Source organism: Nothobranchius furzeri, chromosome 10 (assembly GCF_043380555.1).
Source record: "Nothobranchius furzeri strain GRZ-AD chromosome 10, NfurGRZ-RIMD1, whole genome shotgun sequence".
NCBI lineage: Eukaryota > Metazoa > Chordata > Actinopteri > Cyprinodontiformes > Nothobranchiidae > Nothobranchius > Nothobranchius furzeri.
In genome coordinates, this window is record NC_091750.1 from 45,952,346 (window position 1) to 46,093,685 (window position 141,340).

Below are 141,340 nucleotides of genomic sequence, written 5' to 3' on the forward strand. Positions count from 1 at the left end.
TCATTTCCATCAACGAATAAAATGGTTATATGGTACGAAGCCAACTGGACATCATTTAATTCATTTTCAGCAGCATTACGATGCAGGGGGCAGCAGTAGCTCAACAGGTTCAGCGGGTTGTCCAGTAATCGGAAGGTTGTGCTGTTGTGTCCTTGGGCAAGACACTTAACCCACCTTGCCTGCTGGTGGTGGTCGGAGGGACCTGCCAGCGTGCCCCATGGCAGCTGTGGCTACATCGTAGCTCATCACCATCAGTGTGTGAATGTGTGTGTGAATGGATGAATGATACACTGTAGTGTAAGGCGCTTTGGAGTCCTTACTCTGAGAGGCGCTATACATATATGTGGGTCATTTATCATTTATTTCCACAGAATAACAGTAAAAACCACATTTTAAGTGAAATAAACAATCTTTAAAACAACAAAGATCATCAGTTTATCACAGCGGTTACTTTACACACTGTAAAGTCACATTTACAGTCAACTGTTTATAAGTCTAGTTTCATTTGTGAGACAAGATTTTACAGATTTAGCTGATTTTGGAGAAGAGTTTTATTAGGCTCTTAGATCGTTCCAAGAAATTATTCATGGGATCAGAAGCATTGTTGATGTTTGTCTTCATCCCGTCATAATAAAGACATCTCTGCACCATGGGGCTGTCATTTCCCATCTTTTCTCTCCACGAGAGTCTCTGACCAGCTCTGAACCACAGTTTCAGGATATTTTTTGCTCCACTTGGATGTTGAAGCTGCTTTTGGTAAAATTAATAAAATAAACAGAAAATAAAACAAAATGAAAGTTGGAAGAAGTCTTCTCTCTCTTTCACTTTCTCACAAACTTTTCCCACAGAAACACGATCATTTCTTATCAGAGAGAAGTTTTTAGTTCTTCAGATAGATGTCCTCTGCTCATTTTGACATGTGCTTCTTCATCCTCTGAATTTCCATCTTTAGTAAATCGGGAGGCAGTCACACAAACCAGGTTTAAAATTCAAACTTCTTAGATTTAACTAAATAATCTACAGAACATGAGTTTTTCATTTACCTGCAACGTTAAACGAATCCTTTTCTCCTCGTCAAGCTCGTTCATCAGTAGCTTGATTTCTTTGCTGGAACATGAAAAGTGAAGCACAAACAGGTTGTGTGCTAAACTGTTTTGTTTTGGGATGGTAATTTCAAAATAAAAGCCTTACTTGTGCTGACTCTTCATCAGTTCAAACTGGTCCCTCAGGACTTTGAGTTCTGTCTGTAGTTGTTCTAGGTTTGGTTTCAGGTTTTCCTCTAGACTTCCTGTTTGGTGTTCTGAATTCACAGCTGGATGCAGGACAGCAGCGAGAGCTTTAGGCAGCAGGGAGGAGAAAGACTCCATCGGCACGCTCTTATCTGCTGCCTAGGAGGTACAAAAACAGAATTAACTGTTTGGAATAAAACATTTTCTATTAGAAGGGAGAATATTGTAAAGGTTAAAACTCACTTGCAAAGAAGAATTGTTGTGATTTGTTCCCTGAGGATTTTCCTGATGTGTTGAAGAATTCATGGCACCGTTTTCCCTTCTCTCCTCCTCAATCAAACTTGCTACCTGCAAATCAAGCCTAGTTTGACTTTTCAGTCAACTCAAGTTCAATCTGAATAAATCATGACTTCAATTTTACTTTATGTGAAACCAGATGGTTAATAGATTCTTATGTTTCATTTTCAAGTAAAAATCAGACAGAGCTGATCTAAGGCAGAATGAGCGACTTTCAAACTGGTCTCATGATAAACGACCCACACTTGAATAGCGCCTTTCAGAGTCGGAGGTCTCCAGAGCGCTTTACACTACCGTGTGGGGCACACAGTGGAGCACCAGCACCATCGGTCCCTCTTACCACCACCAGCAGCAGGCAAGGGGGGGGGTTAAGTGTCTTGCCCAAGGACACAACAGCAGAAACATCTGCAGAGAACCAGGATCAATATCCTACAACCATCCGATTACAGGACAACCTGCTTTACCTCAATATATATCTTCTGTTGCAGTGTGTGTGTGTGTGTGTGTGTGTGTGTGTGTGTGTGTGTGTGTGTGTGTGTGTGTGTGTGTGTGTGTGTGTGTGTGTGTGTGTGTGTGTGTGTGTAAGTCAGCTCAGAAAAGTTAAATTTATCCCAAGGAACGAGGACACACACACACTGCTTTTTAACCAGAGCACCAAGCGTATGTGATTTTCCAGTGGCTTCATTTAATACTTCCCAGAGTCTGAAGCTCTGACTGGAACTTCTCATCTCCATCATCGGCTCCAGGCTCTCTCCCAACCTTCACTGCACTCACAATTGATTCAAACTCTTCTGTGTCTTTTAGAAAAATGGAGACCAAACACCAGAATCAGCTGAAGACCAAATACCTTAAAAGCCACATGCACACTGAGGATTGTCTGTAAGAATGTAAACAAGTGTACAAACAACAGCTGCAGGTCTTACCAGGAATGAGGGCTGAGCTGTAGTTGCACATCCAGAGGGGAGTAAAAGTGCAGGAAGTAAAAGACAGAAGAAAAAAACTGCCCAAGCTTCAAGTTTACATCGATAAATGACAGATAGATGATCAGACAGGCTCGGTCTTTAGGAGAAATATAAATAAAAACTCGTGATTTCCAGAACAAACAGCTTAAACACGCGGATACCTCTTCATCAGAGCAGAAATGAAATGCCAGTGTTACAGAAGAGGCAACTGTTTCTCTGGTGCCACAAAGTAAATATTCACACAATGCCCATCCCAACACAGAGAAATCCACCAGTTGTTAGAAAACCAAGGCAGCTATGTACCAGATTATGTGTCACAGTGAATAATCCAGCTCCAACTCACCTGTTTTATGGCATCAGCAGTGAGATACGACAACATGTGTGGTAACTGGACACCATCTTTTGTGTTCTGCTGGGGTGTGCATGTTGTGATGAGGAGGGACACCGTCAGGGCTAAGTTTAGAGCAGGACAGAGAGGAGCCCCACTCTGACCGCAAATATCAGGGGGGTAAAAACGAAGGGCGTCACCGACCGGAGAGGGCACAGACAAGCATGGATGAACTTACACCTTAGAAGTCATTCAGATTTATTTTCTCCCAAAACTGAACTTCATGTTTCCCAAACAACAGAAAATAAAGAACATGATATCATTTCACACATTTGGGGACCCTGGGCTGTTGCATGGGGTAAACGGCATATTTGGCCCTTTAGAATCCTTTTGCGTGCAAGAAATCTGGGTTTTTTCATTGAAGGCCATTTTAAACTTGATAAACAGATAAGTTCTGTTGTCCAGAGTTTGTTCTTTCATTTGCGTGTTCTTAGTAAAGTCAAGCCCTATTTACCACTCAAAGACTTTGAAAAGGTTATACACCTGCTAATCATGTCGAGACTAGACTACTGCAACTCTATCATGGACTGGAGCAGTCATCAATTCACCGCTTGCAGGTGGCTCAGAATGCGGCAGCTCGCTTGCTGACAGGTAGGCGACGCAGGAATCACATAACACCAGTTTTACAAGCTCTTCACTGGCTCCCGGTCACTTACAGGATTCAATTTAAAATGCTACTGGTCTGTTTTAAGGCACAACACAATTTGGCCCACTTGCTTTTAACTGATTTTATCGTTAATTAATTTTAGGGTCTACTGGAAGGCTGTCAGTGTTTTATCAGTTTATTTTTACTGCTTGTCTGTGTACAGCACTTTGTGCAGTCTCTGATTGTTGGAAATGTGCTATATAAATAAACTTGACATTGACATTTGGAGATCCAAGAGAAGTTTTTTCAATAAAAACTAGGTCAAGCTTATCCAGGAAAGTAGCATCTAAGAACTCAAGCTTTGAAAAGAATGACTTACAAGTGATAATCGGCATATTGCCCTTGAGGCTAACAACAAAAATAACAACAACAACATTGACATCAGTCATGGAGAGTAGGGAACAAGGAGTGGACAGTAGAGAGGGGGGATGGGTGCAGGCAAGGTGCTAGTTAAGAAGATGCTCTCTGAATGAATACCATGAATACAGAAAAATGTGTCAGCCATTTTTAAATAAGACTTAATAAAAAGTAGTTTTATGGGTTGCATATTTAATTCAGCAAATATTCCAAATGATTGTTTCCTTTTGAATAAGAGAAGATCATCCCATACAGCCAGTATATGAAATTATAAATTAATTTATTTTGGAAGGTTTTAGGTTCTTTGGTAAAAAAATAAACAAGTGGTATATTGATAAAAAATATATATCATATTGGTTTAAATACGAGTAAAGCAATAGAAGATATTCATAAAAACTACCAAGACTGACTTTTTTGTTACATATATGCATATATGCAAAAGTAAAATAAAATAAATTATATATATATATATATATATATATATATATATATATATATATATATATATGTGTGTGTGTGTGTGTGTGGCAGAGTAGAGTGAACTGATCCACCTGCACCCACTTTCTCTTGATTAGGGAGCCAGCCAATCAGGACTCTGGTGGCTTCCTTTAAAAATAGGCTCACCAGGGCAGGTCCCGTCCCTTCCCATCCCTTCCCTGCACGGACTAAAAAGGGTGGAGGAGCTTGGTCCTTCTATGTCCACCCTCCAGTAATGCATGATTTGCTCTGTCACTCGCTCCTCTGGCCTGGAGCGAGCAAAGGAGGAGGACTGCATGGAGAAGTGTAGAAAGGAGGGCACAACAGAGGAGCAGCCGGCCTGGAGAAAGGGGTATGGAACCACTGGCGAACAGTGCAGACGAAGTTTCTCACATGTGTCAGACACAAGGCCCACGGAGCATTTTTATGTGGCCCGTGAGATAAATATCAAAAATATATTAAAACTGACCTGCTGGCCGATTTTACCGCAAATACTACAACTCCCATAAGCGTGGAGCCGAAGCGCCCCCTCCTTTGTGTTTTTTCCAGTGTCTGCAGCCGGTGTCTGCAGCTCGCTGTCTCGGACAAACTAAACACTCCTCTCATTCAGCGCCGAGTTTACTCAGCTATTTGCCAACGTTAAAGCCCCGAAATAGAGATTTTAACCACTCAGTAATGTGTTCAGACTGAAAGAGGAAGGTTTCCAACTAACTTCCAGACAGAGCTGATATAACTCCAGCGAGCAGCGACACGCTCAAACCAGCATGACTCTATGGCTGCTGTAGTTTTTATTTTTCCTCCCCGACGCACAACAACATGGTCAAGCTGCTCAGACATGTTCAGCAGCACAAACCGGAGCATCTGTTATCTAATGTTGTCATTATTATGATGAAGATGAACAAAACAACAGGAGTCTCCTCCTCATCTCAGATCAACCCCATGATGCAGGTATCTGGCTGGAACAGGTGAGCATTACAGTAAACACCAGCTGCTGGTAGACCGAACAGTCGCTCAAGAATGCAAACCCTAACACACCAACCTGTGTACGGCCTGGACTGATTACAAGAAAGCCTATGACTCAATGCTGCACTGAATGCTTGAAGCTGTACAATATCAACGGGAGTCTCAGAGCCTTTATTGCAAACTCAATGGGGCTGTGGAAAACCACCCTTGAGGCCAATTACAAGCCAATTGCACAAGTCTCCATCAAATGTGGCATATACCAAGGAGACGTCCTGTCCCCACTGCTACTGCATAAGTCTGAACCCCCTCAGCCAAATAATCAGACTGGCCATGGATACCGACTAAAGAATAGAACCACAATCAGCCACCTCCTCTACATGGGTGACATAAAGCTGTAGCTGTACGCCAAGAATGAATGAGACATCGACTTACTGATCCACACCAGCAGGATCTACAGCACTGATGTCGGAATGTCATTTGGACTTGAAAAGTGAGGTCAGATGATGACAAAGAAGGCAGTCCACACAAAAGAGGTCTCACTCCTAGAAGAGGGTTCCATTCCAAGTCCAGCACCCTGAGAGTTTACATTAGCCGTAAGAAAGGAGGCCAAGAACTAGTGAGGGTGAGAGCCACTGTCCAGAGTGAAACATCCACAATCCATAAGTACATCAAGGACAAGGCCCCAACAGATAATATGGTCAGTGAATGTCTCAGACAAGGGTGAACAGACGAGGTGGGACTGGGAGGACAAACCTACCACCAACAGATACCGGAAGTGGCTGGTATCAAGAAATCTAGAAAGAGCTGGTCTGAAGGACAGCACAGAGGCACTCATAATGGCTGCACAGGAACAGGCCCTGAACACCAAAGCAACAGAGGCCAAGACCACACCAGACAAGACCCGAGGTGTAGGCTATGCAAAGAGGCCCCTGAGACAATCCACCACATAACTGCAGGGTGGAAGATGCTGGAAGGGAAAGCATAGTTTACAGTAAAATCTGTGCAGAGTATGGACTGGAAGCCCCAAGGTCAAAGTGGGACATACCCTAAAATGGTGGAGAATGAGCAAGCCAAGCTCCTTAAACATCTTGTATGTTCATTATTTATATTTTGTGCACTTGCATTGCTTGGTTCTTTTAAAACACAGAAAAAAAAGAGTTGCTCTTTAGCTTGTTTTGCTAACTTTTTGGCTAATTACTATAGCCATCCTCAGAGCTCTGCTAATGTTGGTGGCGTCACTCCCTTCTCCGTTTCTCTGCTGGCAACAGAGGACAATGTCACCCGCTGCTACCTGCGCCCTTTGTCGATGACACGGTCCCATGTGTGATTTAACATGTAGACTCCATCGCCTCTTTTCATGGTTCCGTGTCCACGTCTCATTTGTTTTGCTTCTTTGATTTTATATTTTTGTTGCTCTGTGTTTATTATAGTTTTTCTGTCCCAGTCCATTATATGGTTTTCCCTTATGCAGTGGTCTGTTTTGGCTGATTTCTTTATTGTACTTTCTGCTTCTTGTTTCGCTGCCCTTGTGTGTCTTCGGTTTGTTTCCTTCTCACACTCCTGTCTATGTTCTATTGTTCGTGTGTTGAGTTGGGGTCCAGTTTCTCCTGTGTGTGTTTTATTGCAGGTTTTTTTGTTTGTTTTGTTTTTGTTTTAAAAGAACTGAGCAATGCAAGCCAAGCTCCTGCGGGACTTCCAGATCCAGACCGACAATGGTGATGGTGAACCAACCAGACATTGTGGTGGTGGACAAACACCAGAGGACAGCCGTTGTAGTTGATGTGGCAATACCAAGTGATGGCAACATTAAGTAAAAGAAACACTAGAAACTAGAGAAGTACCTGGGGCCTCATTTATAAAGCTCGCTTACGGGCGAGGAAAACTGCGTAAGCAACTTCCCACGCAAACTTTGGGATTTATAAAAGTAAACGTAGCGGAAAAATGTGCGTAACTTTAAGTTGACTAAGGACCTTGCTTACGCACATTTTGGACATGGAGAGACCCTGCAGTTCTGCTGCTGAGAAGGACTACTCTTGGGTTCCTGGCAACCGGCTCGTTGGAATTAGCAGACAGGTGGGGTCATCTTGGCTTGATCGAATTGATATTATTTTAATTACTGCCCAAAGTTTCTTTGGATAGCAAATACATGTGACCCTTAGATCTGGAATATCTCAGTCATCCCTGAGCATCGTAATGCCTGCAGTTTTAAATGGCATCATTAAAATGACAGTCCGATACATGAAGTTTCCCTACGCTGTCGGAGAACAGGCGAACATTAAAGCGCAATTTGCAGCAACGTCCGGTTTTCCAAATGTAATCGGCGCTATCGACTGCACTCATGTTGCTATAAGGGCTCTTAGTGAGAATGAATATGTTTATGTAAATAGAAAAAACATACATTCCATCAACGTCCAAATTATTTGTGGGCCAGACATGGTTCTAACAAATATGGTGGCACGTTGGCCTGGGTCTACACATGACTCATTTATCCAGACGCACAATAGTGTGAGCTAAAGACTGCAGGCAGGCGCTGTGCATGATGGCTGGCTCCTCTGTAAGTAGATCCACACTTATATTACTTAAACCACTGCATATTACAATCACTGTGGTATAACACACAGGTGACAGTGGCTACCCCCTGAGATCCTGGCTCCACAGTCTCTTCAACAACCTGCAGAACACAGAGGAGCTGTGATTCAATGAAGTCAATGGGCATGCACGCTCTGTTATTGAGTGCGCCATTGACTATATTTAATGCAGGTGGAGATGTTTGGATGCATCAGGGGGCAGACTGCTATACCAACCCAAAGAAGGTATGCAGAATAATTCTGGCCTGCGGTGTCCTGCACAACATCGCACTGAGGAACAACATTCCTCTCCCACCGGGGCTACCTCGTTCTCCTCACCTTGACCAGCCTGAAGTGCAGCTCCCACCCCCACATGAGGAATATCAGCAGGGGGCCTGTGACGAAGTGGTATGGATGATTTCCCATTCGCCCCTGTAATTTATTTCTGTAGCCTGCTGGCACTGTGATGGGGGATATTTTAACCAGAGTGAAATGTGAATATTGCACTGGTGTGGATGTAGTTACCATTTGGGATTTCATGTTTGCTTTGTATCCCGAGCAAGTTGTGAGGGGAGGGCCCTTCCTCCTTCCTCCCTCACCAATTGTTTATCTGAAATCGAAGACTGGTTCACATCAAACTTTCTCAAACTTAACAGTGATAAAACAGAAATGTTACTTGTCGGCACTAAATCTTTATTATCCAAAATCCACAGCTTTACACTTCCTGTCGACAATTCCTTAGTTTCCACCTCCCCTCAGGTCAAGAGTCTGGGTGTCATCCTCGACTCCTCACTATCCTTCCATTAACCGCCTACGCCCCTCCCTCACTGCTCACTCGGTCGCCATCCTTGTCCACAGCCTCATCACTTCCCGCATTGACTACTGCAACTCTCTTCTCTTCGGTCTTCCTCACAAATCCCTCCATAAACTCCATCTTCTCCAGAACTCTGCAGCCCGCATCATTTCCAGAACTCCCGCCTTCCACCACATCACCCCTGTTCTTCAGCAGCTCCACTGGCTCCCAGTCACTTCCAGAATCCTATTCAAAATTCTGCTATTTACATTCAAAGCCATCCATAACATAGCTACCCGTACCTCTCAGACCTCCTTCATCCTTCAACCTCCACCCGTTCCCTCAGGTCCTCCTCTTCCATCCACCTCTCTGTCCCACCTTTCCATCTGATAATTATGGGGAGCAGGGCCTTCAGTCGCTCTGCTCCCCAGCTCTGGAACTCACTCCCTCCTGACCTCCGTAACTTTGATTCCCTCACTCTCTTTAAAACCAGACTCAAAACCCACCTGTTTCGTCTAGCATTCCAATAGTTACTCTCTTTGCTCCAATCTGTCTGTTTGTTTTATGCTGTTCTATCTTTTATTGTTGTGTATTTTATCTCTGTCTGTAAAGTGTCCTTGAGTGTTTAGAAAGCTCTGTTGAAATAAAATGTACTATTATTATTAAATAAATGCCTGAGAAGCATTTTGGCTCTCAAGGAAAAATGTCCATGAGCTGCAGTTTGCCTCTACTTCTTTCATCTTGAAGACCTTCTGGCTGCTCTACATTTTCACAGGGCCAGATTGAGACAGAATGTCATGCATTGTTTATTGAAACAACACCGAAGGCATGATTTTCATATTTTAAATTTTCACGAATTCCTTAAGTGTTCCTGAAATTTCAGTCAGGACATTACATATTCTGTGCAGTTCTTCCCTCACTTCGTTCACCGCACTAATCATGTCCCTCTGTGCCCCCGTACTCCATGTTTGATAGGTCACAAACCTACTCAATGTTTGATAAATGAGACCCCAGGGGTCTTATTTATCAAACATTGAATAGAAACCTTACTAAAACCGTACTTAAGCTCAGCAAAAAATATGTACTTACGCCAAGTAGGTATGTGATCTATCAAACATGGAGTACGCACAGCTGCACGCAATATCCGCTTCATAAATTGGAGACTAACGAGAATGTTTCTCAGCTGCATTTTAGTCACATACCCCCTCACCACGCCCACTTACTGCCATAAATAGTCAGTGCAAAGTGCCTTGTGGATCTCATACATATACATAAGCCAGCTGTTGCAGCGCTCCGCCAATGACATGGCGACCGTAGATCAAGGCAGATCAAGGAAGCGCTATTTCACAGAAGCAGAAACTGAGGTACTACCTGTGGGTGAGGTGGAGAAATGAAAGGAAGTGCTTTTGCAAAACAAATAAGAGAAAATCCACGGAGTGGCACAGTGTTGCTGAAGCCGTCAATGTTGTGAATTCTTCAGAGAGATCTGTGGCGGATATAAAAAAAAATGGTCCAATCAGGATTCAATCCCCAGACTCCCGGGTGAAAGTCACGCGCACCAACCAGTCAGCCAAACAGAGATCTCCCTTGTACAAGTAGCCAGGGCGCATGATCCCTCGTGTCACAGTGACAGGACACACACTGTCACAGACGCATGACATTCTGTCTCAATCTGTCCCCCTGCTGATATTCTGCATTCTGTATTCTGCACTTCAGGCTGTGTGTGTGTGTGTGGGGTGTGTGTGTGTGTGGGGGGGGGGGGGGGGGGGGTCTTGTTCTGTGTGAAAATGAAGCAGTACAAGTGATAATGCTGCTGGATTTCATAATGTTATCCTTCTCAGCAGCAGCACTGCAGGTGCTCTCCATGTCTAACATGTGCGTAAGCCAGGTCCTTAGTCAACTTAAAGTTGCGCACATTTTTCCACACAGGTTTCTTTCATAACTCCCAAAGTTTGCGTGGAAAGTTGCTTACGCAGTTTTCCGACCCCATTTTGTGCGTAAGCAAGCTTGATAAATGAGGCCCCAGGGACTTAAAGAAATACTTCAGAAAGCCTGTAGAGTGACGACATCGGTGGTGCCCGTGGTCATCGGGGCAGTAACCCCCAAACTGGAGGAGTGGCTAAAGCAGATCCAAGGAAAAACATCAGACATATCAGAAAGTGCAGTTACAGTAACAGCTAATATACTACAGGGCTGCCAACTATGAACTATTCCTTGCATGAGTGTGGGGATTGAGGTCCGTCAATCCCCATAGAACCTCCGCAGAACCTTCAAGCTCCCTGGCCTCTGGCGAGCTTGGAAGGATGAAACCACCCATTGGGTGAGATAGGATTTTTTTATATATAAATTAGGGGGGTCTGATATTATCTACAATTAATATCGACATTAAAATATAATATCGGAAAATATCGATATAGGTTTAACCCTCAAATTCCACTACCTCCGCTCCGCTCCGGTCCGCCCCCGCCTTCCGCAGCCGCTCGCTTCCGAACTCAATTTTTACTGGTATCCGCTCTACAACGGCTCCGCTCCGGTGCGGAGACCTGAGGTGGGCAAACAAGCATGCGCGGGATTTTCGAGATCTTGCGATACAGTCCGAGCAATAAACACGGAAGTTAGATCCAAACACCCGTTGTGTGGGAGAAGCATCGAAATGAACTGTTTAATCTGCCCATCATTTGTGTTCAGAGATCAGCAGTGTTTGGATCAACAAAGTGTGACTACTTTGATAGTGGGAACTGTATTTATGGCTTACTTTTGTGCATTTAAACTTCAGCCGCCATTGATAGTTGTTAAAAGTTGTTAAACCTGTGCATATGAAACAAAAAACGCCTTTTGTTTATCGATTTATTGTGAAAAACGGAAGTTGTGCTTGCTCCTTCCTGTTGGGCGGTTGTGATTTCTGTCTTTTAATGACTCAACTTTTACATACACATATTATTCATCAATCTCTTTAGCTACTGCTCTTTTTTTCCCAACATGTACAGCTATCTCAGATCTGAGGTAAAATTTGTGATATTTTTTTTGTCTATATGGAACGACTTGTGAAGTAGAAATTCACCCTGTGTAGTGACAAACCACTAACAAAAACAAGAATCATCACCCAAGGCTTGCTGTTCTTATCTGAAGATCTTTTAAAACATGTTATATGCATAAGCTGCATTTTTCCAGAATTAATTAGTGTGGCAGTGTGAGCGTCCTGTCACAGTGTCCCGATTGATCATGCGCTCTGGCTACTTGGCCAAGGGGATGTCCCTTTGACTGACTGGTTAGCACATGTGACTCTCACCCGGGTGTCTGGGGATCGAATCCCGCCCGGGCCCTCGTTTCTACACCTTGTCACATTAGAAATAACCAACCAACAAGGCTCTATAAGATGAGGTTGGAGCAGTTACAAACGCTTTGCACTTATTACAATCTTACAGCCATAAAACTAACCTGGTTTTAAGAGGGTTACACATATAATGTTCTGCCTCACACAAATGTGACCATAAATACATTTGTTGGAAATATTCTGGATCAGCACCATGAAGCAAACTTATGGCCGTGGTGTATGTGGTATCCTGAAAATGGAATGAAATGTCACCATCTGTGTGGCTGTGGTGTGATTCCACATGATTATTTTTTATTTTTCCCCCTGTCCTGTCTGTGAAGCAAACAGAATGTCTGAATGCTGGTAACAAGCCTTACAGATTTACTCTCAGGTGGAGCATCAAAGCGTCTGCTTTTAATGTCACGCCTGATACTTAAAACTTTAGTTTTTTTGAATGCTTTGTAATTCCGACCAGATAACACTAAATTAAATACTTTTCCTAGATTATATTACATTGTTTGAACCCAATGGTCTCATTATCTGAATTTTCAAACTTGTTGGATAGTGAATCTGTTTAAAAATCTTGCTCTACACCCGCCCCTTCAAAGGTCTCTGCTGGAGATAAACAGAGCCCATTTCCAGGTGTGGTTGAGGTGACACGGTCCTCAAAGTAACTAACAGAACTGAACAAGTCACAGTTCAGGTGGAGTAAATTATGAGGCAGGGCGTCAGATAAAACACGCAGAAATAATCTGGACGATGTCAGTAAAATAATTCAAATCTTAGCTGCACAGATGGATTTTTAATATTCTGGTTTGTAGTTTGACCTGAAAGTAAATCATTGTTCTGAGAAAAAAAAAACATTTTACATTTGGTGACATTAGTTCACATTTTAAAATAAAATCCACATTTGACATTCAGTTTTATTTATAACATGAAACTAAGGTGATTACATGATTTAAAGTCACATAATAAAGTGTATGCTGTATAAAGAAAAACAGACTAGCTAGAACCAACTACATCAAATTAGGACTCCCAACTTTGAAAGCAACGAGCGCTAAAGAAACCAAAGAGCACTGTATGTTACAAATGTCCTAAAACTAAGTACAGCGGTGATGGAAATAAAACAGTCAAACTTGTAAAGATCACATATTAGCAACAACACCGACGACACACTAGCGGGTTGGGTTGAAGCGAAGCTGCCCCACAGAGACCAGGATAAAAAACTTTGCAGGATTTCTCAGCTCACAGAATCTGGAACCTGTGTTGAAAGCACAATATGCATTTGAATTATTACACATTTCAGAGGCAGTGTGTGACATTTAAAAACCATTAGTGTGAAATAATGAAGGGTAACAGGATGTGACCTGAAGAGAGACACCTAACTTACCAGGTGATGACACTAGCGTTGCTGGTTGGGTCCTCGGCTGTAGGGAGGGCGCTGGCGCATCACTCTCATGTTGCGATATTTGGACACGATGCAGTAGCTTTTCCTGAATGCTGGTCTCTGATTTGGAAAAGGACGCGGCACAAAAGTCTCCTATTTAATACAAAGAAATATTAGTTACAAAGAAATGAGAGCAGCAATCCCAAAGGGGGATAGGAGGTCTTCACAGCTGTGCGTACCATGAGAGGTCTTCTAACAGGCCCGGGCGGCGTCGGTCCAGAATTCCTTGGACCCCCAGGAAACCGTTGTCTCTGTGAAATGCATCAGTGAAACTGAGTATTTATGGGTAAATAGATCAAATTAGACCTTTTTCTGGATGGCATTTTAGGTCTGATAGCCTCTATGTATAAAAACTTTGTGGATCTGGTATTACGTCCGTCTGCTGCGTTGTCTGGAGGGGTTAGAGCTGGCTGGCTTCCAGCTTTCTAAATTTCAGTGAGGTCATTGTTTTTAGCCCCAGCAGGAGATCAACCTCAGGTTGCTGGCACCCTTTGGGAAAAATGTTACTGCTGATCTGGGTGTGAAGCTAGATTTGGCACCACTAAATGTGGCGGTGTGCTCATTTCATCTTGGCCACCTCGCCAGAATCAAGCAGCTAGTGTCACAAACACAACTGGAGATGGTAGTACACCAATTACTGGTTACTTTGCACTTGGACTATTCTAACTCCTTTTACTCAGCGTTAGCTAGGCTGCACTAGCCTGGCTTCAGCTTGTCCAAAATGCTGCAGTCAGATTTCTGACAGGTACCAGATTGCACGATGGAATGTTTGATCAGTTTTGGCCATTTTACATTTCCAGCCAGCTTGTTTTAGAGGGAATTTAAGGCTGCTTATCTTTGTTTATAAGTACACGGTAGTACTACATCCCACCTGTCTGACCGACTCACCCGATATATCTCTACATGTGCACTTAGGCAGGGTCCTCTTGGACTTGGCTCATAAACTGTGGAATGACCTTCAGCTGGAAGTCAGACAAGCACCTTTCCTGATAGTGTTTAAGTCGAATGAAGACTCGCTTTTATTCTCAATCCCATTCCTTAGTTTTGGTTTTACATAATTTCCTAACTTTTATCCTGTTGTAATTATTTACATATCTTGTTCTTATTTGTTTTTGTGTACACTATTAGCCCCAACTCTTTTGTCACACTGAAAATAGACAGAAAACAAAGACATTTTGACCTAAACAAATAGAACTGGAACATCCTGTAGGACTTCTCTTTCCAGGTTTGTGTATGGCCGTGTTATGAGAAGTCTCATTGGCTGACTGAGCTGTCAATCAAATGTTGATGAGTATCACTTTATTCTTTTGGCTTTAACACTACTTAAGAGGTGTAAGTCATCCAAATTGCCCAGTCACAGAGGTCAAAAGCCTGGCAAGCTATATAATATGGAGAGAGGGGTCGAGACTCGGTTTTTTAAGAAGCGGGGGGATTACAGCGTTCTTAAAGTAAGAAGGGACCTGACCAGAGACCAGAGAAGCATTAATTAGAGAGAGCACGCTGGTACCGATGGACTGAAAAGCACTTTTAAACAAAGATGAGGGTAAGATGTCGAGGGGGCATGCAGAGGTCTTCATAGAGTTAACTAGTTTGGATAACTCAGGCAAAGAAACAGGAGCAAAGCCATCTAGTATGATGTGCCTGGTTGGAGTCGGGAGAGGCAGCGATAAGGCTGAAGGAGAGATTCTAGATCTAACCTTATTGACTTTGTCCATAAAGAAAGACAGAAAGTTCTCACAACCTGCAACAGAGTGGATGGAGGCTGTAGGAGAGGCAGGAGACACGATGCTGCTGATGGTGTTAAACAGCACCTTGGGTTTCCCTTTGCTCTGGGACACCAGGTTGGAGAAATAGGAAACGCTGGCATCTCTGACTGCAGAGTTAAAGGATGTCAGAAGATACTTTAGGTGCAGCAGATGGACGTGGAGATGGATTTTCTTCCACAAACGCTCAACTTTTCTGCATTGGCGCTTCAGGCTGCGAAGGCTGTCATTGAATCAGGGAGTAGGGTTCACTGCAGGAACTGATCTGGTTCTGACAGGACAGATGTTGTCCAGAATGGAGAGGCAGTGCTCTTAAACTGAGAAGTTAAGGAATCTGGGTCGTTATCAGAAGAACAGGGTGGATCAAAAGCAGCAGAAAAATTGCTAGCTGTGCTCATTAAGAAAACGAGAACTAGCGCAGTGGTTAGCACTGTTGCCTCGCAGCACGAAGGTTGCAGGTTCGAAACTCGGCTGCGGCATTTCTGCGTGGAGTTGCGTGTTCTCCCCATGCATGCGTGGGTTTCCGCCGGGTACTCCAGTTTCCCCCACAGATCACAACATGCCCTATAGGTTATAAATTGTAAGTCGCTTTGGATAAAAGCATCTGCTAAATGAATAAACATAAACATACGGCGAGCAGGAGGTGGGGACGCAGAAACTGACAAGATAAAGAAAATGCAATGGTGATCTGAAATATAAACGTCCTCAGGACAAACACGGTCAGCATTTAGACCCAGGATAAAAACATGGTCCAGAGTGTGCCCCCTGGTGTGTGTGGGGCCAGAAACATGCTGGGTAAAACTGAAGGAGTCCATGAGGCTGGAGAAATTCATGGCAAAGTGATCAGAGGGATCATCAACGTGGATGTTAAAGTCACCAACAATCACCAGTCTGGACAGCTTCACAGTGCCGATTAGCCCACAAAGCTAATATAGTGGGCCAATCACAGCGCTCTCCGTTTGAAACAAACTTTAGTCGTCAATGGCAGTAAATGAGTTAAATGCAAGGCCTTTAATTCGTTACATTAATTATTTAATCAAGTCCCAGCCCTAGTGCATCTCGGCTGGCCGTCTCCGTGGTGCAGTCTTCGTTTTGTACAGAACTTCAGTATGACCTCTGGTTGATGATACGTGCTTTATAAATGAAGCTGATGAGGATTACGATCAAATCAAAGTTTTGAAATGGCCTCATAGCTTACAGGGTGTTATGCTGCTTTTTAGTGATGCTTATTTTTTGCTATCAAGTTATGAAATATGGGAAATTTAGACAAATTATTCACTTACTTGCATGGGCGGTGGCCTCCTGAAAGGTCTCGGGGATCTGCTGTCATGTGCAACATTAGGTGGTCTTGGAAAAACAAAACAAAAAGAACATTTAGAAACTAGACAAAGGTTCTCGCCAGACTGATTGTTCCAGTATTTATGCTACCTAAACACCCTCTTATCCAAGTAATGTCTTCTGTCTTCAGGAGATCTGGATTCAGTTGATAGTCGCCTATTTGATGAGGACTCTCCATCTGAACTGCGGTCTGAAGTAAAAACATAGAAATGTTTAAGCTAGATCTCAGCATTAGAACCTCCAGTCTTTATGGGAACAGACTCACCAGTCTTTGACTTTGGGCTGGAGCCTTTTGGAGGTGTGGAGTCTTTGGTGGAGGACCTCGGTCCAGGAGGCCAGTGGGACAAAACCACAAGATCCCGTTTCTCAATGGGTGAAGACCTGAGAAAATTAATGAAAGCAAGCGTTTGGATTTTGTTTTATAAACCCAGCAACAACAATTTTAAATTACTGACACTAAAAGAAACAGTATAAATGAAATGAAATTGAATTACCCTGTCACATGTAAGAGGGAAAACACATTTAACCAGAAAGAAAATGTATTTTTAATCTGATAAGTTATCACAGATCCAAATATCATTTGGGTACTTACAAAAACATGGAATGTCCATGCTGGATTACTCCTACTATTGTACCCTGAACCAATCTCAGCTGTCTCCCCTTTACTCAGAAATTGTTACAGCAGCCAAATCCTGGAAGGATGTAAGAAACTCGGCTAGATCACGTCAAGCCTTCGATGATCCTTCGTCAAACACGGGGGAGGCGTTTTCATCCTCGGGCTGAACCTCAGATGGGTTTATGATCAGCCGATACTAGATTTTCCACCCACTTCCTTCTGCAATCATCTTCACGGGGGTTTAAACTGCTGACGCAGCAGATGGGGTCAGATTATTGGTTACTTCTCCACAGCTGCTTCTCAGTTGATACTTGGGTTCGAGTTTCGAGGCAGTCAGCTAAAGGCTTTGTAATGGCTGTGCTGTTGAATATCCTGCTCTTTTTTAAATATGGAGTATTCAGGTTGGCTTAACATCAAAATCCAATAACATGTGGAGATGAGATTGGCTTTAGGCGATTCGACGACTTCTTGGGAAGAAAAACTGGTTTAGTGCGTCTCCACTCCACCAAACTCACACAGCTGTAATGTTGATGGCAGCTTTCCTGGTTTGTAAATGACTATTTCCATCAGGGTCAAAGGGGGAAACTCCTGACTAGATTTAGGCCACATCACATATGGAATAACATAAGATACTGACCACATCAATTGTTGAGGTCATACTGCCCCATGCAGTATTAATATAAAACATGCGTCACTTGTAATCCCAATTTGTTGGGTTTACATTAATCTGGAATCCATTTTCTGCACTCTGAAACATATCTGTGGTTCCTTCCAGCAGTAAAAGCTGACACAAACAGGTCCATCCATCTCGTAGCTGCAGGGATTTAAACCTTATTGACTTTCAAAAAGATCCAGCTCTGAAATGGGAAATATCAAGTTTACAATGGACGTGCCCCTCCTCTTCACAATTCTTGACACAGTTAAGTAGAGCCCTCCGTTAGTGGGATGGAGGCAGCATCACCAAGAGTTCATGTTAGCCGCAGTAAAACATTTCTAATTCTGAGAAATGGCTTCTTCAGTAAATCCACTCCACTTTTAAATATAACCGATGCTCACAGGAAGACAATTCCTGGCTGCTGTGGCAGTAACTTATCAGAAGAAAGCCGGTCATTGGGCCTTTTTAATGCTTCCAAATGCTTTTTGTAAAACGAACTAGTGAAACTCTTAAGCGATCGCTGATTTAGGGAAAGCATTTGCTCTTTGACCATCTTTTAATCAATATCCAATTATTGTTTTCCAGAAAACTCTTGTTGTAGCCCATCGCCATGCAAGCTCCGGATCCAGCTTTGTTCTTGGTTTTTTCATCCACTTCCTTGTGAGGGTTGTCTCGTTTTCCATTAAAGGCTGCCGATGAGCCTCCAACGTTGTTGCACCTTTTATCCGAGAGACCAATTAGTTTCCAGTTAGGCTGCAGCTCGGCAGTTCCAGTTAAGGTCACGTCATTTCCATCACCCGTTTTGCATCACAGACCCAAGTGCGCTTTGACACAAGTTTGTGATTCTTGAACAAGAATGAAGGCGTCATCACAACATGCAGGGATGCACTTCATCAAGCCTTAGACATGAATGCTGATGGAGGAATCCTTCAGAAGTACAGCTCGTGTAACTTTCATGGATGTTTGACTCACTTTTTGGGCCCGTTTGTAAATTGGGTCTAAACCTGTTCTTCACTCCACTTGAGAGGTAGGTATTTCGAAACATGTGTAGCACGTAGTTTGGGAGGCATGTGAGAATTTTGTGACTTTGCATCAAATTCTTGCACATTCAGCTCATCATGACATCTCCATTTTCCACAGCTGGTAACCATTTCACACATTCTTTCTTGACCCTTTAATCATCATCATCACCATCAAGCCCCAGCGAGCAGTGCTACAAGGAAAATACCATACCTGTGTTTGTTCAAGGAGCGACGAGACTCCACCTGTTCTTTTCCTGTGTCAGATTCTACTGAGGACTTGCTGGCTCTGTCTTCCTCTCTGGAGGGTGATGTTTCAGGTTTGGGCTTTCTTGGTTCTGTGTCCTTCAGAGGAACTGGCCTTGGCTGGAAACGCCTCTTCCTCATTGCAAAAACAGAGCTGGCGTATCCTCGTATGGCTCCATCGCCCAAGCGAGGCCTGGGTCTCCCAGCAGGAGGCATTCTGAGCCTCATGAGAGACTCTGCTCTAAATGGCCTGCTCCTCATTAGGTAACTTTTGCCCCTAAAAGAAAAAGGCGGACCACCAAATGGCCTGGGAAGACTCATCAGCTGAGGCCTCTCTCTCCTGGGGTACTTAGAGTTGCCATACGGCAGTTCAGGACCTGAAGAAGACATGCTGATGCTTGATATCCTCCTCTTGCGAGGCCCTGTCTCTTGCCTCTCCTGAAAGCTCCTGTTGTAGGAGGTTGAGGGGCCTCCTTTCCATGAGGGGGATCTGTAAGGGGGTAGCTGAGGGACACCTTGTGCCCTCTCTCGACTGGGGGGTCTGTTGCTCTGCCTCTCCACAGGACCACGCTGCCGCCTGGAGTCTTGTTCAGATGACCACCTGCACATCCACCAAACAATAAAAAATCATTACAGTGACAGATCCATTGCCATTTTAAGTGGGGCAGGGGACTTTAACCTTTATCTTAAATGCAGCCGTTTCACAAGCCGAGACTGAATCAAAAAGGTAGGAGGGGGAAATTTTTAAGTGGAACTACAGATGTAACATTCCTCTTAATGCCACATTTACACCAGACCCACTTTAATCAACTACAATTATCATGAGCTGGAGTTGATCATTACAACGTGAGACAGGGAGAAACGACCAACATCTGGCCTCCTCTGTTACACATTTTTACCCAGCTTGGGGTACTGCTTCACTCTTGTACCTCTCTGGACATGACCCTCTCCCATGCATCTCCCTGGGGCTTCTCTGTGACCCAGAGGGGCGATGCTCTCCATTGTGTGAGAAAGAGAATGATCCAGACTCGTTCCAGCGCTTCATGCCATGGCCTGACTGTTCATAGGGTCTTCCTCTTGGGTGGGGGTCTCGACTCCGCTCGGGAGGAAAGCCTGGCTGCCTCTTGGAACCCCTGAAAGATCCCTGGTAGGGTGGCCTAGAGCCTGGCCTCCTGTCAGCTGGGTGGCCGTGGAAATGTCTCGGGGACGATAATCTGTGACCTGACGGGGGCCCATGGAAAGATGGGCCCCTTTGACTCTGGTGTCCGTGTGCAGAACTGTGAGGAGATGAACGATGCTGGACTTGAGGGGAGCGGTTCAGCCTGGATGGGGACCTAGGATGTGGTTGCATTTTGGTATGGTGGGAATGGAAGGAATCCTGACCCGAAGACCTCCAGTGATTAAAACGAGGCTCTCGTTGCTCTCCCATTTCATGAGTTCTTCGACCAACTGGTGGTCGTCCTCGTCCTCTACCCCTACCTCTGGAATCCCTCCAGCTCGGAGGGGGCTTTGATGAGTAGTCTTGGCCATCTCTTCTGCTCTTGGAGCTAGGGCTGTAACGTCCTTCATTACGGCCATCTCCATAGGATCTAACAGGAAAAACACAGAAGACTAAAAACCACAATATTCCAATTTTCAGAAAATTATGTAAAAATTGAGTCAACATTAATCTTGAATCTGTCATATGAGCAGAACTCTATCCATTTTAGATGCAATTGTTAAAACATCAGAACACAGCTGACTAATTACCTGGGCTTCAAGCGTGGTGGTCCATATTGTGTTCGAACCATCTTCTGAAGCAAGTGTATCCTCTACTGACCAAATATAAAATATGTATTATTAGAATAAAAAATGTTCAGAGTTAAATACACTTAGACTCTGGCATATTGCTCGCAAACCATGGAGATCAGTCCGTTCTCTAAATATCTGTTGTACAATACACAAATCATCAGGAGTAAACTATTCCTCCCAGCATCATCATGTCATAAAAGTAGGGTTTAAAGTTGGATAAGAGCCTGAGTGAGATGGGAGGGGACAGCCATTAAACCTTGATCTAAATGTACTAGTTTTGACAAATGTGGATTTTAATTTTCACTTACTTGTCTTGGAAGAATTTGATAGCAAAACAGTTTACACGCGTTGCAATCACGTGAAATGAAGACTAAAAAACTAAGTTGCTGACGCGAAAAGTAAAGCATTAAAATAAGGAAAGAGAATGACCATGTATTAGTCCAAAGCTGCATGTGAGCGCTGAACTCGTTTGTTATGGTGGCTGCGGATTCTGTTTCGGTTCACATTCTTGTGACGGGAGCAGAATGTGGATCCATTTTTAGCTTTTCCTCTGGAGCGCCATAAGAGAACGACTCGTGTCTCAAATTAACTCCGCAATGAATTAACGTCACAGCGAGCACGTGGCCGTTACGATTCGAAGTCGGTGACAACGATCCAAAAAAATTGGGCCAATACACAACAACGTCGATAGCCGTGTTTGGAAATTAGCTTGGTGAAGCTAACAGTGGGTTTTGGCTAGCTCGACGAAACTCTAACAAAATGGCTTTCAAATCATCCCGGAGAGTGGTTTCAGCCTGTTAGTAACACATCACAACAAACAAAAAAAAGTTATCTAATACAGCTCGTTGCAAATCGCTTTTTAACGACCATATAAAGAGCTACTTACCAAAACCAAAACCGAGGAGAAAATCAAAATGAAAGATGTGTGAGACGAAAAACACAGAATAAGCTCGTCTACTTCTCTTCACACGGAGCTCGGCGCTTAGCCGCGCCACCTACCGCCCGGGAGTACTGACTACATGCCACACCTCATAAAAACAGGTTGACCTGGAAATAAAAGGGAAAAATAACTGTGTTTCATATTTGGATAATGAGAAATTGTGTTTTGTGTTTTCCTATTATCCGGGTAAGCGGCTGAAAATGAATGGATGGGAAATGTGTTACTACTTAGAAAATAATGAAATCAAGCAACTTAACCTTCATCTACTCCAAATTGGGTTCATTTTACAAAAAGGCTAAATCTGCCTTGATGACTAATGGGTAAAAACTAATGTCTAAAAGAAAGTTGAGTTAGGGAAACCATGTAGGGGTTTATAATTTAATAGTAAATGACAAATTTGAGCGCCCCCCCCCCCCAAAAAAAAAAAACTGAAACAGAAGTGGAAATATTTGAGGAAAGTTTAACACATCAAACCTAATTAAAATGTTAGCTTTTTATTTTATATAAAAGTAGTGGAATAATTCCTGTGCCTTTTCAAATACTCCTTTCTCCATATTTAATGATTAATTCTATCCATGTTCACCACATTTATCCCATGTGGAAATAAAATACATTTGTGTTTTGGGAATGTTTTTCATTACTGAAGAAAGTCTAAAGTTAAAATACATTTTCGCCCATCTACATTGATCAGACTTAAAAAACAGAATTAGCAAGCAATGTCCTTGGATGCTACAAAAACAACTAATCAGAGGGAATAACTAAAGTAAATAATAATGCCTCGCAGCACAAAGGTTGCAGGTTCGAAACTCGGCTGCAGCCTTTCTGCGTGGAGTTGCGTGTTCTCCCCATGCATGCGTGGGTTTCCTCCGGGTTCTCCGGTTTCCCCCACAGATCACAACATGCCCTACAGGTTAGAAATTGTAAGTCGCTTTGGATAAAAGCGTCTGCTAAAAAAATAATCACAAATAATAAGGAACCTACTTTATTAGAATTCTTTTAACATTTGTGACAAAAAAATAAATAAAAAATATGTCACGTTGAGGGGAAGGAAAGGTTAGGACCCAAAGTGCAGATTACCCAGACGACAAGAGGCTGGAGATGATGTAAAGTAAATATGCTTTATTTTGCAGGACGAACAAAAATCAATCCAAAGGCAGCGAGCCAAAAATCCCAAAATCCAAAAACCCTGGTAACAAGAACAAAAGCTCACTGAGAGCACCAAAACCTGGAGACATAAGCTCACATAGAACACAAAACTACGCTGACAAACATACAATGGACCAACAGCAACACAGAGACAAGACAGGGCTTAAACAGACTGGGAAGATGAGACGGAGATAATTGCAGGTGTGTGTGGGGAGAGGGACCAGGTGAATGCAATTACTAACTCAGGGAGGAGGAAGAAAACACTGGTGGGAAAAAACACACTAAATACTGAAAGGCTGTAACAAAGGAAAATGACCTAAGAGAAAAAACAAAAGACCAGAAAGCATGAACCATAACTAATATTCTAAGGGGAAGCTGGCACTAAAGGAAAACACTATAGAAAGAAACAACAGGGGTGTGGCTAAGAGGGGGCCAAGAGAGCACAGGACTTGGGAAAGGGATGTCTGAGGGGGGAAACCTAAAGGGCAAATGGGGAACACCAGGAGACACATGAGAAAGATGCAGACATGACACATGAGGGCGCTAGAAGACACAAAAGGAGCACCTAGAGAGGATAGAGAAACACCAGGAGGCACATGAAGGAAGGGGCAGACGCAGACCATGACAAAATGCACGGATTCTGCAGATTTTCTCTTTATTTTTTCTTTGCATAACATTGTTATGACCATGCTAACCATGCACAATGTCTACATTTGTATGACATGAAGAGTTCAGTTAATTGTGTTGCTGTTTTGAATGAACTCTTTGAAAAAGACTGTAATACATTCAGAAAATGCTTCAATTTGTTTCCTAAGACAACAAATAAATTCTCTTTGCAAAAATTAAAAAATAAAACACATCAGTTCAGAACTTTTTTGATGCTACGTACAATGCAAATCCCATTTGGCTACTTTGCTTCAGATGAATACAAGCATCTGACATTAAGGTGGTGTGTTTTCTAAATGATTTTGATCTTAATGAAATCTTATAACTGGTGCTTGTGTCAAAGGAGCTGGAAAGCTGCAGCAATAGCAGGCATTAGGCAAAATGTCACATTTACGGCAATAAATAAATAAAAATGCATTAAAGAGACAATGTGTAGTTTTTACCATTCATTTCTGGAAATATCCATCAAAATGTTGTTGAAAATGAATTAAATGATGCCCAGTTGCTGAAAAATGTTGGCAGCTTTGTAACATATAACCATAAAAATCTGGTCTAAACTACGTGGGAGTGCGTCTAAGTCTCTGGGTGACGCCATGTTAGATACCATGTTTTCCTCTACGGGAGCCTGTGAGGACAAAATACATTTACTAATTTGTAACAAATCGTTACAAAACTTTCGTCATTCTTAAATGTTGTTGTTTTACTCATTTACCTCTTCACTTGTTGTCAGTGATAAGAAGGAGGTATATGTGCTTGTTATTTAGCTAAAGTTTGTACTCCCCTTTTTGACCCTAATGGGCATCCGTTGGTAAGGTCTTATTCCAACACAAAAATACTGCTTGCTTGCAACGATTTAGGTATCTACTGCCCCCTATCGCCAGGAAAAATGCACACTGTGACTTTAAGATAAATGAGCGCCGTCTGACAAACACTGAAAATGATTACTTGTTTGTATATGTTTCCTGCACTGAACCAGACTAGGATGAAGAGAAAAAAACTACACACAACTAACATGTCATACATTCATGTGTGTTTAAAGCAAACATTCCTGAATTTTCCTCACAAATCCTCTTTGTGTTTGACACGGTTAAAGTGCTACATGAAGCTGACATGAAACAGTTTGGCTGACACCAGAGGAACTCATTTTATTTGTGGAATATGAAATAAAATATGCTAATCTGGGGATTTCCGTGCAGCTGCAGTCAAATCAACAAAAAAATTGTTATTTATTTTAAAGTTCCAGTTCACAGCATGATGGCGTAGGTTTTCTCGCTCATATGCTTTTAGCAGATCTCTGCACGATCGAGCATTATCAGATGTTTAGGTGTTTTTCACAGAAGTATAGCTCTGATGCTCCTGCCAAAGGAACCATGCACAAATCTCTACGTCTCAATGACACCACTTCCTCGAAGCGTGTAAAGTTTGAGGTGAACGTTTCAGGAAGAGGGACAGTAGAGGTGCAGGTGCAGTAACTGATGTTCTGAGCAGCTTCTAATACTTTGGTAACGGAGCAGAACAAACAAAAATACAGTTTCTAGATGATGCAAGTTAGACTGTTTTTTTAATTCTAAACTCTATGTGTTTATTTTGTCCTTTTTCTTATAATTTATTTACAGACAGCCGATCTGTGCATAATCACTCTGAAATCATGTGCTTGTCTCTCATTCTTCATATCAAACATATTCGTGGTTTTACTATATAAGTGATTAGTGTTTTAAACTGATTTAATCTCATCTTTTATGTTCATTTTCACATGTTGCAAGTCATGGTTTGCATCTCTAAGATAGTTATTATGGCTCTGTTCCCTTAGCTGTTTTCACACAGGCACATAGTCATACACGTGTGTGTGTGTGTGTGTGTGTGTGTGTGTGTGTGTGTGTGTGTGTGTGTGTGTGTGTGTGTGTGTGTGTGTGTGTGTGTGTGCACATGTGCAATCGAAAGACAGAAGAAAGAGAAGACAACAGGAGAGGAAGAGAAACTACTTGACGCTAAGGTTGTTGGAGGATGGGGCTGAAATCCCAACGAGCTTTGAGTCTGACATGGGACTGACGACTCCCTCGATCAGGTTCTTGTTGCAGTCGCCGGTCACGGTAATCTCAGAGGGTCGTTTCTGGTACGTGACGCTTCCTGTCAGGTCTATTAGATCCTCAAGAGCCCGGTTGTTTCTCATGACATCCTGCTGAATTTCATTGATGGGTGAGAACTCTGGGATTGAGATCAGCTCTTCCTTTGAAGCTGGACTGAAACAATTTTTTAAGAAGATAACATTTTTCCAAAATGATGTTTTAAGAGAAAATGGTATTTGTGTTTTTTGCAGTAGAAACTGGCTGTAGCTCACCTGACTTCCATTGACTGCACCTCATCACCAGACCCTGTACGCTTCACATCCAGAGGCCCCAGCTTGATGACTGGTGGTGATAAATGTCCAACTGGCAGCGTGGTCACAGGTGGTCTCACATCCTGGGACCCTGCTTTAGGCTGCCTCACAGAGGATGTCTGCAAATCCAGGCTTCTGCCTCCTTTATCTTTCACTGCTCCGTTCACCCCACCACCCTCTCTGTGGTTCCTGTTGGAGTCTCCCGTGGACTTGACCAACTCTGCGTTCATCTGGGCTGTGACTTTAACGTTTGTTCTGAGATGCTTGTTCAGATTTTGTTCCACTTCAGCTCCTTTTTGCCTAATAGCCTCTTTATGGCTGCTCTGATCCTCTCTACTCGTTTGCTTCTTATCAGGTTTGTTTTCTGGAACGCTGTGTCTGACAGGCTGGTTGTCGTTTTGAACCTCCTTGCTGTCCACCTGTGCTGCTGTTTCTTTCTTCAGAGAAGCACATTCCTTAGTTTGGACTTGAGCTGGGACCTGCTCTCTCAGCTGAACCTCCACCCTTTTGCCTACCTGCTCAGTCACCTGAGTTTTAGGAGTTAGATCCTCTGTGGAGGACAGAAAACATCACAGCTGACTTTACTTTGTTTGGACTGTCCAGTTGAAGGGATTTTCCAGCCATTTCCAGTACATTCCTGTGTAAAGGTTTTAAATAATCATTATCTTACCTGTTGTAGATTGCTTCCTGAATGGCCTCCGTTTGGAGAAACAGAGTTTACACCCTACAGGACTGATGAGCTAACTGCTAGTCCAGCTGCTGTTTTAAAGCAGCTCTAATTAACACTCTTTGATAACAGTCATGCCACATTACTTTACAAACCTTAGCACTGCCATCATTTTTGTATTTTTAGGTTAATAAATATATCAAGAATTTCCTGCCGGACTTGAACCCCGGAATGAGCCACAGTTGGTGATCTTTATTATGGTAGAAAACCAAGAAAACAACCATGTCATGCTAACTGCAGGTACATTTGTACATATTTATGGGAATTCTTTTAAACTGAAGGTGTTTTGAAGCAGGTAAGATTGATCTTGGTTGGTTTGAACTTGGTGTTGGCTCATCTGTCCTGTATCTACTCCCTGGTATAAAAAAGGCTAGTTCAGGAAGCTATCCTCAGTGGGTCAGATAATAATTATGACTTTAACACAGAAACACGACGGATCCAAATAAATCCGCTCAACATCTCTGGTAGGTTTTGTGAGCTTTGATTGAAGATTTCTGACCAAATCTTTGTTCACTGCCACAGTCAACCCTGGACAGTTCAAATACACTTTGCAGAGAAGTCCATTCTAAATAGCTGTTCCAAGGACATTCTGAAGAGCGGGCTAATTTTAGCGTCAGCTCCAGTGGGATTGCTCTGCAGAGATCGACATCCTATCAGCACCAAGAAAAAGTCCTTCACAGCTCCTCCTCTACAGCTGTGCACAGCCATTAGGCAAGTAGGCATTCTGATCAGTCTGCTATTATGTTCCAAATCCAATTGTTTAATAATTATTGGGTTTATTTATTGACACATTTGTAAAATGATAAGATAACCACCTGAAATTTGATGGATGGAACTATCCTATTGTGCCTCAGCTCATGGAGTCAAATATGTATCATAATACGAAAAAGACACAAGAGTCTGTGCATGTTTTGGAAATTAAACGTCTACTTCCTGGATTCAAAAGGATCTTCTGTTTAAAACAACGATGCCTCCTGTTTTAATGGATCCATCCATGGTCTGAAAACATTAACAGGAAGTAACTTTGACAAATTGTTGGTAATTTGATCTTGTTTGATGACATCTGGTGTCAGAATATGAATAAAGAGTATTTTTGTTTACCAGTAGTTTAACTTTTAAAACATTTTTTTAAATCCTTTTTGTTAATAGAACACATTATTCAGTATTTTTTCGCTAAATCAATCCTGTCTATTGTTTATTTATTTTTGGTTTTCATTACTGTTTATTTTTTTCCATTAAAAACAATTACTATAACATGCATAGACCCTCAAGCTGAATCACTGAGATAATCCAATAAACATCTGAAGGTATACTTTTACAGGGATACTAGGCAGTTTTGGCTTGTTTTTAGCAACCCCTAGTGTCTGTTTGTAGAACCGAAACCAAAAATCTCCTCTCTGCGCGTTCATCTTTTGAACACCTTAATGTAACAGTTGAAAGATCTCCCCAGCCTTTACTAGTGTCTACAAGAGCAGTTCATCACTAATTCAAACAAATCAGCTGTGTTTAGGATCTAAAATATGCAGGAAACCTTCTGGAAGCAGACTGCAGCACCAGGTATGTCAGTTCAGTTTCTTTCCAAGCGGTGACAGAGCAGCCGCCAGACTAAAGCTGCAAGTGGAATATTCTGGCCACAGGGGGGCGATAGGGGCTGGGTGACATTTCATTAACCAAGTGTAAAGGGTCATTTTAGCACATACTGGCTCAAGAAAATCATTTAAAATATGAAGAAGTTTCAAAGTATCCCTTTAAAGGTAAATGATTATTAATATTCTAGTTTTTGTTTACAGAGAAACTGGGTATTTTTTCTTGTTTAGATGCTCTAATTTAATTAATCTACTTGATTAATCATGATTAATCTACACTATTAATGCAAAAACATAAACCAATGGATTGGTCCACTTCACAGCAGACCCAGTTTGACCCAGAGAGAGTAGGGAACGTGTAATAATGAGGAATCCTTTGGATTCCAGGAAGTTTTGCTTCTAAATATTTGTTAGAGATCAACCAGCATGCACAGCTGCAGAACTGAAATGCAGTCCTTGTTAATGCACCCATGCCTTTACTGGCATCTTTGCCTTGTGTCAGATATTAACACAACATAAAAACTGTTTTACTAATTAAACTGAGGGCAAACACACAAGTTTGTACAATATAATCTGGTTGCATATTGCCTAATAACTGCAAATTAAAATATAAATTATAGGACAATATGCAACATGCAGAAGACTGCAAATCATTTCAATAAAAGGCCCAACACTCAAATAATACAACAATATTAATTTGTTGGTTGATGTTGGATTCTTGATGCTCATTCCTCCGAACAAACCAAAGCCAAAGCATCAGATGACATAAATATCTGAGAGTCAAAACAAGCCAGCTCAATAAAACCCAGAATGCTGCTGCACATGCATAAAGGTTTGCCGAATCATAAATTAAATCATAAACCGCTCATGCCGTTTTCAGTTGTACAGCAGCAAGGCATTCAGAAAGGGGCAAAATAAGGATGGACAGCACGCCAGCTGAAAGGCTGAGTCAGCACATACTGACCTGTTGGAGAGACAGAGTTCGTCTCTACCTGCTCCTCCTTCTGATTCAACAATCAGGACACAAAACCAAAGAGTCAGCAATGATTTCATTTAATAAATAATCATAAAAACAACAGCAGGTCAAACACTTGATGAATAAAAACATAAAAAAGGAGCTAAGTCTCAGTAGACGTTAAAGGCAGCAGGTCAGCGGTTTCTCTCACACTACCTTCATATCAGCTTCACTCTTCCTTGTTCTCTTCATGATCTCCTCAATTCTCTGCAAAAGTAAAGCAAAAAACGTTAAAATGAAACTGTAATCAGGTTGGGTTCGCGTTTTTTCTGACGATAATTGGGCAGAACCTTTTTCCTGAGTTGCCTCTCCTCCTCTTCCTGTTGTGTCTGCAGTTCTCTGTCCTGTCGATGACGTTCTGCATCTTCATGGGCCTGCTGGACTTTGGCCTTTTCTTTCTGTTCACAACAATAAGCGTATATGAAGTGGGGAATTGTTACGATTAACATTTCCAAAGAGTTTGAATCGTACAGTTCTCCATCAATAGCTGGTTACAGTGACCCCTGACCTCTGTGTCCATGTGGATCTGTAGATCTTTTTGATGTTGCGTTTCTTTTCTTGTGTCTTCCTCTTCTTTCAGCCTGTGGGAGTCCTTCAGGTTGTTCCCTCTCTCTTCCACGAGTTGAGCCGTCGCCTCCTGCCGCTGCTGCTCCTGAGCCAGCTGCTTCTTTAGTTCCTCGTCTTTTAATCTGATGAGAAAGTTCACAGATTCTTTACAAATTGATGTTTTGTGGTTTTCATTTGATAGAAAATACCCAGGGCTCAAGCCTGGCCGTAACATCTTCAGTTAACTCACCTTTCTTTTTCCTGTTTCTCCCGTTTTTTGTCCTCCAGTTCTTTCTGAGCTCGAGCCTGACGCCTGCGCTCTGCCAGCAGCCTCGTAGCCTCCTCTGCATTCGTCGTACCAACCCCCACTTTCCCTGAGGACGTGATCGTTGGGGATTCTGTTAAACACACAGAGAAGTTTAAAAAAATAAAAACATAACCCTATAAGACCCCCCTGTAGCTCACCTCTACCTTTGTCTCCACTCTGTAATTTCTTCTGTGAAGGATCCACCTCAGAGAACACTTGGTCCCTTCTCTCAGATGGAGACATTTCCCTGCTGGCGTTGGCTGCAATCTTCCCAAACTGTGAAGGTGAATTCAAGCCGTTGGACTCAGTTCTGCTTTTTGCCACTGGCTCCACTTTGGATTCATCACACGCTTTTTCAATCTTGTCCTTCTTCTCGCCACTCGCCAGATTTGGACGATGTCTTGTTGGAGACTGGTGGTACTGGCATGGACTGCTGGGAGACTGGGCCCGCACCTTAGACACTAACCTACTCAAAGACAAAGAAGTCTGACTTTAAGAATTGAGTGACTTTTTTTAAACATTTATTTCAGTGATGACTAATGATCCTACCCGGAGGTAGTAGGAGACGCTAAGTACTTAGTGACGCTTGCAGGAGAATCAGATCTTCTCAGAGGAGACCCACAACCAGGGGAAGCCGTTCTTCTTTCTCTGCGCACTCGCTCTTTCTGAAAGCAGAGTTAGATTGAAGACTAAACATATTTTTACAGTTACTCCTGTTTTAAAGTTATGTGAAAGTAAAGAACATGATAGTTGTCCATGTCTGACCTTGGGGGTGCTGGGAGTGGACTGAGAGCCTCCCTGAAATCCAACTCTATTGGGACTAGCAGGATTGAGCGAGTTGCAGAAAGGCAACCTGTGGGGGCTGCAGGGAGCTGCATGATAGCAAACACAACCAAATTCAATAAAGTCAAATTACAAATGACAGGGATTTGAATACAGCAGCACAGGGAGGAAAGAGTGTGCTGCACTAAGCTGATGGGTACAGAATGAGTTTAGCTGTCAAAGCCTGCAGAAATAAAACTGGTGGTAATCTCAGTTTACTTCCTGTTATGGTGCAATACCTTCACAACATTTGATAGTGTCCCAGTGGAGCAATGATATCCTACAAGATCTGTAATCTGGTAGCAGTATTTTTCTTTTGACTAATGTCAGACTCAACTTTCCTTTTTTCTGATGATTAATGTCATTTATTCAGCTGTCTGACCACGTTTCAGCAGTTCGCTGCAAAAAGCTATGATAAAGTAACACAAAGGAGCAACATCGACTCAAAGCAACTTAATATCATGGTTTAAATGGCATCAATTATATTATCATAACGTGGAGTAATATTATCAGTGTTTGGTCGAAAGAGAAGAGTTTAAATCTAGAAAATCTGCATTGAATTTGGAATCAAATCCGACAGCTTTCCTGTTCAGTAAGAAAGGAATTTTGAAATTTCTATGATACTATTTAATACAACATGACAAAATACTAGACAGTACACTATAATAAATACATACATAATGTGTAGGAGTACAATACAAAAGGGTATGATTTTGATGTATACTGTATATCATGATATGGTAAAACACAGTATGAAATGGTAAAGTAAAATATTTCATAGTCTGGAATGAAATAATTTGATATTGTATGGTACTGAATAGTATGATGCACTAGTACAGTATAGTACATGGAGGTGCAATACTGTGCAGCATGGTAAGGTACAAAGTGGTTTATGGCAATATGGTAAAGTACAATGATGTATTGTACAATACAATATAGTATGATGTGTTATAATATGATACGGTATGGTAAGATGTGGTATGTCATCATGCTGTAAAGTACAATGTGGTATATCACAGTGTGGTATAGTACAATATAATATGGTAATTGTGTGACATGGTATGATATCGTATACAACATATTATAGTATAATATGTATGACAATATATTTTGTTACAGTAGGATGTATTATTGCATTAAGAAATGTTACGCCACATTATGTTACATTGTGTTATATTACATTGTGGTATGTTCCATTATGGCGTATTACACTGTAGTATGTCATATTATAGTATGTTACCTTGTGGTATGTAAAATTATGGTATGTTACCTTATGGTATGTTATATATTGGGGTGTGTTACATTGTGTTATATTACATGATGGTAAGTTACATTGTGGTATGTAAAATTATGGTATGTTACATTGTGGTAAGTTACATTATGGTATGTTACATTATCGTAAGTTACATTGTGGCGTGTTACATTCTGGTAGGTTACATTATGGTATGTTACATTATGGTAAGTTACATTGCGGTATGTTACATTATAGTATTTTACATTATGGTATGTTACATTGTGGCATGTTATATTGTGGTATGTTACATTATGGCATGTTACATTGTGGTATGTTACATTATGGTATGTTTAAACGAGTCGACTCCTTCTAGTTATTTAAATCATCATATTGCTCGAAGTACAGGGCGAGGAGGTGGAGTAGCAACCATTTTTCATTCAGACCTATTAATCAATCCCTTACCAATTAATAGTTACAGTTCTTTTGAACATCTTATTCTTAGTTTTCCTAATACAGATTGCAAAACTGTAAAACCACTCTTGTTTGTAGTTTTGTATCGTCCACCAGGCCCTTACTCTGAGTTATTGGATCAGATCTCTGATATTTTTTCTGATTTGGTGCTAAATATTGATAAGGTCATTGTAGTGGGGGATTTTAACATCCATGTGGACATTGAAAATGATAGCCTCAATGTAGCCTTTAGTGACATCTTAGACTCAATTGGTTATACTCAAAGAATACATAGCTCCACCCACTCCTGCCATCATACATTAGACCTTGTGCTGACTTATGGCATAGAGTGTGAAGAAATAATGATATTTCCACATAATTCAGTCCTCCCGGGCCCCTTTTTGACAACCTTTGAGTTTTTTATGACTGAGTTCTCGAGAAATGAAAGTAAATTTTACTATAGTCGGTCTCTATCTGACAACGCAGTTGCATCTTTTAAATCAACTGTTCCATCTTTACTGTCCTCAGCATCTAAGAGGCATGTAGCAGAGGGCAATATTTTTAGTTCTAGCCCCTCACAAATTGATGATTTAGTTCATAATGTTACTTCTTCTTTATGTGTGGCATTAGATGATGTTGCTCCTTTAAAAAAGAAGGTAATTAGACACAGGAAGTTGGCTCCCTGGTTTAATTCTCATTCACGAACTTTAAAACAAAATTCTAGAAAATTGGAGAGAACATGGCGCTCTACACACCAGGAGGAGTCCTATTTATCCTGGAAAAATAGTCTTGTGCTTTATAAAAAAAGCTTTGACAAGCTAGAACTGCTTATTTTTCATGGCTATTTGAGGAGAATAAGAATAATCCAAAATTTCTTTTCAGTACAGTCATCAAACTTACACAGAATCATAGCTCTGAACCATCTATTCCCTTAGCTGTAAGCAGCAACGACTTTATGGGATTTTTCACGAGTAAAATAAATTCTATTAGAAACAAAATCATTAGCATCCTCCCTAATGCGATTTCTTCTTCCTCAGTAAGTGAGGCAGCATCTGAGGTAATTAAATCAACAAATTCAAATATACATTATTAATCCCAGAGGGAAATTAGAGTTTCAGTATACATAATTCTGATATCAGACATACATACATACATAGGCAAAGACAAAGACACATGACAAGAATTGGTGACTGTGGTCATTCGCAACCCGAGTCGCGCTACCTTAATACAGATCAGAGGGGTTTACATGAGGATTGGGTCAGGTGGAGAAAAAAAAGGCACTTCAGAGTTAACTGTAGAACCTCATCTGTGTTTGAACCGTTTTGATCCAGTTGAACTTTCAGAGTTATCTAAAATATTAGCTTAATCTAAACCTTCAACTTGCATTTTAGATCCAATCCCAACCAAATTATTTAAAGATGTATTTCCTTTGGTTACTGCCCCCATTCTAGATATAATCAATCTATCCTTAGTAAATGGATACGTACCACAGGATTTTAAGAATGCTGTAATCAAACCTTTACTTAAGAAGCCTTCTCTGGATCCAGATGACCCAATGAATTATCTAACCTTCCATTTTTATCCAAAGTCCTTGAGAAAATAGTGGCCATCCAAGTATGTGAGCATTTAAACACTAATGATCTGTTTGAGGAATTTCAGTCTGGTTTTAGAGAATATCACAGCACTGAAACTTTATTAGTGAAAGTTACAAATGATATTCTCATGGCCTCAGATAAGAATCTTGTGTCTGTTCTAGTCGTGTTAGATCTCAGTGCTGCCTTTGACACAGTTGATCACAATGTTCTTTTAGAAAGACTTGAACATGTTGTAGGGATCAAAAGAACAGCACTAGGCTAGTTAAAATCCTACCTGTCTGATAGACATAATTTTGTTAATGTACATGACAAATCTTCTTCATATTCCAGGGTTACTTGTGGAGTACCACAGGGTTCAGTGCTTGGACCAATTCTTTTTAAAATATATATATATATATATATATATATAAATGCTTCCAATTGGTAAAATCATTAGACAGCATGGGATAAACTGCCACTGTTATGCTGACGATACTCAGCTATATCTATCCATTAACACTGATAAACCTAATCGGTTAGTTAGATTACAGGCTTGTCTTGAAGACATAAAAAATTGGATGACTCAGCACTTTTTGCTTTTAAATCAAGACAAGACTGAAGTTGTCATCTTTGGACCTGAAATTCAGAAAAGGAAATTGCTTAGTCAATCACCTGACCTGAATGGTATTAAATTAGTCTCTGAGAACAAAATAAGGAACCTTGGTGTTATCTTCGACCAGGACATGTCTCAAATCCCACGTTAAACAGGTTTGTACGATTTCCTTTGCTAAGATTAGAAGCACCCTTTCCAGGAGTGATGCTGGAAAACTAGTTCATGGATTTATTACATCAAGACTGGATTACTGTAATTCATTACTCTCAGGAAGTCCACAGAATGTAGTTAATAGTCTTCAGCTTGTCCAAAATGCTGCAGCTAGAGTTCTGATGAGAATAAAAAAGAGAGATCATATCTCTCCTGTCTTAGCTTCCCTACATTGGCTACCTGTTAAATTCAGAATAGAATTTAAGATCCTCCTTCTCACATATAAAGCTCTTAATAATCAAGCTCCATCATACATCAGTGACCTGATTGTTCCATATGTTCCTAACCGAGCACTTCGCTCTCAGACTGCAGGTTTACTGGTGGTTCCCAGAATATCTAAAAATAAAATGGGAGGCAGATCTTTTAGCTGTCAGGCTCCTCTCTTGTGGAACCACCTCCCAGCTTTAGTCTGTGAGGCAGACACCTTGTCTACTTTTAAGACTAGGTTTAAACATTTTTATTAGATAGGGTCTATGGTTAAATTCTGATGTTAGCCCAGATCTGGACAAGTGGGGGAGTAGAGAGGTGGAGTGTACAGTTGGTAAAGATGGCTCTCCCTTGCCCTGCCTCCAACATGCCTCCATCTAAAAGGCTACAGTAGGTTATCCAGAGTTATCTCTGTAGTTATGTTGCTATAGGCTTAGACTGCTGGAGGACATAATGGCCACTTTCCACACTCGACTACTTTCTTAATTTGCTCTTTAACTGTATTATTTTACTGCTACTTCAGCTGTTAACTTTATTTTTTCTCTGTGTTTTTCTCCCCAGAAGAAGCTACAATGATGTTCTGCTGAGCTGTGGTAGCCTCATGGTGGGGGGCATCGGCTTGAACACTGTTGCTAACCACTTAAACATTCTCCCTCTCCTGATAATAACATTTTACTTTCTTTGACATTGCATGTGCTACTACTAGTTTACTTATTTAATTATAGATTCACTAGGATCAATACAATAAAGTTTATCTCTCACCAAATAGAATATTTACTAAGAAATCACAACGTAACCATAGAAACATTACTTGGTAAATATGTTGTGTGTGTGAATGTGTGTTTGTGTGTGGGTGGGGGTGGGGGTGGGGGCTGGTGTCGGTGTATGCATGTGTCTGCTCTGTCTTCCCGTTCCCCAGTGAGTCGTGGTGGATGGCTGCTTATACTGAGCCAGGATCCTCTGGAGGTTTCTTCCTGTTAAAAGGGGGTTTCACCTCTCCACCATCGCTAAATGCTTGCTTAGTATGAGGATTTCTGTAAAGTCACTGACACCAGTGATGCAATTTGCTGGGTTCCTTATATAGGAAACTTTTTTTCTGATTGGCTAAATGAACTTACCTGTAATGGAATGTTTTATTATGTGAAGTGCCCTGAGACAACTCTTGTCGTGAGTTGGTGCTATATAAATAAACTTGAATTGAATTGAATTGTATGTTACATAAGTTGCATTATGGTATGTTACATTATGGCATGTGACATAATGGTATGTTACATTATGGTAAGTTACATTATGATATGTTACATTATGGCATGTTACAGTATGGTAAGTTATATTATGGCATGTTACATTATGGTAAGTTACATGATGGTAAATTACATTGTGGTATGTTACATTATGGTAAGTTACAATGTGGTAAGTTTCATTGTGGCATGTTTCATTTTGGTATGTTACATTATGGTAAATTTTGTAACGTGATGAAGGAGCACCGGGCGGACACACGGGTGACGTCAGCACCCCCGCCCGTACCCACCATTGGCGCTCTGCCGCCATCTAGCGAAAATTTCTGTTCATCACATTCATCAATTTCATTGTGGCACGTGTCATTATGGTAAGTGACATTATGGTATGTTACATTGTGGTAAGTGACATTATGGTGTGTTACATTATGGTAAGTTTCATTGTGGCATGTTTCATTATGGTAAGTTACATTTTGGTATGTTACATTATGATAAGTTACATTATGGCATATTACATTGTGGTAAGTTACATTATGGTAAGTTACATTATGGTATGTTACATTATGGTAAGTTACATTATGGTATGTTACATTTTGGTAAGTTACATCATAGGAAGTTTCATTGTGGCATGTTTCATTATGGTAAGTGACATTATGGTGTGTTACATTATGGTAAGTTTCACTGTGGCATGTTTCATTATGGTAAGTTACATTATGGTAAGTTACATTATGGTAAGTGACATTATGGTATGTTAAATTATGGTATGTTACATAATGGTATGTTACATGATGGTAAGTTATATTATGGTATGTTACATTATGGTATGTTACATTATGGTAAGTTTCATTGTGGCATGTTTCATTATGGGAAGTTACATTATGGTAAGTGACATTATGGTATGTTACATTATGGTAAGTTACATTGTGGCATGTTACATTATGGTATGTTACATTAAGGTAAGTTTCATTGTGGAATGTTACATTATGGTAATTTACATAATGGTAAGTTACATTACGGTAAGTTACACTATGGTAAGTTACATTTTGGTATGTTACATTATGATAAGTTACATTATGGCATATGACATTGTGGTAAGTTACATTATGGTAAGTTACATTACGGTAAGTTATATTATGGTAAGTTACATTATGGTATGTTACATTGTGGTTGTGATTTGTTGTGTTATTTATGCATGTAACATTACATTATTACCATATTCAGAATTGTAACAGAGTTGAAAAAACAACTAAAATAATGATAAAAAAAACACACAAAGAGTTCAAAGACTCTTCTTCTCAGCCTTCAGAGAGTACAGACGCTTTTTTCTCAGCTCCCTTATCGGCTTCCCTAAGGCTCTTGTCCTGTCTGCCTACAGAGCACTTCTCTGCATTTCTCCTGGAACCACTACTCTTTTTTGGAAATATGGACCTAATTAACTGGTCATTCAACGCGATTGACAAAATTTTCTCTACGATGAGAACGGAGAAGGGGGCTCCCACCTGTCCCGAGGGGACATTCGCATCGGGATATGCACTCGATTCTTGGGAGGTCTGGCAAATCGTATGCCTCTCTCAGCTGTCCATCGAGGACGTGGAAGATTTGTGGATATTCAGCCTAATGATCACTGTATTTCTTCTGATTGGAGTGGGAGGATATCTGGTTTTCTGGAAATTTGGGAAGACGGGAGCGATTGGAGTGCGACCCGTACCCACGGAATGTGCCGCACGTGCGGTGACCTCACAGACTGGGACGTTACTTGAGGTGAACCGTAAGCTGGACAATGTCCTCGCGGCGTTGCCTGTGTTAGTGCGCAAGATGGATTTGATCTCTGAGAGGGTCGCCGGACGATGCGGGGATGTGGAATGTAAAACTGGCTTCACTGGTGGACATGAATGACCTCTTAGAGACTCCAAGGCGGAGAGGAAGATTATCTCTGCCTGCCCTAAACAAAGTCATGTTTATCCTTATCTGATGCCATAGCAGCCTCTCAAGGCTGCCTCAACACACCCCCACAAAAGGAGGAATGCCGACAGATGCTGTGTCCCGACCTTCACCCTCTTCCTTTCGGCTGACATGTCTGCAGGAACTTCAATGTGCTCTCTGTTCCTTATCTCTCCCTCCCACCTGTTGGTCTGCAGCTGGTCGATGCGCCGCAGTGGCAGCTCCCATTGGAGGCTTCAGGATCCCGCCCATCCCCACCTCCCCATCGGACTCTGATGTTGTATCTGTGCTGTCTGTGCTTCCATGTGAAAGGAGTTTTTTTTTTTTTGTATAATAGAGTTACTCCCCGCTGGGGCTAACTCTGCTATGCCTTTTTTTTACCTACCCCCACTTATCCTCATGTAACACCCTTTTCATCTATCTATTAAGGTAGCGCGACTCATGTTGCGAATGACCACAGTCACCAATTCTTGTTATGTGTCTTACCCACGTATGTCTGATCTTTGAATTGTGTGTGCTGAAACTGAATTTCATTTCTCTGTATGTCCTGCACATGTGGTAGAAATGACAATAAATGACTTTGACTTTGACTTGACTTGAAATACATGATTAATAGAGCAATGTGTTAAACACAGACTGCACTGAACAACACTATAAATAGTCTGTCTGACATCCTTTGTTACTCACCAATCTAAAGACAGATCTCTAAATAGTTCAGTCGTCTCCCAGGTCTAACAATATCTGAGACTATTTTGGTGCACACATTTTTATTCTAGGTCATCTGCGATTTATCTCCATACCCGTCTGCTGCACAAAGTCAAATACAGTACCATTTAGCTGCTGTCCTTTTGAAACCATAATCCTAGGTTATAAAAAAATTAAAATGAAAATAAAATAAAAAAACATGATTCATCACTCTGTACTCGTTCACTGGCAGTGAAAACAAAACCTCTGGTGTTATTAAACCAATGCGATTTCTATGACATTCCGATCTGAACGCTCTGACCCATCTGTGATTACGGAGCGCTTTACTAAGCCGAGGAGACTAATCCAGAGGCTGACTTCTGAGGCGGTTTTTAGAGAGTTTCAGTCATTAAAAGCATGTGTTTACTAGAGCAAAAGACCCATTGCCGATGGATTAATGGAAGGAAAAATACAGCTTCTCCTACAAAATTTAGCTGACGCAGCAGCATTTTTGGTATATTTGCATTAAAACAGGTTCATTTTGTCTTCGTTATAAATCAGACAACTCAAATATCTTTTTCTTTCTTTTTTTTTTGTTTTAAAAAAGAAAATTGAGTAATTTGGTATATTTGCAGCTGCTGTGCAGTTTAAAATCTATAAGTGTATGAAAGCAAAGTTAGCTCACTTTTTAGAAAAACACATTAGTGTAAATCTTGCAGAAATAACATCTGCTCATCAATTTGAATTTCTGAGGCAGAAGCGCCCAAACACAGCAAAACATGTAAGCAGCATGTTATGCATACAGGTTACTTTGAAGGGTCACATGCATACTAAAACTGGAGCATTATTACTTGCACACAGCAGAAATGAACAGGCATGCATTACAGAAAAAACATGTTTTCCTGTGTTTTGGGGGAGGGTTAAAAACACAGATAAACAGACAAAGACTAACAATCGAATGAACACAAGAGAGAGTCGAATTTGGGAGGATGAGGGGGGGCTTAACTTTACCAGATTCGATGGCAGCAGGAAGGGGGGAGGCAAAGGCAGAGGCAGCAGAGAAAGGGGGTGGGGCATTCTCACAGTCACCTATAGGCGGCAGGTGGAGCAGAGTAGAGCAGACACAGTGTTATGAACAGTTTCTCTGGTCAAAGTCTCATCCAGCTGTTGAGGCCGAGCAGGCGTTGGCAAACAAGCAGGGATAATGAGATGCAGTGGAATAATCAATGGTTTTGGTCTGTTTAAAATCACTGCGTGTCAGGAAATATCCAATAATACTCATGATTGTATAGATGATAGCAAAGAAAATATTTCTATTAGTTTCTATTATCTTTACCTGATATTAGAGTAAAACAAAAAGATGCTGTGGCTTCTAAGGGGCACAAGAATGGGTCGGTCTTGTACACTGGCTGACCTTTTATCCACAACTCTGCTGCTTTATGTCAGCCAGTGTCAAATTACAAATTACTGTGCAGCAGTGTTTCCTGGTGCAGACTTGGCAACCTTGCAAGCTCAAATAGGATTGGCTCAGGAACCAGGAAGTATGGAGATGAGTCAATCTGTAAGCAAAGACCATATCCCTCTTTGGCCTTTTTAAACGGAGAAAGACTGGCCTCCAGTCGGCAGAGAAGGAAATCTGTTTCGTTAGTCCATTTTAGAAAACAATGCCGCCAATTTGCCGCAACGCTGAGCTGCCATCTGGGCGCCTCAGGTTTTTTATACGTGTTCAGAGTGTGGCGGTAATGTGGCGCAATCGTGTGCTTTTTGAAAAAAAAATTACAACATGGCGGTATCAAAGGGTATGGAGGCGTTCTCTGCACTGCCGTGGACTTCCATTTAACTTGCTTTTGATAGCGATCGAAGCCACGCTCATTAAGGTTTTTTGACAAGCTGCTCCTAAAGGTGTCTGTCCCCGTACAGTCTCTGGTGATGTCACCTCCAGCTTTCATTTTCAACATAAGTGCTGACCAGAGCTCGGCAGTAACTCCCCATGTGATCATGACACCGCCCTCTGTTGCACAAAGGCGTAATTTGCATTCACAACTCCGGTATTGCAGCAATATCACTACCAAGCGTGGCGGCACGAATGCCTTGGTTTTCCCACACCGCCATGCCATCGCGGCACGTTCATAAGACACACCGTGGCGGCTGTATTATGCTGATTTGCCATCATGGTGTGTTGTCTAAAACGGGCTGTTGTAACCTTGCTTCCAACACGATTGAGACTTTAGACTGTTTTCAGATTATTTCACTGTAATTTCTGATGTTTTGTATTTTTAAAAGTTTTTGTCAGCAGAAAGGGCCTCTGCAAAGACCAAACATTCTTAATAATAATAAGTGAATAAAAAGTGTTATCATTGGCTCGAGCAGCTACTTTATGACAGACAAGGACGTAATTTTCACTTTAGAAGTGGGGGGGGGGGGACACGGGGGGGGGGGGGTATCTTTACAATATGTTCTAATGAGAAACAGGCTTGAACACAAACGGTTGCTTTCCGCTTGGTCCTAGAGCTCAACCAGTGTCAATTTAATATAGCGTAATGTTGTTTTTGGATGGTAAAAAGTGCAGGGGTCAAAACTTGACTTTGGAAAAAGTGGGGGGGACATGTCCCCCCCCCAAAAAAATTACGTCCATGATGACAGAATCAGATTTAAATTAAACAAATCTGACATATTGAAAATTACTTTTAGAGTCCAACCAGTTTCAATAATCAGTCCAAAGTTTTATTTTTAATATGAACAGTTTTCTTAGAAACCCAAGTTGTTCAAATATGTCTTGTTTGCTGACAAATATGTTGCTTTGGTAAAAAATCTGTATCAGCAAGAACTAGATTAAATGTAATTTGAAGGTGATTTGGTGTGGATGTAGGTAGATAAAGCTTTAGAGGATCTACTTGTGTTTTTTTAGAATGTGTTTGATTGTTTTGAAAATGATTGAAGCAAACATTTCAAATCAATTCAAATCAGAGATCAGGCAAGGAAGTAGTTCAAGCAAAAACTCAGAGGATCAGAAATACTGAAATGGTTTTTAAGAAAATTAGAATTTATTTTTATTATTCTGTTGACCGTATCTCATCAGACATTGAAAAACTCTGCTGTTACCTGCTCCTGGAGGACAGCCCCTGCTCCAACGTTTGGCTCTCTGTTCCAGCTGAAGGCTTCGCTCCAGAGAACGTTTCATCAGGGCCTCGAGTCGCTCCTGAACGAAGCACAAAAGAGTTCACCCAAACCAAATCTAATCTGACAATAAAACGTCCTTTTCTGAATTAGTCACTCAAAACTATGCTTCACACAAGAATGCAAACTCATAAGTGATCTAACCCTCTCCTCCTCGAGCTGTTGTCTCCTCTTCTCCTCCACTGCAGCCCTGCGGAGCTCTTCTTTCTGCCTCTGCTCCTCCAGTCGCCTCCAGCGCTCCTCCACGGTTCGCTCATACTGCAGCCGAGCCCTGCGCTCCTTCTCCCGGATCAGCTGCTCTCTAGCCGCTGGGAGACACCAGAGGTTTCCAGTGAGTACTCATGCAGAAGTATTTTATCGGTATTGGTAAAAGTTAACCGATACCAATGCGGTTGCATGAAAGTGGCTTCGCTATAACTTGTCATTTATGTTCACCTAGTATTTCAGTTTTGTGATCATTTCTATTAATATATTTAATTTTTTTTTTGTCTAACTCACAGTCTTTTCCTGTTGAAGGCAGATAAGAAAATAAAACATTAAATTTTTTGTGTGGTAGAAGTATCGGTATCCCTAATTTCAAATATTATTCCATTTTTTATTGTTGTCCCATTTAACTAACTCAAAGAGCTTTTGTAGCCTGAGCTTGGGAACTGCAGTGAGTTTGATCTCATCCGTCAACTCCTGCTCAAGATTAAATGATGGAGAAATAAATCCTAGTCACCATGGAGCCACCACTGGAGCTGTAGGATTATCCTCGAGTGGAAGACCTACTTCTATAAACTACTCAACACTCCAGTGACACGGCTCATCATGTCTATCTGAACCCAGCTGAGTGAGACATCCAAAGCGCTTTTATACTCTAATAAACCGCAGGAAAATAAAGCATGTCCAAGAAGAAGAAGAAAAATCCTTCAGGAGACCAGAAAGCCAGAGGCGGTTCAGAGGCATCATCAACAGAGACATCACTTACCCAGACTTCTCTCCCTCTCTTCACGTCTCTCTTTGGCCAATCGCATCCTGTCATCAGTCTTCATGTAACCCTCCTGACCTGAGAAACCAGTGACAATGCCAGACAGGTGAGGTGACAAGTCGGCCCCGGTGAAAAAAAAACTTCCTTTAGCTGAAACACTCACTTTGTTTACCTCCATGGTTGTTACCGGCATTTGCTGCTAGATGTGAAGGAGATGCATGTCCATTTATCTGTGGCTTCTTCTCTGTGTTAGATGGAGCTGCAAGCACAGAGACACACATTGCACCACAGTATGGCAAGGCATTTGTGCATTTATTTTAAAAATCAGCCAGAATCCTGCACTGGTAGCCCAAGAGCCCTGACTTGTTGGCTTTTTCATGCATTATAGTGGACTACTGAACCATCCATTTGTTTTCCACCGTTAAGAGTCGGGTCGCGGGGGCCGCAGCCTAAGCCTACACTCCCAGACTTCCCTCTCCCCAATTAGATGAGCCAGCTCTTTAAGGGGAATCCCAAGGCATTCCCTGGCCAGCCGAGAGACATAGTCCCTCCAGCGTGTCCTGGGTCTTCCCTTGGGTCTCCTTCCAGTTGGACATGCCCAGAAAACCTCACCAGGGAGACGTCCAGGAGACGTCCCAACTAGATGCCTAAGCCACCTCAACTGGCTCCTCTCGGCGTGAAGGAGTAGTGGGTCTACTCTGGGCCCCTCCCGGATGACCAAGCTTCTCATCCTATCACTAAGGGAGAGCCCAGTGACCCTGTGGAGAAAACTCATTTTGGCCGCTTGTGTCTGCGATCTCCTTCTTGCTGTCACCACCCAAAGCTCATGACCACAGGTGAGGGTAGGAATGTAGATCGAGCGATACATCGAGAGCTTCGCCTTCTGACTCAGCTCTCTTTTCACCACGACAGATCGGTACAACGCCCGCATCACTGCAGACGCAGCACCGATCTGCCTGTTGATCTCACGCTCCATTTTTCCCTCACTGGTGAACCTGAGATACTTAAACTCCTCTACTTGAGGCAGGACCTCGTCCCTGACCTGGAGAAGGCGTTCTACTCTTTTCTGATTGAAGACCATGGTCTTAGGTTTAGCTGATTCTCATTCCAGCCGCTTCACACTCGGCTGCGAACCGCTCCAGCAAAAGCTGGAGATCACTGTCCGGTGTAGCCAAAAGGACCACACTGATCCACAACGTCCCGTGTAAAGGTCAGCAGCACACCCTCACCAAGGTAAACAGTATTGGTAGTGCACTGCTTTCCCCTCCTGAGATGCCGGATGGTTAACCAGAATCTCCTCAAAGTCGTACGGAAGTCTTGCTCCATGGTCTCACCAAACTCCTCCCACGCCTGAGTTTTTGCCTCCGCGACCACCCGAGCCGCATTCCACTTGGACTGCCGGTACCCATCAGCTGTTTCTGGAGTCCCACAGGCCAAAAAAACCTGATAGGACTCTTTCTTCAGTCTGACAGCATCCCTAACTGCCGGTGTCCGCTGTGCAGAGGCTCCAGGGTTTGCTGCCACGACAGGCACCGACAACCCTGCGACCGCAGCTCCGGTCAGCCGCCTCAACAATAGAAGCCTGGAGCATGGCCCACTCGGACTCAATGTCCCCCGCTTCCCTTGGGACATGTTCGAAATTCTGTTGGAGGGGTGAATTGAAGCTCCTTCTGACAGGAGACTCCGCCAGACGTTCCCTCACAATATGTTTGGGCTGCCCGGTCTGACCGGCCTCCTCCCCCACCATCAAAGCCAACTCACCCCCAGGTAGTGGTCAGTTGACAGCTCCGCCCCTCTCTTCACCTGAGTGTCCAAGACATGCGGCCGCAGATCAGATGAAATGACAACAAAGGCAATCATCGAGCTGCGGCTCAAGCTATCATGGTGCCAAGAGGACACCTTTACGTCTGAACACGGTGTTCGTTATGAACAATCCATGATGAGCGCTGAAGTCCAATAAGAAAACATCGCTCCGATTCAGATCTGGAGGGCCATCTAAACCAAACTAGTAAATGACTTTGTCGCACAAGTTAACTAGTAACAAAGCAATTGTATGGTAACTAGTTCATTCAGATTCTGCTGACTAGTCAAATAGTGCAAATTTACAAATAGTTGACTAATAAATTCCTAAGATGCTTACTTGTTGACTAGTTAGCATAGTTAGCTGATAAGGTCCAAAAAGTGTCCACTGAGCTTTTGGACTTATTAACAGCATGTCCAAAATGAGGCCTGGGTAAACAGGGATAGTTTTGAGCTTTGATTGTTATGTTTATGTATTTAGCAGACGCTTTTGTCCAAAGCGACTTACAAGTGATAATCGGCATGTTGCCCTGAGGCTAACAACAACAATAACAACAACAACTTGACATCATGGCGAGGAGGGAACAAGGAGTGGACAATAGAGAGGAGGGACAGGTGCAGGGAGGGTGCTAGTTTAGAAGATGCTCTCTGAAGAGCAGGGTCTTCAGGAGTTTCTTGAAAATTGAAAAGGAAGCTCCTGTTCTGGTAGTGCTTGGAAGGTCATTCCACTTTTGTGGAACGATGCATGAGAAGAGTCTGGATTGTCCTGAGCGTGGTGTAGGCACTGCTAGATGACGAACTTGTGATGACCGGAGCGGCCGGCCCAAGACGCAAGCCTTTGCAAGAGGATTCAGGTAGATGGGAGCCGTACCATCTCGGACTTTGTATGCTAGTGTTAGCAAATTGAATTTGATGCGTGCTGCTAGCGGTAGCCAGTGGAGCTCAATGAACAGAGGGGTGACGTGTGCTCTTTTTGGCTGATTGAAGACCAGACGCGCCGCTGCGTTCTGGACCATTTGAAGAGGTCTCACAGTACAGGCTGGAAGACCAGTTAGAAGGGCATTGCAGTAATCGAGGCGGGAGATGACAGTAGATTGTTGACTCTATTCTTAAATGTTGGTGCTTAGCTATATAATTTTGTTAAACATCACAGTCAAACTAGTGTTAGCTTACTTGTTCAATGTAGTCTTCTTCTAATTTGGTCCAGATGACCAATGGTCCATGAGAAAGCCAAATACTTGGCTTTTACAGCTAATACTGCAGGACTTAGGCTGACAAGGACAACATCGGCTCCAGTTGGGCAAAAATAGAGGCAAAAGGTAAAATCCTGTTAGTAGTGTTTATATTAATCCAGGTCAGCGATGTGACTTAATGATGCTTAAGATCAGGAATATTGAGTTATTGTTTTGGCTGTTTCTGTCCTGAGCTGCAGTCCTGCTTCCTCACAGCAGAAGAATGCTTTCAGCTTTGAGAGAGAGAGAGGCTGCTCTGTGATTAAGGGGTTGTGTTGCAGAATGCCCCATGCCAAGGACAAAGTACCACACTGCAGGAGATGAGGAGGAAACAGCCTTTTACGTGGTCATCACTTCACACATGCTGACTATCGCATTCGGTTACTGTTTCTGGGCTGTAACCAGCTCCTTTGAGAACTGATAGCACCGAATCTCTGCCCCATATGGACCAGCCATGTCTGAAGCTCAGAAGGTATGCATCAGTCCAAATAGCTACTCATCCAGGAAGGATTACTTACGAGTTTTTCCTGTCCGAACAGGAGAGCAGTGTCCATTTGTTGGAGACCTCTTGTCAGGAAGTAGAGTAATAGATGGCGGTGGCATCTTTTCACCTGACACAAAAAAGAGAAGAATTTGTAGAGCATGGATCCAAACAAAATCTCTTTAACCAATCAGAACAGACGTGTTCACTATGTCAAAGACATTTGATGCCATTTAAAAATGTCACCTGTTTTTATTTTAAACAGATTTTATTTCCTGTATTAGTCAATGCAAATCCAGAAGGAGATTAAATCTTACATTTGAATGGCAGAGGCATAAACTACTAAATTAAAGGCTTAAGTATCAGTGAATCAATATGTGCGTCGCAGGCTAAACTGTCAACCTGCTTTACTTGATTAAATGAATTACTCTGTTTTCAGTCAGGACTTTTATTATAACTGGCAGAGGTCACAGACCATCTTATTTCAGATGATGAGCCCTAAACATCCAGAACGTTCATCTCTTTCTGATTTTTACTGTTTTTATTTAGATATTATAAAAGCTAAAAAGAAATGACTGTTTTTGTTATTTTCTTTATTTTTAAAGCATCCTGAGTTCAACAAACTAATCATGGCTATCTGAATATATTTCCCAGTACATTCTCAATTATGTAAACATTATTTATAATTATGTGATTGTTTTCCTGTTGGAAGATTCCCCACATTATTCAGGGCGTGGACAATGAAAATTAAATTTAAATTGGCTCAACATGATGAACAGGGACTCAACTCAACTTCATGCTGTAAAAACAATCACTCTTGTTTCAAGTTATAAAGGCCTTCCTGTTTCTTTGCATTTTAACCCTCAAACGCGTTAAATTAAACCAAATCGTCTATAAATTTCAGCAACAAAGCCCCACTTTGAGGCGCATAAACAGAACAAAACACAAAGAGACAGCTTCTTTAAAACCTGCAGTTCCATGATTCGTTTCCTTATTCGTGTAAACAAAACCATCTACTGGCTCTTTAACCGCGTTTATAACTGATCTGGACGCATTTTTAATTTAATAGCGGATAAATAAAACAGTGGGGCGCAGTCGTCGCAGCCAATGGTGGGAACCGTGGAAATCAATTGCGTCATCCATGACTGTGCGTTCAAATCCCACCGTAAATCCAACAGCTCAGGAAAGAAATAACATAAATAAAAGTTTCTCCAACCCTACCTGATACTGCGCTGGATGATGTGAGTGTTTTCGCCATTTATTGCAGCCTCTATCTCAGTCAGGAGACGCACAATTGACTGAATAGCGCTGTCCCCCTCTATCAGTCCGCAGTGATGCCGATGCAGCAGCACTGGGTTTCCTCCACAAAACAAGAGCGTCTCTCTCTCTCTCTCTCTCTCTCTCTCTCTCTCTCTCTCTCTCTCTCTCTCTCTCTCTCTCTCACACACACACACACACACACACACACACACACACACACACACACACACACACACACACACACACACACACACACACAAAGGGGAAAAAACGGTCAGCAGGAGTGACGGGAGGTCGTAATTGTGGAGGTTAGAGGGAGAGGATGGAGGAGATCGATACTGCTGCTGCTGATGCTGGGACTGACGCTCGGAGGACGGAGCGTTTAGAACTGGGCAGCAGACCGTGCGTCGCAGCGTGAGCGCGCTCTAACCAACACGCAATCCAGGAAGGTCCAAACCAGTTTGGAAGGCTCCACAGTTTCTCTGCTTTAGAACGTGCACTGTGGACTGTCAATGAAAAAAATCTATCTATCTATCTATCTATCTATCTATCTATCTATCTATCTATCTATCTATCTATCTATCTATCTATCTATCTATCTATCTATCTATCTATCTATCTATCTATCTATCTATCTATCTATCTATCTATCATCTATCTATCTATCTATCTATCTATCTATCTATCTATCTATCTATCTATCTATCTATCTATCTATCTATCTATCTATCTATCTATCTATCTATCTATCTATCTATCTATCTATCATCTATCTATCTATCTATCTATCTATCTATCTATCTATCTATCTATCTATCTATCTATCTATCATCTATCTATCTATCTATCTATCTATCTATCTATCTATCTATCTATCTATCTATCTATCTATCTATCTATCTATCTATCTATCTATCTATCATCTATCTATCTATCTATCTATCTATCTATCTATCTATCTATCTATCTATCTATCTATCATCTATCTATCTATCTATCTATCTATCTATCTATCTATCTATCTATCTATCTATCTATCTATCTATCTATCTATCTATCTATCTATCTATCTATCTATCTATCTATTTATCATCTATCCAGCCGCTGGGTGGCAGTAGTGGTTTTGCTGTCATTTTTTTAAATCGCAGAAGAAGAAGTAAACCGGAAAAACGTCGCTGCAAAAGGACGTTCGTGCCTTTCCCTTTCGTGCGGTTTGTGCCGTTTGGAAAGATGCTGACCAGTATCACTAACGTGCTGAGAGCTTGTGTTCAGAAAAATGTAAGTTTGCATTTATCACGTGCTGCCTCGGTGACGCTCTAAATGACAGTTTTCTCTCTACAACACGGCAGAGTCTGCCTGCAACCGGACTGTCAGCGGTCTTTATTCTGACCTTGTAGCGCCCGATGAAAGCGAATGTAGCTAACAAATCCACAATGATTCCGTTTATTTTAGTGTTTTTGAGTTAAGAAGCCTCGTGAGTTTAGTTGTGAGTAGTGTTTGCTCTGGTTTTATAGAGCCAGACGGTGCAGTTTGACTTTAGCTGCCAACAGGCAGCCAGCTAGCTAAAAGAACTTGTTGTTCCAAAACAAGTCAGCCCAGCTCATCATCACAGAAAAATGTGTCATGGACGTTTCTTCTTCTACGGATGGCAGTAAATGCAGATGTTTTTAAATGTAAACATTAAAATCATTGAAAGCACTCACAGATGTTCTTTTAGAATCAAAACTTGACCGACATCCCCAAACTGTAACTTCATTCATAATAAATGCAGGTTTGAAATTAACGCTAAATATAGTTAAACTGGATTTTTTTTTGTAAATTGGCAAACTGTTCAACGTTTAAAGGTAAATTGAAAAGGGCGTGCATTTATATTTTTAATGGAACAGTATTGATGGTGAAAAAAAAAATCGGATTGTTGTCTGCGTTTCAGGGAGCTGCTGTGGTTATGTCAGCACGCACCTACGCGGACTTCACATCCCAGGCTACATTTGAGATCAAGGTACCATTTAATTACTAAAATGTTGAAATTCATGAATGGTTATTTGAGTTATTAAGGGTGTTCTTCTTTAAAATGGTTTTCTTAGAAATGTGACCTCCACAAGCTGGAAGAAGGCCCGGCTACTCAGGTGGTCATGACCCGGGATGAGGGTCTGCAGTACTACCGCGTCATGCAGACCATGAGACGGATGGAGCTGAAGGCAGATCAGCTGTACAAGCAGAAGATCATCAGAGGGTTCTGCCACCTTTACGATGGACAGGTTAGAACTATTCAGAGTCCAACGCAGTTTTGACATGAATGTTTTAGTCTAGAATTATAGTTTATTATTAGTATAATAAAGTGTTACATTGAACCCAATGTCAGAATTACTTACTTAAAATAATTTGTGTCCACATACATCAAAGCCTTGTTTTGTTCGCAGGAGGCTTGTGCTGTTGGGATTGAAGCATCAATTAATCTGACGGATCACCTGATTACCGCGTACCGTGCCCACGGCTACACCTACACCAGGGGAGGAACGGTGAAGGAGATAATGGCTGAACTCACCGGTGGGTCTAGCAGATGTAGGGTTTATCTCCACGTCCCCCAAAGACCAAGAGCTATTGGTTCATGTGTATGCAGCAGTGTTTACCATAAAAATCAGAATGTCTGAATTAGGGTTGTCACAGTGTGAAAATTTAACCTCACGGTTATTGTGACCAAAATTATCACGGTTTTCGGTATTATCGCGGTATTTTTTTTTAAAGTGTTACATTTTCAGACAACTAAATAAAACCTGTTTATCAGGAAAATATTGTCCTCAGTTTGTGTCTAAATTTTGCCTAAAATGTGTTATTTTGTAGTTATGTTGTTTGTTTACATTTTTCCCCTTTAGTGTTTAAAATACCAATATTTGCCCATAACTTCCTATTTTTTATCTGTTTGATGTCATCATTTTAAAAATATTAGATCAGATGATACTCAGTACTCAAGTAGCCTTCTAATCAGATACTTTTTTACCCTTACTTGAGTAATAAACCCTATATCAGGAAAGTATTGTCCTCGGTTTGCGTTCTTCCAGTGAGCTTTGCAGATTTAGGAAAATGTCATCAGGCAGTAATCATTGTTAAATTCATAATTATTCTCGGAGAGAGACCAACTCTTATCTGCCCCTGGGAGCCCCGTAATGCGTAGCGTCATTTCAACATGGGGGTGTCCGCGACACGGTTTATATGCAGGTAGCGGCGCTGCGGCTGCTTTATATAGCGACTCGTTGCATTCTCCCTCAACCCAAATCCTCGGATCACGCACTTTAGCTAAAACGCTAACGTTAGCTTGCGTTGAGTTGACTGTAGAGTTGTGGGTGATGGTCACGCAGATGTGTCATGAGATTTGAAGCGTTGCTGCCTTTCACACACACTTTCTGCACGTGCTGCAAACAGGATAGCCGTCTTCTATCAACTGTCCCTCGACATTCTTCAAATATCCAAAAAATGCCCGTACTTCCCACTTTGTCTTCTTTGAGGGATAATAAATGTCCTGAGCACTGCCGTCTCCTCCTTTGGCCATTATTTCAGCTTTAGCTTCAAGAAAGTTTTGGCTGTAAACAACAAAGCGCGCATGTGCCGCCGGCAACTTCAGCAGATGATACGGTGGCTGGTAAGGGTCACCGCGCCTACACCGCAGCCACGGTAATCCACCGAGATAATATAGTTTTTAAAAACAAGACGGTTATTGTTATTGTCAACTTTTTTACCCTACACCGGTTACCGTGACAACCCTAGTCTGAATCTTTGTTTACTAGTTGGTGGTTATAGTGTAAAAGTGGAACTGCAGGCGCCATCTAAACTCTGAGACAACTGAAACAGATCAGAGTAAAGTCAGAAAATACAAACTAAGTGCAAACATAAGATCTTTTAATATTTAGGTTAGAGTTTTTCTGTTCAGACAACTTTTTAACACAAATCACTTGACTCCCAGATGTTATTAACATCATTATTTTTTCTTCTATTACACAGGCAGAAGAGGCGGCATTGCAAAGGGGAAAGGAGGCTCCATGCACATGTACTGTAAACATTTCTATGGGGGAAATGGGATTGTCGGAGCTCAGGTGTGTAATGAATGTCTCCTGGCAAGGAATGTTTTCAATGTGTTAATTTTAGTCTAAAAAGCTGTGACTCATATTTTACTGTCATATTTACTACAGTTGAGTTTACTGCAAGCATGTTTAATGTACTTAGGATCAGTTATAATACCGTGGTGTGAAAAACTATTTTCCCCCTTCCTGATTTCTTATTCTTTTGCATGTTTGTCACACAAAATGTTTCTGATCATCAAACACATTTAACCATTAGTCAAAGATAACACAAGTAAACACAAAATTCAGTTTTGAAATGATTGTTTTTATTATTTAGGGAGAAAACAAAATCCAAACCTACATTGCCCTGTGTGAAAAAGTAATTGCCCCTGAACCTAATAACTGGTTGGGCGTCCCTTAGCGGCAATAACTGCAATCAAGCGTTTGAGATAACTTGCTACGAGTCTTTCACAGCGCTCTGGAGGAATTTTGGCCCACTCATCTTTGCAGAATTGTTGTAATTCAGCTTTATTTGAGGGTTTGATGATCAGGAAGGGGGCAAATAGTTTTTCACACCACTGTAGATCTGAATACAGGAAGCATGCATGGGAAGTAAAAATTTATATTATATATATTTATCTTTAGTATCTGGTGAAGTAGACTGAGTGGCTGCGCTTTAATCCTCCTCAGGTTCCTCTGGGTGCAGGTGTGGCTCTAGCCTGCAAGTATCAGGGCAACAACGAGCTGTGTGTCTGTCTTTATGGTGATGGCGCTGCCAACCAGGTGAGGCTCAGAAATGATGCATCAAACAAACTCGGATTGGAATCAAGATAGAAGCTGGACTAGCTTATAGCTGAGGTTCAGTAAAAAAAAAAAACATACCTGTTTTGTTTGTCATGTTTAATACGGGTGTGTGCTTGCGTGCGTGCATTTTACAGGGTCAGATTTTTGAAACCTACAACATGGCCGCTCTCTGGAAGCTACCCGTGATCTTCATCTGTGAGAACAACCGGTATGGGATGGGTACGTCCGTGGAGCGAGCTGCAGCCAGCACCGACTACTACAAGAGAGGAGAGTTTATTCCAGGACTCAGGGTACGGTTCTTCTTTCAACCTTTTTCTCACTGAAACGTCACATCAGGGTGGCTTCATGAAGATCAGATAAATACTCTCACTGCCTTTAGTTTCAAAATATCTGTGGTCAATGTGGAAGTAAAACGGAAGTCTGTTAGTTTTTACACGACTGCAGACACGGTAGTGGTTGGGTTTACTACAGGTATGTAGAAATATGTCACCTGGAAAATAATTTAACCTAACATCTAAAACTAGAGCTGGACAGCTTCTGGTCTGTCCAGTTCAGAGTTCTGGTTCTCCTTTAGCTCTGATCTGCTGATTCTGGTTTTAGCTGAGTCATATTAGCCGTGTGTGTGTGTGTGTGTGTGTGTGTGTGTGTGTGTGTGTGTGTGTGTGTGTGTGTGTGTGTGTGTGTGTGTGTGTGTGTGTGTGTGTGTGTGTGTGTGTGTGTGTGTGTGTGTGTGTGTGTGTGTGTGTGTGTGTGTGTGTGTGTGTGTGTGTGTGTAATCTAAACTTCTGACCTTCGTCTAGAGCTTTGAAAGTTTGTGAAACTTTTTATTCGCATAGCTACAAAACTGAGACAATCATGTTAAACAAATATGTAAAATAATCAATTATTTCTATTAACTTCTCCTTTCATCCTAATGCTGAATTTATTAAAAAAGAAAACAAAAATTCAGGTTTAGCACCTTTTTTAAAAGGTTGTGGTGCTAAATAAATCTTATCAGCCCTACTTTTATTTTCTCTCTTGGTTAAGGATGTGATTATCTCTGTGGGAGTTAAGGATAGGCTAATTATAAGCCACTAGACTTCAACCTATTCCTTTTTTCGGTTGCTTGATTACTTTAATGTAAAATTGATAAATTGATTTTTTTTTTTGACCCAAATAAAAATATCTCTGTCTGTCTGTCTGTCTGTAACTTTACAGTTGTGCTTATTTTCCCTGACTTGTGTGTTTCCTGTTCAGCTGTGTACATTATTATGAGTGGAAGGTGCTGGAACATCCTGAAAACACATTGAAAGTGCTTGAGAGCTGTTAGAACCCACATCAGGCTAAACTAGCTAAAGCTGTAAATAAAGAGATTGTTGTTATTAAGTAGATGATCTAAATTAACTGGAAGTAAAATTAAATTGGAATCTTAACACAATCCCAAACTGTTTTGTTTCTTGCTAGTTTGGTAGAATTTACTCTTATTTCTTCCTGAAATAGTCTCTTATTTTTTCCTGACTGTTTGGGTTTCTGTTGGTCGTCCAGGTGGATGGGATGGACGTTCTGTGTGTTCGGGAGGCAGCCAGATTTGCAGCTGATCACTGCCGGTCTGGAAAGGTTTGTTCAAACACCGAATCATTAAAATCAGACACTGTTAATGATTTTCTCTAAACTATTTTTGTTTCACCTCCAGGGTCCAATTCTCATGGAACTGCAGACGTACCGCTATCACGGACACAGTATGAGTGACCCTGGAGTCAGGTGCATGAAAGCATTCCTGATCTTGTACTTTGTTGCCATCAGACACAACGGTTTACCACTGTCCTGCTGCTAGGGTTGGGCATCGAGCATCGATTGGAACCGGTTCCAACTGTTAGTTTTTCCCAGAATCGTTCAAAGTTACTTTTTTCAATTCCTAGTTTCGATTCCTAGAATGCCGACGGAAGAGGAATCCACAGCCGATCTCCATGAAAAATAAACGTGATCTGCAAAGTGTAATCAACGCTTTTCAGAGCTGATCACAGCTTTTACTCCGTAATGTAAACTTTAACTCCTGCAGCGTAGAGGAAACGTGTTAAAATACGTCAACACGGTGGACTTAATAGAAGCTTTAAAGAACAAACTCTGGACGGTGAGGTGAGTTTGTCTCACTGCAGAAATATAAACACACGGAGCGTCAGCAGTCAGACGCAGCCGCTCACCAACGCGTGTGCGTGTGTGTGTGTGTGTGTGTGTGCGTGTGCGTGTGTGTGCGCGTGTGCGTGTCAGAAGGCTGAACAATAACCTGTAGAATAATTAAAGTCATCATGCTAGAGAAGCTTCTCTGTGGTGTAAATAATAATAATAATAATAATAAATCACACACAAAGTTGTGAACATTTTAATTTCCTTGCTGAACTATTTCTGTTGATTTTTAATGTTTAAAATCTGTTAGATTGTTACTGACAGCAGCTACATTTAAGTTTCACTTCCTGTTCCGACTGAACGCTGCTGCAGCATGGAGGTGTAGTTCTCAGTCATCCTGGACATGATCATCCTGAGAGTTTTAGCTGAAAACAGCTGGACGTTTCTGGATATGTTGGAGACATTTAGCCTCTCATCCCAGAGGCTTCTTCCAGACTTTGGTTGTGGTCAGAAACAAACACACTGGTTGTGCTGCAAGTCTTTTTCTTTTTGTCGCCAAAACATGTTTTTGTCTAAATGAAGGTGATGTTATTGTTCATAGAATTAAAATTCATGTTGAAGTTAAGATTGTTTCATCAAATTGGACCTGTGGTTAGCTGGCTCATGTAAAACATGTCATGTCTTGAAAGAATCGGAATCGGGAATCGAAACGAGGAATCGGAATCATTCAAAATCAAACGATGCCCAACCCTACGGCTGCTGCCCCACGCTTCTGCCACGTTTCCACAGGAAAGAGCTTTCCTTCTCACCAAGGTGGTCTGGCAGCTGCCTGATCTCATCCTTAGGGTCGTCTGAACCAACACCGATGGTGGCTGTTGTAGATTTACACAATTTTAAAACACAGTAGAAATTTTTTAGTATCTTTTACATAAATTTAGCTATTTTTGATCACCTCAACTGCCTCCTCCACATTGAGAAGAGCTAGTTGAGATGGCTCAGGCATCTAGTTAGGATGCCTCCTAGAAGTCGCCCTGGTGAGGTTTTCCGGGCACGTCCGACCAGGAGGAGACCTAAAGTTAGACTCAGGACACGCTGGAGGGACTATGTCTCTCACCTGGCCAGGGAACGCCTTAGGATTCCCCCGGAGGAGCTGGCCCAAGTGGCTGGGGAGAGGGAAGTCTGGGTCTCTGCTTAGGCTGCTGCCTCCACGACCTGACCCCGGAAAAGTGGCCAAAACGGATGGATGGATTTTTGATCACACAGCACAAAGAGGCCAAACCAGTTTAAAATGACTTTTAGTGACCAGATGCTTACAGTCGGATAGTGTGTGAAAAGATGGTTGTAGCTGATCGCTGCACCGATCTCTGCTGTTTCAGCTACCGCACACGTGAGGAGATCCAGGAGGTCCGCAGTAAGAGTGACCCCATCTCCATGCTGAAGGACCGTCTCCTCAGCAACAACATGGCCAGTGTGGAGGAGCTCAAGGTAACAAACACTTCATCCTGTCAGGTGGACAGCCGTGAAGATTATTCCAAAAATTTTCAATTAAGTTTCCCCAATAACCTGGATCACTTGTTGTAATTTCCTTTAGTGTTGACGTTGGTTTTGTTCATTAGCTGCCTGTAGCCTTGCCTGTTTTCTGTAATCTTGTGTTGCGTCTGTAGGAGATTGACGTGGAGGTGAGGAAGGAAATCGAAGACGCTGCTCAGTATGCCACCACGGATCCTGAACCCCCCCTGGAGGAACTGTGCAATCACATCTTTTCCAACAATCCACCTCTGGAGGTGCGCGGCACAAACCCCTGGGCCAAGCTGAAGTCTGTCAGCTAAAGTTTGGGTTTTCTCAACATCGCAAAATTATTTTAACCCCTTCCTTACTGTCAATCATGTACACATGTCCCAGAATGCACCTTGAACTAGTGTAAAATACCCAGAGCATCAACAAAGGTTTTATTTTTACAACTTGAAACAATCAGAGCCGCTTCAGCAAAGACGTTTTGAGAATTAAGTTAACTGGAAAAACATCTGATGGTTTAAATTTGTGTGTATTTATTTTCCCTTCATGTCCCTTTACCGTAGCCTGCCCACTGACCTACAGCTGGACCCTGCTTCACTGCAGCGCTACTGTACGGATATTTAAAGGAACTCTTAGTTAAAAAACAAACTGCTGAACTCAAGTGTGATTTGTCAATGTTGCCAGAGTCTAAAAATTCTTCAGTTTTTTTTATTAAACATCAAAACGAGCCAAAATCGCTGTTTTAGACATTTAATTAGAAGTATGCTAAACAGGGAGGTCCTGCTGGTTTAAAGTCATTTAAGTTCGAAGCTACAAATAAAAGCATTTTCCTTGGCTTCTGTGTTTAAATGTTTGCAGCTAAGCACTTTGCATTTGTCATCATCAGCTCTTCTGTCCATGGGAGGATGTGTTGTGTCTTCTATACCTGGTTTTGTTTAGCTCCAAGCTTTGAGGGCAACTGAATAAATATCTGCCTTCATGTCAAACATGGTCGGATCTGTAACATGATTTTATTTTTTTATTTATTTTGCTCCAAGTGAGCAAGATAGTTAAATCCATCTGAGTTGATCGGTTGTTGAGTTATTTATGTTCCAACCATGTCACAAAAGCAGCAAGCTCCAACCACACGTGTTGATGATGTTTCTGCTCGTTAGGCAGAATCTGGGTGTTTTGAGTTTGTTATCCCAGATTTCAACCCAACCAGAACTCTTCAGTTTCAGCCTTTAAAGCAGGCGTGGGGAACCCTGGTCCTCGAGGGCAGGTATCCTGCTCATCTCTGCTCCAACACTTCTGATTCAGTGGTTGATTCACCTGCAGCTCATCAAGCTCTGCAGAAGCTTGTTAATCACCTACTGATTGAAATCAGGTGTGATGATGCCGGGATGAAACTATGCTGGATAGCGGCCCTCGGTGGACCAGGGTTCCCCACCCCTGATTTAAAGCTTCTCAGACCGAAATGTTGGGTTTAGTATCATCTGCAGCTTTATGGAGATGTTTTCATGAAACATTCAGAATTTAAGATCACTTTGTCGCAGTGTGAAAAATGTTTGTCATCTGGCTGTAGATTAATTTAAACTGAAAATTTTCTTAAAGTTTGTTACAGTCCTGGGATCAGAGACGTCCTTGTGAGGTGTGTGGGAAAAAAGATTGTTTTAAATGGCTGCTGTTACATTCAGGCAAAAGTGATTTATGTGTGAATCCCAGTAATAAATAATCTAAATATTCTGTTTGTGTACTTTTGTGTAACATGAAGTCAAAAGTTACTATACAGGGTGGGCCATTTATATGGATACACCTTAATAAAATGGGAATGGTGGGTGATATTAACGTCCTGTTTGTGGTATATGTGAGGGGACAAACTTTTCAAGATGGGTGGTGACCATTTTGAAGTCGGCCATCTTGGATCCAACTTATGTTTTTTAAAGAAATGTGATACATCAAACTTATTGGGAATTTCACAAGAAAATTAATGGTGTGCTTGGTTTGAACATAACGTAATTCTTTCATGAGTTATTTACAAGTTTCTGACTACTTATAAAATGTGTTCAATGTGCTGCCCATTGTGTTGGATGCAACCCTCTTCTCACACTCTTCACACACTGCCAGCAACACAGCAGGAGAAATGCCAGCACAGGCTCCCAGTATCCGTGGTTTCAGGTGCTGGATATATTGTATCTTCACACCATAGACAATTGCAATGACCCCAAAGATAAAAGTCTAGTGTGTGTGTGTGTGTGTGTGTTGGTCATCAAATTGGAGAATCATGACAAAGTTGATTTACCGTAAGTCCTCTAATACAGGCCCAGGCCTGTATTTGACTCAAGCTCATCAAAATCCAGGCCTTTATTGGAAGGAGGACCAGAATTAGAGGCAGGCCTCTATTTCTATTTGAGCAAAATGAACTAATGGTTCGCTGGAGTTTTTGACAATTAAAATTGCGCCCACATTTTCAAAGTTAAACACATTTCTTTTAACAACGGTAGTTTCTGCTTCAGCCCTCTCCCCCCTCCCCCTGCGTAGCGGCTGCAAACTCACTGATGCGCCTGCAGCCTCTCAGTGTTCCTGCTGCTCTAAACATTAAAATAATTATTTCATTTTCTGTTCCTCACTTCTGATTACCTTCAGTGGTGTCTGTTTGTTGCAACCACCAGGTACAAAAACTAACTTGTTTTTATTTGACTATTTTTCTGTCCTGCCTGTTTATTATCTTCCTGCATCTTCTCTCAATCCTAAAGAAAAACTGCTACCTGGGTTCATATATATTCACCTTATGAGTTACCTTTGAACTGCAGTTCTAAAAGATCTACCGACCGCATGTTCTCTTTGAACTTGATATCAAATTTTCGTCTCCTCTTCATCTCCGCATGGTTAAAGTTACCCTCGCGGTCTATCACTCGCAAATCAAAAGTGAGACGATGACACAACCGCCCCCGTACTTGCTTGTTATCACATTCCACCCGGCCACAATAAGAGACCGGCCATTATTCACCTCCGCCGACTCCGACACCGGCCAAAATATGAGACCCGGCCGTTAATTGAATACAGGCCTGTATTAGAGGATTTATGGTATTTCAGTAATTCCATTCAATAGTGAAACTCATATATTAGATTAATTCATTATCACAGACTGATATATTTCAGATGTTTATTTCTTTAGCTTTGATGAGTGCAATTGATAAGTAATGAAAATCCCAAATTCTGCAGCCATGCCCTCATTTGAAAAGCTAAAGTAGTTGTAATGCTATTTGTCCCCAGCAGGGGGCGGCTCGGGGCAATAGTAAAGACACTTCGCTTCACGAGAAGAAGAAAACAAGGAAAAGGTTGGAACGCACCTCCGTTTTCAGAAACGCAACAATGGTGTCTGGTACCAACACCAATGTAAAGAGGGACCTTCTCTGTGCTTTTTGCTCCGCTTTGCTGGTTTTGAGCTCGGTCACATCCGCAGAGGAAGGCGCTCAGCTGAAAAGCTCCCAGTGTCACAACTATGCAGGAGGACACGTCTATCCCGGAGAGGCTTTTCGTGTGCCTGTCTCTGACCATTCCCTGCACCTCAGCAAAGCTAAAAGTGAGTCCCTTTCACGCTTTCATTCACTATTGGACCATACTATCATTTCCCAAACGAAACGGTGCGGTTTTGAGTGGTTTCCTCTCCTGGGAACCTGCAGCAGGTCTTTGGTCTCACGAGGACAACATGTGCATTGATGCAGGCTGCAGATTAACTTGAGATGTCTGTGACACCTGGTCAGAGTCTCGTGCAATTTAGAGTCTTCCCTTTAATACGTCTCAGGCCTAAAACGTTAGATTTGTTAAGGACACGTCACTCAATATTTGACAAGATTGTGTGTCCCGCCCCTTTGGAACTGCTCCAAAGCCAGCAACACACACACACACACACACACACTTATGTGCTTATTTATTTAAATTATTCAGGTTTATAAAAAACATTTGGACACACATTCTATTATGTTCCAGTCACTAGTCATTTATATTTCACTATTGTAGTAATTCTTGCATGCTTTAATGAAAAAAGTAACTAGGTAGTTATTTTTCTTGGTAATTAGTTACTTTTATAATCTTGTAACTCAGTTAGTAACCGAGTTACTTTTTTGACAAAGTAATCAGTAACTATAACTAATTACTTTTTTAAAGTAACGTTCCCAACACTGCCAGGGAGAGGGAAGTCTGGGCCAATAGGCGGCTGCCCCCGCGCCCCAGCCTCGGATAAGCGGCTGAAGATGGATGGAAGAAGTATATTATGCAGATTGTGTCCAGTGACCTTTTAGGAAATATAGGGCCTCAAAACTCAGTGGATGAATCTCGGAGTAAAATTAGGTTTAGATATGTTTTTAACAAATTTGTCCTCAAAATTTACAACTGGACCCATAATCATTTCAGGACTGGACCCTAACAGTCATTTTTATAAACCACCACAGTGGAAGAACACTGAATCCGCTAATCAAACCAAAGATCCTAAATTCTAGCAGTTATACATGGATTTATTTTCACTTATTGAAATGACACTAAGTATAACATTTTTATTCTTACTTTGTTTCAAATAATTACTGCTTTGTTCCTATCCAGTTGGCCTTATTTGTTTACTGGTAATAATTCCATTCCCGGCTGGTATTTGCTGAACGTACGGACGGTGTTTGGTCTGTAAATTCAGTTTTAATTCATGAGTGCATGCTTGTTTGTCTTTCTCTCCTGCTTAAGTTTCAAAGCCTGCACCGCATTGGGAAGGAACAGCTGTCATCAACGGGGAATTCAAAGAGCTGAAACTGTCTGACTACAAGGGAAAATATCTTGTGTTTTTCTTCTATCCGCTGGACTTGTAAGTACCTTTTGAGGAACATGTCATGTAAGAACTTTGTGTCTGCCTGAATTTCAGAGCATATTTTGTGTATTTTTTCTCCTTGCAGCACATTTGTCTGCCCTACTGAGATCATTGCTTTCAGCGACCGTGTGCACGAGTTTCAGGCCATCAACACGGAGGTGGTCGCCTGCTCAGTGGACTCCCAGTTCACCCACCTGGCCTGGTGTGATATCCAATAAGCTGTGGGTCGTTGGTGTAGTTTGGTGTGTTTTTGCTCACCATTTCTGTTTTAACAGGATTAATACCCCTAGAAAGCAGGGTGGACTTGGACAGATGAAAATCCCTCTGCTGTCTGACCTCACCCACCAGATTTCTAAAGACTATGGAGTCTATTTGGAGGACCAGGGACACACACTGAGGTGTGCTTTAACATTTATCACCTTCATCAAGTGACCTTGTGTGGCTGTTTTGTTGATGGCATGGACAAACTGTCAAACACGTGTGAGGGATGTTATTTATTTCTGTGAGTTATACATTTAGCCTCTAGGTAGAGCTAATCTCCCATGTCTGTATGTTTGTCAGAGGTCTCTTCATCATTGATGACAAAGGCGTCCTGAGGCAGATCACCATGAACGATCTTCCTGTTGGGAGATCTGTAGACGAGACTCTGCGGCTGGTCCAGGCTTTCCAGTACACAGATAAACACGGAGAAGGTACATGAAGCTACTTTTCTTTCTTGTCTTTTATTCACCACATGGGTTATGATAACTGCCCTGTTTCCCCTCCACAGTGTGTCCAGCCGGGTGGAAGCCAGGCAGCGATACAGTAAGTAGAACCCAGACTGTGGTGATCTTTAGTGTCTAGTTAGTTTCGTCTGTTTAGACATTTCACTTATCGTTGAGCTCAAAGGATAGCTGTGACACTAAACCTTTTATTTGAATGAGTCTACTGATCTTACAAATTGGTTTTTGAAGTACATTACGTTTTAACATTTCATGATATTTAAATCCATTTAGACTTGATTATGGTTAGTATATGTGTGCAAATGTAAGCTATATGCATATTATATGATTTTCATTGTTTTAACATATTTTAAAAAAAAACTATTTCTGATGATGTGGCAGTTCACCACGATCCATTACATGTAGAGGAAACCGTGATTTTATATACGCATGCAGAGTTCTACCTCTTATGCAGAGGCTTAATTATACTATTGGGTGTGTTATTGGTATTTAATAATGTAATTTTTACAAATATAATCTTTGTAACCTCGCAACTCTGCACAGACAAAGGTGTGGGGACCCCTTTTGGGGGGGGGGGTCACAGAACCCAGTTTGGGAACCTGTGTTCTAGTTGCCTAATGTTTGATTTTTGATACGCATCTGTACTAATTTATCTAATTATTCTTCTACAGATCATTCCAGACCCATCTGGCAAACTCAAGTATTTTGATAAACGGAACTGAGTGACTTTTCCTTCCCAAGTTTGTGAAATCCGGCCAACTTCAAATAAAATGTTTTCATTAAACTCTCGTTTGTCTGGCTTTTCATTTTACTGAGTAGTTAAAGGGCAGAGCTACATCATGCCATTTACAGGTGATTCTCAAAAAATGTAAACATTCAGAAAGAGTTTGAAAGTTTTTGTCATTTAAGAAAGTGAAACTGTAGAGTTTCACTTTCTGAAATGACAAAAACTTGAATATAACGTTAATGCATCTATATGGAGTCTGTATAGATGCATTAAACATTATGTTCAAGCCTTTATTTCTTTGATCATTGCTCAAAGCATGCATGCTTTAAAGAGCAATACTCCGTTTCACCAGAAAGTAAAGTTTATTTATATTGCACTTCTCACAAAGAAAAGACAAAGAGGTCGCATCAAGACCATATAGAAACAAATGAATAAAGATCAGTAAAAACAGAAAAGATCATAATACAAAAAGAAAAAAAAAGATTTAAGCTAAAGCGATTTTAAATGAAAAGGTCCTTGGCTGCTTTCTAACCCCAAGAACCTGTGGTGACGCTGTTGTCAGCCCATTTCAAGCATCTGCAAAATTGTTTCTTGAGTCGTACATTCAAGATTGGCAACCTCGACATTCTGTCCATACATTTATCAAAAAAGATGATTTATTTCTAAATTTTGATGTTTATACCAATCTGTTTTCTATTTTAAAAGGGCTTGAGTTCTTAAGCATTAAAGGTGTGGAGCTGTCAACTTACGAATAAAGGAAGTTCATTCCAAAGTCGAGGTGCAACAGACTGGACGGAGGGATTACCTTGACTTCTGCATCTGGTCTCAACTACCAGAAGGTTCTGGTTTGTGGACATGAGGACCTGAGTTAAAGCTCACGGCTTTGACAGTTGACTGATCAGAGGAACCAGTCAGACATCAAGTCTTCTCAGAGTTTAATGGGAGGAAGTTATCTTCTAGCCAGCTAGTGATAGCTGATGAGCACAGATCGTTCATGGCGATCTGAACTTCTTTATTCATTCGATTAGTCAGCAGTGCTGTTGCGTCAGTGGCTCCAGTTAAACTGTTGTTTCTCACAGAAGGAACAGTCCCTGGATAAATATGAATGTTTAGTTTCAGAAGAAAAAGGTGTTGGAAATCAAAATGGTTAGAAATTCATAGGCTGCATTTTAAAGAACTGCCAGCATCTTTTAAATGAGACGGTGAAAAATTCCAGGCTCGCTTACTTTGCTCAGCTGATTTCTTCTAACAAAAATAAAGTTTTGTTTGACACCATAAACCAGATTGTTTCCCCTCTTGTCCTCACATGCCTGTGTTCTCAAGGTCTGACTTACAACTTCCTTACATTCTTTAAAAATAAAATCAGAAATATCAGGTCAAGTTATTATCCCCCATCCACTTCCTATTTGCTCCTCCGACCTTCCTCCCAGTCATAGTTGTTTACTCCTGAATGTCCAGGTCATTTCTCATTCAGAAAAACATGAAACCAACTTCATGCCCTGCTGATATTCTCTCAACTGCTTTGCTTCTTACCATTTTTGACCAAACTGGTTAATGCATTGTGGATTTTATTAATCTCGTCAATCTGGCTCTCCATTTTTAAGCATGCAGTTGTTGAACCAATCATTAAAAACCCAGTTTGGACACATCATCCTATTCAATTCAAGTTTATTTATGTAGCACTAAATCGCTACAAGAGTCGTCTCAAGGCACTTCACACAGTAAGTGATGTGACGTTCACGAATGAATCGAATCTTTTGAACGGGTTTTCAAAGTGAATGATGAGAGCCGAGTCCCTGTAGAGAGCCATTCATCTTAACAAACCTCCCTGGAAGTCGGTCAAACACACCCGCTCAAACCCCACCCACCGCTGTGACGGACATAGGAGGAACCATAGATATGTGTATAAACACGTGTTTATACACATATCTATGGGAGACTTCCCTCTCCCCAGCCACTGCTCCGGGGAAATCCCAAGGTGTTCTCTGGCCAGGTCCGCTCTGACAGCTTTTGGCGTTTTTAAAAAGTATCCCAGGGGCATGGTAAGGGTCGGAGATGTTTAATCTATTTAATTTCTAACTATATAAAATGATTTATTCAGTTTTAGAGAGTGAAGTAAGCTCAGACGGAGTAAAATCCAAGCCGATCCCATTCATTTTGTTTACCTTTGTTGCCTGCCAACATGGCGTCTACTCTCTGATAGTCACGTGACGTCCGGAGCTCTATATAAGGAACCCAGCAAATTGCATCAAGTCACTGACTGGTGTCAGAGTCTTAACAGCAATCCTCGTACTAAGCAAGCGTTTAGTGACAGTGAAGAGGAAAACTCCCTTTTAATAGGAAGAAACCTCCAGAGGATCCTGACTCAGTATAAGCAGCCATCCTCCACGACTCACTGGGGATCGAGAAGACACACACACACATGCATCTACACAACATATATACCAAGTAGTGTTTCTATGGTTACATTGTGATTTCTTAGTAAATATTCTATTTAGTGAGAGATCAACTTTATTGTATTTATCCTAGTAAATCTATAATTAAACGGGTAAACTAGCAGTAGCACATTCAATGTCAAAGAAAGTAAAATGTTATCAGGAGAGGGAGAATGTTTAAGTGGTTAGCAGCAGTGTTCAAGCCGATGGCCCCCTCCATGAGGGCGCCACAGCTCAGCAGGACATCATTGTAGCTTCTTCTGGCGAGAAAAACACTGAGAGAAAAAATAAAGTTAACAGCTGAAATTGCAGGAAATACAGTTAAAGAGCAGATTGTAGAAGAAAGTAGTCGAGTGTGGAAAGTGGTCAGTGTGTCCTCCAGCAGTCTAAGCCTATAGCAGCATAACTACAGAGATAACTCTGGATAACCTAGCCTTTTTGATGGAGGCATGTTGTAGGCAGGGCAAGGGAGAGCCGTCTTTACCGACTGTACACTCCATCTCCCTCTACTCCCCCACTTGTCCAGATCTGGGCTATCATCAGATTGTAACCATAGGCCCTATCAAAAAAATGTTTTAAGCCTAGTCTTAAAAGTAGACAAGGCGTCTGCCTCACAGACTAAAGCTGGGAGCTGGTTCCACAAGAGAGGAGCCTGATAACTAAAAGATCTGCCTCCCATCCTATTCTTAGATATTCTGGGAACCACCAGTAGACCTGCAGTCTGAGAGCGAAGTGCTCGGTTAGGAACATATGGAACAATCAGGTCACTGATGTATGATGGAGCTTGATTATTAAGAGCTTTATATCTGAGAAGAAGGATCTTAAAATCTATTCTGAATTTAACAAGCAGCCAATGTAGGGAAGCTAGGACAGGAGAGATATGATCCCTCTTTTGAATCCTCATCAGAACTCTAGCTGCAGCATTTTGGACAAGCTGAAGACTATTAACTTCATTCTGTGGACTTCCTGAGAGTAATGAATTACAGTAATCCAGTCTTGATGTAATAAATGCATGAACTAGTTTTTCAGCATCACTTCTGGAAAGGATGCATCTAATCTTAGCATATTCCGAAGGTGGAAAAAGGAAATCCTACAAACCTGTTTAACGTGGGATTTGAATGACATGTCCTGGTCAAAGATAACACCAAAGTTCCTTACTTTGTTTTCTGAGACTAGTGTAATTCCATTCAGGTCAGGTGATTGACTAAGCAATTTCATTTTCTGAAGTTCCGGTCCAAAGATGAGAACTTCAGCCTTGTCTTGATTTAAAAGCAGAAAGTGTTGAGTCATAAGATTTTTTATGTCTTCAAGACAAACCTGTAATCTAACTAACCGATTAGGTTCATCAGGGTTAATGGATAAATATAACTGAGTATAGTCAGCATAACAGTGGAAGTTTATCCCATGCTGCTAATGATTTTACCAATTGGGAGCATATATATATAGGAAGAAGAACTGGTCCAAGCACTGAACCCTTGTGGTACTCCACAAGTAAACCTGGAGTATGAAGAAGATTTGTCATGTACATTAACAAAATTAAATCTATCAGACAGGTAGGATTTAAACCAGCCTAGCGCTGTTCCTTTGATCCCTACAACATGTTCAAGCCTTTCTACAAGAACATTGTGATCTACTGTGTCAAAAGCAGCACTGAGATCTAACAAGACTAGAACAGACACATGATTCTTATCTGAGGCCATGAGAATATAATTTATAACTTTCACTAATGCAGTTTCAGTGCTGTGATACTCTCTGAAACCAGACTGAAACTCCTCAAACAGATCATCAGTGTTTCAATGCTCACATACTTGGATGGCCACTATTTTCTCAAGGACTTTCGATAAAAATGGAAGGTTAGATAATTCATTGGGTCATCTGGATCCAGAGAGGGCTTCTTAAGTAAAGGTTTGATTACAGCAACCTTAAAATCCTGTGGTACATATCCATTTACTAAGGATAGATGGATTATATCTAAAATGGGGGCAGTAACCAAAGGAAATGCATCTTTAAATAATTTGGTTGGGATTGGATCTAAAATGCAAGTTGAAGGTTTAGATGAAGTTAATATTTTTGATCATTCTGAAAGCTCAACTGGATCAAAACGGTTCAAGCACAGATGAGGTTCTACAGTCACCTCTGATGCTGCCTCACTTACTGAGGAAGAAGAAATTGCGTTAGGGAGGATGCTAATGATTTTGTTTCTAATAGAATTGATTTTACTCGTGAAAAATCCCATAAAGTCGTTGCTGCTTACGGCTAAGGGAATAGATGGTTCAGAGCTATGATTCTGTGTAAGTTTTATAACTGTACTGAAAAGAAATTTTGGAATATTCTTATTCTCCTCAAATAGCCTTGAAAAATAAGCAGTTCTAGCTTGTAGAAGCTTATTTTGATTAAGCACAAAACTATTTTTCCGGGATAAGTAGGACTCCTCCTGGTATGTAGAACGCCATGTTCTCTCCAATTTTCTAGAGTTTTGTTTTAAAGTTCGTAAATGAGAATTAAACCAGGGAGCTAACTTCCTGTCCCTAATTACCTTATTTTTTAAAGGGGCAACGTCATCTAATGCCACACGTAAATAAGAAGTAACATTATGAACTAGATCATCAATTTGTGAAGGACTAGAAATGAAAATATTGCCCTCTGCGTTCCTCTGAGAATCTGTCCAACTTCAATTTAATGTCAATGATAATAAATAAATTCCAGAAATAAAGCTTCTTAAAGCTTAATTTATTTGCTCAAACAAGCAGAAAGTGCAACTGAAATTGATTATAAACAAAGTGCTGCTGCATTTAGCAGTAAATCAAACCCAGAACGAAGAATGATTTATGATTTCTTGTAGCCTGGCCTGCCAGACTCCTCCTCTGTTTAATACTGCACAGAGAAAGAGTCTGGTAACTCACAGGCAGAGAGGCACATGAGGGGCGGGACTAGTCAGCTCAAAAATAACCAATCAGAAAAAAAGACAGAAATGCCGACTGTACCGCACAATGCTGTAGTTTTTTAGCTGTAGTCAAAAATGGCGTCTGGCGACAGCGCAAACATCTTTCTTTAGAAAAAAGGCTTTTAGCACTTCTACTTGTTGTTTTAAAGACGTCCAAGTCATTTAGAACAAAGGAAAGAGCCGCAGTGAACTCTGCTTCATTCGCCATGTTTGAGAAACTCAGCGTTATGGTGTGTGATGTACGCTACTCAGCGCTGACTGGCTCTGTTAGAATTCTCAGGGGGTGGTGTAGCGTAGGCGAATAGGTGATTTTATTTGTTATGACCAGGAAGATGTAATATTCTATATAAATATAAAATATTAACCTGCGAGGTCTTTATTGTAATTATTCAGAAGATTCTAGGATTTAATTCAGAAGATCTAGGTTCTTTGCTTTTTCAGTGATCAACCACACTTTGTGTTATTTCAAGAAAGAGTCGGGTTCATAAAAGTAAGATTTTATTTTACAAACAATTAAAAACATGACTAATTAACTAAGCATTTACTGTGAGTGGATCTAACTAAACATGATGAAGGAACCTATGTGTGAATGCGATGTCAGTCAGAGCTTCCTTATCAAAGTAAGCTGAGTTCTGGTGAAAAGAATTTGGTTTGCTCTAAGCTATGAAGTTGTTATCATCAGAAGAACATTCAGATGCAATCTGTCATGTCTACTTCACCCGTTTTGGAGAGACCCTCTCGGTGGATCCGAAAGTCGCAGGGGTCGGCTGACCTCTGGCACTACAGGGCTGTAGAATACCGTGGTACCGACTCTTCAGTCCAGAGATGTCTCGGGTCACAACAGCTGGATGGAACCGTGCATTTGGCGGATTCTTAAGGAGTCTGACAATATCAGCTTTGTTTTTCATGCAGGAACTGTTTGCTCATCAGCTTTGCAGGTGCAAAAAGGTTTTGACGACGTGTCAAAATCTTTGATGGTTAAAGAGGTTTTGCTACAGATGGCCGTTCTGAGCGATTCTTTAGAACTGTCGAATCACCCAGGATGATCCAGTTTTAAGGTTTTGATGTTATGATTTGCACATGGTTACCAGCCTGGCCAGTGAGATTCGGGAGCCAGGATCACCCAGCCCCGGTGATCAGCCTGACACCGCCCCTCCTCCTCCTCTCTTCCAGGCTGCTGAGGAGCACAGCTGAGCTGCAGGGGTTCTGCTGTCCTCCAGGCCTTAGTTTGTTTTCAACCCCTTTGTTTGGATGAGTTTTATAGATTAAACTCTGAGTGATCCAGAGGGATCTTTTTGATGCTTGTTGATTATAAAGGTTAACTTGGTTTGTTGCAATTTTATTGACTCCGGTTTTAAACACCTTCTGTTCGGTAAAGCTTTTAATTTAAGATTGTACCAGGTGTTTTTATAGTTGGTAATTTGTGTGATGTTAACCTTTTTGAGAATTTTTGTTAGTTTTGCATTATCTTAATAATGCTCGCCATCTGTTTGCTCATTTTTAGAACCTTTTACTACAATTAAAACCATTTTAAACTCCACTGTGAAATTTCTTACGTTACCCTCTCCTTCACATTTTAACATCTCCTGTCGGGGACGTAACCGTAGCCAATCAGAGGCTGACAAGTTTGAGATATGTTACCAAGACAACTCAGAAAAACACCATCTTTGATACAGGATGTTCTGACTGGTTTAATACTATGTGTGTCAAAATGCCCATGAGCAATTTCTGTTTATGTGCTGGGAAATAGGCCACGTATGGGCGGGATTATGGAAAAATACAGAGTACTTAAATAAACGCAACAGTTTACAAGCGCACTTTGAACTGCACAACAGACGTCCGACCTTTCACACTACTGCCCAACTTTATGATGAACTTTTATTCTGTCAACTCAAATGAAGCCTGAATGTAAAACCCGTCGTTTAAAAAAGGTTTGTAGTTTGCAGACATTTGTGTAAATTAACTTTGTTTAAATGCATAAAACAAGAAATAATCAAACTGCTCATTTCTAAAATCTGATCTGTTTTTATGTAATTAGAACAATCAATGGGTTTAAAATGCTTTTGACTTCAGCAGGAACAAACACAATCTCTGCAAAACAAGTTAATAGGAATACAGCTGAAACTGGAAAAATGGGATTGTAGCCCAAAAGTTAATTGCCAGTAACTCAACTTCGGCTGAGAGACCATCTAAAGCAGGGGTCTTCAACTAAATCTGTGTACTGCATAGTGGCACAGTTGTTAGCACTGTTGCCTCGCAGCAAAAAAGTTGCGGGTTTGAAACTCGGCTGTGGCCTTTCTGCGTGGAGTTGCATGTTCTCCCCGTGCATACTCCGGTTTTCCCCACAGATCACAACATGCCCTATCGGTTAACAAATGTACGTCACTTTGGATAAAAGCATCTGCCAAATAAATAAACATAAACATAAATTTGTTGAAGGGCCGGAGTTTTTTCCAGCAGGGCATTGGGGCAGGTGCACTTTGTAAATAAAGTTTAAGATTATTGTACCTTAGTTTATTAATATTTAAAATGGCTTTGTTTTCCATCTAAACTATTTTGATTGTATGTTATGTTTGAAGGATGTAAACAATTGTTGATATTTGGGACAAAACTTCTAAGTTTAACAAACAGATAATTGAGCCACAGAGGTATCGTGTTGATTTTACAGATGTGGTTAATATTTACCTTTTAATCAACAGCCATACAGTTACCAACACAGAGATAAGCAGTTCATAAAGAAGAGAAACAGGATATGTGCCCAAATATGGGTTTATGACTGGGTGTGTCTCTTCTAAGAAACTATAAGAGGCAGGTTCCTGCAGCTGGTGTAGGACTCTGCAACTAACCGATTCCTTTCTTTGTATGCTGGTTTCCTAATTCTCTGTCGGGGGGTAAACTCCTGAGGAGCGAATGAAGAAACAAATTTTGCTTTTATTCACATTCAGAGGACTAGTCAGCAAAGGGAAAAGGGGTAAAAAAAGAAAATGGCCAATGTCATATTACGGACGGCTGAGCCAAAGGATGTGCCCGACATCCTGCGACTCATAAAGGTAATGCAGATGTTTGATAACTTTGTTGCAAATATGCTTCTATTTCAATAATCGTTTGACTCCGTTTCTTTCTTTTTGCATTTTAGGAACTTGCTAAATTTGAAGAGATGGAAGAGAAGGTCATGCTCACCGAGAAAGGTACTGGAGTTTAGCTGACGATTTACTATCCTACTCTAAATACTGATGACCTGGTACATGGAAAAATGGTCAGAAATTAGATTTTGGTAATTGCATTGTATATTATGTAACAATAAAATGTATAATAAAAGTTGCACTTGTCACCTGTAGTACTTGAGGCACCATCAGAGGGCAGAATACATGTATGATTGACAGCATTGTGCTAATTCTGTTAAAGAGGAGTTCCTGCACATCATGCATTCACTTTGGTTAAAATAAGTTTATCTCAGGCTTTAAAAAAATTAGGGGAGTCTTTCAAAGTGTATTTCCTTTAGATCTGCTTGAAGATGGTTTTGGCGATCATCCTTTCTACCACTGCTTAGTTTCCGAAGTCCCAAAAGAGCAGAGCTCAGAAGGTAAAACCCTGTCCTACAGAGCAAGAAAGAACAAACCCAAATGAAAAGTGACTTGAATCCAGACTGTTTGTTTTTAAAGGATACTCTGTGATTGGATTTGCAATGTACTACTTCACATATGACCCTTGGATTGGGAAGCTGCTTTACCTGGAAGACTTTTATGTAATGCAGGAGTTTCGAGGTAAAGTTGTTTAACTGTGGTGCTAAAATGTAATGATTACCGGACGTTTTACAACATTGACATGACCGGTGTTATAATTAACCTGCAGGTTTAATATTTTACCAGGTCTTGGCATTGGCTCTCAGATCCTAAAGGCTCTAAGTGAGGTACAGTGTGTTGTTTGTGTGCATTTACAGCTTTTTCCTGGTGACATTTTACTTTCAGGTGTTCATTACCTTTTTATCTTTCCAGACTGCAGTAAAGACACGCTGTAGCGGTATGCATTTCATCGTAGCAGAAAACAACAAGGAGTCTATCGAGTTTTACAAGAGGAGGGGTGCAGCTGATCTATCCTCACGGGAGGGCTGGCGTCTCTTTGAGATTGGAAAAGAAGGGCTGCTGAGAATGACGAGCAAATGAGAGTTTACTGATCAGTAACTTCCACTGAATTCTGGCGAAAGTGATAATCAGAATCTGATTTTGTACGGTTTAATATCTGCTTACCAGTTACATTTGATTATAAACTGATTAAGCAAAATGCATCTTGTAAAATAAAATCACTAATCTAGGAATAACATTGTAATATTTATGTACACTGCTAACAAGTATCGTTTTCATTGAGTACACTTAAATGGGCTGTAATAAAGACATATTTGTAAAAGGAAAGATTAACAAAAAACGAATCAAAATCATGTTTGTCCTTACAATTCTATTTAGAAAAACTGAATATGTTTATAATCAATCCTAATCTGAAATATTCTCACAGTTAGTGCATTACAATTTTTATATGACATTAATGCCAAGTTGAGTGTGAAATGAAGTCAGTGGATGAAACTTTACATTGAAACTGAATAAAATTTTGAATAAATATAGTTTAAACTATTTTAATGCATAAAATAGATTATGACAGATCATGCAATTAGATTTGTTATAATGGTGGCTGGTGAGTCTGGAGCTGTTGCACAAAGTGCTGGAGATAAAATTAAGTGTTATCTGATAACGTGTGTGTGTGTGTGTGTGTGTGTTAATTTCTTCTAAGAATGAGATGCTTTTACGTCAAATATGTTGACATCTCTATATTACTAACAAGAGTGTCAGCTTTAGCGTTGTTACTTATTAATTTTTCTTGTATGTTATTTAACTTTGAAATAAAGTTTGGAGAACAGCTTAAAGATACAAAAAGTTGGGGTGAAATTTTTGTTTGCACTAAAAATGAACTTGCTGTGATGCATTTTTGTGTAAAATTAATCTTTCTACCAGTCTGCTTGTTTCAGTTCAACGTGGATCCGTTGTCAGGCAGCTCCAGCAGCCTTTGGGCTTAAATTAATTCAAATTAACGCTACAGTGCACGGTTTGACAAAAGATTATGGCCTGTTCGGTGGCTGTCGGCTGATTTCCACCTGAACTCTTCCGCAGTTTCCTGCCGCTCTCGGGCTGTGACGTGTCGCGCTGACGGCGGCCTCGGAGCTGGAGAAGCGGGGTGCTGTAGCATGACAAGATCTCTGGCTCCACACGTCCAGCTTCGTTTTTCAGCGGTGTGCTTCAGAAACAACCCCTAACCCCTCCTTCTCAGCTCATTTCTGGCCCGCCCAAATAACACAAAATTCCCGACTGAATCCTGCCCGAGCCTGGGGGAACAAGGCGGCCTGGGAAGCCGTGGAGCGGACAGAGGCCATCCTTGCAGCATAAATCTGGTACGCGGGTTACTTTTGCTCCCGGGACGCCAGTTGTTGGAGCTTTGTTTGTGTCTGCGCGTGTTTGTGGCTGTTTGGGTTTCTTTGCGTTTGGTTTTCTGTTTTAATTCTTTATTGTTGTGGAGAGGCCGCTCGGGGTTGGGCCTTCTTTGGCCTTTTTAAGAGGCCGTGATCGGTAGGTAATTCAGGCCGATCTGTTAGCTAGCCCACCGAAGGTAAAGCGAGTCCGTACCCGCATTCTGTCCGCTGTTGTGGTTAGTTAGCTATCTTATTAGCTAATGAGCGAAACAAGCTTCATTTGGTTCATAATAAATACCCCCCGCTGTCTTTATTCTGTTTAAAAAATGTTTACAATTAGCGTTCGTCCAGACACAAAGCTAAGAAAATGGCGGACGCTTGTGTGATGAAAAGTGATTGTAAAAAAAAAAAAGGTGATCGCGATTAGCCCTCTTCTTCCAGCCGGTTGCGTTTATAAATGCATAATTTTCCCACACTTTGCCCATTTTAGGATTGTTTATTCATAGTTTTTATCTCATTGTTTGTTGCTCCAACCAGGTTTTTCCTGTTGGTTGTGACTGTTGTGCTTTGCGTGATGTTAAATCAGTGCTAATGTTTCTCCGGCTGAAGACATTAGTGCCTTTATTCATCTCGGTGAGCTACGCGGTGGGTTCATAAACTCATAGGAGACTAGAGACATTAATCCATCAGTTCACGTAGGTTTTTAATGTATGTCGGAAGCATCTTTGAGAAGCCTGACACCCAGTTGAGCGCCGCATCCCCTCACGCCGCTGTCATCTTTCTTGTCTCACCTAGAGGTGGGGGATGGTACACTCAGTGGAAATCAAATGGCACCTTGGCTGCATCTCCTTTTTGTTTACATGTCCGCATCCTTTGTATTTCAGTGACCGTGAGAGATGTTTGTCTCACCAGATTTTAATTCCATCTTCTGAACTGTGGCGACACCAGAGGGGTACTTTAAGGACCTTTGTGTTTATTTTTGGTGACTGAGATAGTGATGCAAACATGATGCTACCGGTCACTTCACAGACACCAGCCATCACCATACAACGCTGTCTTGTATTATCACGAGATTCGTTTTAAATGAAGCTTTTAAATTTGCTATCAAATGTCTCATAAAAAAGTGAGAACAGCTTTATGAATGTAACATTGTTGGTAAACGAGTCTTCGTTTAAAACTAGGGCTGGGGGTAAACGATTATTGTTAAAACGATTATTCTGACGATTATTTTATCGAATGTCGACTATTCTAATGACTATTTAAACAATTAATCAAATGATTATTTTTCTATTGCACAGTTAATAAAACCCAAAAAATCTAATAAATTCCTAAAAAAATTGATAAACTGGTACTGTAAGAGAATAAACACTACAGGCCTTCCATTTTGTATAACACTGCTTTTATTGTGTTGCGGTTGGTTATGTTCTGGTGACATGTAGAACTTGGGAGTGCAGGCTGCTGCCTGAGAGGTGGTTGAAGATGGAGTGTCTCCATACTGCTTTGTTTTGGTAACTTATGTGCGTGAGGCGAGTGGTGTTACGACCCTTCCTGGGGAGTTTGGCTCGTGTGCAAAAAGGAAGGGACGATAACGTGGGATTTAAAAAGTTAAAATGATGATCAGGTTTATTTACAACTACAAAAAAACATAAATCTTTCCATCCACAAGTTGGGAATAACAAAACGAATTCTACCTGTGGGGAATTAAAACAAAAGTACAAATAAGTAGGGATGTCCCACTGGGCAAAGATTACAGGGTTCTGGACCAAAATAAGAATCTCCAAAGGTCCAAACTCTAAACTGGGTGGTTAAACCAAACTCAAGGTGATATTCTAAACTAAACCGAAAACCCACAACACTCTAAATGTAATAAAAGGGAGATCTACACCACAAAAAAGATGAACTCTAAACCAAAACATAACAGCTTATCCAAACGCAAGAAGCTGTTAGCGAAAATGCTAACAGTAGCTTTACCAATTTTAAGTTCAAGTTACCAAGTTTAAATAAACAAAAAATACCAGCAAACAGACCAGCACGGAGGAGAGACTGCTACTACCAAAACAGCTCTCCTAATGTCTGAAAGAAGCTCCTTTATGAAGGGAGAAACGCTCCCGGTGATTTTCTACATCTGCGATAGAGACGGAGCAGCGCATCTGACCCCGGAAGTTGTTGTCCGTTGCCGGGAGACGAAGGCGGGCAAAACAGGAAAGGAATCTAGTAGCGGACGGACGTTGTTCCGGGTCTTCAGTATTTGGCGGAGATGTTGGTGCAGGCGGAGAAGAGGGCGAACTAGAGGAAAAACAGGCAGATTCCTCCTCTATTTACAAACTCCTGGGGATGCAACAAGTGGGCGTGGTGCGTCGACTACCGGATCTGACGTCGACAAATTTTTAGAATCGAGCCGTCGACGTCATCGAGGCTTCGCTACAGCCCTATTTAAAACAGAAACCAGGACATCAGGTTTTGGCCAGGGTAATGCCAGATTTATTAGATCACATTTATGGGTTTGGAGGATAAAATACGGGACACATACAGACAAAAATGCCGTCGTGTTTTTGGAAATTTTATCGCAAGTATACAAGCCTGTACATAAGGGTGATACAGTGTATTATGGTTCACTTTGACGCACACTTAAGACATTTAATATGTTAATTTATTAGCTATAAAAAGTTTTTCCTGTTCGGTTTTAAACATAAATTGAAAACATGCCATGAATGAAATTATTTCTATGAATGTTTTCCATATGTGTTACAGTTCAATTTCCTAAAATGTATTTATAACAGGTACTTTTTCCCCCTCTGAAGGACTAATAAAGGAATATTCTATTCTGTGAATATTTAAAGTCGAGGTAAATGGTTGGCATCGTTACATTCCCATGGGTGAATTCAGAACAGGTGGAGTTTATCAAACTGCAACAGTTAAACCTTAAACAATAGAAAACACTCATGTTACTCTTTACCTAAGCTGAACCAGGCTATGTTTACTAGACCTGATTGTTTGCCAGATGTTGACACCAAATAAGTACTTATATACACTTTTAAGAATTGTTTGATGCTGGGTCATTTCTGATAACTCTCTTCATGTTGCTTTAACAGGTATGAGACTGAAAAGTTTATTTTGTTATCTGAGTAAAACTTAAAATTAACAGTCTGCTCTACAGCTTATTTTTAATGACTGTTATGCTCACATCGATAGGATACAGTTGTTCAAACCCTATTAGTGACAGACACGGTGGCGCAGGAGTTAAATGCTCACTCGTAATCAGAAGGTTGCAGGTTCGAGCCCCACTCTGTCTGTCCTTGTGTCCTTGGTCACGACACTTAACCCACCTTGCCTGCTGGTGGTGTTCAGAGGGACCGGTGGTGCCTGTGTAAGGCAGACTCGCCTCTGTCCGTGTGCCTCAGGGCAGCTGTGGCTACTATGTAGCTCCTCACCACCAGGGTGTGCATGTGTGTGTGCATGGGTGAATGACAGCTTAGGGATGCACGTTTTCCTAAATTTCTTTAGCCGGCTATTGACGCCCTTAACGGTTAATAGTCGGACGACACACACAAACATTTGCCCCCACACTATAAATCACGCTTTTTCATCTACTCTGTAGACGTATTCAGTCTATTGATGGTATTTTCAGATGTTTGTGCTTTGGGTCATAGCGCTGATCAACCTCTGAGGTGCACATTAGGGGTAGACCAATATATATCAGGCCCATACAGGTCCTTCTCAAAAAATTAGCATTTTATGATAAAGTTAATTATTTTCTGTAATGTACTGATAAACATTAGACTTTCATATATATTAGATTACACGCTGAAGTGGTTCAAGTCTTTTATTGTTTCTAATATTGATGATTTTGGCATACATTCATGAAAACCCCAAATTCCTATCTCAAAAAATTTGCATATCATGAAAAGGTTCTCTAAACGAGCTATTAACCTAATCATCTGAATCAACTAATTAACTCTAAACAACTGCAAAAGATTCCTGAGGCTTTTAAAAACTCCCAGCCTGGCTCATTACTCAAAACCGCAATCATGGGTAAGACTGCCAACCTGACTGCTGGCCAGATGGCCATCACTGACACCCTCAAGCAAGAGGGTAAGACACAGAAAGAAAATTCTGAACGAATAGGCTGTTCCCAGAGAGCTGTATCAAGGCACCTCAGTGGGAAGTCTGTGGGAAGGAAAAAGTGTGGCAGAAAAGAAAACGCTGCACAACGAGAAGAGGTGACCGGACCCTGAGGAAGATTGTGGAGAAGGACTGATTCCAGACCTTGGGGGACCTGCGGATTCAGTGGACTGAGTCTGGAGTGGAAACATCCAGAGCCACCATGTACAGGCGTGTGCTCCGCTACATGTGTGCTGTGACTGTGGCTCCACCACCCGAGGAGTGGAACCACACAACATGAGTTCATAAAGCTGGCACCATCTGCTGGTAACGCCATATCGGCCGTCTTTTTGGCTATTATGGCCGATAGTGTTAATGACCTCTATATCGGCCGGCCGATATATCGGTCGGGCCCTAATGCCAAGCTTACGTGCGGCAGCACTGTTTCCCTCCTTTACTGCCAGATCGATGGCCTTCAACTTAAGTGCGGCATCATATGAACTCATACATGTAGTTACCATGATGAGGGGGTATGATTTGAAAAAAAAAAAAAGAATCGTCGTGCCGGCTGCTTGCATGTGCTAAATTAAAATGAGCACTTTCTTCGATTTCCACTTTTGATTTCCACCTGTTTCACTTTCTGCTAAAGCGCCCCCTGGCAGGTGAAGGAAAATCTTCAGTAAAGCCGCACCTCATTATAAGCCGCATGGTTCAAAGCGTTGGAAAAAAGTAGCAGCTTATAGTCCGGAAAATACGGTATTTCAGTTTTGTGTAATAAGTTTAATATATATGAAAGTCTAATGTTTATCAGTACATTACAGACAATAATGAACTTAATCACAATATGCAAATTTTTTGAGAAGGACCGTATTTACAGTTTTTTTAAATTTATTATATATATATATATATATATATATATATATATATATACCTGCATCGGCCGATATTTGTCCTTGGTGTTGAGGGTAAATGTTGTGCTTTTAGGCTTAATATATTACCTTTACTTATGACCAATAAGTTGTTATATTCTATATAAATATAGAACATCAACCTGCTTGGTCTTTGGATGTTTAATCAGAAGATTCTAGGATTCCTTGCTTTTTCAGGGATCAAACACACTTCGTCTCAATTCATACAGTCAGGTTTATAAAAGATAAGACATTTATTTTCTAAACAAATAAAAACATGACAAGTTAAGAAAGACGACTGTGATGGATGAATCTAAGTGGATGGGATGTGATGTATGGTGATAGAATGGTGTGTGTTTATCAGAACTTTGTATCTAGAAGGACTAGGGTTGTCACGGTATGAAAATTTAACCTCACGGTTATTGTGACCAAAATTATCACGGTTTTCGGTATTATCGCGGTATTTTTTAAACGGTGTTGCATATGTTCAGAAAGCATTGATAGTCCTGTTCTACACAAACTGAAATAGTTCTGAAAAGGTTTAACAGTGTTTATTAAACCTAAAATAACACAAAGCCTTAGCAAAAGTGCAACTTTTCACAAGTAAAGGAACAAATAGCTTCTTTTTCTGGAACATGTTACAGTAGTCAGTGCAGGTTTAAATTATACAAATCCAAACATTCAAAACATAAACAATATGTAAACAAATCAAAGAAACACCACTTGTTTTCTCATATACTTGTTTTCTTCATTATCAAAATGAAAATCTAAAACTCCAGTCCACACTTGACTTGAGCACTGTACAAGTCAACCTTAAAAAATATGTATTTAAAATAAATATCCACTTTAAACAAATTACTAAAATAACTACTACACTATGTAATCAAATCCAAATGTTCAAGTATAAATGGCATTGAATAAGTAAACAAATCCATGACAAGGAACTAATTGTATATTTCTCTTCATCATGAACAAATAAGATGCTTCATCCAGCAACAGGGTGTCCGTGACACGGTTTAAATGCTGGCAGAGGGCGCTGCGGCTGCAGTATATAGTGACTCGTTGCATTCTCCCTCAACCAAAAGTCCTCACGTCATGCATTTCAGCTAAAATGCTAATGTTATCTTACCTTGCACTGGCTGTGGAGACGTGGGTGATGGTCACGCAGATGTGCCATGAGATTTGAAGTGTTGCTGCCTTTTGCAGACACTTGTTTCCTGCACGTTCTGCAAACGGGATAGCCGTCTTCTATTAACTGTCCCTCAGCATTTTTCAGAAATCCCAAATATGCCCATACTTCCGATTTAGTCTTCTTTGAGGGCTGATGGATGTCCTGGGCGCTGCCGTCGCCTCCTTCGGCCATTATTTCAGCTTCAAAGTTTTGGTGCCGTTGCAAATTAAAAAGTGCGTGTGCGCGCAGCGGGAACTTCAGCTGAAGCGACGGTGGCTGGTAAGGGTCATCGCGCCGAAACCGCGGCCACGGTAAACCCACCGAGATAATATAGTTTTTTAAAAACTGGACGGTTATTTTTATTGTCAACTTTTTTACCGGGGTTTACCGCTATACCGGTTACCGTGACAACCCTAAGAAGGAATGAGTTCTGGGTGTGAAAAAGAATTTGGTTTGCATTAAACTATGAAGTTCGTTCTTATCAAAACGGCATTAGACGCAATCTTTCTGTGTTCTACGTACCCCTGAGGAGACTCTCTTTTGGATCCAAGATGTCAGGGGGGTCAGGTGACCCCAAGGTACCGAAGTTCGTAGAAAAGACCGCAGTACGACCAGGTCGGTCCAGAGTCGTCTCCCGGATCACAACAGATAGATGAAATCGTTTGCGTCTAGAACAGCTGTTTCTGAATAGCTGAAGGAACCATTTTGCTGTGTCAGCTGTAGCGTGTAGGCTCTTGACAGCTTGTCAAGAGATGCGGTGACTAGAGAGTTTTCCTCCGATGGCCAGCCAGTTAGCTCAACTAACAGGATGCTGAATCTCCCAGAATGATGGAATGATGAATCACTCCCCATTGATTCTGTTACTATTATTCTCATATTATGATTTACTTGTCTAATCGGGATGTGCCATGTTAAGGGGTGTTAACAACAGACCCTCAGAACATCACACCTTCTTTCAGATACATTATGACACGTCTCTAAATAAAGTAAAAATTTTCTAGTGCAGAGAGGAGCCAACCCATAGAGCCACTGATTTGATCTCATTTCAGAGAATAATAGAACAGGTTAGATGCACCTAATAAATAAAATTACTAACAAACTCAGGCATCTGTTGCTTCACTGTTCTGGTGCTGAGGATATCACTAATGCGGATCAATGGAGATACACAGGTGAATGCACCTCTTATTTATTATTTGGAAACTACATTTACTGCAGCTGGCGGAGATTTTTTTCTATTGATACACGGAATTTACAGAATCATTTAAAATTTTAATAGGGGAAGACTGCAGGAGGGAGCGGTAAAATACAGGGGCTCCCCAGCAAAAACAGGAATCTTTACGAGCCTGATGAAGCCCGCTGGTTTTCCATCGGGCTGTCACGGGTAGGGTTGTCACGATACTAAAATTTCAAACTCTATTCGATACTTGAAAAAAAAAACTCGATGCTCGATTTCGATACTATTTAAAAACACCCATTTATCGAACAAGTTTATTCAAAAAATAACATTCCTCAATTTATATTACAAAAATTAAATGTTAAGAATTAAGTGTATTAAGTGCTTAAACCTTTCAAGTATCAGCATTTTTTAAAACGTGCATACAAAAACTGGTGAAAGTTAACACTTTAAATCATGAATTGTCTCACTATATATACACTATTTGCAGAGTGATGTTTTGCTGCTTAAACTCTGTTTAAGGTGCATTTTTGTCATAAGATGTAATGCCATATGTTTTGTTCTGTACTTTTGAACAACTCTGTTGGTCAATAAAGGGAGAAAACGAATTTCTCCACAGTAGGTCAAAGGTACATCTACCGGTAATCTTAATAAAAACAGACTGGTGCACGGCAGTGACGTCATTAAAAGCGCCGGTTAGATTAGCCGCAGCTAGTCTGTTTACGCCTAGAAATCCCAGACCAGACCCGCTCCAAACGAACAGGGGAATCACGTTAATGATTCCTAACAAAACCTTTCGACATGAAGATGTTTTGGTGCAAATAATGTCTTATTTCGAGGCTGCACCATGGGTGCCCGTCCGCACCCGTTATATGGATATACGCTGACGGCGATTCGGCGATGGACCTACGGTAAATACCCCGGGGAATCCAAGTAGCACCAAAGTTGTCAGCGTGAGTAAACAAACGTACTGCATAGGGTTGTCACGGTATGAAAATTTAACCTCACGGTTATTGTGACCAAAATTATCACGGTTTTCGGTATTATCGCGGTATTTTTTAAACGGTGTTGCATATGTTCAGAAAGCATTGATAGTCCTGTTCTACACAAACTGAAATAGTTCTGAAAAGGTTTAACAATGTTTATTAAACCTAAAATAACACAAAGCCTTAGCAAAAGTGCAACTTTTCACAAGTAAAGGAACAAATAGCTTATTTTTCTGGAACATGTTACAGTAGTCAGTGCAGGTTTAAATTATACAAATCCAAACATTCAAAACATAAACAATATGTAAACAAATCAAAGAAACACCACTTGTTTTCTCATATACTTGTTTTCTTCATTATCAAAATGAAAATCTAAAACTCCAGTCCACACTTGACTTGAGCACTGTACAAGTCAACCTTAAAAAATATGTATTTAAAATAAATATCCACTTTAAACAAATTACTAAAATAACTACTACACTATGTAATCAAATCCAAATGTTCAAGTATAAATGGCATTGAATAAGTAAACAAATCCATGACAAGGAACTAATTGTATATTTCTCTTCATCATCAACAAATAAGATGCTTCATCCAGCAACAGGGTGTCCGTGACACGGTTTAAATGCTGGCAGAGGACGCTGCGGCTGCAGTATGTAGTGACTCGTTGCATTCTCCCTCAACCAAAAGTCCTCACGTCATGCATTTCAGCTAAAATGCTAATGTTAGCTTACCTTGCACTGGCTGTGGAGACGTGGGTGATCGTCACGCAGATGTGCCATGAGATTTGAAGTGTTGCTGCCTTCTGCAGACACTTGTTTCCTGCACGTTCTGCAAACGGGATAGCCGTCTTCTATTAACTGTCCCTCAGCATTTTTCAGAAATCCCAAATATGCCCATACTTCCGATTTAGTCTTCTTTGAGGGCTGATGGATGTCCTGGGCGCTGCCGTCTCCTCCTTCGGCCATTATTTCAGCTTCAAAGTTTTGGTGCCGTTGCAAATTAAAAAGTGCGTGTGCGCGCAGCGGGAACTTCAGCTGAAGCGACGGTGGCTGGTAAGGGTCACCACACCGAAACCGCGGCCACGGTAAACCCACCGAGATAATATAGTTTTTTAAAAACTGGACGGTTATTTTTATTGTCAACTTTTTTACCGGGGTTTACCGCTATACCGGTTACCGTGACAACCCTAGTACTGCATGCTAGAAATTAAGTCCGGGTTGCAATAAACGGGAGTTTCCTTTAAGCACATAAGCGTGAATATACAACTACGTGTCGGACTTGGTATGCTAATTAAGTTGGGCTGTGAAGCGCCTCCCAAATTCGCTGTTTATGTTTTTGTTTATTTATTTGGCAGACAAAACTTGGATCGGAGACAACTCGCGCGGGAAATTGCTATGTAGCCATGCGGCGTCTTCTTCTGTTTGTCTGGGAGGCGGAGGCTGCTTTACGGCATCTGGCTGTCGTGCGTGTCGGTGTACTTGAAGAAGGCTGTGTATAATAGTCCATAATATCGATACCACAGGGATGGAATATCTCATTTAGATACCACTTTTAGTATCGATTTATATCTGGGTATCGATTTTTTTGACAACACTAGTCACGGGGCAGCTCCAACGACCCAGTGGCTGTGCTGGGTCAATGTTATCGAGCTCAGTCCAGCTCAGCAGAGGGTCGAACGAGCCGAGGCGATGTCGTGCTCTGCTTAAGAAGTGTTATTTTCCAGCTTCAGAAGAAGCGTCCAACGTGTTTGTACGCATTCTCTGAGACATGTCACGTCGCTAAGTTGTTAGCGCCGCGCGCTAACACATCAATAGTGCAGCGTAGCCTGCTGGAGGTTAAGGGTTCAGATGAAACACCTGACCTCTCACGCTGCTCACATCGATCTTAAGTTGTCGCTGTTGCACTCACATCGTAATACAGTATTAGATGCGGTTAAAGACAGACACAAAAAAATACATTTTACACGAATAAGTGATGCTTAGCCTGGTGGGGGGAGGAGAACATGGCCTAATAAGCACTGGAGGAAACCCTGTCAAGATCGTCAACACTTGTTTATCTTAACGCTATTGAAACATGTAAACCAAAAGGCATTATATCCACTGATACCTTTCTAATTTTAAACTCAGTAACTTATGCTGTAACTTCACCTTGCCCTGCCTGCTCCTCCTTGCTGCCCGCCGGCTGTGATCACAAGCAACAACATAGTAGTTCCCGCTGCTTCTTTGGGAAACGGCGCAAAAAAACCAAACAAACAAAAAACTTGGGATCTTGTTGGCGTGGCGGTGGGATTTCAGCCGTGGCGGGCCGCCACGGCTACGCCTATGTAAGGGAAACTCTGTTATTATTATTCAACCATTATTGTTCATTCAATCATAGGATTATTTACTATTATAACGGTTCAGTCCTTTATTCTGTGCAGGACAGCCTAGATAAGCAGACAGGCTTGGCAGAGAAGAACCTTGAGAGGGGAGCATGATGTTGACAATACGTTGTCATGTGTTCAGAGCTGCAGAACCTTCTGGGCTTGTTGGAAGGTAGAATGTAAAATCCACCTTAGAGAATGGAATTTATGTCTGTAGATGACCGGTGGCATGTAGGTCAATCTGTAGGTGAAAACTGACCATTCCTGGACGTTACATTAGGAAAGCTGATTTACGGTCAGGCGCATCCTTGGGCAGCCCGGTGCTGTTGCAGAATTTAATTTAATGCATTTTTACGTTCACTAATATCTGCTTAACTTATTAACTGACTTAAAAACTAAGCTGTGCACAAAGCTGAGATTTAACAGTTGGTTAAAATAAGAGTTCAAAATTGGTTCAGCTATAGAAATTTTGTGCATCAACTAATGTTATTAGACGTTTTAGCATTAAAATTAGGTGGAAAATGTCTATCGGCCATGAAAATTGGCCATCTGCTGACCACGTGTCCTACATATTGGTGTCTGCAATAGAAAAAAACAATATCGGTCGACCTCTAGTTCACGTTTTTTTTTAGCATCTCTGATCACTAGCAATCCTGAGCTTTCCCCATTTTGTTTTCAGCTCTCAAGTAACAAATGCAGTGCGAGGACAATGGATGAGGATGTCACCAGGCTTGCAATACATTCCGAAGAGCCTAAAATAATAATCCACGGATCGGGTATGTTGTGTCTCAATACACAAAGGCTACGCTCACACTGCAGGAAAAAGCGAGTCAAGTCCCGATTTTTGTTTTGCCCTACATGAGAAGTATATCTGATATTTATATATATATATATAATTTTGGTGACCGTCTGAACAGCATGGATCTTCGTGAATGAACTGGAGCATTTTCAGGGATTACTAATATGGGAAGACGGCAGGAATATAATGAGGAGTAACATAGTTAATAGTTTTAAATTACTTTCCAAGTGGAAACCCTGACAGGTTTGATCCTGGAATTGTGGATGAACGGTCAGTGAAGGCTTTCACATCACAACTCCACCTCTCCCGGTTCCATCTGCGACTCGACTTCTGCGCATGTGGGCCGCTTTGGAACCGTGAACCATTCACACTGGAGAATGTTTGTTTTCGCATTTCAGTTATAATGTGAACAACCACATAAAACAAAATCACATTTACTCAAAAAGTCAGAATTGAGGAGTAGGACCTGCGGTGTGAACGTAGCCTAAGAAGGTGTTTGTTTGTGTTAATAGATGCTAGATGGTGGATATTTTTTAAATGTTTACAGTAAGATGACTAATTGCTCTAGATTGTCTGGTTAACCAGTAATCTTCTTATTTCAGATGACGGTGGTGCCGGTGGGCAGGAGTTTGTTGTCGAGCTTCAAGAGACCGTGTTAGTTTCAGAGGGCGAGGGTGAAGGCATGGCGGTTCACAGGTTTGCTCCAGACGAGCTAGTCATCCAGGATGCTGTCGAGGATGTGGTTTCTGAGTATGTGCATGGAGATGAAGATGAGGATGAAGATGTTGCTGTAGAAACCTGTGTGATGGCTCTAGAAGGCGAGGAGGAAGGTGTTGCTATGGGAGACATCCCGGAAGACGGTCTGGACCCTGAGCAACAGGATGATGACCAAGATGGCTGTGGAGACTATCTGATGATATCCTGTGAGTTTACTGCTCCGTAATGTTTATTTAAAGTTATTATGTTAAGTACATAATCTTGAAAATGGAAGAAAAGCATCAATTTAGTTTTTATTATTTTCCAGGTCTGGATAAAAACAGTTACTGCTTCTGCCAAAGAAACCATCTGAAGTTTCACAAACACCTTTTCGTCATCCACCCGTTAGTCTTAAACATTTTGGGTTGAGCACCTCACACACCCGGACACTCGTACACCTTAGCTTTTACCGTGGGTGGTTAAGATGCAAAACACAGTTCCGTTCTTGTCCATCCAAATGTTGAGTTTCCTTAAACGGCTTCTCTTTGCGAGGCATAGGTGTGCAAATTCGAAACTGATTGTAAAAACTTTAGAAGAACTTAAATTTAAATGTGCTCTATAGGTGCTGGCCATTTACTATATGGTGCATCTACTGTATACAGTTGTAGTGCTGCCATGATGAGTCGATTCGTCTTGATGACATCGACAAAATAGTAGACTACAAATTTAAGTTCATGTCGTTTATTCTAGGAGCATTTTTTTTAAGTCTGGCCTGCTGCGGCACCTTCGACGGCTGCTTTCTGCCTTTCTGCTCCAGGATCATGCGCAGTAGTGGCCATCCAGATCAGCCTTCCAATCAGAATCACCGGAGAAAGAAGATGTCACGTGTCTGCAACGTAGCTCAAACGTTTGGGAGCATTTTACAAAGACAAAAGAGAAGCATAGAGTGCAAAATCTACAAAGTGAAACTGCTTTCATGGGAGCACATATGCGTCATGGCTCTGTAAGCTAATTACCTCTTGTTAGCTGCTAACATCAACCGAGAGTTACTTGTATTCATAGGTGTAGCAACAACAGCAGTGATGGTGATTTTATTACCTTTAGATCACGTATGTATGTCACCTATTTGCTCTAATGTTACAAACACTAATGATTTATTTTTCCCGCTACGTTTCAGTGTTAGAGCGCTCCGCTTCAACAGACGAGTTTGCTACAAAGGAAAAATAACTGTTTTAGCTGGAAACATTTGTGAACACAATAGGGCTGAACGATCTATCGTTTTTGGACCAAAATTGCAATTTCAAACGGCACGATCACGTGACCATCAAAGTTGAGGTTTTAGCGGTGTTGACAGATCCAGGATCAGTTGTGTAACTTTTTTTACATCCAGGGTTTTCCCCTGTGTTATGGTGGCGGCAAAAGCCAGCGCGGGGGAGGGGGGTGGGGTGTACTGTCCAGAGCCGAGCCCATCTCCACAGCTGACAGCTGCATGTTCAGGTTATTTTCCCTTTTTAATGTTCCCACACACCGCGCTGCTAGAGCCGATAATAATGCACCGTAGGTGAGCCCGGGACAGAGAGAGAGAGAACGTAGTTGAGTAGGGGAGAGAGAGACTCCTCCCACATCGGAGCAGGTTCAGGCTGATTTCTAAAGCTTGGTTTATGCTTCATCAGTGCGAGTGCAGAGTTGCGCACTTTAGTTGACTTGAAAGCTCACCTTCTCTTTTAAAAATGGTTTGAATGTTTCTGATGGCACACGTTAGTTCAAACCGCTAAGGTGTCAGAATGCGTGCGTCTCTCTCACGGAGCTGACGTTTTAGTGAGGAAAAACTATCAGACGTCTTCGAAAAACGTGCAGCGTGCCTTGGTAATGCAGGGAAAACTGCATTTTTTTATTTAATACATTTAAAAGCTATTTCTGCCTTCAGATTTCCTCCATGCATTTTGGAGTAGACAGGGAATCCGCGGATCCTTAAAAAGTCTTAAATTGGCTTTTCCAAATTTAAGGCCCTAAAAATCCTTAAAAATGACAAATAATCCTTAAATAGAGTTTCCAAAGGTCTTAAATTACCAAAGACCCAATAAACAAGATTCTTTTATTTCTATAAAAATTTCGTGAATTTCTAGTTGGTGTTCAACATTTTTTGTTTATGATATTGGCGTAAGCGGAACTGTATACATTCATTTGGTTGTGAAAGGGGGCTATTTTATATGAGCACATTAGCTGGTTAAGCTAGTGGGAGCGTGCGCCATGGGGAAGTGTAAGCTTAATGTTAAATGGATGGCTAATCCCCACGTTCGCGATGTGGTTAGCACCGGTTCCAGGCAATAGCTGGAAATTATAGCTTACATTTCATTTGTAAAATAGCTTAAATTTGGTCACAGTGGCCTTAAAAAAGGTCTTAAAAAGTCTTAAATTTGGCTCCTTTAAACCTGCAGATACCCTGAGTAGAACATGTTTTTATAAAGCTCCTCTAGATAAAAATCACAAGTTGCTTCACAAACACATTAAAATAACAAAAGATAATATTGGGAGAAAATATTAATAGCGTTAACTGTTGTTATTGTATGATTAAATTGTAAATATTACTGTGAATGATTTGTTGTACTAGTTTAGAATCTAGACCATCTTTTTCTACAGGATGGCTTGGCAGGCTAGTGTTGGACCTTTGTTTGCAGAAAATCGTGAATTGAATCGAAATCGTAATTTCTGCTAGAAAAATTGCAATTCAGTCTTTTCCTAAAATTGTTCTGCCCTAGAACACAAGTCGTTTTTGTGTACAATTTATTTTTGGGTTTAGGTGCCTACCTCCATTTGACTGTAGTGTTTGTATTAACAGGTTACAAAGTTAATTAAAGGTTGTTTGATAAGCTATCATTTAGTCTTTATTATTAGATGGCACATAGCTGATTACATTTCAAACTAGAAGCTAATGATGGTAAATTAGAGCATCCTGGTGCAATAAGCTATACTTTTATGAATGACACGATGGGACATCTGTAGGGCTTAACGGGTAATTAAATGATTCAAGTCATTCAATTACAGAAAGTCTTCAAGGCAAAATGATTAGATTCGGTGCTTTGTTGAAGCCACATGACTGCACTGTAGTCCTTCACTGGGACAGTTGATGAATCAATCTAACTTCCTGTGCTGTGATTATTTTAGCTGCAGGATGCAAAGTTAACTCCACTCTCACAGACGGATGAAAACTATAGCCAGGGTTTTTCCTGGCTCAGATTGAGGCAGAGGTGGTACCATCACATGCGTACTCTGTGCATTCAACTGCCTCACTTTTTTAAAGGCAAAAATATTTTTTCGTTAAGTGTTCTATTCTAAGCTTCTGTTAATTAATTGAATATTCCATTTGACAACATTTCAAGTGAAACAAAACTGGTTTGCTGCTAAAAACATGAAATAAAACAACTAAATTATCAGGCTGAAATAACAGACTCTTATTATGAAAGGCTCGATAATATGCATTAGATTGGTGTTTAGTTCCTTTTTCCCATCTGATATTTATAGATTTATAGTAAAAATATTTTAAAATATTTGACCTCCATTTCAGTAACATTTTAGGTTTGTATTAACAACACTCATCTTAGTCACAATAACACATAAATATATCCAGTAAAATATAATGCATTTCATTAACATGCATTTGTATTGGAAATGGTAATAACATTTAATTTCTGCTGCTAACAATGTAATGGTGGCTTGTCTATTATGTACGAGTTGGCAATAATCCAGTTTAAATTAAGTTCAAAGGTACTGTAGAAGTGTTTGTGAATTATGTACTACAACGGCTTGCCATACTTCCTGTTCCTGTTAGACTTGTAGCAGTAATGTGACTCGTATCTGCAGCGGTTCTAATCCGTAGCGCTGCAGGATGCAGAATAAACAGGATGGTGGGGACTTTTCATCCGCTTGTAGAGTTTAGTCTTTCTTAGTTTTACGATCATCATATATTTTTTTGTGTGCCACTTGATCGTGAGACTCCTACCCGTTAGCTTTAGCATTATCCAATCTGCGTGTAGCTGCACGTTTGATCCCAAACTTTGGACCGGTTCTGCCTTTGAGCCCTTGCTGGTTCGTTTATTTTCCTCCACTGCATCCAGATGACCACACTGTGCGCCAGTAAAAAGCATTTTTCTTACACGTAACTTACTTTTGATCATAAAGTTCTGGGGAAAATAGTAATTCAAAGATGTTGCATCAGTGCTACGTTTAAAAATAAACACACGCACACAGACAGTGTTTTTCCTCGCACTGTACAGCCCTGCTCTGATATGGAAGAGCCTGGGGGAAAGGCAGGACGTCAATAGCACCAACCATAGATAAGTACCAATGCGAGAAAAGCTATTTTTGGTCTTCTTTTTCTGCAGCAGTTTTAGCGCTTTTCGGTGCACCGCTACTGATACAGCGCCCCTGAAGTGACGCAACGCTGCAACTGCAGTTAAAATTGCATCCATAAAGCTGGGGGCAGAGTGAAATCAGGCTGGGGTGGCACAAAAATAGCTGGAGGCGGCCGCTACGCAAACTTGAACGCAGGAAAAACCTTGACTATAGCGGACATGTTTGGGGAGGGAGATGCAATGCAATGCTGCACACAGGGACTCTGCTGGCTACAAAGTCTGAGCAACATGCAGTCAACTCTGAGAAGTGCTGATCAGAATTTTCAGATCACGTTTTATTTCACGGAGACCAGCGGCCGGTCTATGGGCTAATCTCTAGAAGCCACACCTTAGACCGCCTCTGCACATTTTCCATTATTGTGCAGTACGCAAACACTTCTGGCGGATTGTTTTTTTTTTTTTTTTTTTTTTTTTTTTTTGTTGGCATTTGGATTCTTCTTCCAGTCGGCAGACTGGGCATCGAAGCGAGGAGATCAAATAAAAAAAAAAAAAACGATTCTGGTAAAGCACTGAACATAAGTCTCGCTTTCAATGGAAGCTTGATGCCCAATCCTAATTGTCACTTAGTAAGTTCACATTAAAACTTTAACTCCTGAAGATGAGTTCAGTCTTTACCGTCAAGCCAGCAGAGCGCTGAATCTTGCATAACACGGACTAGCATGAGAAACATATACGACACAAATATTAAAGTTAGAGGTGCTTATAATGTGTCACAATGTGGATTCTATTGTTGTGTGTGTGCGTGTCCTTACTAGTGGATGAAGCTGGAAAAATGGTGTCTGAGGATGGAACAGAGGTGACGGTGGAAGGAGCTGTGGATGATCATGAAGTGGAGAAGGATGAAGATGGACAAGAGGTGATAAAGGTCTACATCTTCAAGGCTGATTCTGGAGAGGACGATATGGGTGAGAGGTTCTTTTACTCCTGTAAATACTCAGTGTTCTTCAAATTGGATAGCTCAACACTAGTTCCATCCATTATCTGAACTAGGGTTCAATTCAATTCAGTTTTATTTATATAGCGCCAAATCACGACAAGAGTCGTCTCAAGGCACTTCACATATTAATCATTCCAATTCAGGTCAGTTCATTAAGCCAATCAGAAATTATGTTTCCTATATAAGGAACGCAGCAAATTGCATCAATGCAAGCATAAAGCGACAGTGGAGAGGAAAACTCCCTTTTAACAGGAAGAAACCTCCAGAAGATCCTGGCTCAGTATAAGCAGCCATCCACAACTCACTGGGGATCGAGAAGACAGAGCAGGCGCGCGCGCGCACGCACACACACACACACACACACACACACACACACACACACACACACACACACACACACAAAGTAATGTGTCTATAGTTATATTGTGAATTCTTAGTAAATATTCTACTTGGTGAGAGATAAACTTTATTGTATTTATCCTAGTGAATCTATAATTAAACGGATAAACTAGTAGTAGGTTGTCACGGTAACCGGTGTAGGGTAAAAAAGTTGACGATAATAATAACCGTCTTGTTTTTAAAAAACTATATTATCTCGGTGGATTACCGTGGCTGCAGTGTAGGCGCAGTGACCCTTACCAGCCACCGTATCATCTGCTGAAGTTGCCGGCGGGACATGCGCGCTTTGTTGTTTACAACCAAAACTTTCTTGAAGCTAAAGCTGAAACAATGGCCAATGGAGGAGACGGCAGCACTCAGGACATTTATTAACCCTCAAAGAAAACAAAGTGGGAAGTACGGGCATTTTTTGGATATTTGAAGAATGTCGAGGGACAGTTGATAGAAGACGGCTATCCTGTTTGCAGCACGTGCAGAAAAAGTGTGTGTGAAAGGCAGCAACGCTTCAAATCTCATGACACATCTGCGTGACCATCACCCACAACTCTACAGTCAACGCAAGGCAAGCTAACGTTAGCGCTTTAGCTAAAATGCGTGATCCGAGGATTTGGGTTGAGGGAGAATGCAACGAGTCGCTATATAAAGCAGCCGCAGCGCCGCTACCTGCATATAAACCGTGTCGCGGACACCCCCATGTTGAAATGACGCTACGCATTACGGGGCTCCCAGGGGCAGATAAGAGTTGGTCTCTCTCCGAGAATAATTATGAATTTAACAACGATTACTGCCTGATAGGGCTGGGGGTAAACGATTATTTTTAAAACGATTATTCCGACGATTATTTTATCGAATAGTCGACTATTCTAATGACTATTTAGAAAATTAATCTAATGATTATTTTTCTATTGCACAATTAACAAAAACCAGAAAATCTCAAATAAATTCCTCAAAAAAAAATTGATAAATTCTTACTGTAAGAGAATAAACACTACAGGCCTTCCATTTTGTATAACACTGCGTTTATTGTGTTGCGGTTGGTTATGTTCTGGTGACGTGTAGAACTTGGGAGTGCAGGCTGCTGCCTGAGAGGTGGTAGAAGATGGAGTGTCTCCATGCTGCTTTGTTTTGGTCACTTATGTGCGTGAGGCGAGTGGTCTTACGGGTTAAACCAAACTCAAGGTGATATTTTACACTAAACCGAAAACCCACAACACTCTAAATGTAATAAAAGGGAGATCTACACCACAAAAAAGATGAACTCTAAACCAAAACGTAACAGCTTATCCCAACGCAAGAAGCTGTTAGCGAAGATGCTAACAGTAGCTTTACCAACGTTAAGTTCAAGTTACCAAGTTTAAATAAACCAAAAACACCCAGCAGCAAACAGACCAGCACGGAGGAGAGACTGCTACCACCAAAACAGCTCTCCTCATGTCTGAAAGAAGCTCCTTTATGAAGGGAGAAGCGCTCCCGGTGATTTTCTACATCTGCGATAGACACGAAGCAGCGCATCTGACCCCGGAAGTTGTTGTCCGTTGCCGGGAGACGAAGGGGCAAAACAGGAAAATAATCTAGTAGTGGACGGACGTTGTTCCGGGTCTTCGGTATTTGGCGGAGATGTTAGTGAAGGCGGAGAAGAGGGCGAACTAGAGGAAGAACAGGCAGATTCCTCCTCTATTTACAAACTCCTGGGGATGCAACAAGTGGGCGCGGTGCGTCGACTTCCGGATCTGACGTCGACAAATTTTTAGAATCGAGCCGTCGACTTCGTCGAGGCTTCGCTACAGCCCTACTGCCTGATGACATTTTCCCACATCTGCAAAGCTCACTGGAAGGACACAAACCGAGGACAATATTTTCCTGATATAGGGTTTATTACTCAAGTAAGGGTAAAAAAGTATCTGATTAGAAGACTACTTGAGTACTGAGTATCATCTGATCTAATATTTTTAAAATGATGACATCAAACAGATAAAAAATAAGAAATTATGGACAAATATTGGTATTTTAAAGACTAAAGGCGAAATATGTAAACAAATAAACAACATAATTACAAAATAACAAATTTTAGGTAAAATCTAGACACAAACTGAGGACTATATTTTCCTGATAAACAGGTTTTATTTAGTTGTCTGAAAATGTAACACGTTAAAAAAAATACAGCGATAATACCAAAAACCGTGGTAATTTTGGTCACAGTAACCGTGAGGTTAAATTTTCACACCGTGACAACCCTAAACTGAACCTATCTGCCCACTCAGGGTCGCGGGGGGCCGGTGCCTAACTCCAGCAGTCAACGGGCATACAGGCGGGGTACAAACTGGACAGATTGCCAGTCAACACTAGTTCCATTGTTTTTGGAAAAATAAAAACAAGAAATAACATTGAAATGGAAAATGCTGGAGAAATACTTGTTTGTGGCAGAGAATTCATCAAATGATTTCTTTCTTCAGGAGAATCTGTTGACATCAGCGATGGAGACGCTGATAGCGTCGCCCTGACAGAGTCTACAGGTCAACCACTCAGAGAGAAGATGGTTTACATGTCTGTTGGAGATTCTCACCACAATCAAGGTAACCACGGTGAGTCCTCTGCAACCAGTGACCTGGGAAATCTGTCATGTCAAGTCAAGTTTTATACATGTTGGGTGCCATGTTTATAGTGATAGTTTAGAAGTTAACTCAACGCAGGGCAGGCAGGCTGGAGACCAGGAGCACTGTTTTAAAGGAAAGTAAAACTAAGGACACTGCAACAGCCGGACAAGCTGGACTGGGACTACAAGACATAAGGAAAGGGAACGCTGCCAAGAAAGCAACAAGGATTTGGAGAAGTAAAATAGAAACTAGGCTGAATGTACTGATGCGTTGCACCTGCGTCACCTGATCACATGGGTCCACCATATTGGACGCCAACAGGGAATTACGGGAATGTTGAACTGAGAGTAAAAGTGGTGACTAGGTTTTATTTTATTTTTTTGCCAGTTTAGCCTGGTTTCTACAGGTTCAAGCCCAGTTCACTTGTGGGGAGGTTTAGCACACCTAGGTGGGTCTCATGGTACTTTCACATCTGGGTCAGCACAGACCCGCCCTAGTTGGGTGTTTTCTCCTTCCTCAACCAATCATTTATTCAGACCTCCTCTCCCAGTGGTCCACTTCCAGCTGAACTGACCAGCACAACCACTGCCGACTGATGGGCCGACTAAAATTCACGTCTACCTTTAGGGGGAACCTTCGCTTGGCAGGTGGAATCAGTTAGCAGGGGGTTCTCGCATTGCGCAATTCCTAATCACTCTGAAGTGTTGGTCAAAAACAAGTTTCCCAGTAATTAGACCGGTTCATTCTAAAAGGTTCTGACCATTGACATATACTGGACAATGTGTTTCCAAAGACTCACTTATAAGTTTTTGAGCCAAAATGGGAGGTGGCCACACCGCCATTTTGACCGTGTCACGGGTTCCGTCAAGTCCAGGCAATTCCAAAAAAGGGAAAAGAGGTGGAGGTGAGGGTGGGGCTGTAAGGCTGGGATCAAATGACGACACCCGTCGAACTGAAGCGATGTAGCTAGAAGCTAACCCAAAGCTAACGCGGAGGTGGGAGCTAAGCTAATAGAGGTAGCTACCTAGCTACAACCGGAGTTAACTGTGCACAACACCAGAGCTTCTGAGTCAGAGATATGCCTGCCTGACCGTTGGGTGGACCACAGAGGTCTCCCGAGAGCTCCACAAGCTGGCAGCCTGCGCAGCAGACAGGCGCTGCGGCGATCAGATGCGCCGAGCTGCCGCTGGGGAGAATCGGGCGGAAAACATTGGTTTCCATCTGAGAGCTCCACAAGCCGGCAGCCGCACAGCAGACCGGCGCCGCGATCAGAGATGTGCCGAACTGCCGCTGAGTGGAGGGAGTCCATACCGATAGTCAGAACCCAGCTCCACCAACATATTTCATATGTCATATTTCAACCCATTTTCAATAATGCAGCGTTATGTTAAATGCACTGGGTTTTACCCTATTACATTTAAATTTCATGGTTAAACAGTACATGTTAAGATCTAAGCTCAGCTCTGCAGGGTCAGGCAGCTAACTGATCATCAGACGAGGCCACGATCGTGATAAGCTTTCATTTTTCTTAAATTTACATAATTTAGAAGAGAAACAAGAGCAAACAGAATGTACACACAAAATAAATATGAATGAAAATGAGCAGAGAGAAGAAATATCATTTTTGCCTCTTTTTTTTTTTTTTTTTTTTTTTTTTACAAAAGAACATAAATCAAATTGTACCACATTCTTCTTCTAACTTTCAAACTTAGTCCCAGACGCCATCTTAATTTGCATTTTCATAATTACCTCATGCCCTTGATTTAAAACATGTCACCAATATGTTTAGTGAGCTTGACTCTTTCCATAATTTTACACCGCTTACAAAAATACTCATTTCCTTCTCTTTGGTTCTAAATCTTAACTTTTTAGTGACTTCAGTTGTGATTAAATTATAACAATTTACTCTTTTTAAAACATTTTCTGAGTGTTTACTGGTCAGGTATTAGCTTTGTACATTGTAGTATCTTCCTACATTAATGCTACATATAACTAAGGTCAAAGATCTAGAGACCAAACTACAGGAGGCCCATCTGAGGGTCAGGTGGCTACAATCAGACATTTAGTCATGAAATGTTCAGATTGAGACGTTCATGAGAAATACTAAAGTAAAACGTTTGAACGTGTCTTAAAATGCTTTTAAGTTTTAGTCTCAGCTAATAGAAGCAGTTCCAACACTTCTTCTGTAGATTACCCGTCTTGTACAGTTAAGCTTCTAATAAAGAACTTAATGTTTACTAGATTAATTAACCATTTAGGAGTCAATACCTGTATGGACAGAGTATTTTTTTAAAGGTGAATCGATAAAACTGCAATGTGTTTGAAAATTTGGGTGCACCTAAATTTTGTTGCAGTGCACCTAAGAAAAAAAATGAGGCGCAACCAAAAAAGTTAGTCCTGTGAACACAAATAAGGTTCAGAAATTTCCGACAGGATGCCGATGTGGTGAAACGTAAGTGTTTTAGGAAGTTGGTTTGTCTTAAAGCGACAAACACACAGAAATATATTCATCTGTATTACATCGATGGACTGTTTATTTTCAGAATCGGCTTTATTGTCGGCGCTCCAGCGTCCCGAAGCACAGAACTTTGACTCCGCAGTACAGCTTGACCAATGTTACACACACAACATGTGGAACAAAACAGATGCAGGCAGACCACGAGAGCTGCCATTCAAGGCGCTCTCTTCAGTTGGATAGAAAAGGGTTACATGAGGATAAATGGGGAGAGGGGAAAAAGGACATTTCTGAGTTACTCCCACGAACATCAACAGTTTACAACGCAGACAGGACAAGAGCCTTGGGAAATAAAAGATAAGGGAGAGAAAAGAGAAGCGTCTGTACTCTCCAGGTGCCAGAAGAGAATCCTACTATAAAAGCTGCGGCTGACGGGCAGGCTTTTGTCAATCTGTGCATCAGAGCTGTCTTGCTTGGAGCTTTAGAGATGATGGTTGTGGTTTTACATTGAAGTTGAAATGTTTTCCCAGGTTTAGACAATAGCGAGAGCTGTGAAAACAGAAACGGGGCCGCCAGTGCGCTGCTGCACATCGACGAGTCAGACGGGGTGGACGAGATCGGTAGACAACGCAAGAACAGGAGGCGGTCAGAACATCGACAGGTCCAGACAGGTAAGAGAAGACCAGTGGGCGGATGGGTGGATTTATGTTTAAATCATCCTTTCCTCACTTTCTGTTCATTGACTGTTTATTTATCTGTTTGGCCTTTTTTTCTTGTCTTAATCTCCTTTGAATTTTGTAAAATTTTATTAGACTCTTCATTAAACAGGTGCTCAGGGTGTGAATTCCTGCTCCTCTTTACAAACGCAGCTAAGCATACATGTTGGCATCAAAATCATCCAACAAAAAATACCGGGGTTGTTGGACCAGCCTGTCAACTCCATGTTAAATTGTTTTTCTTTACTTGTCAAGAAATGTCTAAAGATGTCAAAGTGGGTTCTTTAAATGTGTAAAATGAGCTAAACTGATTAAAAGACAATACTTACACCAAAAACCTGTCCATTAGCTATTTTGTTAGTTATCTGTGAACTTTTGGAAAATTGTGACAAGATGCAAGATTTAATGTTTATTTCTGTAGAACTAGTACTTTAAATTAGGGCTGTCAAAAATAAACGTCTTTTTAATGCATTAATGCAAAGCTTCTTTTAACAGCATTAATTTAATTAACGTGCGATTAACACGCAGGCTTCCGTACTTTCCTTTTGCCCTCCTGGCGTTCCATAGCCTACATAAACAAGAACGTTAATGCTCAGTCTGCGGATGCTAGGTAGAGCATGGAAAGCAAAAATCGTCTTTTGAATGGAAAGTTTACATTTAAAACTACCAGATGGTACAGCTGATGAGACAAAAGTCATCTGTGTTTACTGTCGATGTGAACTGAGCTATCATCGTAGTACTTCAAGTCTCAAATACCACCTGCTGGCGAAACATACAGCTGATGCAGAGAGCTCTCCTCCTCGCCGAAAGCAAACCACGCTGGAAAGTTTTCAGCAGAGACGCCTGGACAATTCCACATCATGTAAGCTTTCAACAGCCATTGCTAAATGGGTCGCTACAGCTTGCAGACTGATTAACACTGTGGAGGATGAAGGACTACTTGACGCAATTCGCATTGCATCAAGCGACAGCACGTTTGATTTACCTTCGAGAGCCACCACGGTTACCAATATACAAAAACTGTATCAACATGAAAAGCAAAGGTGGAGGAGACATGGAGTCAGACAAAAACAGTTGCCCTAACCGGGGACTACTGGACGTCTCTGAGTAATCACAGCTATCTCGGGGTAACAGCACATTATTTTACATCAAACTGGGAACTTCGGTCACATGCTTTGACTGTTATGAAAACCGAGGACAGACATTTTGCCGACACATGCGCTGAACATTTTATGCAAGTAGCCCGGCAGTGGAACATTGAACTTAAAGTTAGCACACTGACCACAGATGGTGCACGCAACATGATTGCTGCGGCGAGGCAACTACCATTTGAGCATATGCCTTGCATTGCACACAGCCTGCATCGAGCTATTGCAGTTTCTCTACAGAACAGTCCATTTGACTTTGCATTGACAAAATGCAGAAAAGTTGTTGGTCATTTCAAGCACAGCCCAGCAAATGCAGTGGAACTTGAACAAATCGCACACTCCATCAAGAAAGAGTCGCTCATCCAGGATGTGTCAACAAGATGAAATAGTACTCTAGAGATGTTCAAGCGTGTTCTGAGAAATCAGGAACCACTGAGAGCTGCACTGGCCCAACAAGCAACCACCGTCACAATGCCAACATCAGCTGAGCTGGAAAAAATGGAAAAAGTTGGAAACGGTGCTGGAGCATTGCAGGTATGAAACTCCTGTATTTATCAGTCTTTGGTTAATAAAGCGTGTGTGTGTGTGTGGGTAGGTAGGGAGGGGGTAGAAGTAATTTAGTCTAGGTGATTGGTTTCTGTTTCTGACTGAAATTATATTCTGTTTTACTGAAGATACATCACTGATCTTCTGGGAGGAGAGAAGTTTGTTTCCTGCTCTGTGGTGTTGCCAGCATTGTGCCACCTCCTGCGAGTTTTGGAGGTCTCTGAGGAAGACCCAGCTTACATGGTGACGTTTAAAGAGACTCTCAAAGCAGAAATAGAGAAGCGCAAGGATAAAGCTAACATCGCATGGCTCAAGGTTGCAACTGCACTCGATCCTAGGTTTAAGGATCTCAAGTGTCTTAGCAAACCTGACAGGGTTGAAGTGTGGCGACTAATCACTGCTTTGCTAAGGGAGAGGCAGACACCAGCACAGCCTGAAGATTCAGCAACATTGGAGCACCCCCAAGAAAAAAAACTGTCCTCATGCTTTCCCAGGATTCTTCATCTGATGAAGAAGAGGACTGGATTGAGTGATCTTTGGATCGATACAAGGCAGAACGATACAAGGCAGAACCTACTATTGATACAGAGGACTGTCCCCAGAGATGGTGGTCCAGACATGAAGGGGCACACGGTGTGATAGCATCTCTTGCACAGAAGTACTTGGCAACACCTGCCACATCCATACCACGTGAGAGGTTATTCTCACTTTCTGGGCATGTTGTTCAGAAGAAACAAGCTGCACCGTCTTCTGAAAATGTGAAAATGCTCGTCTGCTTGAGCAAGTGGCTAAGTACAAAAAAGTCACTTTAGAGAGCCCAAAAAATAACCTGGAGAGTTTCATTGAGATGGGAAAGAAAAAATAAACCCAAAAGTGTTGCCTTTTTTTGTTCACCAGAAACAATAAGCTATGTTTAAAATGCGCAGGCAGAGTCCTGGTTCTATATCACGCATCTCTCTTTGTCCTAGTTTTATTCTCTTGTGTTGATTTTTTTGAGTCCTAATCTGGGTGGAACCATACAAGGTAAAACCGTTATTGTGAGGAAGGTTATGCTTAATTGCTCTTTGAATATTTTTGTTTTTCTCATGAAGATTCTGAACTTTTTGTTATGTTTGAATTTGCTCCAGTTCTATTAAACATATTTTCATAAAAAATTATATTTGTTCACTCCATATTTGAAATAAAAACATTTTTTTATCATTAAGTTATTAAAAATTAAGTTTGTGATTAACTGCGAGTTAACTATAGACAATCATGCGATTAATCGCGATTAAAAATTAGATGTTGAGGAGCTCATTAATGTTGTAGTGGCAACGTGTAGTTGGCCAACACAATATGTTGTAAATAAATACTGTCTGAAAGGTGAAAAACTGACCAGAAATACATTTAATATTTACTAAGACTAGTTAAAGGATTATTGTCAAAGTTACCACAGTTTGGGTAGGGCATCGATTGGAACCGGGACCAATTGTTAGTTTTTCCCGGAGTTGTTTAAAGTTTTTTATTTCGATTCCTAGAATGCCGGCTGGAAGAAGAATCCGCGACCGATCTCTGTGAAAAATAAACGTGATCTGCAAATTGTGATCAACGCTTTTCAGAGCTGATCACAGCAGCTGTCTGTGTACAGCACCGAGTCCCCCCTCCCCCACCCAGATATAAACAAATATGTCTGCCGAACTTTTACTCCGTAATGTAAACTTTAACTCCTGCAGCGTAGAGGAAACGTGTTAAAACACATCAATAGAAGCTTTAAAGAACAAACTCTGGACGGTGTGAGGTGAGTTTGTCTCACTGCAGAAATAAAAACACACACGGAGCATCAGCAGTCAGACGCAGCCACTCACCAACGTGTGTGTGTGTGTGTGTGTGTGTGTGTGTGTGTGTGTGTGTGTGTGTGTGTGTGTGTGTGTGTGTGTGTGTGTGTGTGTGTGTGTGTGTGTGTGTGTGTGTGTGTGTGTGTGTGTGTGTGTGTGTGTGTGTGTGTGTGTGTGTGTGTGTGTGTGTGTCAGAAGGCTGAACAATAACCTGTAGAATAATTAAAGTCATCATGCTAGAGAAGCTCTGTGGTGGACCACACCAGCTTCTGCCACAATTAATAATAATAAATCACACACAAAGTTGTGAACATTTTAATTTCCTTGCTGAACTATTTCTGTTGAGTTCTAATGTTTAAAATCTGTTAGATTGTTACTGACAGCAGCTACATTTAAGTTTCACTTCCTGTTCCGACTGAACGCTGCTGCAGCATGGAGGTGTAGTTCTCAGTCATCCTGGACATGATCATCCTGAGAGTTTTAGCTGAAAACAGCTGCACGTTTCTGGATACGTTGGAGACATTTAGCCTCTCATCCCAGAGTCTTCTTCCAGACTTTGGTTGTGGTCAGAAACAAACACACTGGTTGTGCTGCAAGTCTTTTTCTTTTTTTTTCTCCAAAACATGTTTTTGTCTAAATGAAGGTGACATTGTTGTTCATAGAGTTAAAATTCATGTTGAAGTTAAGATTATTTTATCAAGTAGGACCTGTGGTTAGCTGGCTCATGTAAAACATGTCATGTCTTGAAAGAATCGGGAATCGATAGGAATTGGAATCGAAACAAGGAATTGGAATCGGAATCGTTCAAAATCAAACGATGCCCAACCCTAACTACAGTACTATGAGTTAATCAAACTATTAGTTTGATTGATCATCGATGTAATTTTGTTTTGCCTTTCAGTTTTTTTTTTTTTTTTTTTTTTTTTTTTGTGATGTGTCAAAAAAAAAAAACTTGCCATGCAGTAACTCTCCTCTCCATCTCATCTTTCTCCAGCGATCATCATCGGTCCGTATGGCCAGCCGCTGACGGTCTACCCTTGCATGCTCTGTGGTAAAAAGTTCAAGTCGCGAGGTTTTCTCAAACGCCACACTAAGAATCATCACCAGGATGTTCTGACTAGAAAAAAGTACCAATGCACAGACTGTGAGTTCACCACCAACAAGAAAGCCAGCCTCCACAATCACATGGAAGTGCACGCACTTAGCAGCAAGGCACCTTTTGAGTGTGAAATGTGTGGCAAGGAGTTCCACCAGCAAGGAGCGCTGTTCTCTCACAGACTACATCACCACCACCGGGAGCCCAAAAACCAGACACCTCCTCAGCCCACCAAGACGCACAAGTGCAAATTCTGTAACTATGAAACAGCTGAGCAGGGACTGCTCAACCGACACTTGCTGGCCGTTCACAGCAAAAGTTTCCCTCACATCTGTGTGGAATGTGGGAAAGGTTTCCGGCATCCTTCCGAGCTGAAGAAACACATGCGCACACACACGGGGGAAAAGCCGTATTCTTGCATGTATTGCGACTACAAGTCGGCAGATTCGTCTAATCTCAAAACGCACATCAAAACGAAGCATAGCAAAGAAATGCCGTACAAGTGCGAGCGTTGTTTCCAGACCTTCACCGAGGAGGAGGAGTTAATGCAGCATGGACTAACACATGAGGAGAACAAGACCCACCATTGCGCCCACTGTGATCACAAAAGTTCCAACTCTAGTGACTTAAAACGCCATATCATCTCTGTTCACACCAAGGACTATCCGCACAAATGTGCCGTGTGCGGGAAAGGTTTCCACCGGCCGTCGGAACTGAAGAAGCACTCAGTCGCTCACCGCACCAAGAAACTCCACCAGTGCCGGCACTGCAACTTCAAAATCGCTGACCCGTTTGTTCTCAGTCGCCACATTTTATCTGTCCACACAAAAGAGCAGCAGGCCTCACCTGAAAGGGTGGAGCCTAAGAGGACAGAGACACACACTCCTGTTGTAGCACCCAAAAAGTCACCTGCTAGCGGGTCGAGCAGTTCTGGTACACCTGCTAGAGTCAGTGCAGCCAGCTTGGCTAGCAGCGTGACGGTAGTTATCGGCAAAGGACAAAAGGAGAGGAGAATTTACCAGTGCCAGTACTGCGACTACAGCACCGGGGATGCGTCGGGTTTTAAAAGACATGTGATTTCCATTCACACAAAAGACTATCCTCACCGCTGCGAGATCTGCTCGAAAGGCTTCAGACGACCTTCGGAGAAGAACCAGCATATCATGCGTCACCACAAGGATGTGGTGCAGGCAGAGTGACTGACTGAGCCAGAACAAAGACCAATGTTAAAGCGGTCACCCTACCTTGATCACTGCAGCCTCAGCACATGAACCACCTGGTGTGTGCTGCATTTTAGTCCACCCGTTGGGTTTTTCTTCTAACCCCTCATTTACACAGAGTAAAGAGCACACGCGCTCCAGTATCCGTATGGCTTCTGCCAAAATCATTTGAGTCCAATCAGAGCATTCACACCGGCCGCAGGTGCGGTGATGAGTGTCCGGAGACGGAGCTCCAGAAAGTTTGCACATGGAGTCTTTATTTTTTTTTCGTGATGCTGTAAAGTGTCAAAAAGTTAAAGAAATGACACGAGACAGACGGTGAGTGAGACGTGGAACAGCAAGGTAATAAAACCTGTTGTTTTTTCCCAGCTTTTTAAATTAATGACCGCAACGACATTTCTGTGTACGATAGTTCACATCATTTTTACAAGTATATTTTTATGCATATCTAATGCATTATGTCAAATGTAGGGCTCTTGCTGATGCATTCAGCATACAAACAGCAGTCGGTGTGAATGGCTGTCCGTACGGAAACCGCACCGTTCCATACTCGGTGTAAATGAGGCGTGAGAGGTTCTGATGCTAGTCCAGTGCTGGTTCTTTACTCCAGAGAAGATGGACATTCTACACAGGGTTTGTCTTTTTATTACTGCAGATCTTTACATATCACCAGTCTATTTTCTAAATCTGTAAACACTACCCCAATCCACAGGGATACACCTCGTCCATAAATGCCAGGTGGTGGTTTTTTAAAGCCTATCATGTTTTAAACGGGAGCTCTGTGGTGCTCTGACCTACTTTAACTACCTGATTCTGGATCAGTAATGTTGTTAAATGAAGTAGATTCATTTTTTTAAGTTTTTGTGAGCCCACATAGCATCAGCTTTCTGATGCTGGAGCCAGAACTCCGATGTGGAGCTAAGCTGGCTCTGCGTTGGTTTAGCATCAGAACCAGTTAGATGGAAAAGTCCCCTCTGTTGTTTTCCTCTCTTAACCTTTGTTCGTAAATGTAAACACATGTATATACCGTTATTACGCTGACACTTACCAACCAAGCCCCCCTCCACAGGCTTGCACTTTTAGCTGCATGTCCCCTGTTGGTGACATTGTGCATGGCAGATTGCGCAGACGTCTTTTTGTAGATACATGTTTTTGGATTTGGCAGGAAATTCTCAATCACAAAGGTCCTAAACATTTGTCTTAAAATTGAAGTTGTAATTTTCAAAAATATTTCTTTTGCCATTTTGTTAAAACAGTTGCCAAATTCTGAGGTTTGGATTAACGGTAGCACTTGTATAATTGAGTTTCTATATGTGTGAGTGTGATCGAGCGCATGAGGGACAGAAATAGCCCACTTTGTCGTGCTTCCTGGTGCTTCGATCCCATCACTCTGTAACACGAGGCTTCTGTTGAGCTGGCTGTCCTCAGACACAATCAGTCATGGTTTGTTTCTTCCACAGGTGTCCATAATCAATGAATTACAGGTTTTTAAAACTAAGTGGACATGTTAATTATGGTGCAATTGTTGCCACAGCTGCTTGATGTCCAATAATTCTGTTTCATGTCTAGATGTGCTTTGGAGAAAGCGTCCACAATGCCCAAATGACAGTATTTTAACCAAGTGAAATCCCCTCAATTAGAAATGGCAGAACATTTCTAAATGCTTGATCTAAATGGAAAATAAACCATAAAAGTGGTGCTGCAAGTATGAATCAATGGACTGGGATTCACCCCATCACTGCTCTACTTTTGCCAGCAGAAAGGGAAATGATCATTTTAGATGCAACTTCAGAAGACAGCTGCTGGTGGCGTTCATGTATTACAGCTTATGACCTTTGTCTTAACACCTGTGTTCATTTCTGTTTTTATATTTATTTCATTTATAACTTGTTGTATAGTTAAGTGTAACTAGACTTCAATGGGACGTAAATTATTGTTTTGTATACAAATCTGTACAAAGCGCGTAGATGTAAACACTCAAAGGAAATTGAACTGTGTTGTTTATGGATGTGCGTCAGCGTATTTGTTAAAAAAGATAATAAAGCAAAGTATTTTAGCTGTTTTTATTTTGTTTAGGTTTAATATAAAGCAGCTATAAAACGTGGCTGAATGGTTGCAGGAGTTGGTGCACTGATACTGGTTCTAATGGGCAAAGACATGGTAGTACCTAGTACAGGACATTATTATTTCTATGTTCTCTGTTATATGAAAACAATTGTTTTAATTTCATAATCCTAGTTTGGTTTCTTTAAACTTTCACTTCTACACTAATTTGGTTCAGTTCTGCAGGGACAAGTTTTCTGATGATTGAAAAACCGTAAAATGCAAACTAACAACTCAGCAGTTGAGCTGAACTCGAGCAGAGTTGAGCGGATTGTGCTGAAACAATACAAACCTCCGTTTGTCCACAACTGAATCCACTCAGCCAGCCCAACCCTTTTGAATAGTCATTCTGCTGTGGAAACTTAATATATGGAGATGAAAACCTCTCCCTGCTAGCTTAAGTATGAACACTAATGGTGTCCAAGGTTACATTTAGAAGGAGCCTTCTGTTCCACACTACGGCAGGGATGTCTTACCTTAATGTTTTAAAAATTCTCAAATACGTGTAATAACAGGTACATCGGCGACAACAACTGGGTTCTTGTCAAAAGGAAAACGAGACACCAGACCCAGCAATGCAGATTCATCCTGGGCTTCCATCGCTCCTCAGCAGTGGATGATGATGGGTTAGGGTTGCAGTAACAGGCTGATGGCCTCCATGTTGCATTGATGCAGTAATTTATGCAGAATGATGTCAAACCAAGTACTGATCCATCAAAACGAACTGCCGGCGTTTTGTTTAAAATATAATTTTCTTTGTTGGTCTTATTCTAATTTTCTGAAACACTGAATTTAAAATTTTATCTATAAAGAATAATCCAAAAATTACAAAAATAAAAGCTTGACATATATTACTTAATAAATATGAGTTTTACTTTCTGAAATAATTTTTGTAAGATGTTCCTGTAGAGAAAATCTGACCCAGAAGCTGCTGATGTCTGATCTGAGGAACACGAGAACCTTCACAGCCAAACATTTAGAAGAGATTGAAACACACATTTTAGATCAGCAAAGAAAGTTCAACGATTTCACCGAGGCAACAAAAACACCAGCGTGGACTTGTGAAAAGTAAGTTAACATTATTTGGAACACAGTAAAAAAAAAATCTAACATTGGCAAACAGAATATGACAAAAATGAGATCATTGGATAAAAAGACTTAGTCACTACTCACTGAAGTTGTCTCAAATCCTTAAAAGGCTGACTTATCTATCAAATGAAAATAAAACACTGCCAGGTTCAGTGTTGGATATTTTTAAAAAAGAACTGCTAAACAGTAACGCATGCCACTAATTAAACCAGTCTGTTCTCAGCATTGGAGAGTGAAACTAGACCAGGTTGGGGAGTTTGGACTGAAGAGCTGCTAAAGCATCTGTCATGGTGAGGAACTCAACCCAGTTCTGATAGAGACCTCGTGAGTACTCCCCGGTGACAACGACCAGTCCCCACAGGCGGCTCTGGCCCGTTTTGTTCCTCAGAGCCAGCTGAGCCTCCCGCTCCGTCACATTGTAGCTGATGTTCAGAACCTGACTCACCAGCAGGTGAAGCAGTCCACCTGTGATGATGCTGCTGTACCAGCAACAGGTGAAGCAAAGAGCTGTGCTGCAAACACACACAGAGACCAAACATCTATTCAGTCTGGCTTGCCAGGCTAAAAATAATCATCTTTTGGAGTCTTAATTAATTTGGGACAATAATAAAAGTAACGCTGCAAAAAACATGCTTTGTATTTGATTCACATATTTCACCCATTTTTATATTGATATATAGACTCACCTGAAGGATTATTAGGAACACCTGTTCAATTTCTCCTTGATGCAATTATCTAATCAACCAATCACATGGCAGTAGCTTCAATGTATTAAGGGGTGTGGTTCTGGTCCAGACAATCTCCTGAACTCCAAAGTGAATGTCAGAACGTGAAAGAAAGGTGATTTAAGCCATTTTGAGCGTGGCATGGTTGTTGGTGCCAGACGGGCCGGTCTGAGTATTTCACAATCTGCTCAGTTACTGGGATTTTCACCCACAACCATTTCTAGGGTTTACAAAGAATGGTGTGAAAAGGGAAAAACACCCAGTCCTGTGGGTGAAAATGCCTTGTTGATGCTAAAGGTCAGAGGAGAATGGGCCGACTGATTCAAGCTGTTAGAAGAGCAACTTTGACTGAAATAACCACTCGTTACAACCGAGGAATGCAGCAAAGCATTTGTGACGCCACAACACGCACAACCTTGAGGCGGATGGGCTACAACAGCAGAAGACCCCACCGGGTACCACTCATCTCCACTACAAATAGGAAAAACAGGCTACAATTTGCACCAGCTCACCAAAACTGGACAGTTGAAGACTGGAAAAATGTTGCCTGGTCTGATGAGTCTCGATTTCTGTTCAGACATTCAAATGGTAGAGTCAGAATTTGGCGTAAACAGAGTGAGAACATGGATCCATCATGCCTTGTTACCACTGTGCAGGCTGGTGGTGGTGGTGTAATGGTGTGGGGGATGTTTTCTCGGCACACTTTAGGCCCCTTAGTGCCAGCTCGGCATGGTTTAAATGCCACGGGCTTCCTGAGCATTGTTTCTGACCATATCCATCCCATCATGACCACCATGTACCCATCCTCTGATTGCTACTTCCTGCAGGATAATGCACCATGTCATAAAGCTCCAATCATTTCAAACTGGTTTCTTGAACATGACAATGAATTGACTGTACTACAACGGCCCCACAGTCACCAGATCTCAACCCAATAGAGCATCTTTGGGATGTGATGGAACGGGAGCTTCGCGCCCTGGATGTGCATCCCACAAATCTCCATCAACTGCAAGATGCTCTCCTATCAACATGGGCCAACATTTCTAAAGGATGCTTTCAGCACCTTGTTGAATCATGCCACGTAGAATTAAGGCAGTTCTGTAGGCGAAAGGGGGTCAAACACCGTATTAGTATGGTGTTCCTAATAATCCTTTAGGTGAGTGTAAATCCAGGTGGCAACTTTTTTTTTTTGGACAGGCAGTGTATTTCAAGGACTTATTTCCTACAGGGACTGAAATGTGTTCTGCCAGAAAGTGGACAAGAACCTGAGAGAGGTGAAGATTTCAGTACCTGGACTGACTGTAGACCCCGGGGCAGTAGAACAGAGCTGGTACCAGGTTCTGTTCAGGACAGATGCTGCTCAGCACCAAACTGATCCCGTACATGGAGGTAAACACGAACACACAGAGGGTCTGCAGAAAGCTGTGGTGATTGGCTTGTCCAACACAGCTGTTCATCCTGCAGCGTCTCAACACACACACACACACACACACACACAATAGACACACATTTAAAACACAGAACCTTTCAGGTTGTATGTGTTCTGGTGAAAACTGTACCTTCTACGAAACATTTTACCTGGAGAAGTTTCTGGGTTTTGCTCTGGTTCAGATTCATTCATGATGATTATAACCCTGCATCTGAGTTCTTTCAAGTTCTCAAGCTGTGTTGTGTTTAAACTTGAATTAATTTCTGTGTCAATCCAAACGATGCTTGAAAGTAATCACAACAAGCCTCTAAGCGACTTCCAGCCTCTAACTGAATTCATTCATTCAGTTTGTAACCGAGAGTTAAAATCAAGACTGGAAGAGGACGTAACCACCTGTAGGTGTGAGGTAGAGGATCCAATCTTTTGCTCATTTTAAATATATTTTTAAACATTTTCTAAATGCTTTTTTATATTTTTACATTTTTTGGTTTTGTGAAGCGCCTCGTGATTTTTATCTTGAGAGGCGCTATAGAAATGATATTTTCTTCCTCTTCAATCAAGTGGTACATAGCTCCTAAAACCACTCTGACAGAAAATGGATGGATGAGAGTCAGTAGAGACCCACATGAAAGGACAAAGGGATGCAAATGGTGAGTTTTGCGTCACATGTCCCCTTTTAGACTACGTTGCCCGGCTGGCCCTTAGGATTCCCCTGGAGGAGCTGGTCCAACTGGGGAAAGGGAAGTCTGGGCATCCCTGCTTAGGCTACTGCCCCCACGACCCAACTCCAGATGAGCGGCCGAAAATGGATGGATGGATGTCCCCTTTAAGATAAAGGAAGTCTTAACTAGTTCTACTCATCTAGTTTATTTGTTGCACCAAAATGAGAGAACTTTAGTTAATTCCTCATCAGAGGTCACAAACTTCCACCTAACAGCCTGAACATCTCTTAATGAATTGTTTAAAATAATAATAATGATGGCCATAATGTGCCTTTACATAGAAATCATCATCCCTCTATGGTATAGTTTAGAAACAAATGACAAGAAACCTCATGATAAAACAAATTCCTGTTTTAAATACACTGATTGCATTTGTTGTTGGTGAACTTTTTTGTGTGAATTGGAATAACATGGAAGTCTGCTGCCAGACTCCCTTTTCGCACCACTGAAATAATCAGATGAATGAACAAGGGAGATTACAGCAGGTAGATAAATAAACATGCTTTTCTTCCCCTCTGCGGTCACACTCACAAACGACAATCGTAGACCTGCCCAGTCCAGCTGCTCTGTTTCAGTCACATGACCCCCGTGCACCTGAACTGATCCGCTCTAGTACCTACACTGACTTGTACAAAGTGGCTGCTTCTCTAATGATTGATTCCCTGTATAATTATCATTTCATTGTGTTTATTCCTTAATTCTAATTTTGCTTATCATTTGCTTTTTCTTGCACCAAGTACCGCAGCGATTTCCTAATGTTGTGATTCTCGCACATATGGCAATAAAACCTTCTGATTCTGATGAGACCCACCAGACACAGTGGTGGTCCAGGCGCTGAACACAGGATCCACAGGTTCTGCAGTGCCCGGCTCGTGGTGGTCGCATTATTTTGCACACAGGACATAGGCTCCATTTGTCTGTGAGGGGTTCTCTTTTTGCCCGCAGGTCAAATGAGGTCACTGATGAAGCTGCTTCTGGCTGATCAGACCCACCAGCATGCGTGGACTCCTCTTCAGCCTGCATCCTGCAGCTGTGAGCCTCATATAGGGAAGCAGTAACAAACCCTGGGCCTCGCTTGGTGTGAATAAGAGAAAGCAAAGTGAGAATCATCCCAGTAGTGACTGCACACACCTGCAGCAGGCTGACGTCCCCGCGAGGTAAAATCTCTGTGATGAAGAGGTAATACATGTAGGCCAGGGAATACAGCGCAAGGGTGAGGAAGAAGAGGGTGCGCCTCTTTTTTCTGTGCGTGGCGTGATAGTACCACAGAACCAGGACAGGCAGAGCGGTGAGGATGATGATGCCCAGCAGGTAGTGCAGGGATGCAGCTCTCAGCAGGAGGGGCAGAAGCAGCAGGGCTGGGATCATGGAGATCTCCAGGTTGTCGATCACAGCTCCAAACATGGGAGAAGTGAATCCGCGAGAGCGCGGTTTGTCTTTCAGCCACCTGCAGAGAAAAGAAGTCAGGATATGTGACTGTTTCTGGTTTGATTTATCGTATTCTATCATCAGCTTGTACTGGATCTTAGTTTATCATTTGTTTTGATTTTGTTAGTAAATTATAAAAGATTACAGCATTTCCAGCCAGGGTGATCTCAGAACCCGTCTTATTGTGACTTCAGCTTAAAGACCTCAGCTTTACATTTGAGTGGCAGAAATGATGAGAGAAATAAAATAACACGAGACTGTCTAGATTCGCCTTCTGTCCATCCTGTAAGCAACTTTAAAAAATCCTCAGTGTGTTGAAGCTCCCATCTTGTTCTTCTACTCAGAACGGTAAAGCAGCTCGTACCTGTTACAGGCCTCGTCCAGATCCTCACAGTCAAAACATCTGGACTGGTAGACATCGCATTCACAGCAGCACATGGGGTCTTCCGGCTCTGGAGGCTTCAGCTTCTCCCATTTCATCCTGACCTGATAAAAATAAACTATTAATCAGAAACTATAAATATACAGAAAACAGTCAGAGAACTGATTTATTGCATTTATATTTTTGTGGCTAATGGAAATAGATCTATTTCTAGGTGTTTTGTGAAAATGACAAAAACAAGCTAACAGCAGGTAGCTTTCACAAAAAAACAAAACAATTCATATTTAGTCGAATATAAATTTAACACATTTGATAAAGAACATGTAAATACATTAAAGAAATTACATTTACTGCCAGTTATTTAATTATGTATTTTAAACTTATTAAATGATAACTTGGTAAAAATAAGAGAAAAGAGTCAGATTTTTTTTATTGCTGTTATGTCCCAAGAGCTTTCATTGTAATTAGTTGAAACAAGGCCACTGTGCATGCAGAGATTAATTATCTGGGCCAGCTGAACTCTCTCAGACATCAATGTTCTACCTGATTTATGACAGCATATCGTTTTCGAGCTCAATGCACATGCAAACAGGAATTCATGTGAAATTAGTTTAGAACAAGAAGAAAAAAATCTAAGATTCAAACGTGGAATAGAGCCTTTTGCACGTCATCAACAGCTGGTGGGCAATCCTAATCAAAAGCAGGGAGGCTGGTAACTCTGATGAAGACACATACGGTGTTTTGTTTACCTGCACATAATAAAAGCCTTTAAACTCGCCTGAGTGCTCCAGCCTCCCTGCTTTTGAACGTCTAGGATTCAGTCAGAACTTGTTTGCTCTTCATTTCGACGTTCATCTGATCACAGTGAAAGGCGCTCGTTCTTCACAACAACAGGATAAGAGTGAAAATGAAATAAAATGACCTGACTTACCTTTTTGTCTCTGAGCCCAAAACAGCAAATGAGACTCAGAAAGTTTGATTTTACCGATTCCAAGTGAAGTTAGGCGTTCCTTAAGAAAAGATGAAGAAATCGGCTCCTTGTCATCAAGCTCCTTCTGTAGAAAGATCAGCCTAGTTTCTCATCAGTCATTTGTGCTAAAAAAAAAAAAGGAAAGTGGCTGATTTCAGCTCCACTGGTGCTGCTGCGACAGCAAGTAAGAGCTGTGAGATGGTTTCCATTCCCACGATACAAGTGTCCCAGCAGAAGGCAACTGCCTGGCAAGTGGTTTGATATTGTGTTGCATCAGCTGGCTCGTTACCTCTCCCAACATGAAATAGTTTACAAGTCGTCCTCCGGTTATCTCATCCCGCCTATGCCAGTCATCCCTTTGGATTTTAATACCAACAATTCTTGACAAATAAAGAAGCCACCTGAGCAGGTTGAGGGGACCCAGAGCGCCAGGAGCCTTTTAACCCGTCGAGGCGCTCAGAAGCTGCTCTGAGCTGGACGAGGGTGTGCATGAGAAACATGACAGGCACTCATAGATGAGAGAGTGAGCGATGATCCACGGGCCGGCCCCACCCTCAGGGATCAGATTTCCTCCAACAAGATATTTGACCTTGTGGCTCATGTGCTGAAAACTCTGGAAATGTTTGTGTGTGAAGTCAGGGTGCTGACTTGGATACAAGCCTGTTTTCTAAGCATTTATGACGTTATGGAAAGTGACCCTTGCTGTTGTCTTTCCCCTCCTTGTGTGGAGGGTAAAAGGTGATGTGGGCATGCTCAGCCGAGAGCCTTTACCAGCTGAGATCCTGCTCCTGCAGGAACGGAGGGTGTTTATTGCAGGCCGCGCTGAGTTAAGTGGCAGCTTTTCAAAACCTCTGCATAAGAAATGAGAACGCCGTCTGCAAGAACATCGTGTATGAAAGTAGATGAACGCAAATCTGCAAACTTAGATTACAACATGATTACATTTCAGAATCCTCTGTGTTATTACAGCAACATAACTCTTTATGCAGTAAACGTGCACAAACTTAACGCGCGCACGCACACACAGATGCAGGTGCATTATAGACCATAATCTCTTAATGTCTGTAAAAATGTGTGTCTAGACCATCTGAATCAATGCGGAGGAAAGCTGCCGCTCCTACTCCTGTGAGCTATGCTCCCATTAGTCCTAATGGAGCCTGGAACCTGAGCTATAAACCGATTTGGAGGATGTTCTGCTGGGGCGGCACAGTGAACCAGCAGAACACGCTGAAGATCACAGATAAGGAATAGATGCTTAACAATGTGATATGTGAAAACGATCAACTCTTACCACATTTAATCACGTGTTCATTCAGAACTAGCTTTGTGTGAAATGCATTGCCAGCTTCAGAAGGCCAAAAGGCCTGGGATAATCTTTTTGTGTGTGTTTGTTAGCAAACTATCTGATGCATTGGTGGCTCTAGGGACGGGGTCACAGGAGCATTGGCCCCTGCTGAAATCTGATTGGCTCCCTAAAGTACCTCCTTCCTGTCACACATCTGTGTACGCGGTGACCAGATTATAGATTGCAATTCCAAGTCCAAACACTGGTGCCGCGAATGAGTCAAATAGGAATTTCCAGCATGAAATCCTGTCTAAGGACGCTGGACTAATAACTAGCCCCTCTATAAATATTTGTGTGTCCTTGATCGCCCTTGACTCAGAAATATCCCAGATTTTCCATTCAGGAATGACGTATGCATTTTTTAAAACCCGTAAAAATGATGGCCTTACCCTCTACGGTGATATAATGTAGGTGATACATCAAATTTTCTCTTTTGCTAAGCTCGCCCCCCCGTCCCATAGAGCCCTGTGCATTTTATGTACAGATACTAATCACAGAGGGGGCGCATTTGAGTCTGCATGTTCTCCCTGTGCATGCGTGGGTTCTCTCTGGGTACTCCGGCGTCCTCCCACAGTCCAAAAGCATGACTGTTAGGTTGACTGGTCTGTCTAAATTGTCCTTAGGTTGTGTGTGTGTGTTTGTCCTGTGTGTCGCTGTGCTGCCCTGCGATGGATGGACTGGCTCTCTGTCCAGGGTGTACCCCGCCTGATTGCCCATTGACCGCTGGAGATAGGCACCATACCCATGGTCTTTGTGGACAGGTGTGAGCGTAACCACCTTCTCTTGAACACCAGTAAGACAAAGGGAATGGTGATTGACTTCCAGAGAAACACTCCTTCTCACTCACCGGTAAACATCCAGCGAGCAGACATTGAGGTGATGGATACCTTTAAGTACCTGGGTGTTCACCTCAACAGCAAACTGAACTGGTCCAAAAACACAGATGCTTTGTATAAGAAGGCCCAAAGCCGCCTCCACCTCCTGAGGAGGCTGAGGTCCTTCGTAGTTTAATCCCAGCTTCTAAAATCCTATTATCACACTGCTGTGGTCTGTTGGGGTGCAGACAGCTCTGACCGAGACAGGAAGAGACTGAGCAAGCTAGTTCACAAAGCTAGCTCAATTCCGGGATGCCCACTGGATACAGTTGAGGAGACGTGTGAAAGGAGGATGCTGGGAAAGATGACCTCCATCTTAAAAAAAAAAAAACCTACCCACTGTGGAGACCAAGGACAGCTCCTTCTGAGACATCCCAGAAGTAAAACAGAACGCTACCGTAGGTCATTCACCCCCTCTGCAGTGAGAGTGCACAACTCCTCAGTTTAACTGGTACCGGCATTATCCTGTTACACAACACCACCGATGCAATACTCAGTATGTGTTCAATATTTGTGCAACACCAGATTTACATTGTATGCTGTGTAGTGTTGGAACCAAAGTACTTTCTTTTATTCGTGGATTTTAGTGGTCGAAGGTTACGATACTAGATTACTGCCTATGTGTATATACATGTACCTTATTTTTCTGTTAATTATTCTCCTAAGTCTTGGTGCTGCTGTAACAAGTGAATTTCCCCACTGAGGGATCAATAGTCAATTCTATTCTATAGCTGCCTCATATGTTGTTGTATTAGGCTGAAATACTTCAAATACCATGCCTTATATTCTCATGATCTTCTTTCTTGGTCAAGCTTCCTGGTTGGCTGTAGCTGCACGAATCTGCCATCATCTATCTTTAATATTATAGGTGAGTATTAGTATTATTACCTCCTTGGGGAGGAAGGCCTAACCATGCAATGAGAAGTGGTGTTTGGTGTTGCGTATCGCAGCAGGGACTGCCTAGGTTTCTTCAGAAACTTTTCATTGCTCTACAAATAAAAGGACCTTGTATGAACTTGTAATTAAATATTAAAGCTACAGAGCGCCATCTAGTGTCAAAAGGAAATCACTGAATTATAAAAAGAAAATTTCAAACTAAAGCTCCGTGATACGAAAATAGTTGGAATAAACTCACAACCTACAACTATGGAATGATAAATGACAAGAATCCCTGATAAATCTGGGCGGGTGTTGCCACTGATGCAAACGTTTCACCCCAGTTTATTATAGGAGACAGTAAAGTACCACAAACGTAACAGCGAGTCATCTGCTTCAACACAAATAGACCGAATCACTCTTTTTGGTTTAAGTCCCGTATATATAGTCCACAACATCACACACACACACACAGAGGTAAGAGTTGGAATAATGCCTTTAAACTCACGTACACACCACTCTGTCCCTTTGTACATTTCCATTTGCTCTCATTGATTAAAACAATAATAGCGAGGTGTTGACATGAAACATCCGTTTCCAGCTAAGAGCTGAGTGCAAGTGCCGTCCCTGATTTTAACCACAACACCACGGTTTGACTCCACATGCCCGTGTGTCAGGAAGCTAAGGTGTTGCTGCTGCTTGGATTGTGGCAGCAGCTTTTTTCATTCATGAAGTCAAAAATAAACTTTTTTTTTTAAGAGTCAAGGAATGTTCAGTAGGATGTAAACACAACAGAACTGTGTATGACTGAGGCAGACAATCAGATCTGGGACCAGCTATCCTGAAGATTCATCAACTGCAGAGGGGTGGATAATTATGGGATGCAGACGAGTGGTTGGGCACTCATTCCTCCAAGGTCCTGAAGGCGTTCTGCATGTCCTCCAGCAGCTGGGCGTATTCTGCTTTAATCTTAGCTTCACCGTCTTTAACAGGGTCCTGGAGAAGTCACAGAACAAAACACTGTTTTAATCTGGCGGTAACAAAGATGACCTCCATCAACAAAGAACGGCATCTACCTTGAACTTCATGGAGCTGATTTTGTACAGGATCTCTCCCATGTTTTCCCTGATCATGGCCCAGGTGATTTTGTTGTCGCTTTGAGCCGTGGTCTCCACCGCGTGTCGGGCCATGTCGTAGAACGCAATCATGTTGGAGAGGATGCCGACAGTCTTGTAAAAGGGACAGAACCTGTGGGGGGAGACAGAAATCGGAAGTGTTAGCATTCATATGGTTAAATGAACGAAATGTTCAGTTGCACACACAGATAATTATCTTATTTTAACGAAAAGTCTAATTTCCAAAAAATACACAAAACTCTTGAGATGCAGAATCAAAACCACGAGTATCTCCCCTCGCCCAGCATAGGCAGCTGTATTAAAGAGGGCTGCATTCCATTCCTGCAGCTGTACACACTCAGTAAAACTGCAAACAAGCAGAACATCCAAGTTCCAAGTACACATGCACTTTATCTGCTGTTGCAAGTTGCAGATCTGCCTCGAGAGCATATTAGCAGTGTCGATTCAATTGCTTCCTAGTCAGAAGCTGGGAAAGCCATTTGTCCCTAAATGCACCATCTGTGATTGACCAGAAACTGAACAATAGCTGCATACGGCCCTTATGGTCTTCCTCTAAAAACAAAGTACTCAGCAACAGCAAATGACTCGCACAGTTCTGGAAATGGGGAAAAAGTGATGGATGGTAGAGCGATGACCACAGAGACGGGAGGAGAGTCACAACTACATTACAGCGTGCATTTCAAAACCTCCAGCTGAAGAAAACAAAACACTACCTAACATAAAATGCAAACGGATGTGTGACAGGCCCTTTATGACTAAACTGCTCTTGTAGAAAACTCACCTGTCATAGGGGGTGTAACCGTTCTGCTGCAGGAAGTCATCCTTAATGAGCTTAGCCACCTCCAGGGTAATTTTATCAGTTTCAGCAAGAGACGCCTGCAAGAAAACAGTTGATGCTAAATTCCTCAGCGAGAGTAACTTCAGTACATTTTCCAGATGTTTGGAGGTGTTTTCATGTGAAACCTTTTAAACTCACTTTTCCTACAAGCTGCACAATCTCAGCCAGGTCCTCCTCCTCTTGGAGAATCTCCTTAGCTTTGGTCCGAAGAGGAACAAACTCGGGGAAATGCTTGTCATAATATTCATCCAGAGCTCGAGTGTATTTGCTGTAGCTGATGAGCCAGTTGACTGAAGGGAAGTGTTTTCTCTGAGCCAGCTTCTTGTCCAATCCCCAGAAAACCTACAGAAGATGAAACAGAGCCTGTTCACTCGTGTTTAACCAAACGGGAGAGCCAACAGCTGACGGCACACCGCTCGTTATTTACCTGAACAATTCCTAAAGTGGCTGAAGTGACCGGATCTGAGAAGTCTCCACCAGGGGGCGACACACTAACAGGTCATAAAGGAATAATCAGAATAACTGGTGAGGCTCATATCCAGATTTAACCTGCTGGTAAAAGTTAAAAAAAAAAAAAAAAAAATAGCGTGACCATAAAGGAACCACCGCTCAACGACACCCTAACGCCGACTCACGCTCCGACGATGCTGACGCTGCCCTCCCTCTCCGGGTTTCCCAGGCACTTCACTCGTCCTGCGCGCTCATAGAAGGAGGCCAGTCTGGCACCCAGGTAAGCAGGATAGCCGCTGTCTGCAGGCAGCAACAGTCACCGCTCAGGTAAAATTCTCCTTAAGAGTTCATTTCTATGAAGCTAACCCCTCAACACTCCCAGCATACCTAAAGTCAGGGACACAAAATGCTCTTGGAGGTCTGGGTCAAAATGGCCAGATTCAGTGTAAAGATGAGTCGTGTTCACCGATTACACGAGGACAAATAAGTACCAGTGCTTCTTTAACCTTTACTCTGCTGCTTGTACAAATCTTATTCAGGCTTCTTCTTTTATGTGCTCATTACTTTCCTTTCACGAACTTCACGGTGACCTCAGTATGGTTTTATGGACAATTACTGCTTTAAAAATAAACAGAAATGATACAGAAGATTATATTAGGATTGTTCTCAGGTTCGTTTGTGAGACACTGCTGTACCATCACGCCATCGGCCATTCTGACCCCAAACTCTACTTCTGAGTAGCACAAGACATGTGAACGAACTGTTTTCACCTGCTGATAGAAACAAATCCCGTGAGCAGTAAACCCACCAGCAGGCATCTCAGCCAATCTTCCAGAGATTTCCCTCAGAGCTTCCGCCCATCGAGACGTTGAGTCGGCCATCATGCTCACGTTGTAGCCCATGTCTCTGAAGTATTCAGACAGCGTGATGCCTGCAGGGGAAAGCCCCTGAAACTCAGCAGGTCTCTAAAATAACAAAAACTCAACAAAAGCCAGTTTGCACGACTTCTACAGACAAACAAGCGTGTAAACGTTAACTGGGACTGGTTAGGTACCTGTGTAAATAGAAGCCTCTCTAGCAGCCACAGGCATGTTGGATGTGTTCGCTACCAGCGCCGTTCTCTTCATGATGCTCTCAACTTTACCATCAACCTCCATAGTGAGCTGTCGGGCGAGAGAATGATGAACACTGATGCTTTACTAGGTAGTTTATGCTGGTTTAGAGTAACAAGCGTTTGGCTTCTTATCCTGGTTAAAATTAAACTATTCCTCCAGAATGAGGTGGTTCAAAAAGCCGTGAGCAGAAAGTGAACCCTTCACTAAAATGACAGAGACGCTACTGTTAATCCACCAACCTCGGGGAAATCTCGCAGAACTTCAGACATTTCATTCCCTCTCTCTCCACAGCCAACGTAGATAATCACATCACTGTTGGAGTACTTGGACAAAGACTGTGAGATGACGGTCTTCCCGCAGCCGAAGGCTCCAGGTATGGCGGTGGTGCCACCCTGCACACATCTAGACAGCATAAATGTCACACAGCTTGAGCATAAGAAAGGTCAAATGGACACCAGCACGTCCTGCCTCCATAGATCAGGAGCAGGTGTATTTACGGAGTTTCTTCACTCACGGGAAAAGTGCATCAAGAACTCTCTGACCAGTCAGCAGTGGATGATTGGCGGGTAGCTTCTCTGTTACTGGACGGATTTGTCGGACTGGCCACACCTGCACCATGGTGAACTTCTCCTTAACGCCTTCAAATTCAAGCTCCAGAACCACATCCTGGATGCAAAACAACCACGGGTTCATGCAAGGTCTATCCCACACAAACACGAGTTTGGCTTTAGGAGCAGCACTCACAGAAAGGTCGTAGTTTCCAGGTGGGGCCACGTAGGTGACGGTGCCCCTGTTGCGAGGTGGAAGCATCAGCTTGTGCTTAATCAGCGAGTTTTCAAACACACTACCATAAATGTCTCCACCTGTGATGTGACTGCCAACCTGCAGAGCAGAAAATATAGAATAAGCTGGATTATTTTCAGGGGTAAAAACACTCAACTTGATGAGGGAGTCATTTCTCACTCGTAGGTTCTGTCCAGGAGAAAACTCCCACTTGTTGTCTCTGTTAAGAGCACCGATGTTTACTCCTCTTGGGATGTAGATGCTCTGAGTGAGGTCATTAATGTCTTTCAATGGACGCTGGATACCGTCAAAGATGGAGCCCATGATACCTGGCCCAAGCTCCACAGAGAGGGGTTTTCCTGTTCGAAGGACAGGGTCACCGACAGAAACGCCAGCTGTGGCCTCAAGTTAAAGGAAACACAGCACGCCCAAACATTGCGCGCGCGCACACACACACACACACACACACACACACACACACACACACACACACACACACACACACACACACACACACACACACACACACACACACACACACACACACACACACACACACCAGCTGCTGCCGGTGCATTTAATCCCGTATATGATTGGTTAAACCTGAGGATGGGACTCCAAGAGATAAAAAGATACACGTCTCCTCGTAGACCTGGATGGTTGCCATGTCGCCCTCTAAGCGTATGATTTCTCCCACCAGCTCACTGTGGCCAACTCGAACCAGCTCGTACATGGCAGCTCCGGCCATGGCAGTGGCCGTCACCACTGTTGATGAAGCAGAGGATTTTTTTCATTCGTCTTTCATCTAAACTTAAAATGTATTGGGTGATTATGCAACAATATTTAATCTTCAAACTGAAAGGGACAGAACCAAGATACAAACTTTAGCTAATAAATAAAATTATGAAATGAATCTTGATGTTTAGAGTTAATTTTATGCAGTCTATTGAAAATTAGCTACTAGTTCTTCCGTTTATATTTTGTGCGTCTGCTCTGTCTTCTCGTGTGTCGTGGCATCCAGGTTGTGTTAAAGGGGGGTTTTCCTGTCCACTGTCACTACACGCTTGCTTAGTATGAGGATTGCTGTAAAGTTGGGGACACAAGTCAGTGACTTGATGTAATCTCCAAGGTTTGTAGAGATGACTGCCTGTGATGTGGTGCTATATAAATAAACTGATTTGAATTCGATAGCCTTTACTAACATACTAACACATTGTGGACAAGCAATGAGAGAGGGGAGATACCCAACCTGGTCCAGAAACACCATGCACATAACCAAACTGGCTCTCCCGTTCCTCATCCTGGATTTTAGGAAGTGTTGATGTGTCCATTGTGGTTGTTTCTGTTGACAAAGAAGACACAAATGCTACCAAATCATTTAGATTCAATACAACCTCCAAACAAATGTGTATATTTTCTAAAGATTCAACACACGAAGTGTCTAATCAGCATCTTTCAAAGCAAACAGGCTGCAGTGACACAGCCTGTCACCTGAGATCTGGTTTATGTTTTAAAGGTTTGTATGAAAGATGAATGGGCTCATACAAAATGTAAAACCGTTAAACATTCACCAATGTTCTTTAACTCCATCACTCTGAAGCAAGAGGAAGTAAGCAGGGATCGTGGCCGAGAGCCAGACCCCAGAACAGATGGAGCTTTAATATGTTTGTAACTTCAGAGGAAACTGTGGAGTAAAGCTGATTTGTTCGTGACGGCAGAGGTCAGGTGACAAGCTAGCAGCGACTAGTTAAATCCATCACAACACACCAAACTAGCCACTACACACGTGTTGGCTTTACATACTGAAGTACAAACAAAACGACGTGCTTTACCTTAAACCGGTGCGTTGTTGTCCGGGTTTGTCTCTAATGTACCCGTCTGAGGAGGAGCTACACGGTGCTAATCACCTGCCGACCACAGGACCGTCACGGGAAGAAAACACCTCCATTATGGCTCCGGCGGCTTCCTCTGCTACACCACGGCTTGCTATTTTCAGATCCAACATGGCGCCTCCAGTGCAACAGTTTCATGGTTGATGCATTTCCGTCGCTTTAACCACGTGACCAAGCCTATTGCTGACCTCTGCTGGATGAAGTGAGAAATACACCTTGATGAACAAATCATTTGTAATGTATAAATCAATGCTTTGGAAGACATAAAAACTAAATGAATCAACAATATTTATTTTTAAACAATAAAAAAAGTAAAATAGTTACAAACCGAGCTATCACAAAATAGCAACCATGTATAAAAGAGGAAATGATATAAGAATGTAAAGATCTGCACCATATTGTAGTTTTTACCACTAACTTCAACATAGTAATAGATGTGTTCATATGTCCCAGTTACTCATGACAGGAGCCAGCAAGAGTCTGATACTGGAGACCTCCAGACAGTCGCTTCATGTAATATTTAATAGTTGAGACTTTATTTTCTTAAGCCAAAAGAACATACTGGGCCAACTGTTGCACATACAATATGTCTGCATGAATCTGCTTGTTTACAGCCAGGAAACAGATCCTTCAGAAATCATGATATAAGTGTTTCACATGCTTAAAAACGAGTCTCAGAGACAATCAGGTCCTTCAAACTAAAGACAAATGAAGTCAAATAAAATTGATCCACTCGAGTGGAAGATTAAAGGTCACTTATGGAATCTTTACTTTCAACCTTGCTGCCTTCAGGGTGCTCTGCAGGTTTAGGGTTAGGTTTACCTGAGGGGGGAGCTCAGGTGGTGGGTGTGTGTAGCCATACAAAAGGTTCAGGAGCTGAGTCATAGTAAAGAGAATCACATTTATGATACAACTTTAGGAAGACAACAACACGGTTTGCTTTAATGATGAAATGACAGACAGAAGAGTAGAGTCTGAGCCATGTACCCTGTTGGTAACACGAGACTCTGCCACGTCAGTGATGTGGTCCACAGGTGCTGGTGCTGGGTGTGTGTTTCCAGGGATGTAATCATTAGACTTGGCATAGTTAGAAGCAGCCTGCAGGTACTGAAGGTATTGCATGGCCCAAACAGTCAGCTTTTAGATAAACAGTGAAGAAAAGGGAATGTGATGCAGATGCGTCCACATCCCAGTGTCTTTTTGTGTTTCTATCTTTGTTATAAAATCACAGCAGAGGGTTAGAGCTGGGCTATGGGTCAACATCTGAAAGCACACCTAATTTGAATAATACAAGAGTAAATGTCTTGTTTGATTCCAGATAATACCAACTCACATTCAGCCATCATTAACAACAGCATGGCTTCAGAACAAGAGTCCAGGTGCTAAATCAGAAAGAAGCCAAACGTGTCTGCTCAAGCCAAACAATACATTAGATTTCCTATATATGGTCTAAAATCCCATGAAATACTCTGACCTGCCATGTGGAGAGCGAGCTCTCAGATGACGCCGCTCGCTGAAGTGTTTGCTCATGGCGGTGATCTGGATGAAGCTCCTCGTTGAATACCATCATGTTCCACTTTAACCTTGTTTTCAGCCTTTCTCTCCTTCATCTCTCTCTGAAGCATGCTGCTTTCTGTAAAGGTGCAAAAGAGCGACCGAATGTCCTCGGTGTCCTGAAGCATCTGTTGTCTCCATAAACCAAAAGGTAAAACAAGTCAGAATAAAATTTCATGACATATCGGGAATCCTCTGTTTACATAAAAAGATATTTGGATAGTGATGAATTTGCTTGGAACGTGCATCTCCTTCCAAACACAGACTTCTAATGACTGGTCTTGTGAACAGCAATGACGCTGACATCACCCAGGTTCTGATTTACAGCAATTCATACTGACTACATAAAAATGACTGAATAAAACTCCCATCAAATCCAGGGAATTTGACAGGTTTCATTATGTTTTTATTCCTTTTAAGGCAATCAAACAGGATCCTTTTGATGTGTTTTTCAAAGCTTTGAACACAGTTTGAAGTCAGTTTTTATAGGAAGTGGCAACAAGAGTTTTCATGCATGAGCTCCTCCTGATTTCTGGTTTAAAAGCACGTAAACGCATGATTTGATCAGACAGCTGAAGGATGATGGAGAGTGTCAGCTCTCTGCTGATCCCATCCAACATGGCCCCGCGTGGGGCCGTGGCTTCACGCTTCTCCATATAACTCCACAGCATCTGTAACAAACACGGTCCTCATGATAAGATAAACAATTTTTATCCCACAGGTGTCAATGCTTTCAGCTTTTCTTTGTTTCAGTAATTAGAAAAAGAAAACAGGAAAATGTGAAACGAACAGACAAAACTAAAGTGACGCTTGTTGCTGAATGTTCTAGTTTATCACCACCTGTCAAAGTGCTGGGCCCGTCAGGCAGCAGCTGTTCCTTCCATCACAACAATGCTAAAAACAAAGGTTTTGTTTCAAATTCAATTCACACGTCCTGTTTAAACGGACCTGACAAGCAAAGCTCGATGATTACAGGTTGGGGCGATCCACTTATTCAGTAACAACAAGGCTAAAATTACTGATAACCCCTGATTTTTACAACTTTATCGATTCGCCACTGTCAGAAACAACAAAGCATCGTTTAGCAGCTCTATGAGACGGCAGTGCAAAATTGAAGGATTAAAGACCAAAGATAGGCTTAAATAAGTAAAATGCATTAAAAATAAAAAAAATAAATGACAAGAAGACGTCAAAAGTCCACATCCTGGAGTGAAGGAGTTTAGTTTTATGAATTGTGCCGCTTCGATTGATTAATTCTTTCTTATTTCAAGCCACTTGCCAGTTGCGCCCAACAATTGTAACAAGTCTCTCTCTCTCTCTCTCTCTCTCTCTCTCTCTCTCTCTCTCTCTCTCTCTCTCTCTATATATATATATATATATATATATATATATATATATATATATACATATATATATATAATTTAGGGTAGCTTGAAATGGAGTGGGATGAAGAAACTTATTTTTTTTTTAGCTTTGGAGAAAAAAAAGTTTCTCAAAGCCTGTTTGCTGCAGATCTGACGAGTCTCCTAACAGAGGGCAGCAGTGAGAGCAGATGATGTCTAGGGGTGTGTGCTCCTTCAGATCACAGCTGACCCTCTGCAGTCGGACAGGACAAATGTATCTAAAACACTGTCCAGCAGTGGGACAAGAAGCTCCTCAGCTTCATATGGATGCTGGGTCTCCTCAGATCCAGCAGAGTTCTGCTCACCCCGTGTTCAGTGGTCCTTCATCTTCTGAGGTCATCTCCTTGCTTTTAACCCTCCCACTGTCCTAATGGGTGTGACCCCACGAGGAAAGTTGACCATTGAGCAGGGTTGATGGTTTATCCCTTGGGTCCATGTGGCAGGGGTGAGGAGAGAGCACCACCTCACCCCTGCCACATGGACCTCAAGGGATAAACCATCAGTCCTGCTCAATGGTCAACTTTCCTCGCGGGGTCACCCGTAAAGACAGTGGGAGGGTTAAATGTGTAGCTCCAGGTTAAGTGAGCAGTTTATTCTATTTTCCACCATTTTCTCTATTCAGAAATTCGTCTTTTATTAGGATTTTGTCATGAGCTGGGGTGAGTACTCCTCTGAACTTTCCACCTTTGAGTTGTGTGTTGCAGGAGAGGGAGTTTCCTAGCTGCACCTGGTTAGCAATTAGTGGGCCCTGCTACTTAAGGAGGATGGAGAACACACCTCGATGCCGGATGATTGCTACAGCTTGGTAGTGTCCAGCCCTCCTCGTGTGACTTGGTTATCGGATTCTCTAGTGTTTATGAACTTCTGTGATTTTTGGATTTTGTGGTTACCTGCCTCCAGGTTTTTGGAACATCTCTAGATTCAGCAATGCCTCAGGATTATTCACTCGTACTCCATAGGATATCTGTACTCCGCTCGCGTTCTCCATCCATCCCGACCGACCTGCTCTCCTGCTCACCTCATGCTCCCTCTCCTGGACCCCCCCCAATTGGATACACCCCGGCTCTCACCCTGCCCTCCCTCATTCCTGCACTTTCCCTCAATTCCCAGTAGGTATTTTCTCTGCACCTTCCTGGTTATAACTTGCCTCCCTGGACTCACCTGTATTTGCTCCCACCCCTCCCCAGACGCTGCGCTCCCGTTCTGGTTTAAAGTGACAGTGTGTAGTTTTTACCATTGATCTCTGGGAATTTCCATTGAAATATTGAAAATGTCCAGTCGAAAAATATTAGCAGCTTTATACCAAATAACCATATAACCAGTTCTAAAATGCATGGGTGTTGGTCTATGGGGATACCCTACTGGACGCCATTTTCTTTTTACGTAGGTCCTGCGCCTGCCGATGTCACATTAGATGAATGGCTGGATGTATGAATTAAGTTACGTTACACATTCCAAAACATTTAGGCAAGAAACATGAATTTAATAAACTCTTTCCAATAAGAACAGAATCGAAAGAGATGCAATCTGTTTGGCCGAGTGATGTTGCCGTAGTTTGACGTTATCGGTAGGCGCAGGACCCTGAGCAGATCTGGAAACTACAGCACCAGAAAACTAGCATCAGCGTTGCATTCTCTAGATGGAATTAGCTGAAAGACCACCGAAGTCTGAGAAGTCATGCGGAGGTCGCGTGCTTTCTGCTGCACAGGTAACATTTATCTTAATGTTTTTTAACTGCCTTCGCTGCCAGCGTTTCTCACCGTTTTTACAGTTTTTTTAAGAGTCACAGAACATTCGCGCGCTAGGATTATGTTGACGCCAAAACAACCAAAACAAAGAGGAGACTCACCTCTTACATCAGGAAGAATCCGTGTGTTTGGATCGTTATCCGTTCTTTCATAATCCGTTGTTGAATTGTGATCGGCAGATGCTTTTCTGGTTCGCACCTCACTTTTTTTACAGGAATGGCCCAAAACGATCTCCTAATACATGGATGTGTTGCTTCCTGATCATGTGACATGTGACGTATGCGGATGAAGATCGGCTTCAGGGCTGAGATGTTTGTTCTCTCAGCGCGGGGGCTCGTTCTGATGCTCAAACAGTAAAAAAAAATGCAAATGACGACTTTAGTTGTCACTGGCATTGAACGGTTGGATCTAAAATGACGACTTTAGTCGTCAATGGCAGTGAATGAGTTAAACTAGCGACAGACAGGAAGCTATTGTGTAAAACTACCCTGAAATGTTTGCACTGCCCCCTAGTGGCAGGAAACTACACACTGTCACTTTAAGAAAATAGATGTTTACTCAAATCAAATTTTTGTTCAGCGTTGCTACGCAGAAGAGCAGAGACTATTTATTGAAAGGAGCATGAAATAAAACAATTTAGCTTCTTTTAGGCTTTCAGTTGATTCCCCTTGTTTCATGGTTAAAAGTTTGTAATATAAAGAAGCTTGTAAAGCAGGGATTGATAGCTTTATTCTGCTTTAACCCTCCCACTGTCTTAACGGGTGTGACCCCGCGAGGAAAGTTGACCACTGAGCAGGGTTGATGGTTTATCCCTTGGGTTCATGTGGCAGGGGTGAGGAGTTTGTCATAAAGCTGTCATTAAGTAATCCAACTGTTCTCGTCTCACTCGGACTTTTACAAAACACGAAACCTGAAGTTTTCCCTCAAACGGACCCCGGCGCACCACACGGCTCTCGTGGAAACAAAATCAGCCTCTGTTTGCATCTGAATCAGCTTCAAAGGAGGTGACTCTTCAAATACCTCAGCATGTTTGTATCGTGATTTAACTGGTGCACATAGCCATGGAAAGATCATTAAATCACTGTTTTACCACTCGGTTTAATCCCCGAAATAAAAGAAGAAGAGATTAAAAAAACAAAGAGGAGAAAAAGAAAGCTGTGGGTGAGATTAAGGAGGAACTTGATGGATCCAAACTGACGGCTCTGCTTCCCAGGGTTGCTAAGGGAACTCAATGCATCATCTCTGAGGCTGAAGAGAGGCTTGCTGACGGGCCGTTCCCTGTTTATGCCCACAGTGCCGTCCTCTCTTGTAGTGTCCATCTGCCGGATTACCCAGCAGGATGTGTTTTTACAGAGAGCATCCTATTCATATCCTGCCTGCTAAGGTTTACATTAAGGTTGAACTCGGGTGCACTCGGGAGATGGAATGAGCTCTGTCCTTCTTACAGCACCCTCCCTCTCCATCTTCTCACTGTTTGTCAGACCGCTAGTGCCGAGCTTTGCTGTGGCATAAAAGAGGAGCTCACGCAATGCCACTGTCTGCTCTGATTCTTTTGCAGGCCCTGACAATAAAGTGGTGCCCAGCATGAAAATAACCATTAAAAACCATTGGTTCGTGCCAAGTGGGATTGTTTCTGCTAATAGGCATCGCCAGGCCATCCTCTCTGTGTTACCATACAGGTGAACTCATTCCTGGGAAAGCGTTTTCTTCTTTCCCAGCCTTGTAGGCGCGATGGCGTCCCCCTTTTTTCCTCAGCCTAAAGGGATTAGACGTGCCAGTGCTACCCCGGCTGTCACGGTACTGTCTACTTCCCATCTCTCTTCTGGGCCTCTAATGTGATTAACCCATTCCCTGTGGTCCAAATGGGTCTGGATGGTGAGTAGAGGGACAGGGAGGTGGAGGGGGCCTCCTCCTTGGCATGTTCTTCACTCATCATCATTGATCGGTACCTTTGTGGACAGGAAGAGCTGAGGTCTAAGGTCCATTAGAACATACAGAGGAGGAAGGAATCTGTGTGCTCTGGCACAATTTAAACACCAGATCTTTTTATTATTAAAGTGTCTTTATTGTGAACCTGAACGCTCGTTTCTGACTTCATCACATTCTGTTGAATCACCTCCATCAGTGACAAACATCTGCTCAAGCGTTTGCTTGCATCTACGCTGAACGTCTCCTGCTGTCTTAAACAGGGGCCATAATGATGCACGCCCCCATCATCTTGTCAAACGTCAGTGTTTGCAGGGAATCGTCTGTTTAACACGCGTCACGCTCATTTTGTATCATCTGTTGCACATCTTCAGAGCGTATGCAGCACGCAGAGGACAACATGCCCTTTGTCACCGCTCAGGAGGAGAAGCCTAACAAGCTAAGGCGTACAAACTCATCTGAAACGTTGCAGCTTCACCAACACCTCGGCTTCTTGTTAAAATGGTGCATCACTTAACCAAAACATGAAGAAGTTGCTCAGAATAAGTTCATAATCAGAATCTAATAAAAGTGTTGCAGGTTGGACTTTATTTAGACACATAATTAGCTCAAAACACTTGCAGATGAAATAAAGGATACAGAAAGCTTCAGTTCTGTCCCGACACCCCCCCCATGCTGCTTTTATCTGTGCATCACGTGAGCCTACAGCCACAGTCGGGCGACAGCACGGAGAATTAAGAGTCTTAATTAAGATTTTGTTTCAATGCTGCATTTGCTCTTCACATGCAAGACAGGCCTGAGTCAGGCGGGGGCACGGTGGAGGTTTAAACAGCTGCTTGCTCTGGAACAAAGCCCAGAGTTAACTGGAGGATCCAATCAACGGAGGAATGACACACCTCTTCCGCAGACTAGCTGTGAGCTGATCAGGTATTTGTGCGAGTCAGTGAGCACAAATCCTGCATGTGTGTTTGTTTATTTCTTTAGAACAAAAAAAAAAAAGCAAGCTCATGTTGTTGTGGCTGAAAGACAATGGTGCAAATAAGCGGGCAGCAGCTCTTGTGTGCAGACTTGGTTGGTTTCCAATCGTGATGTCAAAGCCTGCACCATGTAATGGAAGGTGACACTTATTGTATCAGTCGGTGCTAATGAGTGTCTAAAAGCCTGTGTGACTGCGTGCACTCAGGAATCTCATCGTGTGTGCCGGGTGGCAGGAAGAAAGGACAACGTGGAGGAGGCCATGAAGCGCAGTTAAAACGACACAAAACAGCAAACCACCAGCATCAGCGAGGATCTCGGGAGGCACGCGGGGCCTCGGAGCAGTTTTGCTCATCTGAGCTCTAATAGAGACATAAAGAGGAGAAAATGACAAACCGGCTTCATCCAGTTCTTGTTTAATGAGAGCAGAGAAGCTGTTGCTGTGTTAAAGCAGCCAGGAGGAGTTCCAGGGCACCACGCTGCAGGGTGATGGGGCAGGTTGCTCTCGCTGCAACAGCTTTATGTTATGTGCAGAACAAATGTTTTAACTCATTTACATGTAAGGAACTTTTGCTGCCAAAAGCAACAACAATGCTTACACAAAAATCCCACCTTATAAGCCAGAGGTTAAAATTTGAGTCTGAACATGTCAGATATGTAAATTAATTAAATTCAACTTAATTTAAATTATTATCATTTAAAAGCATCAAATAAAATCAAACTTGTAAAAGAAACAGAAATGGAACAAGCACACATATCCATCCATCCATCATCTGAGCCTGCTTGTAGGGTCGGGGGGGGGGGGGGGGGGGGTTTAACCCTGGACAGATTGCCAGTCTATCGCAGGGCAACAAGCACAAATAAAGACAGCTTTAAATTATGGTTGGTGTTAGATTTAAAATAAAGGCTATTGATTATATTATATATTAAATTAGTTGCAATCTATTAGTGTAAACTAAAATATTCAGCCAAATATACATATGATTTTTATGTTTATTCATCTGGCAGACGCGTTTATCCAAAGCGACTTACAATTTATAACCTATAGGGCATGTTGTGATCTGTGGGGGAAACCGGAGTACCCGGAGGAAACCCACGCATGCATGGGGAGAACACGCAACTCCACGCAGAAAGGCCGCAGCCGAGTTTCGAACCTGCAACCTTCGTGCTGCGAGGTAACAGTGCTGACCACTGCGCCACCATGGGGCCAAGTAGCACTATTGTAGCCTGGTTAGCCGGGTCTATGTGTAGATCTATAGACCTGCAGAGCAAAATCTTTTGCTGCAGCTGGTCTAGATTTCTAGGCTAGTACAACTGTGGCTAATGTTTAAAAATAACAACAGCAATGCATCTGTAGCAGTAGAAGCCTGCCCTGAGAGGCTAAAGCCACACCATGAAGTACCACCTCCTGACCACAGGGGGGATACCTAACTTCAGCATCCTCATCAGATAATGAGATAACCTTTCTTTGTGTTGCTATAATGTTACTTTGGATTAGAATTTTATTAATTCCTTTAAGATAAATTTTCAGGATTCTTTGTGCAATTTAGGATCACGGAAATTGATTTGGGACTTGATGAGCTCCAAATCAGCTATTTTGAATGAATGAATGAATGAATGAATGAAGCTATTTTAAGATCAAATCGCTCATTTGATGAACTAGTTAAACTAATCAATAATCACATAATTCTGCAAATCATGAGTAAAATTAGCAGATTGGTATTAAATTCATTTTCATGTACTCTCCATGTTGTGCTGACTGTTCCTAAACATGTGGTTGTCAAAATTTCAGACCTTTTTACACACAGTGGAGACTTTTTTCTGCCTCTTTTCACAGCAGAGCTCGTCGACACTGGGATTCTTGTCATGCTGCTGAATACGTGAACGGTCTAATTTGTTGCCAGATCACAAATGTGCCATTTCACAAATGCAGCAGAGTTGGAAAAGCTTTGTGTGTGGAAAACACAATGCCATCAAACCGAGAGGCTGTCAGCAGAAGGCACATGGCCCACTGGAGATATAATGACATCAAGGATCTGAAATGAAAGTGGGCTTTTTAAACACACCGATGCGAGCTCACACTCAGAACGCCGGTCAACTTTGGTGCACTCATCTGAACATAAGTGAGGTTGACACAATTTGACCCCTGTCACCAACCTCTCTCTGCTGGCCTTTGTTTTCTTGTTCTCCCCGGGAGCTGCATTTAATACTAACCTAACACTCTTTAAAATTTTCTAGTCTTCTAAGCTCTCATTTCTCAACATTTGCTTTTCTATTATTTGTTAGAAGTCTTTTTAAAAGTGCTCTTTTGTAGGGTCTCTGACAGAATTGTTCCTCTCGGTCCAACCTTCAAAGAAAAAGCCTCTTTAGAATATCGAATAAAGACGTTATTGTTGCTAGCTTCACTTGGATGTTTCACGTTGAAGCAAAATCAAATTATAGACATCAAACTGTCTAGAAAACATCAGGTTCTCGTCTAACGTACCAGAGCGTGGCTTTCTATGGGTTGTGCTGCAAGAACAACTCTGCTCGCTGGTTTTTGGATGAAGAGTTTCCAAAGATTTCCGAGTCAAGAGAATGCCATAAGAGATGTAGATTTAGAGCCAAACAACTCGATCAAAAGATTAAGACCAGTTGAAAAATGGGCAAAAATCCTATTGGGCATGATTGGATCTTAACAAGGTTCCAAGTAGAGCTTCAACATGCAAGTTTACAAAAATGGACAACAGTTCCAGACAGTAAATGTCCTCCGTGCAGCCGTCTTTATCCCTTTGTGAAACTTCCCCATTCACGTCATGGAAAAGCTTGCATCAAGCATGCCGCAACACATTATTGAAGTGGTCAACAAGAACGATGGAGTTCATGTGTGGAGCGTTGATTTCTACTTTGGGGAGATTTACGAGTGTTATTGGAGGTGTGGTCTTAAACTTTTGATCAGCTGTAAAACAGCCTCTTTCAGTTTTTAATGTTGGTTTCAATAAATTAGCGCTCAGACAAAAGTTTTGTCTCACTTCCACTTCTTCTTGTTGAATGTTGAAGCTCTACTTGGAACCTTAAGATTCATCCATCCATTGTCTGAACCTGCTTGTCCATGTAGGGTCGCAGGGGGGCTGGCGCCTATCTCCAGCGGTCAAAGGGCAACAGGCGGGGTACACCCTGGACAGAGTGCCAGTCCATTGCAGGGCAACACAGGACAAACAAACATGTGTGTGCGAGCGCGTGCACACACACACACACACACACACACACACACACACACACACACACACACACACACACACACACACACACACACACACACTTTAGACAGACCAATTAACCTAACAGTCATGTTTCTGGACTGTGGGAGGAAGCCAGAGTACCCGGAGGAACCCACGCATGCACAGGGAGAACATGCAAACTCCATGCAGAAAGATCCCAGGCTGGGAAGTGAACCCAAGACCTTCTCGCTGCAAGGCATCAGCTCTAACCACTGCGCAGCCCGCCTTAAGATCCAACCATGCAAAATAAGATTCATGATCATTTTTCCAGTTGTCTTAAACTTTTGATCGGGACTGTAGAAACTGGGACTTGACATCAGAGTGCTGCAGGATCTTGAAGGAAAAACATCAATTACAAAAGCCACTAACATGTTAGGTTCAGGCATCCTCTTAGTTTCTTCTATTTGTTTCATGATGGCTGGGCTCAGTGAAGCCATGCTTTTCATTTAAAAACCTACATTGTGTCTTTTTACAAACCAATTAAAACATTGTTTGTTTGTTGATGTGAGTACCAGTTAGTCTTGGATTTGAACCTGCTGAGCTTTTCGTTGGCTTAGCAATGCTTCCTGTGTTTCTGAGCACAAAGTGCAAATGTCTGAAAACCCATTTAAATTCTTTTAGAAAGAATCTTAACACGAAAAAAAGGCTTCCATGATTTAGAGCTAGCAGGTGGATGATTGTGCATGGCTGACTGATCAGAAATAAAAAGATTCCCCAAGGAGCATTCAAGATAGTGAAGGCAACGTTCCTCATTTCCTAATTAGTGTTGGGATTCTTCCTCATGCAGCATCCCACATTGTTGCAAGAAACCAACAAAAAAGTTGAGTCAAGCCTAAAAAAGGCCTGTATCTTTTCACGGGAGCGTCTCTTTTTGGGGGCCAGCGTGCAGCAACAGTGAATGAGGGGGTTGAGGTGTGAAGCCATGAATACTGTGAGGTCAAGCCACCATGATGCTGTAAATACAAACAGGACGGTTTGTAATGAGCCCGGCGCCGCGTTCGGCCCTTTCATCTAAAGAAACCGGACAGGGAGCCGAACAAAGATGCACATAAAGAGATTCGTCTGCAACACACCCAACAAGAAACTGATTGTCGCTCTTTTATCTGGTTTGTAACCTCAGCTGTTCACAGACAGAAGGAGATGCCGTTATAATAAACTCCAGAACACTCTCTTTAAGGTTTTGTGGTTTGAAACACAACCATCGAAAGCCAATTAAAGATAAAAACTGTGCACAGAACCACAGTTGTGTAGTTTTTAATGCTTTTGTTGTCATTTATGAAGACTTTGTAAGATTCTCAAAGTAAACGTGGATTCTGTTACAACAGTGATGATAAAACAAGAGATTAAGTTGTACACTTTCTTCCTGTTGTTCTTCTTACCTTCTCATTTTGAGATTGTACAAAACTCCTTGTGCAGGACAACACGTGTTCTCATCGGGTTTTGATTGTGGAGTTTAGTGATTCCTACCTTCACAGAAATCCTGAGGAGATTTGCACGGATTCTGGTAAACAAAGTGAAATATGAACAAATGCTCAGTGCTTTTTAGATGAACCTTGCAGAGAGGTTAGGACATCACACAGAGAGGACAGGATTTACCCAGGAGGCTGTGCAGCTTAGGCTTTTCAATACTCAGCTTAAAGCCGTCGCTACAAATTGTAAGAAGAGTTTGGCTGAGTTTGTGCAGCTGAAACGTGTTGAGAACTCTGTGAGAGTTTGTAGTGTTGAATGCACACGTGGAGTCAGATTAAACTGCTACTAGAATGTAAAAAGCAAACAAATGCAGTGAAAAATTATTCGTTCTGTGCAGCAATAAATGCACTTTGCTGAAATACAGTGAGATGTCAGAGTAACTGCAGTTACACCATTTAACCATAGGGTGTCACTATATATGTAATTATGTTGGTTCAGGTCTGGTTGGTGAGGGTCATTCTGAAGTTTCACTGATGTTGCAGGCAGGCAGAAAGTTGTGTTTCTGCAACAGTATGAGGTGGAAGTTTGAGAAAATCCCTCCATCCATTTTCATTCACTTATCAGGGGCCAAGGCTAGGGCTAGGGCTAGGGTTAGACTTCCCTCTCCCAAGCCCCTTAGGCCAGCTCCTCTGAGGAATCCCAAGGTGTTCCCTGCCATCCGAGAGACATATGGGCCATTCCCATCTGTTCCGGGTCGGGCCGGGCCGGGTAGCCCCAGTCGGCCCCAGCCTGGCCCGGCTGATTCCACACATCCTTGCCTTAAGCCCATGTGGGCTGATTCTACCCACCAATCAGAGGCTTGCTCTAATGGAAGGTGTGAATTTGCTGTCAGCAGTGGGTGTGTTGGCCCTGGTCGGCCTGAAGCAGACCCCCTCGAGAAGAGGGCTGATAATGAGCCTTGGTTGGCCCGGAAAAATGCCAGGCCACCCAGATATGTAAACAACCTACGCTACCCGGGCCGGGCCGACCCGGTACAGATGGGAATGGCCCAAATGTCCCTCCAGTTTGAGCAAACAACTCTAAAATTGTTATTTTTGTTTCCGAGCTTGCGTAATAATTTGAGATTGAATGCATGGCTGCAGAGTCACGTCAGTAACACGGGGGCGACAGTGGCACAGGAGATACTAAGTGCTCGCCCCGTAATCGGAAGGTTGCAGGTTCAAGCCCCGCTCAGTCTGTCGCTGTCGTTGTGTCCTTGGGCAAGACACTTAACCCACCTTGCCTGCTGGTGGTGGTCGGAGGGACCGGTGGCGCCAGTGCTCGGCAGCCTCGCCTCTGTCAGTGCGCCCCAGGGCAGCTGTGGCTACATTGTAGCTCATCCCCTCCAGTGTGTGAATGTGTGTGAATGGGCGAATGACTAGTTGTGTTGTAAAGCGCCTTGAGGGGTTCCAGGACTCTAGAAGGCGCTGTATCAAATACAGGCTATTTACCATCAAATATGGGCCATTTTAGTGAGAATCACAGATTATTCATTACACAAAGTAAATTAACTGACCCAGTTTAACCCTCATCACCTGTGAAAGACAAGGTCAAAGAAAGAAGTCGTTAATGCTTTCTCAGAAGCCTAAAATTTTCATAAATCTATGAAACTATTCTACTGTCTCACATGCATGCTGCCTGTTGTTTTATGGATTATAAATAAAGCTTCTTGAAAATGCAGCAAAACGCCCAACGTCAGAGTCTAAAACGTTGCTTTTTAAGGTGGCTGTGCAGGATCTCAAATATTCCTGAAGAAACTTCCCCTCATTTACTCTTAAAAAACAAAAACAAAGGAGAGGTCGATTAAAAAGGAGATAAAAAGACATATTTCTCCTGCTTAAGCAGACACTGTAACCTTTGAATGCTTATAGCTGTTTTTAATCCAAATAAAATCAAGGCTAATGCTTCATTACAGGGTATTTTTACATAATGATCCTCATGCTGCAGCTGTTAATTTTTTTATTAACGCAATTACCGGGCTCTTAGTAGACCGGGTCAGAGAGGTCTAATTACCCCTGCGTCATGCCGGTAAATAGTTGGAGGTGTCTCGGAGCAGGTGGCCTCGGAGGTAAGAGGGAGACATGGGGCATACCGAGGCGGGCAATTACCGGGTGAATTTCACTTTAATAAATGTTGAGCTACATTTGGAAATTCAGATAACAGAGCTTTCTGACTAATGGGTGCTGCACTGAGGCCACTTGAGCAAGAAAATGATCTGAAAGAGGGTTTAATTAACACAAGCTACATGATCCAGGGAGTGCGTGGCAGAATGTGAAAGTGAGGGGGAGCTTAGGGAGAGTATGAAAATTACAGGGGGGAGGGGGAGATGGAGGAGAGGGGAGGTAGATGAGCCAACTTTTATTTTAGAGGTTTAAAGTCTGGAAAATGTTCCTGTTGTTGCACATTACTGGTCTGATGATGTAATGCGTCAATGTTATAATGATTTCATTTGACTGATAGTTTTGTTTATTATATTGTATCACCTTTACATCTTCTGGCAAACAAACAAGCTCATTTCTACGGCTAGATGTGAGAACCTGCCTCTGATTCTGACCACACCCAGACTACAGTCTAGCTCAGGGGACTATGCCTGAAAGTTTTACCGCAGGCCTTCAAATTAGGAGTTTATGTTCAAATGCGACTAAAATTATTTTTCAAACAACATAGGCATGAGATGGGCTGCGCAGTGGTTAGAGCTGTTGCCTTGCAGCAAGAAGGTCCTGGGTTTGCTTCCCAGCCTGGGATCTTTCTGCATGGAGTCTGCATGTTCTCCCTGTGCATGCGTGGGTTCTCTCCGGCTTCCTCCCACAGTCCAGAAACATGACTGTTAGGTTAATTGGTCTGTCTAAATTGTCCTTAGGTGTGTGTGTGTGTGTGTGTGTGTGTGTGTGTGTGTGCATGTTTGTTTGTCCTGTGTGTCTCTGTGTTGCCCTGTGATGGACTGGCTCTCTGTCCAGGGTGTATGTTTATTTATTTGGCAGACACTTTTATCCAAAGCGACTTACAATTTATAACCTATAGGGCATGTTGTGATCTGTGGGGGAAACCGGAGTACCCGGAGGAAACCCACACATGCATGGGGAGAACACGCAACTCCACGCAGAAAGGCCACAGCCGAGTTTCGAACCTGCAGCCTTCATGCTGCGAGGCAACAGTGCTAACAACTGCGCCACCGTGCAGCAGTGTACCCTGCCTGATTGCCCATTGACCGCTGGAGATAGGCACCAGTCCCCCCGCGACCCTATGTGGACAAAGCGGGTTCAGACAATGGATGGATGGATGGTTGGATGGATGGATGGATGGATGGATGGACAGACGGATGGATGGATAGGCATGAAATGCAAACGATGTTCTGGCTACAACAGACCCAAGCAAAGACCTGGGACACGCTGGAGGACCTTAGGATTCCCCCGTAGGAGCTGGCCCAGGTGTTTGGAGAAAGGGAAGTTTCGGCCTCTTAGGCTGCTGACACTGTGACCCAACCCCGGCTAAACTAGCAAAAGCGCAACACCTTCATGTTCAGATATTTGTGGAACAATTTCAGATTTGAACAATTTTTAATGAAATTTTCCATCGTAACCCATCAAAGACATACTATGCAAATTGTTCAGATTTTTAATTAATTTTCTTGAGACAGCATGTGCTAAAATGACCCTACACAGGGACGATGAAATGTCACTCAGACCCCACTGCCCTCTGTGGCCAGAATACCACACTTGCAAATTCAGAGTTGGTGGGTTGCTCCCTGCTGCTGGTGGGAGCTGTGGAATGAAGTGGAGCTGACAGGGTGGAGCTGGGGTCTGTTTCCAGCATTTTTCCTGCATGTTTTAGACCGTGAACACAGCTGAGTTGTTTGATTTAGTGATGAATCACCCCTGTAGACAGATTAAGATGTTAAAATGACAAACTCACAGCAAGGAGATATATTTCATTTTTGGTTTATTCACAGTAAATTCATAAGGAACACTAGGGGGTGTTAAAAGCAAGTGTCCCTTCAAAAACAGGATCCCAATAGGCCCTCCTAGTGAAATTACCCCCCAGGGGACCCTGTTCCAGATATATGAGCACCTCATCCTATCTCTACAGCTGAGCCATGCAGAAGACAATCGGTCCTGCAACCCTCCGTTTACTAGACAACCTGCATACCTTCTGAGCTATACTGCTGCCCAATGCATTACTGGTATGAATAAGAATCTGTTCAGCCAAAAGCAATACAAATCTAGTATATTTCTGTTTTCCAAAAGCTGAACTGAACTTGCATTCACTGTTGCTCAAGATTATGGCAGTACATACTAGGGGTTGTATGAACTAGTCGACTAGTCGACTTCACGGCTCTGTAGTGACTTTTTATGCCTGTCATCGACTAGTCGCTGTCACGTGATAATGACAAGATGCAGTCCTCGGAAAAGACAGCAGGTGACGAGCTCCTGCGCGTCTGGATCGAGGCGGAGGCGACGCGCTGTGCCAGAGCGTCGGTACTGACACCCGCCGTAAAACGGACATTTAACCAAATTGTGACCTTTACCCTCTTGCAATTTAACCTTCCCCTCACCCCCATCCTAATCTTAACCAGCTTGCGCATGCAAAGCTCTGATCGTTGACGCGCTCCAGACATCTGCTCCTGAGCACGGCCACAGTAACATTATCAAATCAAGTGTCACCACTCAAAAACAAATGTAACGCGATCGTTCATGTCGGCTCATTTCCTTCAATGTTTTCTGTCTTTTATTCTTGGCTGATGCACCCCGCTGCTGTGAATCGGAACGCATCATCTGCTTTGTCCTCCGGTGACGCACTGCGGCCGGCGAGCAGCTCGCACTCCGCTGTTTTTGCGGTCGGTAGATCTTTTAGAACTGCAGTTCAAAGGTAACTCATGAGGTGAATATATATGAACCCAGGTAGCAGTTTTTCTTTAGGATTGAGATGCAGGAAGATAATAAACAGGCAGGACAGAAAAATAGTCAAATAAAAACAAGTTAGTTTTTGTACCTGCTGGTTGCAACAAACAGACACCATTGAAGGTAATCAGAAGTGAGGAACAGAAAATGAAATAATTATTTTAATGTTTAGAGCAGCAGGAACTCTGAGAGGCTGCAGGCGCATCAGTGAGTCTGCGGCCGCTGCGCAGGGGGAGGGGGGAGAGGGCTGAAGCAGAAACTACCGTTGTTAAAAGAAATGTGTTTAACTTTGAAAATGTGGGCGCAATTTTAATTGCCAAAAACTCCAGAGAACCAACCGACCCCCCCCCCCCCCCCCCCCCCCCCCCCCCCCGGCGCCTCTAAACTGTTCCTGTAACTTCTAATGAGAGTCTGGATCCTGGTTGACGGTATCTTGGACCATTCTTCTTTACAAAACATCTCTAGTTCTTTCAGGTCTGATGGCTTGCATGGAGAGGTCTCCTTAACTCACACCACAGATGATCAATAATAGATGTGGAGCAGTGTTTAGGGTTGTTGTCTGGTTGAGAGACCCAGCCGTGGTGCAGCTTCAGGTTTGTCACTGATTCCTGGACATTGGTCTCCAGAATGTGCTGATATTGAATGGTCTTCATGCGTCCGATTCCCAGTCCCTGCACTGGCCACACACCCCACAGCATGATGGAACTACCCCCATGTTTTACTGTAGGCAGCGGGTGTTTTTCTTGGAATGCTGTGTTCTTGTTCCTCCATGCATAATGCCCCCGTTATGCTGAAATAACTCAATTTTAGTCTCATCAGTCCACAGCTCCTAATTCTAAAATGAAGCTAGCTTGTCCAAATGTGCTTTAGCAAATCTGTGGCCGGAGAAAAGGCTTCCTCTGCATCACTCTCACATGCAGCATCTCCTTGTGTAAAGTGCACCGACTAGCTGAACGATGCACAGTGACTCCATCTGCAGCAAGATGATGCTGTAGGTCTTTGGTGCTGGTCTGTGGGTTGACTCTGACTGTTCTCACTATTCTTCTCTTCAGTTTATCTGAGATTTTTCTTGGTCTGCCACTTGGAGCCTTAACTTGAACTGTACCTGTGGTCTTCCATTTCCTCAATCTGTTCCTAACTGTGGAAACAGACAGCTGAAATCTCTGACAGCTTTCTGGATCCTTCCCCTCAACCGTGATGGAGAACAATCTTTGTTTTCAGCTCACGTGAGAGTTGTTGCAAGACCCCCATGTTGCTGCTCTTCAGAGAATTTTCAAAGAGGAGGGAAACTTACAATTGGCCCCTTAAATACTCTGTCATAACTGGATTCACCTGTGTGGAGGTCAAGGGTCACTGAGCTTACCAAACTAATTCTGAGTTCCAATAATTAGTTCTGAAGGTTTAGGAATCAATAAAATGACAGTGTCCACATTTATAAATCTGCCTCATTATTGCACACTTTCTGTAAATCCTATAAACTTTGTGTCACTTCTCAAATGTCACTGTGTGTGTCTCCTTTATCTTAACAACCAACAATTTATACAGGAAAATCATGAAGATTAACAAGGATGCCCAAACTTTTGCACCCCATTCCAACTATCTTATGTATCCCTGCTGTTTACAGATAAGCATTTGAAATGTTACAATTGACGTAAATGTATTGAACCTTCTCCTCCACAATGTTTGATTTTCATGTTTCCAATAGGAAAGTTACTTTGAATGTTTAAATTTGATATAGTGTGCATCATGTAAGAATGAAGGGAAAATGACATCCTATGGTTAAATAGATAGATAATGCACAAGAAGCTCAGAGAGATAGACAGGTGCAAGGTCATTCAAACATTTATGAGCCAGAACCAAAATCTTAAATTGCACATGAAACCTAATTGGAACCCAGTGCAGAGAGGCAATAACTGGAGTGATGTGATCAAACCTACAAGTGCCAGTCAAAAGACAGGCTGCAGTGTTCTGAACTAGCTGCAACCTAGAAAGACATTTTTGATTAATGCCGTGGAAAGAACTATTGCAATAGTCTGAGCGAGAATTTATAAATGCATGTATGTTATGACCAGACTTTGGGACCCACAAAGACACCAAAACACAGCAAGGTGTATTAACAGATTCTATTAATAAAAAGTCAAGGCATGAATGTTTTACCAAGACCGTGTAGGGAGCAGGCAGAGGCTTGGTCAGGAGGAAGCGTGGGTCAGAGCCGGGGAGATCCAAATGGAAGACAAGGGGGCAAACCAAGGGCAGAATCCGGGAGGCAGATCAGAGGTCGAGAGTCCAGGTGGTCCGATACTACTTGATGATTCAGACAAGGGACAGGCACGTGGGGTGGCTGAGGTACAGAAGCAAGGTCGAGACTCTAGGGTGTTTTACGTTATGCCACCAAGCTCCTGGTGCAATCTACTGTCATCTCCCGCCTCGACTACTGCAATGCCCTTCTAACTGGTCTTCCAGCCTGTACTGTGAGACCTCTTCAAATGGTCCAGAATGCAGCGGCGAGTCTGATCTTCAATCAGCCTAAAAGAGCACGTCACCCCTCTGTTCACTGAGCTCCATTGGCTACAGCTAGCTGCACGCATCAAATTCAAATCTCTAACTAAGTCCTGGATGGTACGGCTCCCATACCTGAATCCTCTTACAAAGGCCTACGTCACGGCCCGGCCGCTCAAGTCATAGAGGGATTGACAGCTAGCAGTGCCTGCACCACACTCAGGACAATCCAGACTCTTCTCATGCATCGTTCCACAAATGTGGAATGA

At 42.1% G+C, this 141,340-nt stretch overlaps 9 protein-coding genes across 16 annotated transcripts; 4 read left to right on the forward strand and 5 right to left on the reverse strand.

Moving 5' to 3' along the window:
- Positions 1–344: 344 nt before the first annotated feature.
- Positions 345–2,816, reverse strand: si:dkey-71d15.2 (SH3 domain-containing kinase-binding protein 1). Its single transcript, XM_070555689.1, has 6 exons — positions 2,450–2,816; positions 2,219–2,323; positions 1,473–1,573; positions 1,192–1,388; positions 1,044–1,107; positions 345–946 (listed from the first exon to the last, which is right to left on the reverse strand). The coding sequence occupies exons 1-6, from the start codon at positions 2,478–2,480 to the stop codon at positions 908–910; spliced, it is 537 nt and encodes a 178-aa protein (XP_070411790.1). The 5' UTR covers positions 2,481–2,816; the 3' UTR covers positions 345–907.
- A 9,958-nt stretch (positions 2,817–12,774) lies between these two features.
- si:ch211-114c12.2 (serine/arginine repetitive matrix protein 1) lies at positions 12,775–21,860 on the reverse strand. Of its 3 annotated transcripts, none has more exons than XM_015960782.3 (10): positions 21,754–21,860; positions 20,826–20,890; positions 20,006–20,665; positions 19,045–19,677; positions 16,806–16,921; positions 16,631–16,730; positions 16,486–16,549; positions 13,619–13,690; positions 13,383–13,532; positions 12,775–13,253 (listed from the first exon to the last, which is right to left on the reverse strand). In XM_015960782.3, the coding sequence occupies exons 2-9, from the start codon at positions 20,864–20,866 to the stop codon at positions 13,395–13,397; spliced, it is 1,824 nt and encodes a 607-aa protein (XP_015816268.1). In that variant the 5' UTR covers positions 20,867–20,890; positions 21,754–21,860; the 3' UTR covers positions 12,775–13,253; positions 13,383–13,394. The 3 variants fall into 3 exon arrangements, with proteins under 3 accessions (XP_015816268.1, XP_015816269.1, XP_054586507.2); XM_015960783.3 differs by having other exon boundaries at positions 20,826–20,887; positions 21,754–21,859; XM_054730532.2 differs by lacking the exon at positions 21,754–21,860 and adding an exon at positions 21,176–21,548 and having other exon boundaries at positions 20,826–20,887.
- Positions 21,861–25,476: 3,616 nt separating this feature from the next.
- Positions 25,477–48,201, reverse strand: map7d2a (MAP7 domain containing 2a). 5 transcript variants are annotated; one of them, XM_015960788.3, is made up of 17 exons: positions 48,032–48,201; positions 46,848–46,940; positions 43,470–43,556; positions 43,298–43,375; positions 42,472–42,635; positions 42,253–42,349; positions 40,162–40,239; positions 30,943–31,049; positions 30,727–30,842; positions 30,336–30,643; positions 30,121–30,268; positions 29,833–30,013; positions 29,615–29,722; positions 29,481–29,531; positions 29,274–29,313; positions 25,958–26,546; positions 25,477–25,859 (listed from the first exon to the last, which is right to left on the reverse strand). In XM_015960788.3, exons 1-17 carry the CDS (start codon positions 48,066–48,068, stop codon positions 25,598–25,600), a joined length of 2,544 nt encoding a protein of 847 aa, XP_015816274.1. In that variant the 5' UTR covers positions 48,069–48,201; the 3' UTR covers positions 25,477–25,597. The 5 variants fall into 5 exon arrangements, with proteins under 5 accessions (XP_015816274.1, XP_054586506.1, XP_015816275.1 ...); XM_054730531.2 differs by having other exon boundaries at positions 25,478–25,859; positions 30,121–30,244; positions 43,461–43,556; XM_015960786.3 differs by having other exon boundaries at positions 25,479–25,859; positions 30,342–30,643; positions 43,461–43,556.
- Positions 48,202–49,195: 994 nt separating this feature from the next.
- Positions 49,196–58,272, forward strand: pdha1a (pyruvate dehydrogenase E1 subunit alpha 1a). The gene is made up of 11 exons (XM_015960790.3): positions 49,196–49,348; positions 50,001–50,069; positions 50,155–50,328; positions 50,491–50,617; positions 52,067–52,158; positions 52,816–52,908; positions 53,064–53,219; positions 54,454–54,525; positions 54,602–54,669; positions 56,409–56,517; positions 56,697–58,272. The coding sequence occupies exons 1-11, from the start codon at positions 49,301–49,303 to the stop codon at positions 56,859–56,861; spliced, it is 1,173 nt and encodes a 390-aa protein (XP_015816276.1). The 5' UTR covers positions 49,196–49,300; the 3' UTR covers positions 56,862–58,272.
- A 1,559-nt stretch (positions 58,273–59,831) lies between these two features.
- Positions 59,832–62,887, forward strand: prdx4 (peroxiredoxin 4). Its single transcript, XM_015960791.3, has 7 exons — positions 59,832–60,112; positions 61,261–61,378; positions 61,467–61,583; positions 61,657–61,779; positions 61,943–62,073; positions 62,151–62,185; positions 62,775–62,887. Exons 1-7 carry the CDS (start codon positions 59,902–59,904, stop codon positions 62,823–62,825), a joined length of 786 nt encoding a protein of 261 aa, XP_015816277.1. The 5' UTR covers positions 59,832–59,901; the 3' UTR covers positions 62,826–62,887.
- Positions 62,888–71,038: 8,151 nt separating this feature from the next.
- Positions 71,039–73,134, forward strand: LOC107386420 (diamine acetyltransferase 1). Its single transcript, XM_015960795.3, has 6 exons — positions 71,039–71,259; positions 71,346–71,397; positions 71,712–71,792; positions 71,872–71,973; positions 72,079–72,119; positions 72,205–73,134. The coding sequence occupies exons 1-6, from the start codon at positions 71,194–71,196 to the stop codon at positions 72,370–72,372; spliced, it is 510 nt and encodes a 169-aa protein (XP_015816281.1). The 5' UTR covers positions 71,039–71,193; the 3' UTR covers positions 72,373–73,134.
- A 306-nt stretch (positions 73,135–73,440) lies between these two features.
- On the forward strand, positions 73,441–103,408 carry LOC107386418 (zinc finger Y-chromosomal protein 1). 2 transcript variants are annotated; one of them, XM_015960792.3, is made up of 7 exons: positions 73,441–73,646; positions 85,049–85,145; positions 85,771–86,091; positions 91,032–91,181; positions 94,066–94,194; positions 97,192–97,332; positions 101,880–103,408. In XM_015960792.3, the coding sequence occupies exons 2-7, from the start codon at positions 85,079–85,081 to the stop codon at positions 103,178–103,180; spliced, it is 2,109 nt and encodes a 702-aa protein (XP_015816278.1). In that variant the 5' UTR covers positions 73,441–73,646; positions 85,049–85,078; the 3' UTR covers positions 103,181–103,408. The 2 variants fall into 2 exon arrangements, with proteins under 2 accessions (XP_015816278.1, XP_015816279.1); XM_015960793.3 differs by having other exon boundaries at positions 94,066–94,185.
- A 2,991-nt stretch (positions 103,409–106,399) lies between these two features.
- LOC107386419 (palmitoyltransferase ZDHHC23-A) lies at positions 106,400–112,208 on the reverse strand. The gene is made up of 5 exons (XM_015960794.3): positions 112,011–112,208; positions 111,062–111,183; positions 110,081–110,716; positions 108,409–108,576; positions 106,400–106,905 (listed from the first exon to the last, which is right to left on the reverse strand). Exons 2-5 carry the CDS (start codon positions 111,175–111,177, stop codon positions 106,632–106,634), a joined length of 1,194 nt encoding a protein of 397 aa, XP_015816280.1. The 5' UTR covers positions 111,178–111,183; positions 112,011–112,208; the 3' UTR covers positions 106,400–106,631.
- A 3,236-nt stretch (positions 112,209–115,444) lies between these two features.
- On the reverse strand, positions 115,445–121,440 carry LOC107386421 (V-type proton ATPase catalytic subunit A). The gene is made up of 15 exons (XM_015960797.3): positions 121,300–121,440; positions 120,717–120,809; positions 120,104–120,232; positions 119,648–119,862; positions 119,429–119,566; positions 119,199–119,350; positions 118,924–119,086; positions 118,624–118,732; positions 118,378–118,500; positions 117,755–117,869; positions 117,547–117,610; positions 117,258–117,461; positions 117,063–117,157; positions 116,222–116,393; positions 115,445–116,141 (listed from the first exon to the last, which is right to left on the reverse strand). The coding sequence occupies exons 2-15, from the start codon at positions 120,796–120,798 to the stop codon at positions 116,049–116,051; spliced, it is 1,854 nt and encodes a 617-aa protein (XP_015816283.1). The 5' UTR covers positions 120,799–120,809; positions 121,300–121,440; the 3' UTR covers positions 115,445–116,048.
- Positions 121,441–141,340: the final 19,900 nt, after the last annotated feature.

Coding starts and splice junctions, on each gene's coding strand:
- pdha1a (XM_015960790.3), top strand. CDS start 49,301: ATGCTGACCAGTATCACTAACGTGCTGAGAGCTTGTGTTCAGAAAAAT. Junction 50,329..50,490: donor GCCACCTTTACGATGGACAG/GTTAGAACTATT, acceptor TTTTGTTCGCAG/GAGGCTTGTGCTGTTGGGAT. Junction 54,670..56,408: donor ATGAGTGACCCTGGAGTCAG/GTGCATGAAAGC, acceptor CTGCTGTTTCAG/CTACCGCACACGTGAGGAGA.
- LOC107386418 (XM_015960792.3), top strand. CDS start 85,079: ATGGATGAGGATGTCACCAGGCTTGCAATACATTCCGAAGAGCCTAAA. Junction 91,182..94,065: donor TTCTGGAGAGGACGATATGG/GTGAGAGGTTCT, acceptor TTCTTTCTTCAG/GAGAATCTGTTGACATCAGC. Junction 94,195..97,191: donor CCACAATCAAGGTAACCACG/GTGAGTCCTCTG, acceptor ATGTTTTCCCAG/GTTTAGACAATAGCGAGAGC.
- LOC107386420 (XM_015960795.3), top strand. CDS start 71,194: ATGGCCAATGTCATATTACGGACGGCTGAGCCAAAGGATGTGCCCGAC. Junction 71,260..71,345: donor ACATCCTGCGACTCATAAAG/GTAATGCAGATG, acceptor TTTGCATTTTAG/GAACTTGCTAAATTTGAAGA. Junction 71,398..71,711: donor GGTCATGCTCACCGAGAAAG/GTACTGGAGTTT, acceptor TATTTCCTTTAG/ATCTGCTTGAAGATGGTTTT.
- LOC107386421 (XM_015960797.3), bottom strand. CDS start 120,798: ATGGACACATCAACACTTCCTAAAATCCAGGATGAGGAACGGGAGAGC. Junction 119,351..119,428: donor CTGGAAACTACGACCTTTCT/GTGAGTGCTGCT, acceptor TTTTGCATCCAG/GATGTGGTTCTGGAGCTTGA. Junction 117,611..117,754: donor AGCGTCAGCATCGTCGGAGC/GTGAGTCGGCGT, acceptor ATGACCTGTTAG/TGTGTCGCCCCCTGGTGGAG.
- prdx4 (XM_015960791.3), top strand. CDS start 59,902: ATGGTGTCTGGTACCAACACCAATGTAAAGAGGGACCTTCTCTGTGCT. Junction 61,379..61,466: donor TTCTTCTATCCGCTGGACTT/GTAAGTACCTTT, acceptor TTCTCCTTGCAG/CACATTTGTCTGCCCTACTG. Junction 62,074..62,150: donor CACAGATAAACACGGAGAAG/GTACATGAAGCT, acceptor TCCCCTCCACAG/TGTGTCCAGCCGGGTGGAAG.
- map7d2a (XM_015960784.3), bottom strand. CDS start 48,068: ATGGCGAAAACACTCACATCATCCAGCGCAGTATCAG. Junction 46,941..48,031: donor ATCATCCAGCGCAGTATCAG/GTAGGGTTGGAG, acceptor TTTTTGTGTCAG/GTGAAAAGATGCCACCGCCA. Junction 26,547..29,273: donor GAACTCTGTCTCTCCAACAG/GTCAGTATGTGC, acceptor TGTCCTCCACAG/AGGATCTAACTCCTAAAACT.
- si:ch211-114c12.2 (XM_054730532.2), bottom strand. CDS start 21,319: ATGCAGCTTTGGACTAATACATGGTCATTCTCTTTCCTTATTTTAATG. Junction 19,678..20,005: donor AGAGGGTCATGTCCAGAGAG/GTACAAGAGTGA, acceptor GTGGATGTGCAG/GTGGTCATCTGAACAAGACT. Junction 13,691..16,485: donor GGAGGCCACCGCCCATGCAA/GTAAGTGAATAA, acceptor TGCATTTCACAG/AGACAACGGTTTCCTGGGGG.
- si:dkey-71d15.2 (XM_070555689.1), bottom strand. CDS start 2,480: ATGTGCAACTACAGCTCAGCCCTCATTCCTG. Junction 1,389..1,472: donor ACAACAATTCTTCTTTGCAA/GTGAGTTTTAAC, acceptor TGTACCTCCTAG/GCAGCAGATAAGAGCGTGCC. Junction 947..1,043: donor GGATTCGTTTAACGTTGCAG/GTAAATGAAAAA, acceptor GATTTACTAAAG/ATGGAAATTCAGAGGATGAA.
- LOC107386419 (XM_015960794.3), bottom strand. CDS start 111,177: ATGAAATGGGAGAAGCTGAAGCCTCCAGAGCCGGAAGACCCCATGTGC. Junction 108,577..110,080: donor CTGGACCACCACTGTGTCTG/GTGGGTCTCATC, acceptor GAGACGCTGCAG/GATGAACAGCTGTGTTGGAC. Junction 106,906..108,408: donor GGGGTCTACAGTCAGTCCAG/GTACTGAAATCT, acceptor GTGTGTTTGCAG/CACAGCTCTTTGCTTCACCT.